The sequence below is a fragment of the Caretta caretta genome, chromosome 1, assembly GCF_965140235.1.
Source record: "Caretta caretta isolate rCarCar2 chromosome 1, rCarCar1.hap1, whole genome shotgun sequence".
Lineage (NCBI taxonomy): Eukaryota > Metazoa > Chordata > Testudines > Cheloniidae > Caretta > Caretta caretta.
Window position 1 is genome coordinate 54,089,610 of NC_134206.1, and position 144,179 is coordinate 54,233,788.

Consider the following 144,179-nt stretch of genomic DNA (forward strand, 5'->3'; position numbering starts at 1 on the left):
TACAGTAATTACTAGATGATTAAACAGAACAGGACATCTCCATTAGTAAATCATTTGCCATGCCAGATATATTGGAGGTCTGAATGTAAAGGAGATAAATAACTCCAGAGTTGTATGTCAAACTGCATGAAAATACGTTTTAGTGTGAAATTCAAATGCTTAAACATTAAGCTTTCTCATCTGTTGCTATGCATTTAATGTCTGTGATGGAGTCAATGCAGGGAAAGTTTTGTGCATGGTAGGAGGTGAACATGAGGTGCATAAAATATATCTGTCCCTGACTGTCTGCAACAATCAATCAGAATCAAGAAAAACAGTTTCAAGGGTTTCAGAGGAACAGCCGTGTTAGTCTGTATTCGCAAAAAGAAAAGGAGTACTTGTGGCACCTTAGAGACTAACCAATTTATTTGAGCATGAGCTTTCGTGAGCTACAGCTCACTTCATCAGATGTATACCGTGGAAACTGCAGCAGACTTTATATACACACACAGAATATGAAACAATACCTCCTCCCACCCCACTGTCCTGCTGGTAATAGCTTATCTAAAGTGATCAACAGGTGGGCCATTTCCAGCACAAATCCAGGTTTTCTCAAGGGTAGCACTGTGCTGCTTTACATTATCTCTGAAACTAATGTCCAAAGAAATATATAGTGTATATATACTATGAGTTACAACTTTTGAAGTTTCCCTTTTTGGTCTTGCATTGAGAAAAATTTAATGACCCAGATCCTTCACGCCATTAAGGCTCTCTTGTGATCAGGAATGATCCTGGCTTTGTTACCTTTGTGGCACCCAGTAAAAGATTTCTGAAATATACAGTATAAGTAAGAAACACTACAAGAGTGGTGTAATTCATATATATGTGACATGTAAGATGGCAGCATGCTTCAGCATAAAGTTTTATAGTTGAGAAAAGTGTTCTTCAGTGGTAAATCAAGGTTTGGGTTTTAACTGCCTACTTAGATTTTTTGCACCTTCCTCTGGAGTATCTGGTGCAGATGGCTGTCAAAGACAGACTAGTAGGCTAGATGGATCTCAAGTCTGATGCAATAGGACAAGTCCTATATTTATATATTATTTCGAGTTTATCTGAATTCAATTCACAGTTCTTCAGTTGAACTTTTTTTCTATTTTATGCAGCTGAAGGAAGAAAGGCAGATTGGGAGGGGATGGGAATGTGGTAAGAGAGTGGATTTTGCTCTGTAAGAAAGAGAAAAGCCATCAGTGGCCTACTCCAGGATCCTGCTATGACTGGTTGGGTCACAGAGACCCCCTTGGGACTGCCACCTGATGTGCTGGGACTACCTCTGAGCCCATTTTCCCAGGCAGCTTGGAACTTCAGTACCCTGTCTTGTTGAGCCAGACATGCTAGCCTGCTACAAACACAGACCCAGGTCTGAACCACGTCCCCCGAAAGCTGCAGACTTAACTGAAACAGCTTAAGAAGTGCTCCTGTCTCCAACACCCAGATACCCAATGGGATCCAAACCCCAAATAAATCAGTTTTACTCTGTATAAAGCTTATACAGGGTAAACTCATAAATTGTTCACCCTGTATAACACAGATAGAGAGATATGCACAGCTGTTTGCTCCCTCAGGAATTAAATTACTTGCTCTGGGTTAATTAATATTTAAAAAGTGATTTTATTAAATATAAAAACTAGGATTTAAGTGGTTCCAAGTAAGAGCAGACAGAAGAAAGTGAATTACCAAGTGAAATAAAACAAAAACACGCAGAGGAATTATTTAAGCTCAGTACCAATGTGGACACAAGAACAAATGGATATAAACTGGTCATTGGGAAGTTTAGACTTGAAATTAGCTGAAGGTTTCTAACCACCAGAGGAGTGAAGTTTTGGAATAGCCTTTCAAGGGAAGCAGTGGGGGCAAAAGACCTATCTGGCTTCAAAATTAAACTCGATAAGTTTATGGAGGAGATGGTATGATGGGATAACATGATTTTGGTAATTAATTGATCTTTAACTATTCATGGTAAATAGGCCCAATGGCCTGTGATGGGATGTTAGATGGGGTGGGATCTGAGTTACTACAGAGAATTTTTTCCTGGGTATCTGGCTGGTGAATCTTGCCCATATGTTCAGGGTTTAGCTGATCGCCATATTTGGGGTCGGGAAGGAATTTTTCTCCAGGACAGATTGGAAGAGGCCCTGGAGGTTTTTCGCCTTCCTCTGTAGCATGGGGCACAGGTCACAGGTCACTTGCTGGAGGATTCTCTGCTCCTTGAAGTCTTTAAACCACAATTTGAGGACTTCAATAGCTCAGACATAGGTGAGAGGTTTATTGCAGGAGTGGGTGGGTGAGATTCTGTGGCCTGCGTTGTGCAGGAGGTCGGACTAGATGATTATAATGGTCCCTTCTGACCTTAATATCTGTGAATCTAAGTCTAGACTTAATACAGTAGGAAACTAAATGCAGGTAAATCTCACCCTCAGAGATGTTCCAATAAGCTTCTTTCACAGACTAGACTCCTTCCGAGTCTGGGTCCAGCAATCACTCACACCCCCGTAGTTACTGTCCTTTGTTCCAGTTTCTTTCAGGCATCTCTTTGGGGGTGGAGAGGTATCTTCTGAGCCAGGTGAAGATAAAATGGAGGGGTTTCCAGGGCTTTTTAGAGTCTCTCTCTTGTGAATGGAAACCCCTTTGTTGTCCAGTGCAAAATCACAGCAACAAGATGGAGTCTGTAGCCACTGGAGCAAGTCACATGTCTATGGGTGATTCAGCTTTTTTCAGGCAGATGCCATTATTTACATGTTAGTTTGAATGTTCCCAGGAACGCTCAGATGTGGATTGGCATCTCCCAAAGTCCATTGTCAGTTAAGAGTTTCTTGATTGAGCACGTACTAAGAATAGTCCAAGAAGCTGACCAAATGCTTCACTGAGGCTACTTAGAATCAAACAAGTACATAACCAATATTCGTAACTTCAAATACAAAAATGATACACACATACAGACAGCATAATCATAACCAGAAAACTACAACCTTTTCATAGACACCCCACTTGGTCTCCTCTGTACAAGACCTGGTGCAACCATAGGACCCTGGTTGCAACAATAATCTATATGGTCACAGTTCCTGTCAATAACATCACACCTGCTTGACTTTAGTAGGGGGGGATTGGTCAAAAGGCCACTAGCAATCTCCCTCAAGATATCTTTGTAGCACATTAGAGGGACAAGGTGAGTGAGGAAATATCTTTTATTGGATCAACTTCTGTTGGCGAGAGAGACAAGCTTTAGAGCTTACTCAGAGCTCTTTTTGTAGCACGTCACTTGGTGTGTAACTTCTTGTTTTGTTTTTCTCTGTTCAGGGTCTGAATTTTCCCATCTTTCTACACTCATAAAAGGTTCTGTAATGAAATTATCTCAAAATTCACATAGTCTACATTTTCCATATGAATTACTTCTCTACTTTTTCTAAAGCTAGACATTTTTCTTGACAAAAATAGCTCTTGAGCCATTTAAACGTCACTTTCTTGAGATTTGTCAAATTCCCCTGAACCAGTAAATGGCTGTTTAAAATATTTTCCAAGCCATTTGTCACTGTCCTTCCTCTAAGTTAAGACATTATAATAGACACCTTGCAGACTACAATGATGCATATATAGGAGTGAGAGAAATTTCCATTCTATCCACTGTGTAATGGAAAAATAATTAAAAGAAATCTCTTTTCCTTCTTACAATCAAAGAAAATGATAATTATACATATTTGTTATTCACCTGCAGATCTGGTGACCAAGAAAGAGATTCTAGAGGACATTAAAAAAAATCATGAAGTTATTTCCTAAGGCTACTGCAGAGAAAAAAAATGCATAAAGGAGTCAGAAGAATCAACCAAGAGTTAAAAAAGGAAAAAAAACCTGAAGAATCATGGGATGATCTGGAAAATATTGTTTGTATAGTTAGTGAACAAACAGCTTCTTTCCTTACCATGTAATGCTGTGGAATGTGGACCCTGACTTTTACACGCACATAGAATTTCTCACTAACAGACAAGTATTTCTTTTGTCACTAAACACAATAACTCGCTCTACTTGTTGATGACCTGCGGTCCCGTTTCTGTAAGTGCAAGAGTACTTGATTCTATCAGGCAAGTATCTTTAAACCACGATATAGCTTCACGAGCTTCTAGAGAAATATGTCACGTTGCTACCAAAAGCATTTAGAACTGAATTCTCTCCTACAATATGCATGCACAACTCCTGTTGACATTAGTGGGAAGTTAACATGGTTTTTTTTGTCTGTCTGTAGGGTTTTTTATCTGAAGAAATTCCAGGGTCTGAAAATTGCCCTCCAACACAATACCCCAGACTCTGATATTTGCAGGTAAATAAGGCCCTTCTTTATTTTATTTTAATTTTTTTTGCCTAAATTTTAGACCACTTAGATACATAAAAATACTGATTATGTTAAGAAAATCCAATACATTTCAGTGGGTGGATGTGTTTATGTTAATAACAAACTAGTCGAAGTACAAACGTGAGATTGCTTGTTAAATAAGACAATATAGTGACCTGTGTGTGCACATGGGATGTACTATTAATGTACAGTTCATGAACGAAACCATAGAATCAAACTGCTTTTACTTCCTATACATTTTCTCTATTTGTTGCTTTTTTTTTCTGTCCTCCTATCCCCTGATATTAATCCTGATATTAACCAAAGTTAATTACTTGCACCCATTTTCACACTTTTAAAAAAAGTTTGTAATAAACATTGATAAATTCCTGTGAATTTTAAACAAAATAAAAACTGAAAACAAAGGGCCATGCCTGTAATGGAAAGTCAAACTGAATTCAGGATCACTTCCATGCTAATTTTGGTAAACCGGTGAATTCTATGCCATCAATTTTTTTCTCAAGTGAAAGAAAGCTTAGCTGTACAGAGAGCCAGATTCTTTGCTTGCACCTTGTTCAGAAGCACACTTATATGCTGACCTTAAGAACCATTAGTGATTTTATGCAAGCTCACTTCATCATTGAATATCCTTTCGTAAAAATGGCATAGGTAATGGTACTAGCTATGAATTCTCCTGACAACTGCATGTATGGACTACAGTAGCTGAAATAATGCTACTAGCTACAATCTTTTATCAGCTAATCACTGGCTGTTGTCTTGTACAAGACACATTTTCTGGTGACTGCTGATTCCATAATAAAGTTATCATGTAATGTTTGCTGTTTAAATTACTACTTTATCTGAACACAAAGGTTTCATGGGTGATTTATCATATAATTTTATTCTTTTCATTTTCTACCACATAGATCCCTTATAGGACAAGCTAGGACATACAGCTTCTGAAATACTGGCTAAGTCTTCCTGAGTTACAGTATGAGGGCTATCATAGCATTAGATTGTTCTTGACTGTGCCCTTCTGGTACAGCTTTAGCTGCATTGGATATATGAATAGGCTCCATAAATCTTTGAATATGTTGCATATTATCATTTAAGACTGCTATATATCTCCCCTGTAGTTTGTTCTATTACTGGTAGCATTTCCAATAAAAAAAAAATCCTGCCTTTTTTGTTGGCTCATTAAATAACCAGGCACTATCAATTACATCCTATCTTAGTGTGGGTGGAGACAATTTCACAAATCAAGTCCTTAGTGCCTCCTATATTACAGAAGTGAAAATTACAAGAGAATAATCCTGTTTACTCCTACTCATCTGGACCCAAGAGGGGTGTTTACTCCTCTTTACCCACTTGTACAGTCATGTATTCCAAACCATTATCTTGTCCTGCTATTGCAATGCAGTAGGAGACTTCTATTGTTAAAGCTGAAGTATCTTTCCAGCTGGCCTGGAAAGGAAGTTTTACTATAAATCTAGGACAGGGATAGGCAACCTTTGGCATGCAGCCTGCCAGGGTAAGCCCACGGCGGGCCGGGCCGGTTTGTTTACTTGCCATGTCTGCAGGTTCAGCCCATCGCAGCTCCCACTGGCCATGGTTCACTGCTCCAGGCCAATGGGGGCTGCGGGAAGCAGGGGCCAGCACATCCCTTGGCCCGCGCCGCTTCCTGCAGACCCCATTGGCCTGGGATGGCGAACCGCGGCCAGTGGGAACCACGATTGGCCAAACCTGCAGATGCTGCAGGTAAACAAACTGGCCTGGCCCTGTGGGCCAAAGGTTGCCGATCCCTGATATAGGAAGAGAAAAGGAGCACGCTGTCATCTGTAGTACCTGCCACCTTGTGCGGATATTAAGTATGATTTGCTGGGCCCTTGTGACATTTTACTGCCTGATTTTGAAACTTGACAGATACTATTTAAAGCCAAGTTCGAGTGCGTGCAGGAAAGTATAGCCATGAAGACCCACCAACAAACTTCTCAAACTTTCCACTGGATGAAGAGAGGAAGTTTACACCTGAAAACTTCTTCAGTAATATGGGCAATCAGGAAAATTCAGCACACGCGGGTGACCTATTTTCCCAAAGGTGAACAGATTCACTCTGGTGTAAATTATTCGGGCAGACCAGAACTCAGCTTCTGACTGGAAATTTTCTCCTGGGAAACAGCTAAATGGTTTAATAGACATGAGACCACTAGAACTTCTTAAGAACTGGAGACCAATGTGCAGTGTAGACACGCTTTAGCTAAAATAGGTTGCAAGCCGATATCAGTGAGCATTCTATGGAAATCCTTCTAGTGACTGACACAGCAGGTGAAGGACAAGCAGACATTTCTTCGCTCACTTGAGGAATTTAACCTGGATATTCTGCAATACCAAGGAAAAGGTTACAAAAACATAGTGGTTTTTTTTTTAAAAAAAGGAAGCAGGCATGATGACTCAGGAGAGAGCTGAATTCTAGAGCAATGTATGTCTCATGTGTCTGCCTTATCCTGACCCAGGTTGTCAGTGTTCATGCCCATTCCTTAGGCCCTGCTCATTCTTTCTTGGAGTTCTTACAGAACCTTTACAATCCATGTCCTTCACAATATCTCTGGTAAACCTTGAAGGAGCAGGTACCATAACTCCAGAGTTGCTTTCTGTCACTCATTGGGAGTGCAGGATAAATTCTATGAAGGCAATTCACTGTCAGATGCACTTCAAGAACTAGAGAAAGTATTCTAAAACCTACAAGCAGTTTCAGCTTCTGTTGTAGGCCCCAGTTTCAGAATCAGTCCCAACCACTTCTCTCAAAATAGTCTGAGAGGTAAATCCCTCTTGTGGGCGTGATGCTGCCTGATTAAAGATGACCATTTCTATGGTTGTTACCACTGTTGCACAATTGCACTAAATTCGATACAAAGAATCATGTAAAATGTCAAAAGGAAAAGTTTCAATCTGACAAGTATGATTATCTTGGTTAAATCCATGTATCATCACAGCCTCTGAAGTTATGAATGTTAGCTATGTATCTAGTATCGGGGGTAGCCATGTTAGTCTGTATCCACAAAAACAACAAGGAGTCCGGTGGCACCTTAAAGACTAAAAGACTTATTTGAGCATAAGCTTTTGTAGATAAAAACCCCACTTCTTCAGATGCAATTATGTATCTGTATCTCAGCTGTTTGTTCTTGCGGTGACAGCCACAAGGTAGTTTACATCCAGTCTTGCCAGCCCACTGTGAATGGACTATTCAAGCTTGATGGGCCAGTAAGAATCAACTCTCCAGAAAGCTCTTCTTGAGGATGTCTCACACAACAAGAAGACAATGGCCACTCCTGTGATTCAGCAAAACATGTAAGGGCATGTGATATGAACATGTGATATGGACATGTGACCTCAAACTCCATCTTTTGTCAGTAACTTTCCACACACAGGGTTTTTGCTGTGGGTTTTTGTTTGGGACAGTAAATTTCCATGCACTTGGCAGAGGATATAAAAGACACCTGAGACTTCTCCATTTTACCTCATTCCTGCTCCAGTTCTCTGGACAGTGGATTTGCAGCTAAAAGGAGTATTTTGAACAATGGACTGAAGACCTTCCAAACTCCTGGAAGTTAACAGAGACTTTGCAAGCCAGCAGTTTATTCCATCACTGCTACAAACCTGGTACAAGGACTTTGCAAACATTTGTATGTGTATGAACTTTTAACCATTTATAACTCTATTCTTTTCTTAATTCTTAGTTAGTTTACTAAGGATTAGCTGACAGTGTGATATTTGGGTAAGATCTGATATACATATTGACCTGGGGGTAAGTGTCTGATCCTTTGGGATTGATAGATCCTCTGGCATAGTGAATTGGGCTTTCAGTAACCTCTCACTGAAGAAGACCAATTTGTCCGGGGGGAAATCAAGGCCTGGAATGCCTAAATGAGACTGTGTTTTGGATTCTTGTTAAGCCGTGTGGTACTGCACAGAGAAGCTCTTCTGTCACTGGTTTGATGAATCTAATTGTAGTATAAACCACCAGGTTTTGGGGATTGTCTGCCCTGTTTCTGGCAGTCTGCCAAGTGTGCCATTCTCAGGGTGGTCCATCCCAGTGAGAATCTTATTTTCTGATACCAGTTTGATTAAACAAAAGGCTCCTCTGCAGCCAGGACTGGCACCCATTGGGGCTATTTTCCAAAATTGAATACAGGTAAAGCCACAAGCTACATCAAAAATGTACGTATGATTTAAACAATCCACTCAGGCATCGAGAAAATCCACTGAAACAGCAGCCTTCTGCCCTCTTTGTCTCTTTGTGACCTCTTCTCTGGATTGAACAAAGCTGCGCTGGTGGTCTCCCTCATGGGAATTCTCCTGCTGGGTCAAACCATAACCCCCAAGGTCACCTCTGTGAACACTCAAAGGGTCTGTACTGCCCATCACAGTACTAGATGCATTGCAGTCCTACAAACCAACTGTGTGGCATTGAGTTTGGTACAATGCGCTTTTATTAAAAAATAAAATGCTGTCAACAAGATACTGCACAACTGGAATATCTTCCGCCATTAGATGTCTTAATGCAAATTGTGATGTGTTACAGAAATACAGAGAAAATGCTTTCAAGTATAGGCAATGCATGGTGAGGGAGAGGGGAAACAACATGTGGAGTCAAGTGCCTGCAGCCCAGATTTCTGCTAGGCCTGCTGGGAATGAGGGGAGAAGGAGAGGGGCTGTGTCCTTCTACTGCAGCGCTTGCCTTTGGCACGCTCAGCTGCAGCACCTGGCAGCCGGGCCCAGGGGGAGAGAGTGGAAGAGGCAGGACCAGTCGCTTCTCATGCTGGCCACTCCAGGTTGCTGCTCTGTGCAACACAGTGGCTGCCTGCAAGAGAGCCTGGCTGATGTGGCAGCCCACCCCACCTATCTGCTAGCCAGGCCCGGGGGACAGGGAGAGGGGCCAAGTGCTGGGGGGAAGGGGAGCTCCAGCTCACTCAACCCTGGTCCCCAGCAGCCAGGCTGTCTCTCAGGCAGCCACCACACTGCACAGAGTCAGCAACCCAGGGTGGTCAGCTTCAGTCAGCATGAGAAGCAGCTCCATCCTGCTCCTTCTGCTCCCCACTCAGGTCTGGCTTCCAGGGAGAGCAGCCACATGTGCTGGGGGGAGGGGGGGCAGTGGGAGAAGGACAGAACAGCCCCTGCTCCTGCAGGTAACTCTGGTGGTGCAGAGAGAGCCCAGGGCGGGGAGGTTGCTGGGCAGAGGAGACACATGGGGCGGTCACGTGTCCTTCTCTTTAGATTGTGCACCCCCACCCCACCAGTATCAGGAGGCATGAGTCATCTATGCTTTCAAGTGTGTTCTAAAGGATGCCACTGTGATAGTAACAGATCTGGATGTACCACTTGAATTCACTGGAACAAGTAATCAACAACGGAAGAGGTTATGAAAGGCATGCTGAGCAAAAATGTGATCCAAAGCTTAAATTCAACCTGGATTTTTGTCAATATTTTGCTAAACGCAACACTATCCTCACTTCATGAGCAGCTTCAGCAATGCTCTGAATTCCAATATACGTTTGGATTGTCTCACATCAATCGCAGAAACTTTTCTGTGGGGAACAGACAGGAAAACATGAAGTTCTGAAAAACCCTAGTGGGCAAAAAGACCGTTCTGACTTTCCTTTGCAGCTGACAAAGGCGCTAAAAATTTTGCTGAAATGAAACTTACAACATCATCTTCACTGGATTCTATTGTGTGAAGTACCGCAGATTTCCCCATATATACCCAGGATGCACTGCATATTTTCCTGCCTGTCCATCGCTATGGCTTCTGCAGTGCTGAATGTAGCGTTCAGAAACATTAATTGGATCCATGTCTACTTAAGATCTATAATGAGTCAGGAAAGATGACCAAGATTTGCCATGATCTTAGAGAGCATGAATTTCCAATAAGCCTTCAGAACAACAGACTGGTAGACAACTTTTGTGTGCAAAAGGTCAGTCAGGTCCCTGTTGAAAGTCTCAATTGTGTGAGGCTTAAAATGCTTACAGTTGTTTGAGGTGATGAGATTTGTAAACTCTGTTTAAAATTATGAGACTGTTAGTTCACATTAATTCATAGCAGTGATCCTGGCAGCAGAGGCAGATTTACGGTAAAACACAGGGTGCCCTGGCACGGGGCACCCCAACAACAGGGGGCCCCAGGGCCGGGCAGCTGCGGGGGCAGAATCTTGGTCCTGTTGGCTCCTGGGGCTCCTGCTGCAGGCTCCGCACCCACCGGCAGCCCAGCTCCCCCCTCCCCTGACTCTTCCCCACCTACTCTCCCAAGTATGCCATGTTCCCACGCCTCCCTGTCCCTCCCAGTGCTTCCCCCACCACCAAACAGCTGTTTGCTGGTGCTCAGGTCACTCCGGGAGGGAGAAGGAGGAGAAGGGCAGCAGCGCACGTGGAGGAGGCAGGGAAGAGGTGGGGGTGGGGCCTTGGTGAAGGGGGTGGAATCAGGGAAGGGAGAGCAAAGGCGAGGCCCCCACATTCCCCCTACACATACCCCTCCTGCCGTGAGCTGCTCAGGGCAAGGGGCTAGGGTGGGGCAGGGGGCTGGGAGCACCCCCACAACCCCAGCCCGCAGCCGCCTGCCCTGACTCCTGCATTCCCCCCCACACTTAACCAGCCCCCCCACCCTATGCCCTGACTCCTGCACCCCCGCCACATTCCCAACCCCACCCTGAGCACCAAACGGGAGCTCCTGCACCCCCCGCCACATTCCCACCTGCACCCGTCACACCAACCAGGTAAGCGCTCCACACCCTAACCTCCTGCCCCAACCCGAGCCCCCTCCCTCACCCTAACTCCTGACCAGACCCTGCACCCCAATCCCCAGCCCGTTCTTGCACCCTAACTTCCTCCCAGACCCTGCAGCTCAGCTTTGACTCCTGTACTCCCTCATGCACCCCAAGCCATCTGCCCTCCCTGACTCCTGCACCCCCCTCACATTTCCCCCTGCACCCCTCACACCAAATGGGAGCTGCCCCAGGTAAGCACTCCACACCCCAATCTCCTGCCCCAGCCCTCAGCCCCCTCCCGCACCGTAACTCCTGGCCAGACCCCGCACCCCAGCGTTTTTTACATATTTTTTTTATAAAGCGCTCTTATCCATAGTTAGCCAATGGTACAAACAATATTTAGAAAGATCATTAAGTGGTCCACCGAGACCCTCAGCGATTTTCAAGTGGTCTGTGGAAAAATAAGTTAGACGACAAAAACAATCAAGGTACCTCACTTTATTTTCATTTACTTCTATTACTTATAGGAGGAGGAGGAGGATGAAGAAAAAAAGAATGAATAATGGGGGTGGGGGGGAGATAAGAGAGAATATTCTTTTTCTTGGCTGGGTCCCAAGGAGGGGACCCAAAAATGAAGCTGAGCACAGAGCCCCACTAACTCTAAATCCGCCACTGCCTGGCAGAGAAGAATCAGCTAAGTGGTGTTGGAGGGCAGCGTAGGTGGAAAAATAGTTTGCAGGCCTGTCTCAAAATGCTAAGGCCATCCCTGTTTATATTGTTCCTCTTTGGCCCCAATGGTTAGCCAACATTTGGGGTCTTGAGGTTTCTTTCCATTAGGAGGAGAAACTGGTGATGGAGACAAGTATATCAGATGCATTCCTGTCTATTTACAAAGAATGCACAGCAAGTCCTGGTTCCCTGAACTTAGTAGGAATCAAACAGCAGCAGACAGTTTATTTGCTCACTATTTTAAGCCTTTTTCCAATCAGCTCTCTACCCAAAAATCTCTCTGAGTTTTTTCTCAGGGTCATGCTACAAGTATTTCTGACGGTCTCTGAGGCGTCTTTGCTGCCTTCTGTTTGCTTCTCTGGTGTTTCTGCTGCTTGCCGTGCTTGTGCTCACACACACACCTGCAATCAAATCAATCCCCCACCCCTGCATTGTTATCAGACCCCAGAGAAACAGCTGAACTGCATAGCTCAGCCACTGCCCAGGCTTGCATGAGGTCTAATTCTTGGGCAGTGGTTTTTACCTATCACTAAACAAAGAGGCACTTAGTTTTCCTCATTTAGCCTGACTGGAAGGCAGCTAGCGTGCTCAATGAGTTTGTGTGATTACACAACCTCCAGCATAAAGTTATACCAAGATCAATTCCATGCACAAGTCTGCTGGAAGTTTTGTAATGTTTCTTCCATGTCTGTGATTGACTTGAGTCTATCCTATGGAATCGGGGGCATCCGTCAAGCTCTGCAGAAGCCGGTTCCACTGTATTTCATTAACAAGAGAGGCTGCATAATGTCTGAGATCTGTGACCCACCTGGAAATGTCTAGGAGACAGTGTTCTGACGCCTCTCTGTCTGGTCAGCATTGGCCTACTACATTATTAACTTTGTTATTCCTCCAGTTATTGAGAACTGCCTTGCTGTTTTATAGCTGTGAGGTTTTTTGTTTTGTTTTGGGGGTTTTTTTGTGTTCCTATAACAATTTTAGAAGGGAAAAATATTTCCTTTATATCTAAGTTTTGTTGTTGCAGACCAGCAACCCAATCTCACTTCTAAATCTGAACTGCCAAATATCTGCAAATAAGATGCACATTTTTAACAGTGAAAGTAACTAACCATTGAAACAATTTACCAAAGATCGTGGTGGATTATCCATCCCTGGCAATTTTAAAATCAAGATTGGATGTTTTGCTAAAAGACATGGTCTAATACAGACAGAGAGTTTGGGGAAGTCCTATGACCTCTGTTATGCAGGAAGTCAGATTAGATGATCAGCGGTCCCTTCTAGCAATGGATTCAGTGAAACTGGTGAAGAAACTGGGCATGAGCCTATCAAGCCCTAATGAGATCTGTGGACTCGCACTGAGATTTGACTATCAGAAAACCAGATTCACTCAAACCAAGTGTTCTAGAATTTTGAGTACATGCAGCAAATTTCACACAAACAGAACTTGGAAGGGTATGAATAGTTCTGCTCATAACACCCATTAACGTCATCTCCAACTCATAGGATTCACACATCTTTTCTCCCAATTCTCTCTAGCTATAGGTGCTAAAAATAACCCAACAAACACTCTTGCACGAATGAAAAATAGCTTTAGAAGAGATTTGTAAACCTATATAACCTGTCAAGTATTGAGTTAGGGATGAGAATCTTTTGAGGTTTGATGTCTAACTCAAATTTCCCACATTGTGTCCTACCATGATGGAGGGCTTGTGCTAAACCTGGGCTACATTATTCAGAAGCTCGCTACACTTTAGTTATTCTGAAGTCTTGTTCTAGGATATACAAAAGGAGTTGGGAATGTCTTTCCAGGATATTAGTGATTTACAAGACAATTGTGCCTCTGTGGTGGGGTTTACAGACCCCAAACAAATTATATGGGAGGCAAGGGGCATTACTGGGCCAAGAAGGCCCCACCCTTCAGCTGTTGAACATGCTCCATATGGAGGATCTACTTGAAAGGGGGGCTCCAACAGCCAAGTGTGGCGGGGTGGGAGACAGGAATGAAGGGAGGAAGCCAGCTTTTGGGACAGAGCGATCCACAGGAGAAGGCTCTGGGCTGTGGTTAAATCCCAACCAGGATTTTCCCCGACCATTTCTCTTCCCTACTCCCTGCCTTGGGAGAATAATGGGACACTGTGAGAAGTGAGCTGGGGAGTACCCATTTGACTTGAATACTCTCCACAGGTGGGGGCAGAGTACTGTGATTATGCCCCCAAACTAAGGAGAGAAGGGGAAGGTAGGAAGTGGCCCAGGGGAGGCTGGTCTGGTGTATCAGGAAGTGGCAACTCAGACACTCCTTAGTCTCCCTTCCCCCACACCCACTTGGGCCCTGGGCTAGGACCCGGTGGAGAGGGAGGGCCGGGGTCCCCCTACCTTCTCCCTCCCCACATCCAGTCAGGAGAACTCGTGGAGCAATGGACTGCAGCTCTAGCTGCCAGACCTGCAGGCCACCGGCAAGGCTATCCCAGCACTTTGGGGACTGTTGAGCCACAGCCTGCCCACTAGGCCTGCTGGCCTCTGAGTGTGCCTGCTACAACCTCAAAACTAGTGCCCTGAAAACCAAATTGATTCGTATGCAGCACCATCTTCTTGTCAAAATAATTTATGCTTTATAAATGAAAACTGCATCCTTGTATACACATGAATTACGAAACAAGTTTTTTTACAAGAGCCTGATTTTCCAGTTGTGTTACTATAGTCCATTTCTAAATAACACTGGTTGTCTGTAGCCATGCTTGAGCTGTTTCTGATGAAACACACAGGTGGATGTCTGCAGCAAGAGTGACAGGATGTCAGAAGTACCAGGGGCTGCTATCCTAGAATATTATTCATGTGCTGCATCAAACATTATAAGGACTAAAAATCATTGATTTGAAATAAATTTGGGTTTAATTTGTTTTTCTACTGTGAAATGTGATTCTATAGTTTGACTCTCAGTGACATAGAGAAAAAAGGCTGTCACATTGCAAGACCACAGATGGGGGGTTTATAGTGTAAACTCACCTTGAAATTTAAATTAAATTAAAGCCCTTTCTGGTTCATGTGTAATCAGTAGAGATTGTCTAATTTGAATTTAGGCCCAGGTCAGGCTTTCCACCAGAATAACAACTATGTAGAGGATCTGGAACCTCCTGCAGGTTTCCCACCCCCACCCCTTGAATTTCCTTTCCTTTGCTCGCTCTCTCAGATGGTCAGTGTTTGGCCTCCCCTCCACTGAGCGGGAGGGAGATTGAGGATCCTGAATCTGAAGACTTTTGGGGATCCACTAGCAGCTATTCCATTGGCTGCTGAACCTGTAATGCCTCAACAGAGAGGATTCCATAAGGGATTGCAAACAAAAAGTAATAGTGACTCAGGGTGAACTTTGATCCCTTTGGGTGTTAGGGGAGAGGGAAGACAGCAGACGCTTGTGCCTCTGGATCTCACTCCCTCACTGTGTGTGCATTCCCAATCCATTTGGTCTGAGAGAGTCCTTGGGGGCAAATGCCTCACAAGTTTCCATGCCCTCCACTAGTGTATGTGGATGGAGCAGTTTGGACTCCAGTTAACAGTTCTGTTAATTCACAAGTCATACTAGAATCTGTTCACTCTCTTTGAGTTATGTTATTAGACTGTAAGCTCTCTGGGGTAGGGGCTTTCTCTCTATCAGCTTGTATTGTGCCTGGCACAATAAGGCCCTGATCCTAATTGGGCCCCCTATTATAAATGAGTGATAATAAAATGAGCTCATAATCTGGAATAAACAGAGGGAATAGATGGACTGAGTAAGAAGGTGCCATTTTATAATTTCTCCTTAACCATAACCACACTTTTTAATGTGGAAATCATTCTAGTTCCATATGCAAACAGAACAAAAATGTGTTAGAAAACAGTTATATGCACCAACACACCAGCAAAAACTCACATCCTACAAATTAAAATAAATTGAACAAATCTTGTATTTTTGAAAATGATTAGTCCGCACATAAATTTCAGTTCATTTTTAAAACCTCATATTTCAGTTAGTTTTCCATTGCTAAGTGACTTCCAGTCATTCTAGCGAGATGTGAATTATAATGAAAATATTAATATAAAGCAGTTTGTTAAAAGTCTTTCCCATAAAAAATCATAATTCATTATCTTAATGACATTTTAGATGACAACACCAAAAATTCTGAGAACAATTTTTCTTGGCAAGGTCATTTCATTACTTGTCAGAAGTGGTTTGTGTTTTTATAAATCAAGTTTATGTGGAGCAATTACTGGGGGGGGGGGGGGGATACTCAGTTGTCTTATTTAGAAAGAAAACAGGATCTGATTGCTTTTGTGCAGCAGCAAAGGACTACACAAGGGCTCTGATGTGCCTTACAACCCCCACCCCCCAGGAGCTGTCCAGGATGAATTCTGCCTCAGACAATTAGAATTCCCCCTGAAGAGTGGGGTGTGTGCCTACTGTTGCACTTCAGAGGTTGTAACATGCTCCCTGACTGCATGGTTGATCATTATGCAAGGAACAGTGCCTAAGGATTACTGATCTGTATCCCAAAATGTGCTCTATGTATTGGTCTAAGATGGTGTCAGACTACTTCAGCATCCTCCCCCGATAGGTAGATATGGTCGAAAGAGTACCAGTGATTACAAGTCATTAAGGTGGAATGCGTCTAACTATCCAACAATGGAGCAACTATCACAGGAATGTTCTAGATAGCCCGTTGGGCCAACTGGGTAAAACCAGTCTGAGGCAGAACGAAGTCTTCATGCCTAGGCCCTGTAACAGAGACATCACTGAGCATTGGTAATCAAACCCAGACACACAGAGGGAGTGGCAGCCAATGTTCCCTCTAATTTTTGACAGGCCATGTGTGCAAAAAATTTCTTCTGTGCAAATTGTTGTGCTTCTGTGCAAATTTTTGTGTGTGCGGTGTTTTGCCATGTGTGCAGGGTTTAGGATCTGTGTGTGCACACACACGCACAGCTTAGAGGGAACAGAGGTGGCAACTTTGAAGGGGTGTGGGGACATTTTTCCTTTGGAGAGGAGAGAATAGCATTCTTAAAATGTCTGTGTAGAAAGCACAGAGGTTGGGCTCTGAAACCTACCCCTTCCGTAGGCTTCAGAGAAGGAGCTGTAGCCCACGTCACAACTTAAAAGCACTGTCTACACAGCCGTTTTAAGAATGCTAGTGCAAGCCCTGCTGGTGCAAGTCTGTTGACCCAGGCTGGGAGGCTCACTTACGCAGGCTGTATAGGCATACCCTCAGAGACAAACTGAGACCAAGCAGCAGCCCAAGATGACCTTGGCTTGCTCAAAGAATGTAAGTTCTGTTCCTGCAACATAGGCTTAATTCTTATCTAACTTAGCTTGTAATGAAGTGTAGATAATACTAACTATGCCCGTAGCTTGTGTTTTAAAATCCTCTTCTCTCTCTAATGCTTTGTTCCTACTGCTAAATAACACATACTTTGTTTCAAGAAAGCTGTTGATACTATCAATCGCTGGTCATGGGTTCCCAAGGAAAGGAAATGCTGGGGCCTGAAACCCAGGTGGACCTTTAGAGTGGTAAGCAGTTGCTATACGTAGGATGCTATAGCTAGATCCTGGTCTAAGTGTGAGAATCACATGACTCCGCCCCGAGACAGGTAAGGGCAAGACACCGATCACCTGAGGGGGTTCACTCAGAGTCCAGAAAGGGGATAAAGGTGCAGTTAGTCCTCTAACGGTGACATGTGACCTGCATTAAAGTCACTGCCTTCTTCTCCTTCACATTCCTCTTCAAGTTCCATGTCTACTGCAGTGCCCACCAAAAATCAGCCAGCCAAGGTGGACCAGCTTGAGCAGTACTCAGATACCTGACTATGTAAAATAAAAAAAGAAAACAAACCCTTTCAAATCATTTGAAACCATCAAATTGTACAGAGTGTTAGCCTATGTAACTGCATGATCTTATTACCCTTACCCATTGTCCTCTTTTCCTTCATACTGTTTCTTCTCTTACTTGTGGCTGCCATCATGTAGGGGTTAGACATAGCTGACCTAGTAAGTGGCCCCTTCCAAATCACTGTAGTAATTCTATGAATTGTGTCTCGTTACATAATAGTTGTTAATATGGTGAATTTTATTCCTATGAAATATCTAGGATAGTTCACACCAATGGGCCAACAGACTAGATTTGTCTCCTTTGCTATAGCAAATCTTCATATTCCTAACATGCCTTGCAGGGCATGTGCATCATGTTTAATGTATGTTAAGACGTATTTTTATGTGAATTCTTTAGAGTACAATTACACTAGTTTTATGTGTATTGATTTTATGTATGAGGTTAATGCATAAGCTATTGGTACTCTAGGGCTGACATCACATATGAATCCTCCTTTTCAGAATTCTTAGATGTTTTCATAAATGTAAGTGCTTTTGTCATGCAGTAAATGCATACATTTGCCTCTTTAGCTTAACAGTCCCTTGTGGGGGTTAGAAATAACTAGTGATGCATGGGAGAAAGGAACAATTCCAGTAATCCTTATGTGAATTACATGGGGGGGAAAGTGCTCTAACCAGTGGCCTAAAAGTTATAAAGTCGGCACCACTGCCCCCACCCACTTTCTGAGGAGTGAGGCTGCTGTCTGACTCATACTCACAAAAAACAACTAAGCTGGTTGAGTCTTGGAGAGGGTTTCCCAGTTGTGGATCAGAAATAGTTGCCTCCCTACAGCCTTGAGTTAGGTGCCTATCCCTGAGACAGGGGCAGCACTTAGGACACTTCCCTCTTGCTGGCATCTCCTATTGGCTAGTGTAGATAGCTCCCTCCCTAGCATGCTGCCTTTTGTGTATTGCAGTCTGACACCTATCTCTCCCCAATCACTGTATAGAGATCTTAGGTGCCTACCTCAGGCTTTGTGTATCAGTGTTGTTCCTGTGATTTTTCAAAGCACCTAACAATTAGGTGCCATGATACTTAGCATTGCAATGCATAAGTCCTTTTGTGATTCTGCCCCTAGGTTCCTGAGCTTCCATCATTCAAGTCCCCAAGAAGCTTGAATTACAGCGTTGTCCTTAAATTCCCAGCCACTTGGGGCCTAACACACACCTCAGCTCCTGAAGGAGTCATAAAGTAGGTGTTTCCCCACCAATCTTGCCTTTGGGGCCCAATCTAGTAGACCTTCTGAGAGCACATCTAAATAGATGGAGGAGAAGATCAACCTAGTTATTGAGAGCATTGTGAGGAAAGAGGAATTCTGAGGAGGAAGACTGGCCAGGTGCTAAGCAACATCTTCAGTTTAACACCATGCCACAGGATGTAGCAAGGCTAATCTCAGTGAGGGTAGATGGGACATTCCCCATGGTACAATCTGGATGGTTGAACATCTGTGTCCTTTCAAATCTCTAACCTGGGTGCCTTTTAAACTGCTTTGCTGTGAGAACCACCACACCTGGCCTGTTCACACACTGCCTCAAGCATGCAAAATCACTCCCAACTGAATGATATGAGTGTTCTAGCCAGACACTCCTGAATTATATTAGAGAGTGACACTAGCAAATTCTCAGTCCCAAAGTTGTCCCCAGAAATGTGAGTCTTGTACTGTCCAACATCCTCCTGGACAATACAAGCTCAGAGAAAGTCTGTCATTTCATTAATGGAAAATTATATGCACAAACTCTGTTATCTCAAATGGAGGTTCCCAAACATTTCAATCCAAACACACACTGGTTTAGATAAAACAAGTTTATTAACTACAGAAAGATAGCTTTTAAGTGATTACAAGTAATGAGGCATAAAAATCAGAATTGGTTACAAAGAAATAAAAGGTAAAACCCAAGCTAATACCTAACTTATTTTGAATTCACTTAGCTTGATAAAGAAGTCTATTTGCCAAGATGTACATTTCTCATTCACTACCCTCTTCCTGCCAAAGAATGGCCTCTTACCCAGGTGATTGTCCAGTTGATTTTGTTCACACCTGGCTGAGGTCATCGGCACCAACTCTGTGGGTGCTCTGGGGCTGGAGAACCCACAGAAAAAAACTAGTGGATGCTTAGCACCCACCAGGGAGATCAGCTGTTGGAAACTGCCAATCAGCTTTTTAGCACAGCAGCCCTCATCAGCTCTTTGGCTGGCTGCAGCCAACCAGCTGTTTGGTGCAAAGTCTCCATCTATCAGCTGTTTCCCCTGCTGCTGCTCTGAGACTGCAGGCAGACGTGAGTCCTTCTAATTTTCAGGGCAGAGGGAGCTGGGTTAGGGAGGATAAGCATCCAGGGCACGGCAGCTTCTGGGCTAGCTGTGGAGTGGAGTGGAGGGGAGGGGAGGGGAGGGGAGATGAGGTGGGCAGCCTCTTGGCAGGCAGCTGAGGGGAGATGGGCAGGCAGCTTCTTGGCTGGCTCCAGAGGGCTGCTGGGGGGAGTACGGGCTGGGGGCTTTCTCAAGGACTGAGCCAACCATTCTCAGCCCACCCTGGTGTTTCCCCCAGGACTTATGTTCCCCTGCCAGCCAGGAGAAACCAACTGCAGACCCCCTTAGTGCTGGGCAGGGGGACAAACCAAAGGACGTGGCTCTTTTAAGAAAAGTTTGCCCTTGTGTCTCATGAGTGACCTTGGGCTGAGGCCAGCAGCTCACCCCCTCCCCCTCCTTCACCCATCCAGAGGGGCTTCACTGCAGCCCCAGCCCTAGCCCCTGGTGCAAACGAGCAGCCTCCCCAAGCCTGGACCCTGCCTGTGCCCAGATCCCTCCTACACGGGCTCTGGGAGCTCCCAGCCCCTATGGTTCTGACCCAGGTCCTGGGGCACCGCTTCCATTCCCCCATGCATGGGGTGTTAGGAGGGGGCAACACACCACCAGTACTTCTAGCTGCATCCTCCTTGCAGGCTCTTCTTCATGGCCGGCTCTCATGCCTGGGAAAGTAAGGCTTGCCCAGCCCAAAGCTGTCTCCCCCTCCCCCACGCCCAGATTAAGCCTGCCTGACAGGGCTTTTCCTCCCAGAGAGGAAGTTTATCCCCTCCCCTGCCAATCAGCATCCCCTCCTCCCTGCGTCAGGAAGGATTGATTCCCTTCCCCTGGATCCACCCTCCCTCCCAGCTCCCGGGGAATTCCTTCCCTTGCATCCATGCCCTGTATCTGCTTCAACTCAGGAGATGCTGCCTTGCTTCATCTTGGGACGCCTGAGCTCCTCTTGCTTCAGGATGCTGGCCTGCTGCAGCGGGGTGGAGGAAGCAACCACCCCTCTCCCCCACCTTTGGCCATGGTCCCAACAGGGGTGTTTGCTTTTTGTCTCTGAGATACTGGTTTGGTCTATTTTCTCAGATTTGGAATATGCCTTAGTAACATCATACAGTAGGATCTTATAACTTTGCATATAATGTTGCCAGATATATTTTACCAAGACAATAATGATCAGCAAATTATGAGTTTTTAAATGATACCTCACAAGGCATACTTTGTACAAGATTTACCATAGTTTTGTAAAAGTGTTGAACATAGGGGTACAGTCTGTCACCATAGGGTCCCTTTTTCATTGAGTTTAGCTGCTTTCCCGTTTTCATACTGTCCTATTTTTTGCACTGTATATTCATTTATTTATTTTCCTAAAAGAAAATAAAGATTATATGTATGCATTGCATTTCACTGTTCCTTTGTTATAGATTCACCTGCTTTCAGAGTAAAAGTTAGAGTAGCAATTTTTTCTTCATTTTCCTTTCTGTAGTTAATTAATGTTGACCAGATCAAAAGCTCCTTCTGCCTTTTGATATAAATTGAAGAGCACTGTTGAAAAGGCCATGAAATTACATATTGTTTCACGTTAGCACGTTAGCGCCAAAAGAGCTCATCATAATTAAATACTAAGAAACCCAGATTTGCCATTTGCTCTAAAGTGATCATCTCCCAATTCTATTTTCAAAAGCTGCAAAACACAAAATCCTGAGTTTTAGATGTAACATTTTGATCAACAAAACCAGCTGCAGAATGTCAGGGGATCCTGACCAAAATAATCCATGCTGCACAGATTCTAGTTCACTAAATTACTAAAATGCTGCACAACTTGATGCACAAAAGAGCTGGCAATCAAGCTCACTGTGTGTCTCTTTTTAACACCAGAGACTTTTTCTATAGACTCTGCTTTTTCTATAGACTGCAGTGCCTGTAGCATATTTCATCTGAACTTGTCTTTGGTTTCAGAGATAGGGACTTTGATGACTAAGCGTTCAAACCTTTCAGATTATCCAAGAGAAGGTTAAAAGGTGAGTTGATCATAGTTTAGTCACAGAGGTCACGGATTCTATGACTTTAATGAACATCTGTGATTTCTTCGGCTTCAACCCCTGCAGCAGCAGCGGGGCTAGAGCTGTCAGTCCCCGAGACGGCAACAGGGGCTGGAGCTGTCAGCTGCTGCAGCAGGGGCTGTTGTCCCTCCTCCCCCCATGTGGTGGTGCTTGGGCTGTCAGTCAGTCCCCCACTTTGGGGCTCGGGCTTCAGTTCCCCCAGTTGTCAGCCTCCCCCCCCCTTTCTTTTTTATAAAAGTCACGGACAGGTTGCGGGCCTCTGTGAATTTTTATTTATTGCCTGTGACCTGTCCGTGACTTTTGCTAAAAATAACCATGACAAAATCTTAACCTTAATCATAGTCTAGAAGTACCTATATGGGGAGAAGCTATCTGGTAGATAGATGGTCCTTTGATGTAGCGGACAAAGGCATAATGAGATCCAATGGCTGGGAGATAAGGGCTTGTCTACACAGTGGCATAATGCGCACTACAGGAGATGTGGTATATAAAGTGCACTAGTATGTTGCACATTAACTGGTCTGTGTAGACCTCGCTGGGGTGCACTATGGAACATTCAGGTCACACCAGTAGGATCTACACAGACCAATTAGTGCGCTTTAGAAATTACACCACCATCACCTGCAGTGCATATTACCCCACCTTGTAGACAAGTCCTAAAATGAAAAATGTTTAATAGTGAGGGTAATTAATCAGTGGAACAATTTGTCAAGGGATGTGGTGGTTTCTCTGTCATCTGAAGTCTTTAAACCAAGGCTGGGTGCCTTTCTATAAAATATGCTGTAGCTCAACCAGGAGTTATCAGTTTGATGCAGGAAATATGGGGTGAAATTGTATGGTCTGTGTTATACAGATGATTGGACTTGGTCTCTAAAATGTATGAATCTGCTTGGGGAAACACATCTGGGTGTCCCTCCTTCATGCAAGAGTGATTACGGTCTCATCAAAGACATGGTTCCTGGAATGGTTCAATGACTGGGTGCCCGGCATGTTCTCCCATCTGCTGTTGGAGGCCCCACGGCATAATGGAATGTTACTCTTGACCATGAATGATTTCCATGTAGCAGTACTCATCTGAATTGGCTTTCAATGTCTTTGCCTTTGATTTCAAGGGCTGGGCTGTTCCTGGCTGAATACAAAACCTGTTTGGGGATACCCACCTAACTGTCTCTGTCCTTTGTTTGGAATAATCTTTGTTCCTCTGTGTCTGAGTAGGCATGCCGATCTTGTGCACATTTTCAGGAATTCACTTGTTTACACTTCACTTCTTTATTGCACAACAATATGCATAAACTTATAGAAATTATAATCAATGCTCTATAGAAATGTGGTAGCATTTGAAATGTTTCCAAGCAAAATTCTGGCTTTGATTGTTTTTGATAGTAGTATCAGACAAACAGACCACTCTGAGACCACCCACAACACACATGTCCAAGAATGAGTGTTTGACAGCAACAGCAATGTGGTGGAGGGAGTGGAAAGACCAGTGTCATTCAAGGGCACACACAAGATGCTACTTACCTTGCTGATCAGATGCAAGACTCCTAGTGTATACAAGTGCTTGTGCAACTCTATTCTTCCCTGATCCAACTCCTATGGGAGACAACAGAGCTTGCTCCATACAGTACACAGGACATGACTCCCTCCTTGCAACCTTGATGTCCATTGGACTCTGTGAGAGTGAATATGGGCTGTTGAAACACCCCCAAGTGCCATCTGACACTGATTCTTTGCAGCCAACTCCCTTCCTTGGTTTGGATTGATGGGAGTGGGACAGATCTCAGCTCAGTGGTCCCGTGAATGTGTTGGTGAGCATCCTGAGGCAGGGCAGAGCAGAACATCTCTGACTGCTGCCCCTGCAGTGGGTACTGGTGTCCCACATGTTTCCCCTGTTTAGTGGCATCTGGTCTATTCAGTTTGGCACTTAGTGATTGAGTCACTGGCCCAGGTGTTTCTGTTACTCCTGGGTGACTGAAGGGTGCACAGCTGGGGCGGAGAGAGTCTGACTACCAACACACAACAAGGGAGGTTGTGGGCAAATGGGTTCTCCCGCCCCTGTAGCGATGAAGCTATCTGCTACCCTGGAATGGTGATTGCCCCATCACCTATTGGGGCATAGCTGTGAAAGGCTGTGGGCAAGGTAAACAGCTGGTAGGTACCTTTTCCCTAGTTCCCCATCCCCCCGAGGAATGGGATGCAGCATGGCCTTGGCATCTCACTGCACAGGTGTTTTGTGTATAGGAATATAGCTTGGTCTGTGCTTGTCTGATACAGTTGGCAGATCTGCTCTTGGGATCCTTAAGAGTTCTGCACTGCAAGGAACTCCCTCTGCGAGGTACAACACACTCTGCATTGTGCACCCACTCCTGCTCCTTCTGATCTAGCTCTAAATCAGTTGCAAGCCTTCTATATAGGTGGCTGCACTTCAGTATGCAGATTGATGGCTGTTTGCTTGGTAGAGTCTGTTTCTAAAGTATAGAGTCTGGACGTAGTCCTACCAGACAGCCAATGAAAGACAGACCTCTAATTTATCCTTCAAAAATGGTTCTTCTTCGAGTGCCAGTCCCTATGTGTATTCCAATCAGACTCTGCCCTCGCTTGCCCCTGTTACTGAAGTGACACTGCTGAGTAGCATGCACCTCAGCCCACTGTTACAAGGGATGTTTGCCTGGCCCAGATCTGACTAGAACCAGGCAGGTTTTGAAGCCTGGAACTCTGAGTCCTGTACCGGGGAAGGGGTAAGCAGAGAGGGGGAAGGGGCCCCCAAATCTAACTATCCTTAAGGTATTTACCTTTTTTTTCCAGTTATTACAGGAACAATCAGAGTTTCAATCTGCAGATAATGAAGGGTTCAGTCTCGGACCATCAGTGGTGAGAAAGGACAGGAGAGGTGGCTGGTCTGCACCGCCCCTTATACCATTTGATCAAAGCATGAGGAGAGAAAGAGCATAGGTGTGGCCCAACAGACACTACGAGCAAGAATCTATTGTCAAAGGGTTCAGCCAAAGTATCCCTGAAACTATTGATGAACAGCATGTACATAGATTCATAGACACTAAGGTCAGAAGGGACCATTATGATGATCTAGTCTGACCTCCTGCAGAACACAGGCCACAGAATCTCACCCACCCACTCCTGCGATAAACCTCTCACCTACATCTTTGCTATTGAAGTCATCAAATTGTGGTTTAAAGACTTCAAGGAGCAGAGAATCCTCCAGCAACTGACCCGTGCCCCAAGCTACAGAGGAAGGTGAAAAACCCCCAGGGCCTCTTCCAATCTGCCCTGGAAGAAAATTCCTTCCCGACCCCAAATATGGCGATCAGCTAAACCCTGAGCATATGGGCAAGATTCACCAGCCAGCTACCCAGGAAAGAATTCTCTGTAGTAACTCAGATCCCACCCCATCTAACATCCCATCACAGGCCATTGGGCCTATTTACCATGAATAGTTAAAGATCAATTAATTGCCAAAATCAAGTCATCCCATCATACCTTCTCCTCCAGAAACTTATCTAGAAGTGATCAAATCAGTCTGGCCTAGACTATCTCGGATGCAGCACTTTATGCTTCAGTGTGAATATCTACCATCCGGTAACAGCTCCTCCTTATAAAAAATGTTGAGACTATTCAATGTGAAATTCTGCAGTTGACTGAAGGAGGAAAATTAAAACACGAAAGAAAGATCAGTCAACTGCAAAGATAGCACTTAATTAACGAAAAAAATCCCCTTGTTTGAAAGCATACATGACGTACACTGGAGAAGATGTAAGAAATAGGATGACAGCTAATTTCAGTGTATAGTGGTGTGAATGTATATCGAGCAGACAGAAATAAGGAAGATTGAAGCTTCCAAGGTAAAAATAAAACTTGCCATTCTCGAAGCTGGGAGGGAAGCTTCTATGTTGTTGGGTTTATGGCATGTTTGGAAAAGGATAGCTGTATGTTTACTATTTCCCCCCAAATCAATCCACCAGAATAAATAAAGGAGCGATCTGAGAGTGTCACTGGCTTTCAAATGTAAAATACTTGTGTCCACAAAGCCTTACTAGAGGCTCAACAGGCATTCAATCAATATCAAGAGTGGAATACAGACCTCAAGCTTGGACCAGTGTGAACCCATCAACATGGGATACATTTTAAGCTGCAGCAGGCTCCTCAAGTAGAGGGACTGAAATGTTTTTAAACTGTAGCATAACCCAGAGAAAGGGTTTAAAAGGGAGGAAATACAGCAGTTTGCCAGCTCAAGGCACCTCCAACAACCAAAGGAGACAGCAATGATCCAGACCTGCTTTACATGCATAATGTAAAAGAGGAAGGGGTTGCAAACACTTTGAAGGAAAGGAAAGAGCCCCTTGTTGATAGAGAGGAGAATAGATATTGGGTACTATTCAGAAAAATACATATAGCAGCTCTATTCCTGGGGCCACATCGCCCTCTATTCCTGCATGGGTTATTCCTGCAGAGGAAACCAGAACCTGTGCTTGTTTTAGGATTGCCATGTCCAGTTTTCGATTGGAACGCTCAGAAGAGGGACCCAGGTGGCTCCGGTCCGCACCGCCGACCGGGCCATTAAATGTCCGTTCAGTGATGCTGCAGGGCTAAGGCAGGCTAGTCGCTACCTGTTCTGGTACCACGATGCACACCGGAAGCGGCCAGCACGTCCAGCTCCTAGGCAGGAGTGTGTGTATGGGGGGGGGGGGTCTCCACGCGCTGCCCCCGCACTGACTCTGCAGTCCCATTCAACAGGAACTGTGGCCAATGGCAGCTGGGGTGGGTGGTGCCTGCGGGTGAGAGCAGCGCGCAGAGCCTTCTGTCCCTCCAGCCTAGGAGCCGGACCTGCTGGCTGCTTCCAGGGCACAGCACGGAGCCAGGACGGGGGACTAGCCTGCCTTAGACCCACTGTGCCACTGACCGGGAGCCATCCGAGGTACGTCCGCACCCCAACCACGAGCCCCAGCCCTGAGCCCCCCCAAACCTGGAGCTCCCTCCTGCACCCTAAACCCCTCATCCCCTGCCCACCCCAAAGCCCGGACACCCAGCCAGAGCCTCACCCCCTCCTACACCCAACTCCCTTCCCCGCCCAGAGTCCCCTCCCTCACCTTGAACCCTCATTTCTGGCCCCACCTTGGGGCCCGCACCCCGAGTTAGAGCTCTCACCCTCTCCCACACCCCAACCCCTCAATAACTTTTTTCCTTTTTCTTAGCTAATAAACCTTTAGTTAGTTTACTATAGAACTGGCTATCAGCATTGTCTTTGGTGTGAGACCTGGATGTGTGAATGGTCTCTTGGGACTGGGTGTAACCTGAATATTTTGTGATTTTTGTTTTCATCTAAGTGGCCATTTATCATATAGTCTAGCTTGCCTGGATGGCAAGATAGACTGGAGTGCCTAAGGGGACCATCTGTGACTCCATTATAAGACTACTGTGGTACTTTGGGAGTTCGCATTTGATACTGTGTTTGTGAAATCTAATTCTAGAATGTACCATCAGTTTGGGGGCTCTGCCCTGCTTTTGACAGCCTGCGCTGACGTAAGCACTCACAGTCATGAGCCATGCCAGACAGCTTGACACCCCGCTCATTGAGTATTGGGCCTACCCTGTCCTTGGTCTTCCTCTTGCTTCTAACGTATTTTTAAAATGTTTTCTTATTACCTTTTATGTTCCTAGCGAGTTTAATCTTGTTTTGTTCCTTGGCCTTTGTCAAGGTTCCTTCCCCACTCTGAACTCTAGGGTACAGATGTGGGGAGCTGCATGAAAGACCCCCTAAGCTTATTCTTACCAGCTTAGTTAAAAACTTCCTCAAGGTACAAACTTTGCTTTGTCCTTGAACCCTATGCTGCAACCACCAAGCGTGTTAAACAAAGAACAGGGAAAAAGCCCACTTGGAGATGTCTCTCCCCCCTCAGGCCCTACACCCCCTTTCCTGGAGAAGGCTTGAGAAAAATCCTCTCCAATTTGCATAGGTGAACACAGACCCAAACCCTTGGATCTTAAGAACAATGCAAAAACAATCAGGTTCTTAAAAGAACAAATTTTAATTAAAGAAAAAGTAAAAGAATCACCTCTGTAAAATCAGGATGGTAAATACCTCACAGGGTAATCAGATTCAAAACATAGAGAATCCCTCTAGGCAAAACCTTAAGTTACAAAAAGACACAAAAACAGGAATATACATTCCATTCAGCACAACCTGTTTTACCAGCCATTAAACAAAAGGAAATGTAACGCATTTTTAGCTAGATTACTTACTAACTTAACAGAAGTTCTGAAGAGCATTCCTGATCTGTTCCCGGCAAAAGCATCACACAGACAGACAGAGCCTTTGTTTCCCCCCCGACCCTCCAGCTTTGAAAGTATCTTGTCTCCTCATTGGTCATTTTGGTCAGTGCCAGCGAGGTTATCTTAGCTTCTTAACCCTTTACAGGTAAAAGGGTTTTGCTTCTGGCCAGAAGGGATTTATAGTTCTGTATACAGAAAGGTGGTTACCCTTCCCTTTATATTGATGACAACCTTTTTAATTTCTTATGTTTTCATTTTTGATTCATCCCTTCATAATTTGACCTTAGTTTCCACATTTTAATGATTGTTCTTTTTTGAGTTTCAGGTTACTGAAGATCTCCTGGTTAAGCCAGGGTGGTCTCTTACCATACTTCCTATCTTTCCTATGCATTGGGATAGTTTGCTCTCATGCTGTTAGTAATGCCTCTTTGAAAAACTGTCAAATATCCTGTAATCTTTTTTTTCCCCTTAGGGCTGATCTAACTTTGTAATGTAGACCAATGTACATCGCCTTGTGTCGACCTAGTTGTTAGTGTGTCTATGGCCATGTCTACACTACAAACTTTGGTTGACACAAGTTATGTCAGCATAAAAGCCGCTGCAGTTGTGTGCATGCATACTTGGCTCCTTGCATCAGCACAATGCGTACTCACCAGGAGTGCTTGTGTCCATGCACAGTGTGTTGCACAATGGGTAAGTATCCCAGTGGGCAACCTGCCACCATCCAGTGCACTCTCTTTTGTGAAGATTTGGTCATGCATACTGGGGCAGAAATGACTCACACAGGAGTGACTGGGAACAAGGGATTAATTTCTCAGTGTGCAAATGTCTCCATCCCATAAGTCACCTATATCCCATAATTTTTGCACCTTTTTAAAAATCCCATGAATCTGTCCGGCCCTCCTCATTGTCTGCCATAAGAACATAAGAAAGGCCAGACTGGGTCCGACCAAAGGTCCATCTAACTCAGTATCCTGTCTTCTGACAGTGACCAATGCCAGGTGCCCAAGAGGGAATGACTAGAACAGGTAATCATCAAGTGATCCATCCCCTGTCGCCCATTCCCAACTTCTGGCAAAGGCTAGAGACACCATCCCTGCCCATCCTAGCTAATAGCAATTGATGGATCTATCCTCCATGAATTTATCTAGTTCTTTTTTGACCCCGTTAGTCTTGGCCTTCACAATAGCCTCTGGCAAAGAGTTCCATAGGTTGACAGTGTGTTGTGTGAAGAAATACTTCCTTTTGTTTGTTTTAAACCTGCTGCCATCTCTGACACAAGCATGGAGCCTGCAATATGCAGGACATAGTGGATGGATTTGCAACAATGGGGTTCCCACACTGATGGAGCAATAGAGAGCATGCATATCCCAATTTTGTCACCATACCACCTTGCCACAGAGCTCATTACCAGAAAGGGCTACTTTTCCATGGTTATACTAGCAATGGTGGATCATTGGGGATGCTTCACTAACATCAGTGTCGGCTGGTTGGGGAAGGTGCATGAAGTTCACATCTTTAAGAACACAGAAGTGTTTAGAAAGCTACAAGCTGGGAATTTGTTTCCTGACTGGTGAATTACCATTGGCAATGCTGAAATGCCAACAGTGATCCTAGAGGACCCAGCTTAGCCCTTGCTTCCCTGGCTCATGAAGCCGTACACTGGCCTCCTTGACAGCACCAAGGAAAGAATCAACTACCAGCTCAGCAGGTGCAGAATGACAGTTGAATGTGCTTTTGGTAGAGTGAAGAGACACTGGCATTGTTTACTCAGAAGATTGGATCTCAGTGAGAAAAATGTCCAAATGGTTATAGCTGCCTGCTGTGTCCTGCATAATATCTGTGTTTCAAAGGGGGAAATGGAGGTGGAGCAGGTGTTTGCTGAGTTTGAACAGCCAGGCACAGGGCTATTTGAAAAGCTCCACATGAATCTATACGGCTTAGGGCGGCTTTGAAAAAGCACTTTAACAGTGAGCCACCTTAATGCATTGCTGTACCTGGCCCGGCTGTTTTGGGGCCTGTTGGGAATTGGTGTACATCTATGAATATAACACTGACACTGTACCTACTAATTTTGTGGTGCTTGCTGTACATTTATAATTATTATATTGTTTTTTATCACTGATCCTATGTGTTGTCACCCCGTACAATAACAAGTAAGTGGGTGCTCTCACTGCTGCTAGGCCCTCTACAGAATATGCTGTGAACTAATGAAGATGAATTATTTTCCAAGTAATAGAATTTTATTCAGTAACAAAATCAGTGCAAATAAAAATTTGTGCAATTTAAAAGCAAATGCATTAAAAACTTAATACATTAATGGAACAGAACTTAACATGGGGAAAGAACATTCATGTCCATTTTACCTACACACGCAGGAACTGTGGCTTTCACAGGTCAGTGTATGTGAAGCTGTGGTTGTCCTTAATGTTCCTTAGGGTGGAGTGGTAGAGGTAGGGATGTGCCTTCTGATGCCATGTGGAATATTTAGGGCGGTGGGGTGGGGTTCAGGAGGTGCTATGCTGAAGTTATCCATGGACTGCAAAGGGAGGGGAGCCTGTGATTGTTGAAGCTGCAAGAATCTGAAGCATCTGTGTATACTGCCAGAGAAGCCCCATTATGTCCTGGTGGATCTCCATCTCCTTTTCCTGACAGGATTCCTGACCCTTTCTCCTCTCTGCTCTTTTCTTCTCCAGCTGTCAGCAATGTTCATGCTCCAGGCCCTTTGCTCACAGACTGATGCAGCGCTGGCTTGCAGGATCTCATTGAACATGTCAACCTGAGTCTTCTTTCTCCTCCTTATCTGGCTCAGGCATTCCACATATGTGGAGTATGAGCCCCTCAAAGTAACAAGGCAGCAGCTACAGATAAAACACACCAAGTTACCACTGTCAGTATAATCACAGTGGAAGGTGAAAGTTAAGATTCAGAACTCCCTTCCCTTGTGCCCCTAAAGTTTTAAACCAGACATGCTCATTGATGCTTCTGCTTTGGAATGCTTATGCATGGTACCACTCACAGCACCGGCCATGGGAACTGAGGAGGGAATTCCTTGGTTGCATGAAACTATGAGTATAGGGTGATGGCACTGAATACTGGCACCATTTCCCACTAGCGGTGGTACTTTAAGCTGATATCTCATTCCTAAGGGTAACAAAGGCAGAGAGAGCACAACTGCTGGTGGTGTCCTAAAGCCAAGCAGGCCTGTATGCTGCCTACCCTGTTTACTACAATGGTGCCTGCTGAAGTTATCTCTGACTAGCATGGGAAAGTGTCCTACTGCAGAGGAAGAAATAAGCCTACTGTCCGTAGAAACTTTCAGGAGACAATTGCACAGTACCTCCATGAAAGTTTAATCGAGATCCCTCAGGAGGATTCAAGGGACATCCTGTGTACTTAAACACACTGCTCCATGTGGTTCCCCTGCCTAACTCTACAGAGGAATGAAAAGCAGAGAACACTACCTCTCTTTGTTGTACCACTATCTCTTCTAGCATGAGTAAATTAATGGAAAGTCAATAGCTGTATTCCGTTAAGTTGGGGCTGCCATCAGGACATCAATGTAATAGAAAATACAATTACACATTTCTTTGAGGTTCCTTCCCTTGCATCGGGCTTGCTTGTGCTCGACTGCTGGAACTGACTGGCCTGCGGTGGAATCTCAAATAGGTCCTGGCTCGGGGCATAGGCAGACCCCCCCCCCCCCCCGGTTGCATGTCCCCCATCCTCCACCTCCTCCTCGTCCTTGCTGTTCACAGCAGAAGCCTGTGACTAGGGCACCATTGTTGTAAACAGGTTAGCAGCATATGGGCCCGGATGGCTTTAGGACAACAGCAGCAGCTGTGCTCTCTGTGCCTTTGTAACCCTCAGGAATGAGGTATCAGCTAAAATCACCACTGCCACTGGAAAATGATGCCAGTATTGAGTGCCATTGCCCCATATTCATAGTTGCATGCAACCAAGGAACTCCCTGCTCATTTCCCTCTCCACTAGCCACCCATCCTCACCATTGCTGGTGGTGAGAGTGGCATCGCACACAAGAAAAATATCTGCTTTTTCTGTAAATAAACTTCAAGTGTGCACGTCAGGGAAACTCTGACCTGCTTTTGGGTCATGCTGTTGGCAATACTGGTATGGGAAACTTCCAACTTGTTTACAAATGTAAATCTACCGACTTTCACCTGATTGTTATTAAGAATAAAGGTTTTAACTTTGCTTTTTTCATGGAGACAGCAAATAAGTAAAACTTTTCTTTATTTCATTTTAGTATTATTTTCTTTCCCCAAAAATTATACTGAGCACATAATGTGTACAATTAATTATAGAGGGCTAATTAAAACTGTAATACCGAATTCTATTTCACTTTAATATTCTTTTTTTCCCCCCAAATTTTTTTTTACTCAGCACATAATGTGTTCAATTAATTATAGAGGACTAATTAAAACTGTAATATTGAATTCTATTTTCATTAACAGCCATATGTTATTACTTGAAGCACTTCCATGGGACAATACAAATATTGCTCAGAGCATTTTGAAGGAATTATGCTAACTAAAAACTAAGCTACTACAATTTTCATATTTAGCAGGACAATTACTGCTGGGATAGATTTTAGTATAGTCACCAAATGAGTGCTACTGCTTAAAATAAGATTTAAGAACCATCTTGTTAAAATTATAAGGGATACAATTAACAATAAGTTGTGTTGACTTGCAAATTCAGATGAATGATTTCATTACTGAAACAAGCTGATAATTAAAGCTTCACGGTAAGAGAATGAGTTGCCTTGTGTATTAGCCAGCCTTTTACAATAGTATTAGGTATGATAATGAGGGAGTATTTAAAATACAGATGAAGATTCTGTTAGAGCTTTCCCTAGCTTAACACAGCTGTGGTGAGGGAGCACAGTTGCTGCACTGAGACCATCTTCTGAAGATGTTTTGGATTTGGAGGGCAGAGGCAGGCAGAATGTGTCTGGGGTACTGAAGAGGCTCATTAGTAGAGGCTCATTTTTTACACTGTAGCATCGTTCTACCAGCTTCAGCCTGTCAGCCACGCAGAAGGGAGTAGGTGAAGGAGGTAAGACCATAGCCCTATCTCCGTCATGCTACACCCTTTTGGAATACTTTGCACAACTAGTGGTGCCGTGGCTACCACGTTCTTGAACTCGGGGATCACAAAGACCTGGACTGTAACTTCCCCGGCTCATAGGTGTGCAGGCTCAGGGGGAAGGTTCCTTCTGGCCATTTACCTTCTTACATAGCCAGGGAGAGGCTAGACACAATCTGGCCCTTAATTTGTTAAAAGCTGTAAGGTAGGAATTAGCTTGCCTTGGCTTAGAAGGTTTAGGTTCAAAGTATTTTCAGTTTGAACCCCAAAGTTAGGCCAGCTGTTGACCTTTTCATGGTGAAGTTAATACCTTGGGCTAATGAAGTAGTGCGTATATGTGAGGAAAGGTGGATCCCAATTTGAATTTCATATCATGGGTTAATCGAGCAACCTTTTAGGAGGGGATGCAGCCATCTCAGGCCAAAAGTTTTTAGTCCTGCTAACTAAACCAGCTATTTATACTGCAGCTATGAATGCCACTAGCTTAGGAGTAAATGTCTGCTATAGATCACTAACCATGACATTAAAGATGTTCTTAATTGTGACTGCAGGTGCACATGAGGCCCTGTTGCTGTAGTCTGATTTCATTACATTTCTTGATTACTCATCCACGTCATCATATTCCTTCTCCTTTTCTACATTTGCTGAAAGGTTTGTTTCCAAAAGATGCCAGCATGTGGGCATTTTCAGGGGTTATGGTATCCTTTGTTGAGATGGGAAAGTACCAGCAGTAGAGTTGAAAGATTTTCCTTTTGGAATTTGAATCCAGAGTGACCTCTCCAAAATGTTCCTGTTTTATAGTAACTTTTGAATTGTTTAAAAACAGTAAATGCAAATGTTAGAATTCTCTTAGGTCAAAAATGTCTTCAAAGTGATCCAGACTAAAAATGGTTTTCTATGTTTCTGTTGTTCATCTCACTGGCTCTGAATTTAGAATTGGGTAGCAAAGGGCATGCTGTAGATCCTATTTCTTGCCATTTAATTCACAGATGGTGCTGACCCAGGTTTGGCATAAGATGGACAGAGATGACTGTCACCTTTGTCATTACAGTTGTCTCATGCTCATTTAAAATAATTGCACTCATTGCTCTGTCACTACTCTTATGATAGCCACCTGAGAGTCTCAGAATAGTGTAGGAATGGCTAATAAGACCTTTAACAGCAAGCATTTTCTAGTAGACAGCAAGCCATTCTTTTCTGTCTGTTTTGATATGGACTCTAGTATACTAATCATTCATTGTTGTCTCTTGCATTCATACAGAAAGCTGGCGTTCCAATGCAAAGAGAATGCTTAATTAGATGTCTAGACAATATTTTGTGCTGCATTGTAGTTTGGTTAAGATACAATTTCTTTGGAGTGTGGTTGATCTGGCCCTATGATGTTTGTTTTCACAGTATTGATATACTGAATGTCTTGTTCCTCAAGAGAGAAATATCAACAAAAAACTCTGCAAAAGTGCTACATATAAAAACTGAATCTAGACTTACTGATCCCAAAACACCATCTGTATTTATTTTTGAGGGGAGAGGGGAAGAAATCATCCCACAAGAGTTGCACATAGACCTTTCCCTCCTTCCATGAAAGGGAAGGGGGCCCCTACGGTACCCCTGGACCTGTAGAGCCCTCTGTAAGGAGCAGGTAGCAAAGACGGGTGCTTTATAAACTTTGTTCCCCCGTTATATCATATGCAGACAGAGGTGGATCTGCTCAAAAGTTAAAGCCTGACACATGCATTCCCTTATCCATGACCCTGTCCATGTGCAAAACCCGTTTTTACGGGACTGGGGGGGGGGGAAGGTTCCAGTGGTAGTAGTAGATAGGGAGTCTCTAACAAAGCAATGCTGCCAGCGGGATGGAAGTGGGGAGTAGAGGGCCCTGGAGCCATTATGAAGACACAGGGACACCTCACAAATGACTCTGGTCTAGGATGGGTCCCCTGAAATCCACTGTTCATGGAAGTTGACCCCCCTGCTCATTCTACAATGGACAAACCCTGTCCCCCAATATAACAATCTAGAGAAAGTTCTGTGAGGGGATCGTCCCCCATGCATCTTATCAGTTTTCCATGGGAGGGGGAAATCTGTACCCCAAGCAGGTTCTCAGGGGACTGTTCTATCCTAGTGCCTAACAGAGTTGGCATATGACATTGTTTTTCTTATGAAGAAAAGGAAAAATGGAAAAATCACTGTCAGACTGACCAATGCTGTGGTGAAGAAAATCACCCAGGAGTCTGTGACTCTTGTGGTGGAGGACTAGGCCACAGGTCTGTTATAAGGTGAAGTGAATTATTTGTTGCCTGAGCTAAGCAACTTCTTGGCTTTTCCCTGAAGCGTCTGGGATGGTTGCAGGGGGAAAATATCTTACCAGGCATATCCTAATACCTGCCAAAATGCTTTAGTTTTCAGAAACTCAGAACACTGAGGTTCCCTAACTACTCCTTCCACTCTTCAGTTGTCCTATATCTCTCCAATATACATCCTTCAAACTTCACCAGTTTTTGACCTTTTGAAGGAAAAAGGGACTCTAGATCTCAGACTCTCAGAAGTCTCCATTTGTTTCTGAGCTGAATGACTTGTGTCACATAAAACTATGAATAGATGAGGTGATGGAAAAAGCCCAAAGAATATTTAAACCATCCTTACATAGACCGGGCACAAGGACTGTTGTGACTATTGCAATACTAATGAAAATGACATATCAATACACCAGGACTCTTCTGGCACTAAGTTGACTTACTATCTGTAGTTTCTTAAGCCAATAGGGGAGTTTTTACTAGATTTTGCTGTATTATGCAGCTAGCACAGCTGCTACTCAGATCTACAAGGTGACTTGTTCGTGTACCCCACCACTCAGTCACTATACCATTCACACATCTCAGTTTTAGATGTGGTAAGACATGGTTTACTTTACAGCTCTCAGGTTTGCTTTTGTTTACTGACTGTACTGGCCTGTATTTGGCATGCCCTTGAATATAGGGCTCCGTAACTCTGGCCCTTGTCCAAAGAAGTCAGTGGGAGTATTTCCATTGACTCCAGTGGGTTACGGATCAGGCCCTTTATCCACAAAGAATTACAGTCCCTCAGACTGTGCCTACATTTACCACAGCCAATATCTCAAATGGCAAAGACTCAGATCCATAGTGGTTCTTGGCACCTGACTCCCAAACTTAGGTACCAAAGACCCATATTTAGGCACCACTATAATCTAGAAACCTGTCACGTGGCGCTGCCTAACACTGTAAATGCTTAAATTCACTCAATGGCAATTTTCCTTGGCACCTATGATCCTGCCTCTGAGCACGCACACAGCAGCTTTCCTCTAGGTGCCTGTCTTCCGCTTAAGCCTCAGAGCCACCCATGAACCAGGGGAAGATGGGTATTCACGGGCCTAACTTGCACGTGGGACTGCCTAACTGCACACAAAATAGCTGGGAGAGGAGAGGAAAGAGAAGGCTCGCCCTTATAACTTTTAGCCCCGTGGTTAGGGTATTCACCTGGCATGTGGGAGACCTCCACTTTAAGTGTTCCTGTTGCCTGCTGAGGAGAAGGAATTTGAACAGTGATCTGCCACCTCTCAGCTGAGTGTGCTAACCACCAAGCGACACAGGGAGTCTCACTCTCTGCCCCAATTAATATTTAATTATTCAATTAAAGTGGAACAACTTCAATAGGTGAAGTTGAAGGAGACCCATATCAGAATATCCCATAACCCAGTGGTTTTCTGCCCTCTCCCAGCCCACGGAGGAGAGGGTCTGAGCAACAAAGGGAAGGCCAGCTGGGGAGAATCTGGTTCTTAGGTTGCAGCTTGCTTGAATTGATACAGACGCCCAAGAAGGAGGGTTGTGGGAGTTTGGCTCCTAGGAGGAGACGTCTGACTGAACCAATGTGGACTCCAAGAAAGAGGGCTGCAGGACTCCTGAATGAAGAAGGGTTAGAGCTAAAAAGTCTTTGTTTGTGGTAAAGACTAAATAAATAATTCCCCAAGGTGTAGCCCAAGGTCTAGTGTCCTTCAGCAGCAGCAGCAGCCATGGGAACTACAAATTGTGAGCTACAAATTGTGGCATGTTGGGAGAACTTCCTGGTTCCTACCAGGAGGTACCTTCTGCCCCTCCCAGCAGGAAGTCCCAGCACTGACTGAAGCTGGGAACATGAGGAAGGCAAGCAGGGAGGAGGCTGCTGAACAGTAATCCCATTCTATGTTTCTTTGCAGAATAAGGCCTTGTTCCTGGTGGTTTGTCTGAGTGGGTCTGGTCTGAGGTGAATATACACTACGCACAATGCAGAGCACACAGAGAAGCCTCAGATCCAGTATCCCAAACTTGTGTACAAAGTCACAAGGCAGACTTCCCCTATCTTGAACAAACTCACACTGGGCCAGTGAACAGGAGGGGGGCTACACTTTTTTAAGTACTCCCATGCCAGGAGAAGGATGTGTTGGGATGACAGTTGCCCTCTTGGCCTCACATGATTATAGCATGTGTAATATGCTTCTCTCATGCTATTTTAGTGTGACACTGAGGACATTCAGGATGACATCATACCAAATTTCAGTAATCTTAAATGATAGACATTATCATAAAGGCCCACCTAAAAATTAGTATCTGTGCTCTTGTATATAATAAAAAACTTAAACCACTACCTAAAAAAAACATAATTGCACAAAACAAAGGTAGTGTTCCATAAAACAGCCTTCATATCTCTGTATATTCAATAGCTAATTTGTGTGTGTTTGAGACTGGAGACTTCAATAGGGAGCCGCATTGGGCCCTACATTATTTAACTGAAAAAATCTATAATAAAACATTTCTAGCTAAATTATCCATTTAATCACTCCATATAAGATTCTGTTTTCCTTCTAGGATTCTTCTTGGAAGGGGAAGCATTCAAAGTGCGTGAAAAGAACAAAACTGAAAAGCTTGTTCACTGTAATTAAGAGATTATGGTAGTTTATTATTTGCCAATGAATCTATTTAATCTAAGTTGACTGAGTGTCCTTTGAAGAAGAGGTCAGATCAATGAGGTCTTTCTGCCTTCAGTATTTATAGCCCTGTGCTCTGTATTCTCAGATGTAGTGTTTTCATCTGTGAAGACTAGAATAATGGAATTTTCAGCAAACAACAGACCACAGAAAAACAACTAAAAGAGGTTCACCAATGTGCATTGTTGTATGAATTGTTCATTTCAGATAGTAAAACCTCCAAAGTGATTTTCCCCCCAAAACTGATTTGAGCTGTAAATCTGTAAAGAACTGAAATCCATCTAAAGCTTTGAATTTTCAAAAACAGACTGTCAGTTATGAACATATTGGGAACCCTACTGAAATTATTGCCCAGTCTGCATATCTCTCGGGCAGAACTCCTTCTTTGTGTGCATTACTTATACAGGTAGGCCCAGGGGCTGCCGTTAGGACCCATAAAGCTCAGGAGAATGGTGGTGCACCAAATCCTGAGGTTTTCTGGCCATTAGGCCAGTCTCTGGCATTAAGCAGAGCAGCCTCAAGGCAAATACACTTCATAACTAGCAGTCTGTGGCCCCAAGGAGCTATTCTGACCACTGGAGATGTTCCCAGCACATACAGACAATCCCTTTTTCTTGATCAAGCTGCATTCCCTTCTGTAGGGACTGTAGCTACTTCAATTTTCACCACTAGAAAAAAATCCACTACGCATGGGACATTCTCTGTTGGTCAACTAAACTGGCTTTAAGACTGCTTTTGTGTTCCTAGTTGTGCAATGCAGCCTTAACAGGGCCAAGAGTGTGGAGCTTAGGTTCCAATCCTCTTTCAGGGCACTTTAGGGCTAGGTCAGATCCCTGAGCCCAGGGAGAATCCTATTAAAGTTGCGGGGGAGGAGGGGCATTGCTCAGTTCAGCTGAACACTCAGAAGTTTGTATGTTGCTTATCCAAATCTCTCTGGACTGCAACATTGTGCTAGAAGTGTGAATACAGTGGATTTCTGGCACTACTTACTTCCAATTGAGACAGGGTTAAAGACTGCAAAAACAGCCTTGTGCATGTTAGTTTAGTAGCTTTTCTTCCTGGTACTTGCTGCAGAACTGGAAAATGAAGAGGGTGCTGAAGTAGACAACACTGAAGAAAAAAGCAGTAGTATATTCTTAGCAGGGCCGTCCCTAGAGATTGTGGTGCCCTACGCAGCCCCCCTGTGGGGGGGCCGGCCCCAGCCTCCGAGGGTGGGGGCGTCCCAGGGGCTTTGGGAGGCAGGAGCAGCCAATGCAGGAAGGCAGCAGGGGTCAGGCCAGCACTAGCATTCACAGGGCAGCGGGAAGTGGAGCGACCTGGCCCCAACCTGTTCCGCTCTGCTCCCCCGGCTCCCAGGCTTGGGGAAAGAGGGGGAACTGCCCCACAGAACTCACCGGTGGCATGGCTAGGAGCTGGCATAGCGTAGCGGGCTGGGGCCGGGTTGCTCCATTTCCCGCCGCCCGGTGAGTGCAAGGTGGGCCCAACCCCTACCCCTGCTGCAGTCCCCAGGGACGCTTAGCTCAGAGGACGGGGTTTGCGGGAGAAGGGGTGGAGATGGAGCAGAGCAGGTGTAAGCGGGGGAATGGTCCCGCTATTGTGGGGAACTTTCCTGGCTTCTACACTACCCCGGTGAAGTGGGCTAGCGGAAGGATCTGAGTCCTCGCTCCCACTCCCTTTACCCAGAGGCCTCCCTGCCCTTGAGGCCTCCCCTTCCGCTCTCCTGTCTGGTAGAGTCCTTGTAACCCCAACAAGGCTGGGCCCAGGATTCCTGGGGGGCTCGACCCCCAACCCTGCTGTGGTCACCTAGGACAGGAGCTAGGGTGTCCCCACTCCGGGGTACTCCCTCTGCACTGGGCACTTCCCTGACCCACTGATCATTTCATACAATTTAAAGCAAATACAAGTTGTTTAATTAACAATTAATTTAAAAAAAGAATAAGTAAAAATGGGAAAGGTTAAAGAAAAACACATCACCCTGCTCTTTGGCAGGGAACATCACAAACAGCGTCTCTGGACGTCAGGACATTTCACAGTTTGTTCCTTGCAGATCCCAGGTCTCCTTCTCAGGCCCTGGCTGTGTTGCAGGGATGCTGCAGGTTGGACACTTGCAACGGTGGTGGCCACACACCTCCGGGCTTTGGGTGGTGGGACCCTTCTTCCCAGAGTCAGCCCCCCGTTGCGTTAAGTTCCCCCTCCCAGTCTGGCCTGCAAGGACCCTTGGCTGGGGGTGTCTTTCTGCACTGGGCCCTTTCCCCAGGGTTCTCCCTTGCTGGTCCCAGTTGCTCACCACACCTGGCTCTGTGGCTGCAGCTCTGCCCCCAGCACAGGATCTGCTCTCCCTGGGCTGCTTCTGTGACTGCTCCCAACTCTGACCTGCTTCCCGGGCTGCTTTTCTGGTCCCTGTGGATCTGGCACGGCTCTGCTCCCAGCTCAGCTTGGGCCCCTACTTCTCCTTAGCTCAGCCCCACTCTGTCTGACCCAGGCAATTCCAGCTCACATGGAGGACAGGAGCCCCCCGGCCTCCTGACTCCCTGATTAGCCTGCCCGCCCTGTCATTCAGGCTGACCTGGAGCATTGGCCTCTCCCCATTGTTCCTGAGGACTGTCTGTCTCAGGGACCTGATTTACCATCGACCCTTCCTCTTTCTTTTGGTACTGGGAGCTAGCCAACCAAAACACCCCCACTGAATGTTAGTAAGGGGGAAACAGTCCCCTTACAAGAGTGGGAAGAGGCAGGGCGGGGCTGAGGGGAAGGGATGGGGCAGGGGCAGAGGCAGCTTTCCTGGGCCCTGCTGTGTGCAGCCCATGACGGGCCGGCTCAGCCGTCCGGGGGATCAGGCTGGCCGTTGGAGTTGGATGCAGCAGGCAGCTGCATAGGGCACCAGGAAATTTGGTGCCCTACGCAGCTGCGTAGTTTTCGTATGGGTAGGGATAGTCCTGATTCTTAGATCTGCACAAATGAGGACTGGTTTGAGTTTGGGACAGAAATTTCGGTCAGTTCTTAATTTCTGATTTTGTACAGGGCATGTTTATGAATAAAACCAGTAACAGCTGTTGGTATGTAATATAGTGAGATAAATAAACAAAGACCTGGTAACTTAAAATTGAAAGATCATTTTGATTTTTAAATACTGGGCTAGAAGTCTACTGCAAAATAATGCTTTACCTAACTTAAGGAAACATTATTAATGATCTTCAGTTCTCTGTTTATAAAATTCAAATGTTTGATTAGTCTGTATTTCTAAATGATTCTGAAGATTCCGCAAAGGTAACTTAGTCTAACTTTCAGGGTGCAAGGTGTTTGTTAGAATTTCGTTTTGATTAATTGTGTAAGTGATAGGCTGGTCAACAGAATCATTAATTTGCAGCCAGCATATCACTTTGTACATTATAGTTATTTAAACAGAAATCAATAGCACACTGCAACCTAGAAGGTATCACGTCTATGAATATGCATACCCAATTGACATATTTAAAGTATAAATTAAATGGATTCTATTAATTAAAATGCCATTACTGTGATTCTTACATCGCCATCTTGTGGAAAATCAATGCAATTTTAATCTCAGGGAACTGACACTGAAATTATCAGTTTGAGAGGGATAGTTTTGTAGCCTGATCTATGGATTGTGTATTAACTATATTGATTACATACGAATTCCCAGTTATCACTCTGAGGTTTGACAGGTTCTTGTCCCAAGATCAGGCCAATATTATTAAAATCAGTGTTCAGCTGGGAACCCTGATGTGCACATTTGCGACACTCACACTTTAGGAATAGGTTTCAGAGTAACAGCCGTGTTAGTCTGTATTCGCAAAAAGAAAAGGAGTACTTGTGGCACCTTAGAGACTAACCAATTTATTTGAGCATGAGCTTTCGTGAGCTACAGCTCACGATGAAGTGAGCTGTAGCTCACGAAAGCTCATGCTCAAATAAATTGGTTAGTCTCTAAGGTGCCACAAGTATTCCTTTACTTTAGGAATACTGTATAGGAAGACTGTAACAAGGCACAAAAAAGAACTAGATAAGTTCATGGAGGATAGGTCCATCAATGGCTATTAGCTAGGATGGGCAGGGATGGTGTCCTTAGCCTCTGTTTGCCAGAAGCTGGGAATGGGCGACAGGGGATGGATCACTTGATGATTACCTGTTCTGTTCATTCCATCGGAAGCACCTGGCATTGGCCACTGTTGGAAGACAGGATACTGGGCTAGATGGAGCTTTGGTCTGATCCAATATAGTCGTTCTTATGTATTTATAATAGTTTATTAATGCATTTAGCAAAATCACAAGCACTCTAACCCAGCAAGGTAGATAGAGGTAATACAAAATGTACATCTGAACATCCATATACTCACACCATCCCTTGAGAATAACGTGATATGTTAGCTGTTATCTTCCTTACCACCATCACCTTCCTCATCGTCACCAATGGCCATCATCCTGGCACCTCTCATGGGCTACATCTCTCTCCCCCCTGCACACAGGTTGGGCTAAAATGTTTATAATATGTTACACTGGCACCACTATGCCTAATGCATATTTAGTAGGGGTGTCTCCACTGTTCCTTATTTGTATTTCCTCACCCTACTAATGTTGGGGTGCCCTTCTTCTATAGGTTAGGATATTAATTATCTCAATTTATTATCAGATACGTCATGGCACTCTTGTGGTCACACATTTGCAGATGTTCCTACCCTAAAATATGCAAAAGCTGGTGTTAGCTCATGTTCCTGGGGTTGGCAGGTGTCGTTATGGATAAACTTCCCCCTTAAACACTCTATTCCCAGTTCTCCAAAATTTAGGGGTGACCATTGGGCCATTAATCTGTGCCAAAGTTCATAGGCCTCAAGCCTTATGCTAACTGCTGAAGCCAATGTCTTGCAGAATACCAGTCTGTATGTTCCTTGCATTAGTGCTGAATATTATAAATGCTAAAACTAGCTCTATATGCACAGTTTAAGGGGAGGAAGGATGACCCAGTAGTTGGGGGTACTGGCGTGGGACAGAGGAGACCTAGGTTCAATTCCTTGCTTGGCAATGAATGCCCTGGATGACCTTGGGCAAATCACTTCGCTCCCTGTACCTCAGTTCCCCATCTGTAAGAGGTTCTAGGGAAGAGATGGGCACCACCAGGTAAAAAAACACCCATTGAAACATTATGAAAAATGACATCCCTGTGACCGACTTGGCCATGAGATACGTAGACAAAGAGTAGTTGGAAGTTAATAGGAATACCTATTAGAAAGAGATTATTTTTGCAGCAAAGATGAAACAAAAACAAGTTCTGAGGGGATGCAATATTTCTCAGTGAGTGTTTCTTTCTCCAGCATGTTTTCACTTGGCATTTCTCTAATTATAACCAAAATGCATTCAAGCGCAGAAACATTTACAGTGCATTGTCTGGAGCAATAAACGCATTAAAAATACACTAATTGACTTGTTTTCATTGGAAAGCCTAGAAGGAATTAAAGATTTGAAACAATGCTTTAAAATCATAAATATTTGAATTGCTTATCTCTTACAATTAGAATAATGGCTGTCTTGTCCGAAAACATACCTTATTGAACATATCGAACAGTATTCACAGGGTGAAATCCTGCCCCCACTGACATCAGTGGATATTTTGCCAATGACATCGATGTGGGCAGGATTTCAATAAAGTTGAAAATTTGCCCTATTTCTTACTCCACATATTTGGGAGACCTCTCTCCCAGAGAACTCTATGGCTTTCTAAATACCTTCTCTTAAAGGGGATATTCTACAAGAAACTCAGAAGGTGTTCCTCCCTAAGAGTTTTCCTGCCTTCCTCTTCCCCTCCCGTGGGTGTCTCTATGAATAACAGGAATTTGCCCCAGGAATAGATTTTTTTTTAATGCAATTTCTTAATTTGGAAGAACACTAGGAAGTGGCATTAACATTTTTTTTTAATCTCAACAAAAGAATGGAAACAAAAGTTTGTCAACTCTTCATTAAACAATCCCCACCACCACCACTTTCCAATCAGCTGTAGTTATCATAATCCAAAGACTTATTTTTCTATAAATGAAAGCTTGGATTCTTGTGTACAAGATTCAGGCATCACAGGAAAGAGCTGGTTCACTGAGATACTGCAAGCAAGCTTAATGCGATCCATGCCACCAGTTAAAATCTAGACTAGAGATTGTGAAATGAAATGCCAGCATTTAATTTTCTTTAACAAACTCCAAGGCAAATGATACTGCATTAGGGTAGTGACTCAAACCATGTTAGAAATAATGCATTGCTATTATGGGGCCCGATTCACCACTGTGTTCTTCTAGTTTTACACCAACGTAACTCCATTGAAAACAATGGAGTAGCACAGTGGTGAATCATGCGCATTGTCTATAAAAGATCAAATATGGTGGAGAAACCTGGGCAACACCCTGAGGACTGTATTCTCTGTGCCTCTATGCAATCATAATAAGCATTTTAACATCATATTTTAAAAAGATTCTTGTATGTGCCGTATTCACAGAGAAATAGGTAGTTACATTATAGGAAAATTCTTGGTGTTATATTTTTTACTGCAAAAAGGTAAACATACATGAATTTAAATCTGGTTTGCCTGAAATTTCATATGTTCAGTTCTTGGTACAATCAAGGAAAGAGATTTGGCTTGCACACTTTATCCATCAGTTGTTTTAATTTTTACTTGTAATTTTCACTACAGTATGTTCCTATTGCAAAAAATAATCTCCTCTCCCATGGATTCTAATGAAAGATTGTGTGCAGCCTAATGGTTTATATTGCAAATCCAGTGTGTTCAAATCTGATAGGAGGGGGTGTGACTTTCTTACAATTTCTTTGTATCTTTTATTCTCTCAGAATCAAAGGGCTAACTAATGCACTTAAAGCTCTATCCTGTTGAAAATATCTGTGGCTCTAGCTGTGAAACAAGCCAACCTATTCAGTAGCAGGGTTGTCCTGCTCCCACCTCTCACACAATGCAGCTACCCTTTTATTCCCAGTGAGTCTGTCATTTTGCTGAGCACATACAGCAGTCATAGGAGGAAAAGCTCTGGGCCCTTTCTTGGCCCTACTGTGTAGCAAGACAGATTAGTGTTCAGACAAAGGAACACCTCGAGAAGCAGAGGACTTTTGTGCTTCATTTCTGTAAATCTGTCCTATAATGCAGAACCATCAAAGGGCCAAACTTTATACCATAACTGAAGATGTGAGGAAACTGAGGAAGGGAAGGTGTGGCAGGGTGCTGCTAGGAAAGCCCTTAATCAGCTCCTGCCATCCTAGCCCCAATCAGGGGGAATGGATTGGGGCTGGGTAAATAGCCAGTGCTTGCCTGGGAACTGCCTGCACCTGCTAGCCTCATTAGCAGGAGCTAAAAGGCTGGGAGGAAATGGAAGAAGGGGTGGGGACCAGGAGGGAAGGGAGGCCCAGGGAGAGAGGTAGGAGCATGCTACTCTGTTGCTGACCAAGCCTGTGTTAGGCCAAGCCATTGTAAATAGCCAGTACATAGTAGGAAACTGGTGGTGGGAAACGGACACAAATAAAGAGCATGGGAGTTGCACCAGACCTCCCTGAGTCTATGAGGAGCGGGGCTAAGGGGTGGATACACAGGGGTGCAACAGGCACCCTGTTACAGAAGGGCAGTATGCATATGCCAGCAGACTGGACAGATAGATAATTCTTTCTCTGGGAGACTATGCTCCAAACCCTACTTTTGTGGATTTCCCAAAGTCAACTGCAGCCACAGAACTTGTTCCAAAGAGATCATATGACAACAATATCCCCAGAAGGTAACTGTCACATGAGCCAACTGGAGTTGTTCAAATACAAGGGAGGGTTATTGAAGTACCATCTTTGCACCTAGACTTTGACGAGGCAACTCCAGATAAACTGGAGAGAAAATACATTGAAAAAAGGGTCTCTGAGGAATTTGAGAATTCCTTCTCCAGGTATGACCTGTATTGTGAACATATCTTTGGGTTACCAATAAGATCTGGCTGGAGGATGACAGTCCTTTCAGACATAAAGCCAGAAGAAGTAGTTTTTGAGGATTTGCATTCAACATCTGTATGAACTAATGGTCAAATTAATCACTGAAGAGCCTGACAGTCTTTATACATCATCAGTAGTAATTCTCTGAAAGAAATAGGTAGGTAAAGAACTCTCTTTAAATGGTTATGGACTACTACATGCTTTATCCAGTGGATAAATTGTGGATAAATTGGAGAGAGTCCAGCGAAGGGCAACAAAAATGATTAGGGGTCTGGAACACATGAGTTATGAGGAGAGGCTGAGGGAGCTGGGATTGTTTAGCCTGCAGAAGAGAAGAATGAGGGGGGATTTGATAGCTGCTTTCAACTACCTGAAAGGGGGTTCCAAAGAGGATGGCTCTAGACTGTTCTCAATGGTATCAGATGACAGAACGAGGAGTAATGGTCTCAAGCTGCAGTGGGGGAGGTTTAGATTGGATATTAGGAAAAACTTTTTCACTAAGAGGGTGGTGAAACACTGGAATGCGTTACCTAGGGAGGTGGTAGAATCTCCTTCCTTAGAGGTTTTTAAGGTCAGGCTTGACAAAGCCCTGGCTGGGATGATTTAACTGGGAATTGGTCCTGCTTCGAGCAGGGGGTTGGACTAGATGACCTTCTGGGGTCCCTTCCAACCCTTATATTCTATGATTCTATGATTATCATTTGACTTGACTTATAAAGATGCCTATCCATTTCCATGAATAGAGGAGGTATTTGCCATGGTTTCTTGTTCCCAACAGTTCCCATCTGGCATGGGCCACTGTCACAAGACAGGATAGTAGGCTAAATGGACCATTGGTCTGACCAATACGGTCATTCTTATGGTTTTCTGCCCAGAATTTAAAGGGTGACTTACTACTATGTGAAAGTGGAGAAAGAGTATGCAAGGACAGACTTATCTACACCTGTGGGGATCCAATAATTCAAGAGGAAGCCCCAGGTATTGACAGATAACCCTAATTGTCTTCCAAAACATGATGAAGTAAGTCATGAGTCTTAAAGATGCAGTTACCTCCTGAGGTGACTCACCCTCTCAATAGTGGAGGAACATATGGGTCACCTAGTGAAGCAACTACCTGATCATGTGCTGAACTTCTCCCCTTCAAAATGCAAACTGTTTCAAAGATCTGTCAAGTTTTTGGAACACACAAACTCAGAAGACAGGATAAATAAAACAGCTGTGACAGAGGAACGGCTACAGTTTATTATGTCCAGGATCTACTCTCTTTCTTGGGATTTGCCAGACATTACCTGTATTTTGCCCTGAAGTCCTCTGCCATTGCAGAACCACTGAATGCCCTGCTGGAGGGACTAAGCTGTAAAACAAAAGAAAAAGGCCTGAGGAAGCACATCAAGAAAGATATCATAGGTTTCTGGACAGTGGAATGCTAGCAGGCTTTCAGTAAATACCTGGTAAACTAAGTTAATCTCTATACTAGCACAGGCATTTGGAAGTTGCCTTATCCTGCATACTGAGGCAAGTTTCCCAAGATTGGAAGCAGCATTTCTGTCAGATCCAAAAAAGTAAGTTTGTAAATGTAAGCCACGGACTGATCTGAAGTGAGAAATTGTATTGTCCAAAAGTTCAATTTCTTGCACAGAAATGGGGAGAGAAATTTCATGTCTTATCTATCTTATATGGTGTAGGATTTGAAGTAACCACTGACAACAGTTCACTAATATAAGTTCTCACTATAGTCAAGTCAGATGCAGTAAGCCATTAATTGCTGGCACCGTTTCGTTTTGACATCCAATGAAAGGTTGGGATCCAGAATGGTGATTCAGAGAGCTTCTCAAAGATCCCACAGGGGATGTACGAAGAGGACTATGATTCAAGAGAAGAGGAAGGATGATCTCCACAGCTTGAGCACAGCAGGAGAACTATAAGACTATAATCACATCACCTTTTGTTTCAGAGTAGCAGCCATGTTAGTCTGTATTCTCAAAAAGAAAAGGAGTACTTGTGGCACCTTAGAGACTAACCAGTTGTGGTTCTCATAGATTTAAGTGCGGTATGGGACAAAGTTTTGAGAGTGACAAGCAAGGGTCAGGGCTAGAAGATTTCTCATGAAGAAAATACTATGCTAGAAGAATATAAAGATCCAGACAATAGCCAGGTATCCCCTTTAGTTTACCTGAGTCTCCACCTACTGAGTGAAGGCAATTCCAAAGGAAGGGCAAATACATCTTAATTTTCAGTAATCTTGTTATTCTTGAGAAATATCTGTCAGAAAACAGATGAGAAATATGAACCCCATGACATGCTCTTGTAATGGAATGAGAGATGTTATACTGGATAGTCTGTGAGGTCCAACAATTTGGTCCAGCCAGTTGTGGTGCCTCCATATACAGTATAAACAAATCTTTTATGGATTCCATGATGCCCCGGGCCATCATGGGGGTGTCTATTATCACCAAGAATTGTTGAGGTGAGGTCCTCTGAAATCTCACCCCCAATCTCAGTTTGGAGATAATGAGATGTTTAATCCAGTGGGCCACTCTCCTTCAGTCAGCCAGGGAGGATCCTGCTCTTTGAAACCATTCCATTATTGTTGATTGCTATAGAAGACAATCAGAGAGGATGGAGTCTGAGAGTCCATCACTGGCAGGGCTTCATAGAATCCAAGGCTAGAAGGGACCATTTTGATCATCTCTAATCTGACCTAAATATAACACAGGCCAGAGTATTTCCCCCAAAATAATTCCTTTTGAACTGCTATCTTTTAGCAAAACATCTAATCTTGATTTAAAAAATTGCCTGTTGGAGAATCAACTAAACAAACCCAATTTTTTCAATCTTCCCTCATAGGTCATGTTTGTTAGACCTTTAATCATTTTTGTCGCTCTACTCTGGACTTTTTCCAGTTTGTCCACAACCTTCCTGAAATGTTATACATTTGTCTGCTACACTGAAGAGTCCATTATCAATTTTCTGTTCCCCATGTAGGTACTTAGATTGTGATCTTAATCTTTTCTTTTCTTAAACTAAATAGATTGAGCACCTTGAATTTATCACTATAATGAATCATAGAATATCAGGGCTGGAAGGGGTCCAACCCCTTACTCAAAGCAGGACCAATCCCCAATTTTTGCCCCTGATCCCTAAATGGCCCCCTCAAGGATTGAGCTCACAACCCTGGGTTTAACAGGCCAATGCTCAAACCACTGAGCTATCCCTCCCCCCTTTAATCATCCTTGTGGCTCTTTTTTGAACCCTCTCCAATCTATCAACATCCTTCTTGAATTGTGGACACCAGAACCAGACACAGTATTCCAGTATTCAGAGTAGCAGCCGTGTTAGTCTGTATTCGCAAAAAGAAAAAGAGAACTTGTAGCACCTTAGAGACTAACCAATTTATTTGAGCATAAGCTTTCATGAGCTACAGCTTGCACTTGCATCCGATGAAGTGAGCTGTAGCTCACAAAAGCTTATGCTCAAATAAATTGGTTAGTCTCTAAGGTGCCACAAGTCCTCCTTTTCTTTTAGTATTCCAGTAGTGGTCACACTAGTGCCAAATACAGAAAAAATAACTTCTCTACTCCTACTCGAGATTTCCCTGTTCACGCATCCAAAGATCACATTAGCTCTTTTCACCACAATGTTGCATTGGGAGCTCATGTTCAGTTGTTTATCAACCATGATTTCCAAATCTTTCAGTCACTGCTTCACAGGATAGAGTCTTCCATCCTGTAAGTAGGGATACATTCCTTGTTCCTACATGTATACATTTACTTTAGCCATATTAAAACATGGTTTGCTTACGTCCAGTTTACCAAGTGATCCAGATCACTCTGTATCAGTGACCAGCTCTCATTAATTGCCACTCTCCCCTAATTTTTGTGCTGTCTGCAAAATTTATTGGTGATGATTTTGTTTTCTTCCAGGTCATTGATAAAAATGGCAAATAGGGTAGGGCCAAGAACTGTTCTCTGCAGGACCCCAATAGAAACACACCTGAAGTGAGTGACTTTGTAATGCTAAAATGTACCAATATTTAAGAAAATTTGCAGCCTCTTACATAGAAAGAGTTACATTTTAAAGAAAATTTTGTTGCACTATAAATAGCAATATTATGACTGTAACTGATGCTTTTGTTGTCCTTCATATTTCTTACCCCAAAAAGTAGCTAGTGCATAAAATCTAATTCTCATTAAGCTAGATATGGGAGTTAATGTAATAAGTCTTAGGTCTGGGCTGTGGAAGCACTGTTTAACTTTCTCCTAAATTATGGTGCACCTACCATACTCACCCAATTAACACATACATAACAGGATGAATCTAGGCTTAAATATATGGTCCTTGAGTTTGCAGAAGACGTAGGCAATGTTCCTGAGCATAGTGCGTCATGACACTGTGAGCCATAGTTTCTTGAACTCTTGTGATTAAATCCCGTAAGGGTTCATGAGAACCCTTACTACAGTTTCCCCTTAGGTTAGTTCCTCAGTGCACATCTCAAAACATCCATTAAAGAGCAAATATAAAATAAGAGTGACAAAAAGAGTAATAATTCTGCAGATAAGGCTGACTGGAGAGGAGGGAGAGAAAGCTTTTCCAACAGCCAGTAGAAACTGCTGAAATTGAAGATAAGGTGAGTAGGGATGGGAGAACCAATTTGGATAAAATAAGAACTGACCAAAACCGATTTTTTTGAAGTTCAAAGAGGTCAGAAATGAACTTATTTTAAATTGATTTCCTTTTTGCATGCCTCAGTATATCCTGGCTTCAGATGGAAATGAAAGTGTAGCTAATTATCAGCTGACTCTTCTATAGACATCAAAGCAGACATGAGTCTAAAGGAGGCATCTGACGGAAGATAAGGGCGTGGCTTTATACGGGAGGCTGGGCCTCACATAAGGAGGTGGCATGGGAGAAAGCGCAGAGGTGTGTGTCAGAGAAATAGGCAGTAATGGCTGGCAGCATTGGCATATACTAACTAAATTAAAACACTAAAATAAAGCAAATAATTTTAAAGCTATTTCCCCTACCACTTTACATAAGAATTAATAAACTGGACAACTCCCAAGTTTAAAAAGCTCAACTAGGGACATAATTAACTATATGAAAGTAATCTGTATAGTAGTAAACTTGTACCTTGAGACTATAGAGTGACATTAAAAAAAACTAAAGTGACAGTAAAAGCCACAGCCGCTGATTATGATTCAGAAGATCACTGCAACCAGATTCAAGTTCCACAGCCTAGAATGGGAGACTGGAATTGGCTATGTTGAGAGAAAAGGGTGGTTTGCCCTCAGTTATTTTACATTTCAGGCACTTGATATATTAGTTTGAAAAACTGCTGATGTTGTATCTGAGCATTTTAACACAGTTTAGTATGAAAACGCATCATCTCCTAACATAGCCAAACATGAAGCCATGCTTTAAAGCCCTTTTGGCATGGTGTGACGTGAAGACAGATGGAGAATGTTGTGTGCAGTTTTAGCCGGTAATATGCTATGCCTTCCAAAGTTCAGTAAGTAGCTTAGCTTAGAACCATCACAATAATAAATAAATAAATCTCAGGAAGGCCAACGGCTTCCCCTCAGTCTTGTTATACCCCCTTCAACTTCTCAAATTTTAGAATGCTCCTCCTTCCAACATTGTCTGATGTCCCCCATCCCACAGCTCCGTAAAATAATCACAAAAAGGATTACTTGTTCCTCTTTCTATTGAAATGCCAGCACTTGCTCTTTATTTTGACATTTTATTGAGCAATACAATGACATCGAAAGAAATTACTATCTTGTTTATTTCAGGTGCATTAAGGAGGACTCTAAAATGACAGGATGTCTCAGAAGCCGAGCAGTGGGTCATAAAGGAAATGTGTTAGAATTGTGAATAGTCTTGGTAAGAGGGTAGATCTAATAAGCTTAAGGCTGGGTGCATCAAACTTCTACTAGGAATTCGCTGGGCATGGGTGTACACATTTGTCTTCCTTTTTTTCCCCACTAACACCTCAACAGTGTTTTCCACAAGAAGGGACATATAAAATATATAACTGCGAATTGGCACTGGCTGTGGTTTGGCTGATCACTTATTCCAACAACACATCTGTGTATGTCTAAAGACCCAGTGGGTAGTGTTCAGAAAGTGCACGTCTGTGTTAGAGAGCTTATTCCTTCACTCTTCCACTTCCCTGGTTCTTCTTGCATGAACAGAGCAACAATACCCGAAGTCCGAAGGTGCAAACCATTTGATGTTTATTGGGGTGAACTTCCAGTAAGCTTAAATCCAAGTTCCTTTTTCCTTATTTTCAAATCCCAACTTACTTCCTGTTTGCCCCTAATTTATATAGTAATATTCTTAGCTATACCTTAACCAATCATTCTACTGAAATTTACCTAACCAATCCTAACATTTTGTAACATGATTAGCTAACCAGTTATATCCCACCACCTTAATTAGTTTACACCCAGCAAAATTAATTATACAGCAGACAGGAACCAGACAGAGACCATGCAAATAAACAATAGCAAAGTGGGCAAAACAATACAGAAGTGAGGATTTCACAACTACATCTATAAAGACATAAGGGTTTCCCAGCTGTGTCTGTTGATAAGTGAGTTCTTACCAGACAGAAAACTATCAACCTATATTTCCTTTTACATCTTCTAGGCTCTTCCCTTTCTCTGGAGGTGATAGATCGGATCACCTTGCTAACAGCCCCGTATTGACTAGTTTGGAATGTGAGGAGGTGACCGGTCGCTTCCCAGCTTATGGCTGCCTCTGCTGCTTAGCCAAAGGCCTTAGCCTAAGAACAGGGCCTCAGACTGTCACAGTGAGAGAAGGCCCTTACACAGATTCTTTCTTGTATACCTCTATTACTAGCTAAATGATAAACATATACCTACATTCTTAAAGTATAGGCCTTTACAGGCAGGCCTGAATATCTATATCCTAACAGTCTGCCTTCAGGGGTCTCTTTTGGATAGTTAAAATGTCCCATTATCTCATTGCTGTGTAATGTATAATTCAGGCTTGATCAACTGGCAAGAGCAAATGGGACATATACCCACTTTTGTCTAAATAATGGGGTGCGGAGGTACATGCGGGGAGAGGGGAGAGCAGCGATGCCAGCCCTGCTTGGGCAGGGGACAGGCAGGGCTCGGGCGAGCAGCGATGCCAGCCCTGCAGAGGGGAGGTGAGGGGCTCGGGCGAATGACTCAAGCCAACCTTATGTGGTGTCCGATTTTCCCTTCGGGATACATGGTCACCTTAGCTATGCCTTTCTCACCTCCAGCTTGGCTTACCATGATGGGTTCTACTTTAGACTACATCTAAAGACCATTTTGAAGTTTTAGGCAGCACAAGATGTGGGTCCCCATTTTCAAACAGGGAGCATATAACATTTGTGCTCCATAGTCTGCACTGACTACCAGTTTCTAGTTGTAAATTAAGATGTTAGTTTCAGTCTATAAAGCCCTTTACAGTGTGAGTCCTGGGTACTTTTAGACACCAGTCTTCTATTTGTGAGAAATGCATGATTTGAAGGAAACCATATGTGTGCCTAACCCACATGGTACTGTTCTCTAACAATTCAAAAATTGCATCACTATCCTGCCAAGCTCAGTGAGTCCTCAGGATATCTGCCAGTGAAGCCAGCCTCTAGTTGAGGGGGAGGATACAACTGGATGTCTGAGATGACAGAATGGAAATCCAGTTCCTCTTGTTAAATCTTTACCACTCAAGTCGAGTAAAAAAAAAAAAAAAAAGCCAAATTGCATCTTAAGGCATTCAACTTTTTAAAATTTTGCATCATTATGCTATATCCTTTTCCCCACCCTTGAGCCATTGTCCTGCACTTTGTTTTGGTTGTGTCTGTTCATAACAGATATATACAGCTACGCAAGACCCAAAGTTCAGGTTGCCACAGTCTCATTTTATCAGACAAGATGCATGTAATCAATTGCTTTTCCAGTTGAACTATCTGTAAACAGAACATACAATTCAGTCAGACTAAAGCCACAATCTTGTTATGCAGATAGTTGATTTAACTAGTCTGTATATTTAAATGAATATTCACTACAATGGACTGTGGCACTGCATTGTAGATGAGGCTTGCTTTGGGAAATGAGTGGTTGGAAGGAATTAGGTCCAATTAGCACAAATCTGCTTCCCTCCCCCACCCCCTTTGTTATGTGTAGTCTACACTTAATCCAGTAGGTAAATATTTCTTTGTTATATCCCCTGACCCAATGTTTTCCTTTGCTAGTGGCATGGTTTATATAGATGGTCAGCTCTTCTGGCTATCAGAGAAGTTACCATGCAGAAAACAGTTTGTAGGAATGTGAAGAATCCATAATACAGCATGTTTCATTAAAATTCATATCAAAAGGCACATACTATGTTTGATTAAAATGTACTAAAAATATCCTCAGGGTGATTCATATGTTTTGGTTTAATCCAAAAAGGTTAGAATTAAAATCATGTCCACATAAAATTAATCCATTTCCCAAAATTTCCAGCTAAAGATCCTTGCTTACAAGAAGAAATACATGTTTTTGCCCTGTAGTTGGAGTAATATCATTGGATACATTTTATAGTAGTTAAACACACAGCCCTGTCCACTTACATGTAGGCATGTTTGGGAATCCCAAGTAGAACTGGGGAATTTCATTCTCTCTGGACATTTAATCTCGGCTCCTGTCATAAATATAAAGGGAAGGGTAAACCCCTTTGAAATCCCTCCTGGCCAGGAGAAAGCTCCTCTCACCTGTAAAGGGTTAAGAAGCTAAAGGTAACCTCGCTGGCACCTGACCAAAATGACCAATGAGGAGACAAGATACTTTCAAAAGCTGGGAGGAGGGAGAGAAACAAAGGGTCTGTGTCTGTCTGTATGCTGCTTTTGCCAGGGACAGAACAGGAATGGAGTCTTAGAACTTTTAGTAAGTAATCTAGCTAGGTATGTGTTAGATTATGATTTCTTTAAATGGCTGAGAAAAGAATTGTGCTGAATAGAATAACTATTTCTGTCTATGTATCTTTTTTGTAACTTAAGGTTTTGCCTAGAGGGGTTCTCTATGTTTTTGAATCTAATTACCCTGTAAGATATCTACCATCCTGATTTTACAGGGGGGATTTCTTTATTTCTATTGACTTCTATTTTTTATTAAAAGTCTTCTTGTAAAAAACTGAATGCTTTTTCATTGTTCTCAGATCCAAGGGTTTGGGTCTGTGGTCACCTATGCAAATTGGTGAGGCTTTTTATCCAACATTTCCCAGGAAAGGGGGGGTGCAAGTGTTGGGAGGATTGTTCATTGTTCTTAAGATCCAAGGGTCTGGGTCTGTAGTCACCTAGGCAAATTGGTGAGGCTTTTTACCAAACCTTGTCCAGGAAGTGGGGTGCAAGGTTTTGGGAAGTATTTTGGGGGGAAGGACGCGTCCAAACAGCTCTTCCCCAGTAACCAGTATTAGTTTGGTGGTGATAGCGGCCAGTACAAGGACAACAGGTGGAATATTTTGTACCTTGGGGAAGTTTTGACCTAAGCTGGTAAAAATAAGCTTAGGAGGTTTTTCATGCAGGTCCCCACATCTGTACCCTAGAGTTCAGAGTGGGGGAGGAACCTTGACAGCTCCTAATATGGAAGGGAAAAAAAGTTGGCATATAGGTTATGAACTGAATTACTCTGAACAAGATGTGAAAACTGGCCCAAGGATTTAGTGTCCATTCATTGTACATCAGGGTGTTGTCTCCAGGGGAAACTCACAATGAATGGAATAAGATCAGGCACAAGCACAAGAGGGAGTAATTTTAATGCCTATGAATACATAACACTTACAAATGTTTAACTAGGCTATATCCACTTTATATACTCCTTTCCAATGTCAAAATGGCCAAGGAACTTTCTGAATAACAATACTATAAACTGCTACTTAGTTTGGAGCTAGCTTGTACAGCCCTTACTTTCCTCAGTGAGCACTTACTCATGTTGGAAACCCCACTACCAGCTTAAGGAAAGGATGCACAATCTACTCCTCAGTGAACAGGATGGTACTGTTAGCTATGCCATGTTTGGCTCTAGATTTGCTTTAGGTCACGATTACGAGGAGCAGTTACCAATCTCTCTAGCTGTAGAATCATATTTCAACTGCACAGAAAACAGAACGAGAATGGAAGGAAAAAAATGAAATTTTTCTGATCACTCATCTAATCAGACACAAAAATGAAAGGGTAAATTCAAATTAGAAATGGAGTTTGGCCCCTCTGTAGAGGAAATGAAATAATTTAGAGTAACATACAATAGTGTAAAGTTTTCCATCTAAATCATTTCTCCTTCAGAACATTAGCATTTACACTGTAATGTGTTTCATGAACAAGCTGTTATATTAGTAAGCAGAGGCATGTGGTGAGATCAAAACAAATGCACATAGTCCATAAACACAGGAACATAGTAAATTGCTGCACAGGATGTTCAATCTCTCTTCCAAAATGTTGCACATTTTCCAAAATAAGCACAGTCTACCCTTCCCTTTAAAATATATACTCAACATTAAATAATAAATGTTTTGAAGCAAGGACAAAGAACCAGATTTTTAAAGGTATGTAGGTGCCTAAAAGATGAAGATAGGTGCCTACCAGGATTTTCAAAAGTGCCTAGCCACCCATTCACATCCTTAGGTATGATGAGGGAGTATGCACCCAGTGATGAGCTGCCAGAAGCTGAAGAACCGGTTCCTTCAGTTGCTCCAGGTCTTCAGCAGCGCTTCGGCGGCACGTCCTTCAGTCGCTCCGGGTCTTCGGCGGCACTGAAGAACCCGCCGCCAAAGTGCCGATGAAGGCTCGTAGTGCCGCCTGGTGAGTAAAAATTCACAGGGGAGCCTCCCCAGCCGAGAGCTCAGGCGGGACAGACAGGATGGTCCTGCGGGCCGCATGTGGCCCACGGGCCAGAGTTTGCCCACCCCTTTAACAACCGGTTCTAAACTGGCTTCAAAATTCAACAACCAGTTCACGCAAACCGGCTCCAGCTCACCACTGTGTGCACCCCATACTGGCCCAGCAAGAGCTGGGTGGGGCCAGATGGTCCCAAGCTACTAATTAGGCTGCAAGGCAGGAAGTTAATTGAAGAGGACCGGACTCACCCGGGCCAGAACAGGTTTGGCCTGTAGAAAGTCAGATATTTGGCTACAGGGTAAGGGATGGCTGCTAGGAAAGAGCAGGCAATCCCTGGAAAGTAGGAGGTGTGTTTGAGATTGTAGGAAGGCAGGTTGTACAGACTCCCTGAGAGGAGGGAGTGGAAAAGCTGGTGAACCCAGAAAGGAGGGGAGTTAGGTAGGTAGGAAAGGAAAAATCCCAGGGAAACAGCAGCAAGGTCAAAGGCAGTGCAGGCCTTCGCTGTGTGTTATAGGGTCCCTGGGCTGGAACCTAGTGTAGAGGGTGGACCTAGGTTCCCTTACCAGCCACTGGGTAGTGGGTTAGGATGCTGGAGGTGACAGCTGGTATGGAAAGACTGATATCCCCTGAAGAGGAGGGACTTAGTGACCTGGTTGGAGGGCCAAGCCATGGACCAGAAGTGGCAAGAGCAAGAGAGGCCACATACATTAAGAAGATGGGTAGAGAGACAGCTGAGAGACTGAGCTAATCCCCAGAGTGACCAGCAGGAGATGTTATGAATGGAGAGGAAACACCATCTCAGGTGCCCAAATATCTTTACAAACTTGGCCCCAGGTCTTTGTATGTTTTCATACAGTGTCTAGCAGAATGAGGCTCTGGTCCTGATTGGGTCTTCTGAATGGCAAGATAATGTACTAAATTATTAATTACTAAAAAATTAAGAATATAAGAATGGCTATACTGAGTCAGCGCAATGGTCCATCTAGCCCAGTATCCTGTCTTCTGACAATGGCCAATGCCAGGTGCTTCAGAGGGAATGAACAGAACAGGCAATCATGAAGTGATCCATCCCCTGTCATCCACTCCCAGCTTCTGGCAAACAGAGGCTAGGGACACTCAGAGCATGGGGTTGCATCCTTGCCCTTCTTGTCTAATAGCCATAGATGGACCTAGCCTCCATGAACTTATCTAGTTCTTTTTTGAACCCTGTTATAGTTTTGACCTTCACAACTTCCCCTGGTAATGAGTTCCACAAGTTGACTGTGCTTTGTGTGAAGAAGTACTTCCTTTTGTGTGTTTGCTATTAATTTCATTAGGTAATCCCCTGGTTCTTGTGTTATTTGAAGGAGTAAATAACACTTCCTTATTCACTTCCACCACACCAGTCATGATTGTATAGGCCTCTATCATATCTCCCATTAGTCATCTCTTTTCCAAACTGAAAAGTCCCAGTCTTATTAATCTCCCCTCATATGGAAGCTGTTCCATACCCCTAATCATTTTTGTTGCCCTTCTCTGTACCTTTCCCATTGCAATATATCATTTTTGAACTAGGACAACCAGATCTGCAAGCAATATTCAAGATTTGGGCATCTATCATGGATTTATACAGAGGCATTATGACATTCTCTGTCACATGCATCCGATGAAGTGAGCTGTAGCTCATGAAAACTTATGCTCAAATAAATTGGTTAGTCTCTAAGGTGCCACAAGTACTCCTTTTCTTTTTGTGAATACAGACTAACACGGCTGTTACTCTGAAATCTGTCACATTAGCTATCCCTTTCCTAATGGTTCCTGACATTCTGTTAGCTTTTTGACTGCCACTGCACGCTGAGTGGATGTATTCAGAGAACTATCCATAGTGATTCCAAGATCTCTTTCTTGATTGGTAACAGCTAATTTAGAGCTCATAATTTTGTAATTATAGCTGGGATTATGTTTTCCAATGTGAATTACTTTGCATTTATCAACATCGAATTTCATCTGCCATTTTGTTGCCCAGTCACATTTTGTGAGATCTCTTTGTAACTCTTTGCAGTCTGCTTTGAACTTAACTATCTTGAATCCTTTTGTATCATCTGCAAATTTTGTCACCCCACTGTTTACCCTTTTCCAGATCATGTATAAATATGTTGAACAGCACTGGTTCCAGTACAGACCTCTGGGTGACACCATTATTTACCTCTCTCCAGTCTGAAAACTGACCATTTATTCCTATCCTTTGTTTCCCATTTTTAACCAGTTATTGATCCATGAGAGGACTTTCCTTCTTATTCCATGGCAGCTTACTTTGCTTTAGAGCCTTTGGTGAGGGACCTTGTCAAAGGCTTTCTAAAAGTCTTAGTACACTATATGCACTAGATCACCCTTGTCCACGTGTCTGACCTCCCTCAAAGAATTCTAATCGATTGGTGAGGCATGATTTCCCTTTACAAAAGCCATGTTGACTCTTCCCCAACAAATCGCGTTATCTGTGTGTCTGATCATTCTGTTCTTTAGGACCGTTTCAACCAATTTGCCTAGGACTGACTGAAGTTAGGCTTATTGGCCTATAATTGTCAGGATTGCCTATGGAGCCTTTTTTAAAAATTGGCGTCACATTAGCTATCCTCCAGTCATCTGGTACAAAAGCTGATTTATATAGTAAGTTACATACTACAGTTAGTAGTTCTGCAATTTCATATTTGAGTTCCTTCAGAACTCTTGGGTGAATACTATCTGGTCCTGGTGACTTATTAATGTATAATTTACCAATTTGTTCCTCAATGTGGGACAGTTCCTCAGATTTTGTCACCTAAAAAGAATGGCTCAGGTGTGGGAATCTCTGTCACATCCTCTGCTGTGAAGACTGTTGCAGAAAAATCATGTTTCTCCGCAATGGCCTTATCTTTCTTGAGTGCCCCTTTAGTACATAGGTTGTGCAGTGGCCTGGTTGATTGTTTAGCAGGCTTCCTGCCTCTGATGTATTTAAAAATTAATTTGCTATTACTTTTTGAGTCTTTGGCTAGTTGCTTTTTGAATTCTTTTTTGGCCTGTCTAATTATACTTTTGTATTTTTAAAATAAGAATGTTATTATTTAAAAGGGGAAGACAATTTTTAACAACCCTGTCCACTGCTCTGTCTCAGGGAACAATTCTCAGCTGTCCTGCTGTTTAGAATACACAGCTGTCTCTATCCCACACCTCTCACAAAAGTCTTTAAAGCAACTCTTAAATATCATCTAGTCTATTAATATATTCTTAGTTTAAAAACTCATAGGAATAATGGGATAGTGGGGGACAGTTTTTAAAAGCACCCTGGTGATTTAGGCCCTTTTGAAAATATGACCTCATTAAAATATATGGAGATTTAAGCTTTGTCTACACTATAGACCTTACAACAGCACAGCTGTCCTGCTGCAGCTGCACTGCTGTAAGGTCTCCTGTGTAGCCGCTCTATGCTGGAAGGAAAGTGTTCTCCCACCAACATGATTAAAGCCCCCCCCAATGAGCAGCGGTAGTTATGTTGGTGGGAAAGCATCTCCTGCCAACACGGCGATGTCCACACCAGCACTTCAGTCAGGGGTGTGTTTTTTTCACACCCCTGACTGACATAAGTTTGACTGACAGAAGTGCTAGTGTAGACAAAGCCCTAGGGTCTGACTCTCTGCTCCACTGAAGTCACATTGACATAACTGTTCTACCGGAATGAAGAATCAGATTCTTACATTTAGCGAAGTCCATTAGAGATCTTACATTTCAGCCCTACTCAGTCTATTGTATTTCAGTACTTTTCTGTTATAGTGAAAGGTTCTTTTACTGAAATATGTAAGTTCTACACTTCCGTACAACACAATGCTAATATTCTTGAAGAAAACAGTACAAAACATATTACTGATGGAGATACTTGGAATCAACTTGAAAATGTACATGTAATGGTCGATGATAATAGTGAGCAAATAATTTACTCAACAATTTTAGACTTTTCAGTTCACAGAATGTCTGCATGCAGATTGTGATGTCCCTCTCATTTGTTCATTATTTGATTTAACTCAGATTTATTTTGAAAACTTATTTAATCTTATGGATCAAGTGTGTGCAGGGTATCACCAGTATTTAATATTTTATACTCTAAATTCAAGTTACATTAGTTAGTTGGCCACATAAGACACATGATGCCCTTTCTGTTTCCTGACTGGATGAATGTAATTCTTATAATCAGGACATCGCAACAAAGTCATGGGGGCTTTGTCTGGTGTATGCCTTACTTTCTATATGGTTGAGAAGTGTGTATATGTGGTTGCCTATATTGTAACTTAGAGGAATTCTTGGAGTTCTTGCAAATGTGTTCACAACCATTTTAATTGGGTATACCATACAAAAAAGAAATCCGGCTTTTCCACTGTACTCCAGTAGAGGCATCTCACCCTCCCTGTTAGACAATGAATCCAGACCTATTAGAAGACAGGACAGAGCTATACCGTTACTGTATGCTTTGATCTCACTTGGGAACCAGATTTACAATTTATTTTCTGCTTTGATCAACCAAGCATTAAAAGGGGTGGGGTGGGGGAGAACATTGTAACAAGCATAGGCATAGCTAAAGATATGGCTATTGAATATGCATTGCAAAACTGAGCTGTTGCCAAAAGCAGGCTTCAAAAATTAGTTCCCCTCCCACCCCAAAAAAACCCCAACAATTTGCAAATCTGAACAGCACAGCTTACGAAGCACAGTAATTTGATTTTTTTTAAAACTGAATTTACTACCATATGTGACTCAAAACTAAAAAATATCTAGGGAAGCATCTCTCCCAACTTAGTGAAGTCTATATTTAGCCTATCTTTCCCTCCTTCTATCAAATGTTTGCTAGCTTGAAAATTAACTAAATGAATTTCCCCCTCCTGCACCTCTCTCTCACTCCTTTCTATCAACCCTCATTATAGGCTATAGGAAGAAAAGTAGTTGTAACTCTCTCATACTCTTCATTGGGTTACTATCAATATTCTTACATTTGTCGGCTGGTATTACTGTCTGGCTTGAGGCTCTTCATTATCCTGAGGCAGTAGAGATATCACATCTGACCTGTACTGAAGTGCTGAAGATTAGGAGTGATTTCACTGCACCTGCTGCATGGTATACGAGTGTTGTGTGTGATCTCACGGTCAGTGTCTCCACTAGAGTATGGTGAAGTAATGTTTGAGAGGTGACATAGATGCCTATTTAAAAAAAAAAAACTGCTTAATGCTGTTCTCATTACATTAACTCATACTGTTTAATCCTCTAAAATTCCATTCATGCATTTCTGATTGCATAAGGGATGTTCGAATGCAAACTTATTTTGAGCTTCTGGTCTGGTCCATACAATGGGGACAACACACCATGAGGATTAATCTGCAAAGTGTACAAATCCCACCCCCAGTACCAAACAGCTTCAGGAGAGATTGTGCTCCCTCTTTTTCCTTTTTTTACAACTAAATCAGATTTAAAATACTCTTAATTGGAGATAAAATAAAAGGGCCCAATCGCATAAACCCTTACTCAGTTCACCTATTAATTATCCTGGTAGGATGGGAGGGATTCAAGCGACATCTGCCTAACAAATCTATGCAAACATGCTGAGGAAAACGACTATTCTCAGTGGTAGAAATGCTTCAGCTCCTTATGCTTCTCGTCCTCCTTCCTTCCATCCCCCAGTGCAGAGGAGATGCAGAGGGACAGACATGCAGGATCATGTGCCTCCCCAGATATGGTGCCTGGCTTATACTAAGCATGCTCAGTAACACTACTGAAGCCAGCTGCTCTCACTCTGGGCCCCCCCGCCTGCCCCAACCGCCCTGCAGTCATTTCAATGAGATTAAGGCTGTGGCAAAGTACAGGTGAATGTGTTGCCCTGAAGAACACATGTATGCACTTCAGTAACTGTGAATGCAGCTTCTCTTGCTTGAGCCTCACCCTCTCTATCTTGTTAGGGGTGCAGTAGCTGTGAGCAACGTAGCTACAATGAGAATGCATTGATAGGAACAACGTTAACTTAAAGATCACATCTCTGTCTGATTCTTTTTACAAGCAACGCCAGAGATTACTATAAAATGAACATAATCACAGAACAGAAATTCTCAGTTTTTCTCCATTTTGTTTACTTTGTGTATCTGGCAATATTGAGTATAGCAGTTTCACTCTTTCCCTCATGTAGACAGTTTGTGTTTCCATGGATTGATTGAAAAAGGTGACAGGTGACATAAAAAACAGGAAAACTGTATTGTAAATCTACAAATTGGGGCATCTAGAGCAGCGTTTCTCAAATGCAGCCACGGTGGCTACATGCGGCCACCAGCGGCTTTCCTTGCGGCCACAGCCTTCTGGGCAGTTATTGGTGGGGGCGGGGCAAAGCAATGGCCCCTCTCTGGAGACACAACAGCTGGAGGAGTAGGCAGCCAGTGAGTTCTCCCCCTTCCCAGAGGCAGTGGGGTCAGGCTTCAGCCCTGGAGTGGCAGGTGGCAGGCTCCAGCCATAGGGCTTTGGCCTCCGTTCCCCAAGCTCATCATCCCTACCATCACATCTGGCCCCCGCTGCGTTCCCTAGTGCCCCATTGCCCCTTGTCCTGCTGCCTCCATACCCACCTCCCCATTCACGGCTCAATTTGTCCCCTGGATTGCCAGGGCTGAGTTAGTCTGCTGTGAAAAAGTTTGTGCACAGAATTTGTTGAGTCAGACTTGCAGTTCCACCTAAATTATTGTAGTTATGCGAAACAAGATAACGTAGCCCAATGTCTCTAAATGACATTGCATAGTCTCTGTTATCTGGTACCTTGCTTTTTCAGGACTTATTCATTTCCTCTTTGTCCAAAAATGAAAATTACATCCCATTTGTTAATCAGATCTACAATTCAAGGAGAAAATTGAGGATGAACAATATCTTTTTGGTGAGACAATTCTGTCTTTTTAACCCTGCTGCATATACACCTTTCTCTGAAGAACTTCAGACCAAGCTTCAAAGAAATATTCTCGAATGTTGCTTCATAGTTAGAAAATGTTCCAAATTTTACAGCCTCCTAAATACCAAGGGTGAAATCCTGGCTCTACTGCAGTCAATTGCAAAACTTCCATTGACTTCACTGGGGCCAGGATTCCTTCCTCTAGTCTCATGCAGTAGTACTGTCTTGAAGATTCTGTTTATATATGTAATGCTAACATATGGTTTATGAGATTAAGAAGAATTTTCCTAAGTAACCTCTGGGCAATATCTATTCTGTTATAAAAATCACAAGTGTCTAAACCCTGATAGTTTAGAGAACCATTTAACAAAAGTAGAAAACTGCCCTACCATACACAATTTCTATCTAGCTCTTCAGATTGCATCTTCTCTTCGCCTTCCTACTGCCCTCTGGTTAATCATCCCAATTTTATTAATGAGTTCAAGAATCTTCTGTGACTCTTTTTTGCTTTCCTTAGTTACAGCAAACATTCTATTGAGACAAGCAGATATTTTAACAACATATATACACATATTGGAGTGTACATAAACTACCTGTATAATTAAGAAAAAATAACAAATCTCTTCACTCAGCTAAAAATATATCCTCTAGGTCATAATTTTTGTTTTATAAATGCTTCAAATGAACTATAGTATACATTAACGTGTAAAATTCAAAGATATGTCTTACTACTCCTTCTCCTACAAATGACATGATTTATGGGTATGAATAGAAGTGTTGCACATACCCAGTGTTGTTCCTTTGTATCACAATAATTCAGAGCATAAAGAACAGCAGCAAATAATTCTATTCAATCAAGAAAGAAAAATGAACAGTGCACAGGTAAGATCAATATAACATTTACGCCTCAGGAAATTCTGCACCAAAAAAAAATTAAAAATCTGGGCCCCAAAATGGAAATACTGCAAAATTGATGAACTCCTATAAGCTTGCAGCGTCCAGTGGGCATAACTGGACACTTCAAGATGGAGGTTCCTGGGGTTCTGTCTAGGACCGGAAATATTGGCTAGTGTAATTCGGTTGCACAATTCAAGCAGTGGCTGGCCAAAAGTGCTCACTCCCGTAACTGGGAGCAGCTTACATGCCAAAGGCTGTGCGTCAACAGCCCAGGACTGGAGGTTCTCACAGCAGAGCAGGATAAGGCTGTCTCCCAGAGTCGAGGATTAGAGTGACCTAGCAGATCACCGGTCCAGATAACACCAGGGGAACATCACATATCTGCATATTTTCTCAAATAAAGCACGCCAGTTTCAATTATTTTGGTAATTTATTTAAACAACAATACAAAAAAAAAATCACAATAACTATTCATCATTTCTTAAACACATGAAAGTTAAGTTACAAATAGAAAAGGAGTACTTGTGGCACCTTAGAGACTAACCAACTTATTTGAGCATAAGCTTTCGTGAGCTACAGCTCAGTGCATCCGATAAAGTGAGCTGTACCTCACGAAAGCTTATGCTCAAATAAATTGGTTAATCTATAAGATGCCACAAGTACTCCTTTTCTTTTTGCAAATACAGACTAACACGGCTGTTACTCTGAAAGTTACAAATACTTGCTAACCAATACCCTGCATTCCAGTTATAATCCTGGCTGGCTACTTTTGGAAGTGCTTTGTTCTGACTGTCCTGACATTTAATTGACTGCTCGATAAACATTTTATTTGCCCTCAAATTCTTTTTTTTAATGGGTAAGTAAAATAGATCCTGAGCTGTAATCTAACCCCATTGTGCCTCTCTGGCACAGGAAAAACACAGGAAAGCACATAGATCATCCTAGCTGAGGATTCCCTTACTGTACTTTACAATAAGGCTCCTTTACACCACTCTGGCAATGTAAAGGAGCCCTACAACTTTTAGACCTTTTAATGCTCCTGGGGGAATTCACTAAGAATGGGAACAATCAGCTTACAACAATAGGAACAATTAAGCAGGCAGGCTGCTACATTTTCTGCTCTGCTTGCAGGGACAGAGCCTGCCTCATGCTTACCTCCAAACACTGAAGCTCTACCGCTCCACATCCGGTGCGCCATAATAGCGAGCAAGAGGGACAGAGCCTCTCTTGTTGCATGTGCAGCTCTGTTCCCCCTGTGGTAAATGACATTTCCCCACACTCATCTCCCCCAGCTGCTGCGAGCACTCGAACAGACACGCCTGGACTGCTGGGGAAGGGGTGCACGTCCCCCACCGATTGCTTTGCTTCCCCATTTTTCTGTGGGGAAGCAAAGAAATCTGCAGGGAAAATGAATTCTGGGCACACGCAGTGATTCCCCCAGAAGTAAACATTATGTCTAGTACAATACACAGAACATCATTTTGACTGTAATTTACATGACTATTATATTCCCTAATTTACACAGGATGAGAATGTTCCTTAAATGCATTACTATAATTCAACCTTCTATTTCATGGCAAAAATGTTTAAGCTAATTTATCATGAAGTCAAGAATTTTCACTGACACTTAAGGTTTTGTCTATAAAATTTAACAAAACAAGTTTTGGACTGTAACTACTTGTATTTGTCCCAGCAAATTACACAGTGGTGGTAGTCTGCCAATCTATAGCTCTCATGTCTCTTAATTTAAGGCAGTAAGGACACAGACAACAAAGGAGAGGTGATCCTGTAAAAATGAAGATACATTGCCCAACAGAGGAAATTTTATACATTCTCATGTCAAGAAGCTTTAAATTTTTAAGTTGATGCCCAGAGACCACAACCAAGACCAAGGCCTCATTGTACTTAGCCCTGTACTGATATATGGTCCAAAGAACTTACCAGCCTACCCAGACAAGAGTGGGAGAAAGGAAGTGTCATTCCCACTATACCGGTGAGATTAAATGATTTGCCCAGGATCATATGGAAAGTCTGTGCCAGACGCAGGAATTTAATCCAGAACTCCTGAATCCCAGTCCAGGGCCTAACCCCAAAACTATCCCTCTTTTCCAGCTTTTTGGAAATGGATTAGCCTAATTATTGTTTTCTGTCTACTGCCACATGAGCCTTTCTAGTAAAAGCTGTTGCCTCTAGTGTGGCAATCAGGGCCATACTCCCAGCAACACGGACCCAAACAAATACTACACCCATGTGCCTATTATTTGCAGCAGCTTACCCGCACCAAAGAGAACTATGAGATCCTGGGTAAGGAGCTCCTAGCCATTAAGACAGCCTTTGAGGAGTGGTGACATTATTAAGAAGGGGCTCACCAAGGGAAGCAGTGGAGTCAAAAGACATATCTGGCTTCAAGACAAATCTTGGTAAATTTATGGAGGAGATGATATGATGGGATAGCCTAATTTTGGTAATTAATTGATCTTCGACTACTAGTGGTAGATCTGCCCAATGGCCTGTGATGGGATGTTAGATGGGGTGGGTACTGAGTTACTACAAAGAATTCTTTCCTGGGTGTCTGGCTGGTGAGTCTTGCCCACCTGCTCAGTGTTTAGCTGATCACCATATTTGGGGTCGGGAAGGAATTTTCCCCCAGGGCAGATTCGCAGAGGCCCTGGGGATTTTCGCCTTCCTCTGCAGCATGGAGCACGGGTCACTTGCTGGAGGATTCTCTGCACCTTGAAGTCTTTAAACCACAATTTGAGGACTTCAATAGCTCAGACATAAGTTAGGGGTTTGTTACAGGAGTTGGTGGGTGAGATTCCATGTCCTGCGTTGTGCAGGAGGTCAGACTAGACGATCATAATTGTGCCTTCTGACCTTAAAGTCTATGATTCTATTTAGTCCAACTATATGCTGAACACAGAAACCTGGAATATCTGCTCACAGCAAAGACATTAAACCACCGGCAGCTCTGGTGGGCTCTATTCTTTTCGTAGTTCAGCTTCACTATCACATGTTGCCCCAGAACCAGAAACAGCATGGCTGACGCCTTGTCCAAGAGCTTTGATACTGAACCACATGGACCTAGCTGGGAACTGGCCCACATCCTCAAGCCCCACAACTGCCTGAATGCTGCTCCTTGCTAGGACCTAGTTGCACTGATTTGTTCTGACTCTGACTCGGAAATTCTGTCTAGCAAACTAGCTGCTATCAAAAGGGAATGACATTATACGTGGGAGGGGGTCACATCCATGAATAATGGCATTTATGTTCCTCCAGGTCAGGCTAGAGTGACAGCCTTACAGCTATGACATGACTCCAGTTGCCAGGACGCGTGGGTTGCTTTGAAACTCGGCAATTGATACCTTGTCTTTTCTGGTGGCCTCGAATGAGCCCCTGAATATGGGCCGTCATACCATCCTGTGGTGTGGCTTGATCCAACATGCCATGCCACAAATCCTGCAGTATACTCTGACCTCTAGACACTCCATCCCAACCCTGGGCCACTATGGCATTGGAGTTCATTGTGGAGCTCTCTGAGTCCAACAGGTTCATGACGATCTTGACAGTGGAAGACCACAGTGGTCTATTTTGTGCCCTACACCAGGTTACCTTCTACCAAAGAGACACCCAGAGTCACAATTTACAGCTCAAGTTTGGCGTGAGGCCCTACATTTTCTGAGGGTCCAGCCTCACCACTCCTCCACCTACCATCCTCAGTCCAATGGCCAGATGGAAAGGGTCAATCAGATTTTAGAGCAATACCTACAATGTTATATTAAACACCATCAAGATGATTGCTCCGCACTACCACCCTACGTGGAATTTGTGTACAATAACGCAGATCACACATTCACGGGGAAAAAAAAAACCTTCTCTGCCAACTATGGGTTCCACCCGAATTCTACCCACAACTACCTATGACCTCTCCTAACTCCATCACTTCAAACTCAGTGCAGAAAATTCATCAAAGCTAACTACAAGTGACATGCAGACTAACATCATCAACCAGGTCCCACCTATTCAGTGGTCCAAAAAGTATGGCTCTCAAAAGAGCACCTCTGCATGAACAGACCCCTTGCATAAGTTGGACAAGTTAATCAGGTCACCATTGAACTACACCTATCCCGATCTCTCAAGATTCACCCGGTATTCCACATATCCCTCCTGAAACCCTATACTAAGAACTCATTTCCACACAGGACCCAAATGTCTCCCCTGACAGTGTGTGTATAAGGCCACAAGGAATATGTCATGCATGAGATCTTGGCTTCTAAATGCCAGCAGGGTAAACTTTTACACCTTATTGACTGGGAAGGCTATGGTCCTGAGGAGCATATGTGGGAGCCAGGGAAATACATTCATATACCGGCTCTAATACAATAAGCCTTCCAGAAGAACCACCCTAATAAGCCGCGACCCACAGGGCCCAGAGGGCACTCCTTGGAGGGAGGGGGTGATGTCAGGCCCTGCTGGTCTCAAACCTGGGTGCATAGGTGTCATGGGAGTCATCACATTCCAATTCTCCACCCAGCAGCTCACAGACAGCACCTGTGACTGGGGTCCACGAACCCCAACTGGGCCAGAAGACTTGTCCCTACATCTGATTGGGTGAGATCCAAAAATTCCTGATTGGGTCACAGCCCCTATTTAAGCCAGAGGAAGAAACAGGAAGTTTTCTGTATAAACTGGGTCTTACCCTGCCATGGACTGCTAGTCTGGTGTTTACCCATTCCTGCCTTCTGATCCTGACCTCCTGGTATCCTGACTCTCGATTCTGACCTCCTGACATTCCAACCCAGCCTCATTCCTGGTCATTGGCCCCTGAGCCCATAGCCCTGACCACTAGATTAATGGATTATAAAGCCAGAAGTGACCAATGTGACCATCCAGTCTGACTACATGCAGGGAAGGTCTCTTTCTTCCCAGCAATCACTTTCTTCCTGATCCACAAAGAAGAGGAGTCTCCAGGTCCATCGCTAAGCTCCCAAAATATCTGTGTTCACTCAGCGAGCTCTGGAGATGGTCACAGGAATCACATCAGTTGTGTCAACAGCAGGACACCCAGGGCATGAACCCTAACGTTAGTAGTGGTGCACCTGAGATTAATACATGCTATATTTAGAAGTCTTTACATATTTTTAAAGCCTTGACAAAACAAAGTGTGCAGAAAGTGGCAGAAAGTTGTCTTAACCTGTAAACGTGTTATAGAAAGATTGCAGTTGAAAGCAAGTACAAAATCAAAGGAATCATGTGGACTGAGTTTTAAACTAAAATATAATATAAAAATGCATAGCTCAGGTCCTTCTCTGACATTGAAGGACCACTTTCTACTGTTTTTAGATATTATTTATTAACTTAAATTGTTGGTTACTCTTTGAAGCTTAAAAAACATTCTCTGTGCCAGTGTATTAAATTTCTACTTACCAAAAACATTTTAGCACTGTAGCATTGCATTAGATGAGGTGATTCATTTGCAGACATGTTTCCCAATTCAGAACTTTCCCCCTAAACTTCTAACTCCTTAGGAAATCCACAGAAAAGAGACATATGAGGAGTGGATCTTGGCATTGTACTCAGAGAAATTAGAAGCTGAAGTCTGATAAATACACAGTCTTAAGAGTTCTTCTGATGTCTTCTGCTGCAACAGGTTAGAAAGACCTGTCCCTGGATGAAGAAAATAAAAGGTCATGTTTATTTTGCTGCCAAACAAACGCTTCAGCAATTGAAAACAACAGATTTTGCAAACACAATGCAGGATTTTCTCTGCAAATTGCAGACACATGCACTATCCCATCCTGTCTCAGTAAATCTCTCTTTTACACTCTTCAGAAACACTAGATTACTGATCTGCATAACTTTACCTCCCTGTCAGTGAAAACAGTCCTCCTGCAGCACCATTTGAAGACTTTACAAACCCTTTTCTGGGCTTCCCATCAAAGAACATAAAAAGGGGAATAGGAGAGTAATGAATGACAGAATAAAGGAAATGTACACCCACTAACCTTTTTTAGAGTACTGTGATGGTTACTGTAACTGACATCTTGTACTCAGTCTATCCTAATCAATCTTCCAGAAGCTGACATTAAATTCTTATTATGTAGTCCAATTCCTGCTGTTTCTTGAAGTAAGAAAATAAAACTAAATCAATATATAACTATGAAGTCATTACAATAAACTAAATTAACTGCAGTAAAAATGTCGTCCTGATGGAAAAGTCCTAACAGCATAAGCACTTAATGAATAACTGAATTAGAGCAACAGTAGAAATAGGGCCCCTACTAGTTTCTCCATCATTGCCCTAGCTTGAGAGTGAAATTTTGGTGCCACTGAAGTCACTGGCAAAATTCTCATGGACTGTAGTAGGGTTAGGATTTCACCCTGAGTATACAGCAATGCTCTTCTGAGAACCTGAAGTAGAAAAACTGTGAGAGGGTCCCATTAGTTAGTATTAGAAATCAGGAAGCAACTTGGTCTGGAATAACGTTAATGTTTTCCAAAAACAGAAAGATACTCAGACTGCAATAAAAATGTACTCGGATTGAATTTAAATCTTTCTACCCTGTTTTGTTTTACTGTATGAGCCTGTAATGTCTGTACACATTGCCTGATTCTCTGAGTCATCTCGTAAACAAGATCATTTCATCTCCATTAACAAGCCAATCTACAGTATTTCAGTGTATAAATAAGTCAATTATAGCATTACATGGCCTGATCATGGAAGTAGGGGAATCAACTCAGAGGCAAGCTTAATGGGTAAGGCATTCTGTATAACTGGATGAAACTACTTTCTTCAACTATGGTGTGTGATCATACAAGGATGATCTTTTGCATTTGCTGGTAACAGTAAATGACCCAGCAGGAAAGAAATAAGCACCCCTGCGATTAAATTGTACCAGCACAGCTGCAATCATATCACAATTCAACAAAGCATGGGCACAAAGGGTAGGATTCATGAAAGGACTATGGTGTTGCAACCCTGAGTGACACGGCACCTAGAAAATTACAAGAACAGCACTGCAATCCACAAAGCCAAGTTAGGTACCTAGGCTCTCCATATAATGAATGAGGTGAGATTGGTGCCTCCACAAAACCCAGCATGCTAGGCAGGAAGCCACCTAAGCCAGCCAATAGGGGATGCTGACAAGAGGTGTATGTGCTAAGCCCTGACCCTCTCTTAGAGATAGGCACCTAAGTCTGGGCAGCAGAAAGATGCCTATCTCTGCTTAGTGATCCACGAATAGGAACCTGATGCCTGGAGTCAGGCCGTTTAGGTAACTAAGGGGTTTCTTGTGAGACTAAGTAAGGAGTTGGCAGCCAGGGATTAACAATTCACCAGGAATGTGAGATTCAACCTGGATTCAATTTCCCTCTCTCTGCTGGAGGAGGAAAAAGGATTTGAACAGGGGTCTCCCACCTGTCAGGTGGGTACCCTAACTATTGGACTACAGAATCATTCATTCATATTCTCCCTTCCCCCATTCTTGACTACTTAAGTATTTACCCACTGTGAAACAATCATTAGTGCCAGAGAGAAAATGACTGAGGTGGGAGATCCAGGATGCAGTCCCCCTGCTCCAATCATTCTTTCAATGTGCTGTGACATTTTAAATTAGGCATGCAATTCTACACTTGCATACAAAATGGCATCATCCATGTACATTCGGGAGGTGGACAGAATCACCCCCTGGGCACAGCCGGCCCTGGGACATGCAAAGCATGCATTGTTTACACCAGGGGTCGGAAACCTTTCAGAAGTGGTGTACCGAGTCTTCATTTATTCACTTTAAGGTTTTGCGTGCCAGTAATACATTTTAACGTTTTTTTAGATGGTCTCTCTCTATAAGTCTATATATTATATAACTAAACTATTGTCATATGTAAACAGTATAATACAGAGGAGGGAGAAGCACTGTGTATTCATTCACTCAGGAAAACCCCTGGTGGAGGGGGATGCTTTCCTGAATGTTTGGATCTTGGCTTTTGTGAAACCAGCCAGATCTGCAATAGCCTGATTTTTGAGAAAAAAAGCCTACTTTATTATATAGGAAAGATAGGTACTGATAAGTGTAGAGCCAGATAAGCATTTTATTATTTTGTTTTGTCACCAGGTGTTCCCATCACTTTCTCTCACTTCTAGGTAAATCGTAAAAAAAACCTACACCTGTTTTATTATAAGTAAGGCTACGATTTAGTCATGGGTATTTTTAATAAGTAATGGACAGGTCATGGGAAATAAACAAAAATTCATGGTCCATGACCTCTCCATGACTTGCAATATAAATACCCATGACTAAATCTTAGCTGGGGGGGCCACTGTCTCGGGGTTCTGGGGGGAGCCGCTGCTCTGCGGGGCCTCAGAGGGCTGCTGCTCGGGGGGGTACTGCTGGGGGAGGGTCGGGGCTGCTGTTCTGGGGGGTCCTCGGGAGCCACTGCTTTGGGGGGGTGGGCCCGGGGCCAGCGGCACCAGCTGCCAGGAGCTGCCGATCCACAGCTGCTCTGGCCATCCCTGGGACTGCTGCTGGGGGACACCGAGGTGTGACTGCTCCCGCCACCCCCGGGATGGCTGCTTAGGTAGTCCCTGGGGCCAGCCACACCAGCCGCTGCTTGGGCGGTCCCTGGGGCCAACTGCCTGGGGCCATCCAAGCAGCAGCTGATGCGTCTGGCCTCAGGGCAGCTCCAGCAGCAGCCGATGTGGCTGGCTGTGGGGTTGTCCCCAGGGCCACTTGAGCAGCTGTCCCTGGGGTCAGCCACACCGGCTGCTGCAGAAGTCACGTAGTTTGCGGAAAGCCATGGAATCCGTGACTTCCGCAACCTCCATGACAGACATGGAGCCCTAATTATAAGTACTCACAAGTGCTGTGTAGTTTACAGGAGCCATGGTTTAAGATAAAACTAGTAAGCAGGTGTACACTGCATCTTTTGAGTGCAACGGATCTGGAATTTCTGTGAGTAGCCAGTGTCAGGAGCTTGATATCATAGGGGAAAGATTCAAAGGGACTTGAGTGTACCTACTGTTAACATGCCTGCCAGAGGAGAGTGCTTGAGCAGCTGAAGGGCTGGCAATGCCAAGGAGCCGACACGCAGATGTCACAAGAATGGCTCCTTCTCCCTGGAGGCGGGGAGTAACAAGGTCATTGGCGGTCCTGGGTACCTTGAAAATTGTCTCAGAAACTTAGGTACCAAGTGACTTTAGGTGGCAGGTTTGGCAAGAGTTTTGTATACCATTCATATGTTCACTTGTTTTAAAAACAAGCATTCATATATATATATCAAAAGAAATTATTATGTACACGTATCACTGCCAAAAATGTCATAGTGCTCATTATCATACATGACAAAAGAAACATGAATCAATCTGGGACACCTGGAAAATTTAGAAAATAAGTGACATTTCATAAGAATACATGAAAAAATGTCCTGGTCCCTTTATACGCTTATGATGGCTTTTTCCATTCATTATAATTAAATTTCTGGTCCAAGGTCAAAGACTATCATAAATGAGATCACAGGACTACAAGTTCCACTTGGTCCAGCCATTTTTCCTGTAGGATGCTAAATATCCTTCTGACTCATTTTTTAAAATCTCAGTAATCAACTTCTCTTAGCTAAAAAATGTTACTGGCCACATGCGGAAAACTACATCATCTACAACTGATGAATGCATTCAGTATTCTTGCTTTGGAAGAATATAACTGTTTGCTTGGCAGTCAAGTATCAGAACTATATATGTACGTGGACCACCCTTGTATTAATACGTAGAAAAGAAATTTTGCAATGTACAAGACCTAGTCTATGGGTATGTCTAACTCGCAGCTGGCCTGTGGCAACTGACTTGCGGGCTGTTTAACTGCAATGTAGACATTCCAGCTTGGGTTGCAGCCTGTGCTCTAGGGCCCTGAGAGGGTCTCAGAGTTCAGGCTGCATCCCAAGCCTGAACGTCTACAATTAAACAGCCCCTTGGCCTGAATCCTGCAAGTCTAAGTCAGTTGGCATGAGCCACCACAGGTGTCTAATTGCACTGTAGACATACCCTAAGATTCTCCATTTTATCTGATCCTGGAAGGATTAGATTTTTATTGGTGAATGTTGGTAAACATCAATTTCATTGTACATGCACAAATCAATGAAAAAACATTTTAATCAATAACTGAAATTTACAAATAGGCAAAGTAAGAAAAATGCTGCTTGATAACTTGTTAAAATTTGATTTAAGGATATTTACTTTATATAGTTTGACATGTGATGTTGACATTTTGTGTTTTAATGGTTATAAAGCTTTAATTTTTGAATCTCAATGTCTACTTTCAATAAATAATTGTCTATCCCCTCTAACTGTCTGTCCCCACCATAATTTCCCACACCAGTGAAAATGTAAATCAATTACAATTAAAAATTCTTATAACCCATACTTTACAAAATTTGATACATTTAAATTGATAAAAATTAAAATAAATGTTCAAAAATAAACATTAATATTATTCATCAAAATAATTTAAAAAATTGAATTCTACCTACCCTAATTATGACTGATATGATTAATCATTATAACTGTCTATTTTGTTTGATTTGACAAACTATTTTGTACATTATTTCTGACACATAAATGAGAGAACTGTAAGGATAATTTTAATTGTGTTTTGCTAAATAAAGATTACTGCGATGTGTTCATTCATATAATTGTCCAAAATACGCAAATGAAACCATTGTGTTCCTCATGTTTTATTTTCTTTTGATTCTGTCATATTTTGAAGAGACACAAACACTTTGTGCATGGCAATTTTTTTTTTAATGTTTAGATTTAAACATATAGACACACACAGTTATATTGTATTTGCTTTGATCTTTCTCTGGAAGATGAGGATAACTTTCTGTCAACTGCATTGTGTTCTAGTACAGCAGAATGCCCTATTTTATAAAATAACTGGGGAATAAGTTCATAAACTCAAATAGTTAATTGAACATCTCAAAATTACAGTAAATGTGGTGCATCACTTTCTTCTCATCCTTCAAACTACTCCAAAGTGATTTAAGGCATTGAAATACAAGGGGATGTTGAATTGTTAATTAACATCACTTTCATTATGTGATTTATTTTTCCATCAGGAAAAACAGTTCACATAACTGGTCATTCATAAGATTAGTGTTTGTAAAACTGAGGGTCTACTATATAACAATGAATAAAATTAAAATTACTCTTAAAAAACAACGAGGAGTACTTGTGAGACCTCAGAGACTAACAAATTTATTTGGGCATAAGCTTTGGTGGGCTAAGACCCACTTCATCAGATGCATGGAGTGGATAATAATACAGTAGGAAGATATATAAACACAAAGAACATGAAAAAATGGGTGTTGCCATACCAACTGTAACGAGACTAATCAATTATGGTGGGCTAATAGCAGCAGGAGGAAAAATCACTTTTGTAGTGATAATCAGGGTGGCCCATTTCAAACAGCTGACAAGAAGGTCTGTGAGAGTAAGGGATTGTCATTCAAGATAGGTTGTAGATCCTTGATGATGCACTGGAGAGGTTTTACTTGGAAGTTGAAGATGACAGCTGATGACGTTCTGTTACTTTCTTTTTTGGGCTTGTCCTTTAGTAGGTGACTTCTGGGTACCCTTCTGGTACCAGAATTCAATACTAGAATAAAATACCCACCTGCTGAAGAAACAGATTGACAGAATCAGAAGGGTACCCAGAAGTCTGAATAAAGACAGGGGATGGGTCAAGAACTAAAAACTAATTTCCCCATGCTAATTTTCCCCCTACTGTTACTCACACCGTCTTGTCAACTGTTTGAAATGGGCCACCCTGATTACCACTACAAAAGTAATTTTTCCTCCTGCTGATAATAGCCCACTTTAATTGAATTGTCTTGTTAGACAACATAAGGCAACTCCCATCTTTTCATGTACTATGTATATATATCTTCCTACTGTATTTTCCACTCCATGCATCTGATAGAATGGGTCTTAGCCCACAAAAGCTTATGCCCAAATAAATTTGTTAGTCTCTAAGGTGCCACAAGTACTCCTCCTTGTTTTTGCTGATACAGACTAACACGGCTACAACTCTGAAACTCTTAAAAAAGGCATTTCTCTTCAGCAATAGCAACAAAATATGAAGTTTCTAGGCCAATACATTTTAGACATATCAGGAGCTAAAAAACTGTTGGAAAACTTTTCAAAAAGAAATCTACAGCTGCATTTCCAAAACTCCACACCATGGGCCAGATCCTTTCCTGTGACCGAGCTCAGATTAGTGCTAGAGTAATGGGGAGGAATTAGGGAGCTGATTATGACGTCCTGGTTCTGAAGACTGGTCTGCACCAATTCTGACCTGAATTAGATCTTCTCTAACTTATGCCACTTGTGTAGCATTTTAAATGGACACTACACCACTGGATGATAGGCATTGCAAACCTCTGTTACTCCATGTGTGATATGACTAATACATCCAGGTTGTGAAGGGAGGTAATGCCGCTGGTGCAGGAACAGCCCCTGTCAGTTTTGTGGGAGCACAGAGGCCCAAGGGCCACATCTGGGTATGGAAATTGTATGCCGGGCCATGAAATTCCCTGCTGACCACTTACAGCTCAAATCTAGATCCATAATTAAAAAACCCTTTAGGTGCAATTCTCCACTGCTTTGAACCTTGTGTAGTCTTATTTCTGGGCAGCAAGTATAAAATGCTACCAAATCAGAATAGTAGCTTCTTAGACCCACCTGGCACATGGGTAAATAATTAGTGAAGGATTGCAACCAAAGGATTGTTATAAATTATGGGCTTGGCCAGCATGGAATTGCCTTGGTGTAGGAGAACACCATAGGGTCTGATTTATTTATTTATTTAACCAAACTTTCCAGAAAAAAATTTCACCCTGAGATGAGATGCATCATGTAAAATTTCAGGAAGAAGAGTTTTGTTTTGAGGAAAGGAAGGGCAGGACTGAAAATAATACAGCTCGGTGTAAATTTAACATTAGTAAGTAGATTTCAATAAGGTAAAAACTTTGTACCTATCCTATTTTTATTCTACATCCTGATTGTCCTGTTTAACTTCCTTTTCACACAGTTAAAACAGACCTATTTAGGTGGAAAAAGAAAAGGAGTACTTGTGGCACCTTAGAGACTAACCAATTTATTTGAGCATGAGCTTTCGTGAGCTACAGCTCATGCTCAAATAAATTGGTTAGTCTCTAAGGTGCCACAAGTACTCCTTTTCTTTTTGCGAATACAGACTAACACAGCTGTTCCTCTGAAACCTATTTAGGTGGATATCTTTATATTACAGGCAAATGAGAAGAAAAGCGCCTTTGTTCTGCAATCTTTAGGAGTAGCCTCCCTCTTCCTGTTTATTTTTTAACACATTAATTACAACTCTAACTATTATTCTAAAGTACTGCATTGGTTTTTATTTCTTTAATTCAAATATATTCACATCATGCTCTTCAGAGGGGTATTTCTGTTGTTTTGTGGAGGGGTTTTTAATCTCTTCTGCCGAACACTTTCCATTCTGCTGGTTTATTTCGATTTATTTGTTTGAATCTCTAATAGTGCCTTCCAGTTAATGTATTATAATTACACACTGCGAGAAAAGCCAGCTAACTATCTGTGCCTCATTTCTATCACACAACACAGTCAATACCTCAAGGGTGTGTAAATAAGAAATGCACAAAACATAAATACAATAATGAACCTCCAACTCTAGAATTGCTGCGCCAAGTCTCACTCATTCGGGGAAAGAGAGGAGACTTAGTTGGGGGTAGATTTTAGGGGGGTTTGTTTACAATATCTCTGGAAATGAGACGGAATTTGCTGTGCATAATTAAATGAGACATGTAGCATTCCGCTCTAGTCCATCCCTGGCTGGATCTGTGTATGGAATAACTCAATACTCCCTGGTTGGCAAATTCAGATCATATCCTCATATTCAGTATTAAAAAAAACCCTCACTGGGCCACTCAAAGTAAGCAATAGTGGTATAAATGAATTTAAACAAGTGTACAAGACCTAGAACGCAATGAACTAATAAAATTCCACTGTCTGGCAACGACAGAGCAAGCACTTCTCTGAGAACACTTTAGGTCCTGAATCTAATTTTAAATATCCCAACTCTGGGGCTTGCAACAAGTGAGAAGACTATGCCACAATGTAATAGATTTCACTACAAAGTTCTTTTGGCATTATCTCAATTGTTCCCTTTCTCAGTTTCATCCCATGAGCCTGAGTTCTTATACCTTTGTGTACCTCAGTAAATTAATTTCTCCTTGGTGTTTACATTTTTGTCATCTATTATCATGTCCCTCTGTTCAGTCACTGCTTAGCCAATTTGCACATATTTAACTCTTTTAATCTTTCCTCATACATCTCAGTCGTGGTTAACCACCTGTCAAACAATTCATCCCAGTTTGTGCTACAGCTCCTGAAATAACCTTTCTCCACAGTGGGATACATTGTGAAAACCATCTAACTTAAAACTGTGTATTAGTGCCTATGACCATACCCAGTTGCCTTCTGAGCAAAATATATTGGCAATAGCAGAGTTCATGGGATCTCTGGTTCTAAATTTCCAGATTATAGAAACTCTACTTGAGACAGGGATTTTGTTTTGTTTTGTTGATGCAGAGGGTGCAGAAAGGGAACACTTGATGCTATGAATGGTCTGGTTATGGTAGAAAAGATTTATAAACGAGAAAGTTTGCACAGTGTTTCCTAAAGGTGGTCAGATTCTAAAACAGGGATGGGCAAACTTTTTGGCCCGAGGGCCACATCTGGGTATGGAAATTGTATGCCGGGCCATGAATGTTCATAATATTGGGGTTGGGGTGCAGGCTCTGGGGTGGGGCCAGAAATTAGTTCAGGGTGTAGGAGGGGACTCCGGGCTGGGGCAAGAATTGGGGTGTGTGTGGGGGGGTGAGGGCTCCAGCTGGAGGTGCAGGATCTGGGGTAGGGCTGAGGATGAGAGGTTTAGGGGGTGCTCCAGGCTGGGACCAAGGGGTTCGGAGTGTGGGAGGGGGCTCCAGGCTGGGACAGGGGATTGGGGCACAGAGAGGTGCAAGCTCTGAGGCTGGGGGTGCAAGCTCTGGGGCGGGACTGGGGATGAGGAGTTTGGGGGTGCAGGAGGGTGCTCCAGGCTGGGATCAAGGGGTTCAGAGGGTGGGAGGAGGCTTCAGGCTGGGGATTGGGGAGCAGGAGGGGCTCAGGCTCCAGGCAGTGCTTACCTCAAGCAGCTCCTGGAAGCTGCGGCATGTTCCCCGTCTGGCTCCTATGCATAGGCAAGGCCAGGCAGCTCTGCGCGCCACCCCGTACACAGCCGCCACTCCTGCAGCTCCCATTGGCAGCAATTCCTGCCCAATGGGAGCTGCGGGGGCAGCACGTGGGGCAGGGGCAGCTTGCGGAGCCCCCTGGCTGCTCCTACCAGTAGGAGCCGGAGCAGGGAGATACCGCTGCTTCCAGGAGCTGCGCAGAGCTGCAGCACATGCACGCAGAGCGCCCCCAACCCTGCTCCCCAGCAGGAGCTCGAGGGCCAGATTAAATCAGCTGGTGGGCTGGATGTGGTCCGCGGGCCATAGTTTGCCCACCCCTGTTCTAGCATCATCTAAATTCCTCCTCTGGAAGTTCATTCTCCATCCACAGTCTCTCAACTCTCTCTTATCTTGCTGAACCCTACTCTTGGCTGAAAACTTGAAATGACCACGGTGAATGAAAAGTGGCAGAAAAGATCATTTTAATCTATAAACAGGCATGTAAAATTACTGTTGAAAAAACCCCCCACAGAATGTAGTCACCACATATCTAAACAGTTTGTCTCAACTAAAAACTGATGTTTAAGGGTTTTCTAGGCTTCTGGTGATGCTACAAAATGGTTTTACTAAAAGAAAGTGTATATATAGATATGAACCACAAACTATTCTTTGGATGGGTTCGCTTTGACAGGATAAAATTGCCAATGCTTTTGGACAGGCTTTCCTGGAGAGCACCTAGTAACTTGCTTACACCTGGCAGGGGGCATAATCCATCATCACATTTCTGATCCTGAAAGATTTTTTCTTACCATCCAGACAAAGAGAAGGAATCAGAAGCCATTTCATGGCTGTATCCTGAGCCACTCCTGAGATGTGAATCTAGGGTCCATTTTTTTCCCCCTCCTCAACATGTCAGTTTCCTCTTTCACCTTATTTCTTCTACATCTCTTCTTTCTTTTTGCCTTCTATCTAATAAGACTCCAATTCAGAAAGCTATGACAGATTTAATTTTGCAACAATTTTGCCGTGACCAGTTTGGAAAGCAATAAACGATAACAAGCAGCCTAATCTGCAATGAAAAATTTACCTCCCACAAACCAGTGAGAGGAAAATAAAAGCAATTTAGCCAAACATTTGCCAGAGGAGAAAAAGCCAAAATTCAGAAATGGCCAATTGGGTCACACGCTGTAGCCTCTGATCTTCTAACAACTGAACAACAAGCACTAGAGACAAAAAGCTGCATTTTCTTATGTTTTCCTATTCTTTCACAATTATTGATTTAGTCTGTTTTGTCCCGAGAAGAAAACTGATTAAAATTTTACAAACAAAAAAACCTGAGAGCTAGTACCTAAAACTTATTCTCGTCTTCTAAGCAAGAGTATTTGATACCATCCAAGAATGTCAGGCAAGGAGTTCACATTTAAAACATGCTATAGAGAGAACACAGGAATTGTTAAAATGAAGACAATTTTGAATTGTACCTGTTTTTAGTAGGTTTTGTTTCTTTTCTTCTGTCTTTTTTTGGGTTCATTTAATGAATGTTGAAAAATTATCATTTTTTGTTTGTTGAACAATCAAAACCAAGACCAAAGCAACCAAACCTAAATTACTGATAGTTTGCAAATGGCACAAAAATTGGGGTAGTAGTGAAGAGGAAAGGTCACCGATTCAGAGCAATCTAGATCGCCTGGTAAACTGAGCACAAGCATGTGTTTTAATACAACTAAATGTAAATGTATATATCTAGGAACAAAAAATGGTGGCTATACTTACAGGATGGGGAACCTCTATGCTGAAAAGCATAAGAACAAAAGAGCAGTCATACTGGGTCAGACCAAAGGTCCATTAAGCCCAGTATCCTGTTTTCCGACAGTGCCAATGCCAGGTGCCACAGAGGTAATGAACAGAACAGGGAATCATCAAGAGATCCATCCCCTGTTGCCCATTCTCAGCTTCTGGCAAACAGAGGCTTGGGAGCAAGTATCAGGGGGTAGCCGTGTTAGTCTGGATCCACAAAAACAACAAGGAGTCCGGTGGCACTTTAAAACCTAACAGATTTATTTGAAAAGGAGTACTTGTGGCACCTTGGAGACTAACAAATTTATGAAAAGGAGTACTTGTGGCACCTTAGAGACTAACCAATTTATTTGAGCATGAGCTTTCGTGAGCTACAGCTCACTTCATCAGATGTTTACCGTGGAAACTGCAGCAGACTTTATATACACACAGAAATCATGAAACAATACCTCCTCCCACCCCACTGTCCTGCTGGTAATAGCTTATCTAAAGTGATCAACAGGTGGGCCATTTCCAGCTGGAAATGGCCCACCTGTTGATCACTTTAGATAAGCTATTACCAGCAGGACAGTGGGGTGGGAGGAGGTATTGTTTCATGATTTCTGTGTGTATATAAAGTCTGCTGCAGTTTCCACGGTAAACATCTGATGAAGTGAGCTGTAGCTCACGAAAGCTCATGCTCAAATAAATTGGTTAGTCTCTAAGGTGCCACAAGTACTCCTTTTCTTTTTGCGAATACAGACTAACACGGCTGTTCCTCTGAAACCTAACAAATTTATGTGAGCATAAGCTTTCGTGAGCTACGGCATCCAATGAAGTGAGCTGTAGCTGACGAAAGCTTATGCTCAAATAAATTTGTTAGTCTCCAAGGTGCCACAAGTCCTCCTGTTCTTTTTGTGATACAGACTAACACGGCTGCTACCCTGAAACCTGAGATTTATTTGAGCATAAGCTTTCGTAGGTAAAACCCCCATTTCTTCGGATGCATGGAGTGAAAGCTAGAGGCATCATCCCTGCCCATCCTGGCTAATAGCCATTGATGGCCCCACCCTCCAGGAGCAGTGACTCTGAAAAAGATTTGGGGGTCATGGTGGATAATCAGCTGAACATCAGCTCGGCGCCTGACGCTGTGGCCAAGCGCTAATGGGATGCTCGGCTGCAGAAACCAGGGACTCTCAGGCAGAGGCTCTAGTGGGTCCCGGGGCCAGTGCTGCTCGAATACTGCGCCCGGGCCTGAGGGCCACAATGCCAGGCGGCTGCTGGCGGACTAGTCCTGCCAGCTGCCCCGGGCAAGTCACCCACCGGCCGCCCAGGGAGGCGAACCCCGCCCCTCCCCGCGAGGTCCCTGCCAGCCTGGGAAAGTCCTTCCCGACCCCGCCGGGCTGCTCCTCGCACCCCGCCCCGCCGCCCCCGGTCTCTGTGCACCGGGCGCCCGGGCCACCGCGGGAGTCGGGGAGCGGGTGGGCTCAGGGGGCGGAGCCAGGCCCCGGGCCTCGCCGCGCCCCACAGCGGCAGGACCCAGAGTGGCTGCCCCCGCCGCTGCCTGACGAGGACCCGCTCCCTGGCCCCGCCCCCGCCGGCTCAGGGTCCCGCTTGCTCCGTGGCGGTTTTGTTCAGGCGGCGGCCGGGCAGCTCGGGCGGGGCGGAAGCGGAGGCGAAGGACCCCCCCCCCCCCCCCGGCCGGTCGGCCGGCGCAGCGGCGGCTGACGTGTGCCTGGGGGCGGTGGCGGCGGTTCCTGGGCCCGGACCGGATCATGTGAGTGACACGGACACCCCCCCCCCCCCCGGTTCCCCCATCCGCCGCGGCCTCCCCCTGCCCCGCCGCCTCTAACGCTCTGTCCTCTGCCTCCCCAGGTCGAAAGTCACCTTCAAAATCACGCTGACCTCGGACCCGCGGCTGCCCTACAAAGTGTGAGTAACCCCCCCCCCCCGCCGCCTCATGCCTTGTGCGCATGCGCTGCCACATCTACTTCCCCCGCACCTACTGCCCGTCCTCCCATGGGCACCACTGCACGGGCACTGTCCCCCCTCCCTGGCCCATGGGCACCCCCCACACCCTATGCCCCCAGCCACCCCGCCCCTGGGCACTGTCCTCTACACCAGCCCCCTCCCCCCCCCCCCACCGCCGTGCCGTCAAACGCTGGCAACATCCCCCAGCTGCCTCACCCCCAGGCACTGACCCCTGTATGCCAGCCCCCACCCTGCCCCGTGGCACTGCCCCCCATGCCAGCCTCTTGCCACTGACCTCCCTGCTGCCACCTCCTGTGTCTTGTCCACGGGCACCGCCTCCCTCCACACTCCAGCCCCACAATCACCCTGACCACAGGTACTGCCTCCCCACACCAGCTCCTCCCACGCCAGTGGGCACGGCCCCCTCACACCAACCCCCTTGCCATCGACTCTCCCTAGTCATGGGTATTGCCCCTCCAGCTCTCTCTCCCTGCCCATGGACACTATGCTCCTGGTCACCGCCGTGCCCACAGACACTACCTCCAGACACTGATCCACCCCCGCCCACTGATACTGTCTGCAAGCCTCCCTCAGCTGTGCCCTCAACCCACCCGTCTTGCCTACAGGCACTGCCCCTAGACCCATGAGCACTGCTCCCTCCCACATACTTCTTTGTCCACGTAGACGCTGCCTCATGCCTATAGTCACAGAGTTTAAGGATAAACGAGACCACCAGATCATGTAGTCTGATTTCCTGTAGAGCATAGTTCACCAGCACCACACACTAAACCCAACAACTGAAATTAGATCAAAGTATCGCAGCCCACAGGAGACTAGATTGTTCTATGCCACAGGCAGAGAACAGGAGGGACTGAAGTGCACTGATGCCAGAGGGCCCTGCAATGGCAGAAAATTGATTGAGATATACGCAGGTAATCTCGGGAAGTGACCCATACCCCATGCTGCACAGGAATGTGAAAACTCCCTAGGTTCACTGATCTGGGGGGTTTCAGAGTAGCATTCTTTCCCAACCCCATATATGGCAGTCAGTTCGACCCTAAGCATGTGAACAAGAACAAACCAGCAAAGCACATGAGAGTGAGTGCTTGTGCCACTTCAGCCTCCTTCTCTTTCCATGTGGGTATTGCCCCGTGCCTATAGCTTCAGTTTCATTCCATGTGGGCACTGCTCCACATCTGCTGCTTTGTCTGTGCTTTCAAGAACGTTAGTTTCAAGTGTAGTACGGATGGAAATGGTATTCTTATGGGACTGATTTGTTGCACAGTTATTTGTAATTGATGTTTTTGTGTAGTTTACTAAGGCCATGTTTACACTACACAGTTTTGTCGACATAAGGCAGCTTATGTCAAACTAACTATGGAGGTGTACACACTGCAGTGCTCCTGCCACTTTAACTTGCCTGCTACGCCTACATAATAAAACCACCTCAACAAGAGACTTAAAGCTTAGAGAGACCTAGTTAGAGCGACACAGTGTCAGTGTAAACAGTGTGTTGCTTACGTCACCATAAGTGGCCTCCAGGAGGTATCCCACAATGTCCACTGTGACCGTTCTGGTCATCGTTTTGAACTCCGCTTCCCTGCAGCCAGGTACACAGGTGAACACTCCACCCCTGTTTAAGCCCTGGGAAGTTTTGAACTTGCTCTTCCTGTTTGCTCGATGTGGAGAGCTCTCATAGCAACTTCCCAGCTGAGCATGCCAGCTCCACACAGCAAACACGCTCCTGTCTGAAGGTGGTGGATTTCCTGGGTCTGTGGAGAGAGGAGGCTGTGCAGGCACAGCTCCAGTCCAGCTGCAGGAACTTGCTTGGAGCATCGAGGGGTATGGGGAAGGGCTACGATAGGACACACACACAGCAGTGCTGTGTAAAACTCAGCAGAAGACATGGGAGGCAAATAGTCACCTCTGGTGCAGAGCCGAAGACATGTTTCTTCTACAAGGAGGGGGCTGGAGTCAGGGTGATGGTGAATTGTGCCTCTTCTCCCCTGTTGAGCTTCTCTTATAGCCTTGTGTTCATAACACACAGCACAATACTGAAGAGCAGTGCGGGTTCCATGCTTTCTGACACAGACGGCTGGCTCACAGATTACCAGGGCAGTTGAACAGCAACTGGAAATCTAGTAGGATGCCCATGGAATGATGGGTCAGTGAAACCTGCATCATGTGATGCTGAACTTGCCACCATGAGGCATTGCAAACTCTTTCCAAAACACCCTGTGGTCAATTACCCAGTGAGATAGCCACCCTCAGTGTACTGCTTTCTGCATCGATGTAAGAGCTGCTACTTTGGATGCATTCCGCTGATACAAGGAGCATAGTGTGGACATGCAACAGCGGTTTAATTTCAATAGTGGCTATACATTGACTTAACCTTGTAGTGAGATATAGCCTAAGTAATAATAATTAATATATGGTTTAAAATGAGTGGTATTCCTTATAACTAGATAAAGTTTAAAAATGTGCAGAATTAGGGTGTGGTTCAATGATACTTGGTTCTGATCTGGCTGAATTTAAATTGTTTTATTACTGTCACCTGGACAGTACTTTACAGATGCAGAAAAGGGTAGCGCTTATCTTCTTTCCCATCAAACAGATGTGTTCTTTATAGATGGCATATAGCTTTCTACTGCTCCTGGTCTATTTATCTAGGTATCATCACTGTGGGCTGGAATGACGCACAGGACTCCTCATTAATCTGTATGATGTAGCACTGAGGCCAGGTCTACACTACAAACTTACATCAGTATAACTACGTCATTCAGCGATGTAAAAAATGCATGCCTCTGAGCGATATAGTTATACCAACCTAAACCCCAGTGTAGACAGTGGCCTTCCATCGACGTAGCTATTGTCTCTTGCAGGGGTGGATTAACTATGCCAACAAGAGAAGCTCTTCCCTCGGTGTAGTAGCGTCTTCACTAAAGCCCTGAGTTCGTAACTGGCCATATTGCTCATCATGTTGGTACCACAATATGGTTTTGGAAGTCTTATCGTTAAATCAGTGGTACTACTCATGGTATTAAACACCATGCCCCATAGTAAGTATTTGCAAGATCAGGCTGTTGGTAGGGGAAAGTTGAATATGTAATCTCACACACTCAAAAAGGTATGGAGAGTAGATACTGGGAAGTCTTCCACAATTCTTATGTGGTAAACATGTTGACATCACTTCTTCTGGAATGCCTGTAATAATTTATTTAAAAATAAAAACTTCAGTTATTTTTTGGCAATGTAGTAGTCTTCTTTCTGTGTTTTAGGCCCTTATCATTGGGCACTCCCATTGATTTCAGTGAAATTATAATCAATAACTTTAGAACCATTGGAATTAGTCTCTAATTTGGTCTAGAAATCATATTTTCTATTAACTCTTCTTTGTTTCAGGTTAAGTGTGCCTGAAAATACACCTTTCACAGCTGTCTTGAAGTTTGCTGCAGAAGAAGTAAGTGTTGAATTGTGACAATGTTTACATCAATAACGAAAGAATTAAATTACAAGACTCGTGTAAATTTTTGTGTGAAATTATAGATAGCTGGGTCTAGAAAGATTCATGTTGGAAGTTTGCTTTTATTGAAAAAGCTCATTGGAATTTCATCAAGGCAGTTACATAATTATTCTTAAAGTAATAAAAAGTGATATCTGATCCATAATGTATTACATGGGTGTAAAATGTGTATATGTATGATTTAAAAATATGTAGAGATAGAAAATAGGAAGTAAACATTAAATTAATGAAAGAGAGAAACCTGGTAAGCAGTAATGACTGTGGACAACAAAATGTCGTTGGCTTTTTTGCTGTAACACATTAAAATTTGTTTTGGGCTGCGTATGAGGAAGTGCCACATCACAGTTCAGTGGGGAAATGGTGCGTCTCTACTTCGCTTTGGTGAATCTACACCTGGAATATTATGATATTTTGACCTTTTTCTTACTCAAGGGAAAGTGATAGTTTGGAGGGATTTCAGAGAAAGTAAAAATGATGAAGGGGCTGGAGGGATAAATGTGAAGAAAGAGCCGGAGAAATGTGTATAAATTGCCAAGTGATGACTAAGGTGGAGGCATAGCTTATAAGTATTTGAAGGGTATAAACTCCAAGGAGGAGTAGAGAAGAAGGATGGTCCAGAGGTTAGGGTGCCAGGTTAGGATTTGGGAGCCCCAGGTTCAGTTCTTTGCTTTGTCACAAACTTCCTGTGTGATCTTGAGCGAGTTACTGTTGGCTTGCCATTGTAGGAAAGTTTATACAAGTATAAAGTAAGATGTGAATTTAGGCTGTGTCTACACTGTTACTTTCAGTGCTAAAACTTTAGTCGTTCGGGGTGTGAAAAAACACACCCCATGGCAACAAAAGTTGTAGGGCTGAAAAGCACCAGTATAGACAGCACTTTATCACCAGGAGCCGTGGTCCCACCATTAAAGCTCCCACCCCTCATTCGGGGTAGTTATTTTTTATCACCAGGAGAGCTCTTCCCTGGCAATAAAGCTTGACTACACTGCCCACGTCGCTGTAACATGGGCAGTGTAGTCATACCCTTACACTAATATAGTTATACCAGTATAACTCCCTGTGTGGACACTCTTATTCCTGAATATTGTATTATTCCTGAATTATTATACCAGTATAGTTAAACTGATACAATTACACCAATATAGCTTCTTCTGTGGACACTCTTATTCAGGAATAAGAGTGTCCACACAAGAAGCTATGCTGGGTGTAATTGTATCAGTTTAACTATACTGGTATAATTATATCCGTATAACTGGTAAACCTTTTCTATGTAGTCAAACCCTTATTCTCTCTCTGTGCCTTGGTTAGATGGATAAAAATGGCTAAAAATAACAGTATGGCTGCAGTGGCTCAGACTAGCCACTCAAGTACAATCCCACTTTACTCCTTGGAACATGTACTAGAAGAAATAATAATGTATTGGCAGAGGGAATGGATTTGATGACATAGGCCATTCCATATTAGAAAGGGTTTGCCAGTATAGCTGTTCAGGAAGATCCTCTTACTGGAGATGCAATTTGCATCACCAAAGAGTGCTTTTGCCAGTATAGCTTATACCAGAGGTCGGCAACCTTTGGCACCCGGTCCACCAGAGTAAAGCCAAAGGGATGAGCTAGCCACTGCTTCCCACAGCTCCCATTGACCGGGAATGGCGAACCCCGGTCGGTGGGAGCTGCGGGGCTCCGTACCTGCAGACGTGCCAGATAAACAAACTGGCCCGGCCCACCAGTTGCTTTACCCTGGCGGGCCGGGTGCCAAAGATTACCAACCCCCGGCTTATACCAGTTCCCCAAACAAAATAAGCTATACTGGCAAAACAACTTTTTTGATGGTATAACTGCATCCAAAGTAGGGCTTTTGTCAGCTTAGCTATATTGGTGAGGGGTGTGATTTTTTTTTTTTAAACACACACTCTTAACCAAAATGGCTATGCCAGTAAAACTTTTAAGTGTAGACCAGACTTTTATAGGTCTTTTCCATTTCAAAGGCTTTTGTGTACACTAGAAGCCCATGCTTTAAAAACAGCCATGTTAGGAAAGTATTAGTTATTAAAATGGTCCCATTAAACAACATACAGTTGCAACTAGTGTGTATTTATGTACTTTGGATCATGCCTTTTGAAATCAACGGGAGTCTTTCTGTTGACATCAGTGGGCTTTGAATCATCCCCTTTGTGTAGGTTTACAACCTAGAGGTATAATTACAGCTGTTTTCAGGAGGCTTAGAGGGAAAATGAAGAACAATTGTTGTAGTGGGCTCTTGTACCCCACATATCATTAGAGTTCAGTTATATAAATCTACTTAGCGCACACAGAAGAAAACATTTTATTTTTAAAAGATAAGTTTTGATATTTTTATAGGTTTTTTTTGGAAGCCACCTATAATACAATATGATGATATTTAGCTCTTTCACACACTGGTACAAGGATCTATTGAGGGGAGGAGGAAATAATGAAATGATCACTTTTAAAAATACTGCATTGTCTTTGGTTATTATTGTTGTTTATAATATTTATTTGTACTACAATAGGGTCAGCGAGCTCTAGTCATGAACCCAAGACCCCAGTGTGCTACGTGCTATACAAATATAGAATAAAAAGACTTTGCTTCCTTGCTTATTAGTTACATTCTTTGGGGAGGAGGAGAGGGGTAATTTAATTTTTAATTCAGACCACAGGTACTGCATGTATTTGGCACTGAAAAGAACAAGACCTGGTTTCTGGCTTTATAAATGGACTATACTCCTTGAACCACTTAGTTTAATGTTAACTCAGTCATTTGAATAGATGAATCATTCATTTACTGTGAAGGGAATTTTTTAAGATAACATACAAAATATCCGTAGCCCGTCAGAATAAACATGCAAGTGCTGGTTTAGAATTTTAAAAAAGCATAGTTTACAATGTGTTTCTAGAGGCAGAGAACTAAATGATTTCTAAATTATGTTTTTAGTAGGCATGCCATCTGAAATATGTAGATATTTTGTTCAGTTTATTAAGATGTTGTCAATCCTTAAATACAGGTTTCATATGAGTTATGTTTTTAATACTATACCTTTTAATATTGTTACCCCTTTTGACTGAGCTGTTAGCTGAATTTGGGGTGTTGCAGGTAGGAGGAGAAATTGATGACAGAAACAGGTATTTTCTTTGATGCAATCTCGTTTGTTTACAAAAATTATACACAAAGTCTTGTTTTCCTGAATACAATAGGAATCAAACAGCAGGAGACAGTTTCGTTACTTGTACTTCCATACCTGCTTTGCCACCAGCACTCTGTGCCCACATAGTTTTCTTTCTTAGCTTTCCATCAGGGCCACATTACCAGCACTTCTGTTACTTTTGACTTTCTTGCTGCTTCAGTCTCTCTGTCTTGCTTCTCACCCTCGCATGTGCACATACACGCACACACACCCTTAAACGATGCCCAGCTGAGCCCCTGTCCACATAGTTCACATTCCTGAGTGGCTTGGATGTGCCTTTGTTTTGGCTGGAGACATGGGCCTGTGTTTAGGGTGGAGTGAGCTTAATTGTTTCAGCCACCTGATTACAACGTCCTGTTCGTATTTATCCTGAATATACAGCAGATGGTTATGCCTGACCCATAACAACAACGTTTAACTCAGCCCATAGCAATATGATATTTTTTTTTGGTATGACTCTGTGAAGCAAGTATTTAAACCAAGACTTAACCATTCTTTTTATACCTAAGCATTATTTTGCCACAAATATTGCAAAGAATACAAATGTGGACGTTTCTAGAATAAACATGGTATTTGCTTTCAAAAAGCATAAGTCCAGCAAAATTGGATGGCTTTTTCTACAGTATCAGATATGATCTTCACATTATTTACCTACAACAGTTTGAAATATAGGCATTCCTGCAAAAAGGTCTTGATCTGGTTCCCGCTTCTTTTAACGGAGCAGGATCAATCCCCAAATCCATATTTCAGACACAAAAGCTCTGTTAAAAACAAGTTACAAAGTCAAGCACTCAAAAGTTAGAAAATGCTTGTGCAACCTTAATTTAGCCCCCCTGTTCATTATGATACAAATTTTCATTACATGATCACATACTATTTTTTCTACTGGACCCCTCCCTCATTCAATGCACATCTCCTGTTCTGGAGATGAATCAGGGCAGTGTAGTAAAGGAGGCTGATGTCTGTAGGATCCCTGCCTCAATTGTTGCAGGAATTGAAAAGAAATGAATAACACAGGGAACTGTAAGAAGAGAAAGGATGGTTTTCTGGTTAAGGCAGCTGGATTCTATCCCTGCTTCTGCCACAGAGTTCCTGTGTGATGCTACCATGCAAGTCATTGAAACCAAACCTTTCAGAGGTGGTCACTAATTATGTTTTCCTCATTTTCTGCATGCCCAACTTGATATCTTGGGCCTCTTTTACAAAAATGCTGATCGCTCACAACTGCAGTTGACGTCCAAGGGAGCTGTGCTTGAATATATAAAGTGGTATAAAAAGTTAAGTACGTTAAAAAATCAAGTCCTAGTCATCTCAGCTTGAGCACCCAAAATTAATGGGTACTTTTTACCTTACTGTCTCTGTGCCTCAGCTCTCATCTGTAAAATGGAGATAATTCCACTCCGTCACCTCACAGGGGTGAAGATAAATTAATTTTATGAAGCACTCATATATGAGAGTGATGAGGGCCGTAGAAAAAATCATGCAGATATCTTCAGAGCAGGGTTTGAATATTGTGTGCTTAATGAGGTCTATGGCCACACCTTACATAAAAAAGATTAATGAACAGCTATACAATACTTTGTATTAATTTGAGCACTGTCCATCCAGTGCACTGAATGAGACAGGGATCCGATGGTAAAAAGAGTATGTGATCATGTAATTAAAGTCTGTATAGTAATGCACATGCGCAAGGGGGCTCAATTAAGGTTACACTGGAAACTTTAATTGAGGCATTTCCTAACTGTTAAGTGCTTGATTTAGCAATCTGAATAATGTTTTCTTAGTATAGTTTTTGCGGGTGTGTGTAATTTCATAGATTTCAGAGTAGCAGCCGTGTTAGTCTGTATTCGCAAAAAGAAAAGGAGTACTTGTGGCATCTTAGAGACTAACAAATTTATTTGAGCATAAGCTTTCGTGAGCTACAGGAATGCATCCGATGAAGTGAGCTGTAGCTCACGAAAGCTTATGCTCAAATAAATTTGTTAGTCTCTAGGGTGCACAAGTACTCCTTTTCTTTTTTTGTAATTGCATAGCTTTTTAAATAAACTAAACAAACATAAATTCCATCATGTGGCATCATATGGACACTCAATGATTCATCAACAGGATTGAACCTTATAGTTCAACCATGCAAATCTCTGCAATCTGAGTTTACAAAGTAACTGTTAGTAGTAGTAAGTTGTCATCCTCTGTGTGGGCCAGCAGTAAATGGGATGAGACACTTTGCCAGTAGGTTTCACACATACTTTCAGACAACAGAGGACTGTTGGGATAGGAACCTTGGGTTCCACTGCAAGCTCTGGAGGGGAGTGTGCTCTAGTAGGAGCAGACTCTTCTTGTTTCCCCAACGTGACCCCTTATGCCCCTGCCCCTCCCCCTCCAACATGTCACTGTCCTGTCTTTTCCCCATCTCTGGCTCATTGTCCCAGTCCTTCTTCTCTTGCTTGTCCAATCCATCTCTACTCCTCAGGCTTCTCATTCAAGTCCCAGTTTCCTTGTCCAGATGGTTCTAATCTACCTTATCCCACTTCCAAACTCCCTCTCCCAACATCCAGTCCCATTCTCCTTGCCCAGTCTCTCTCCTTCCACTGGCTCCCAGTTCTATTCTCCCTCCCTGCATTCTTCATCCAGTCCCAGTCTCCCACCTTCTCCCTGGTTCCTTGTCCCTGTATCCCCCACTGTCTTATCCCAGTCTCTTTGCCCAGCAAACCCAAGTTCTTTCCTCACAACCCATCTTGTCAGATCTGTCTCCCCTTCCCCCAACACACACACTCTGGTTCCTAGATGCAGCCTCCTTGTTCAGCCTCCCCCCACTTCTTCATGTTGTGTTATCTCAGTGTCTGCCTACCCCAGTTCCCAGTCCTAGTCTCTTTGTCCAACCAGTTCCAAACTGCCCTTCCTTCCTACACAACCAATTAAAGCCTTCCCTTTTCCCACCCCCCACAGCTTCCAGTTCAAGCTTCCTCTCCCTTTCATTCCCAGTCAACGCCCACCAACCCTATTCCCTTGCTCAGACGATTCTGGTTTTCTCTTCTCCTTCCAGCCACAGTCTTGTCAGACTAGTTGTCCAAATCTCCTCTTTTCTCTCCCCAAGTCCGCCTTGTGTCTACTCTGCTTTTGAATTTGGCAGTTTCCACCTTCTTACTGGCTGAGTGCCAACAGAGGTGTCGCTGAGAGCACAGGACAGACAGGTTTCTTGCTCTCAGTTCCAGTGCCAAGCCACACTGCAACCTCTAGCAGCCATTACAGGGAAAGTCCAGCTTCTCTGTAGCCTTGGGCTGGAAGGAAGCATGTTCAGTCATTCACTGGAGATGGTGCATATACAGACCAGTCATATAGGAGATGTAAGAGGATGGATGCTCAGTTGCTCTTTGGGGATAGCCAGCGGTATCCTTTCCGTTACATACAGTTGGTGCATGAATTCAGCGGTTCCTTGGAATATTAGCAAATAATGAGTAACATTGGGAGCCCTATAAGCACTGATTACTGCTGCTTTCCCCTTTCATCCCAGATGTCATAGACTTGGGCCATGTCTACGCTACCGCTTATGTCAGCAAAACTTATGTCGCTCAGGGGTGTGAAAATAACACTTCCCTGAGTGACATAAGTTTTGCCGGCATGAGTGGTAGTGTTCACAGCACTTTGTTGGTGGGAGAGCTTCTCCCGCCAACATAGCTTTCACTGCTCGTTGAGGTGGTTTTTTATGTCAACGGGAGAGCTAGAGGGTCATAGAGCCATAGGGTTAGAAGGGACCGCAAGGGTCATCTAGTCTAATCCCTTGCCAAGATGCAGGATTTGTTGTGTCTAAACCATCCGAGAATGATGGTTATCCAGCCTCCTTTTTGAAAACATCCAGTGAAGGAGCTTCCATGACCTCCCTAGGCAGTCTGTTCCATTGTCCTACTGTTCTTACAGTTTGGAAGTCTTTCCCTGAGATGTAATCTAAATCTGCTATAGCTTGAACCCATTGCCACTTGTCCTGCCCTCTGTGGCAAGAGAGAACAACTTTTTTTATGGCAGCCTTTCAACTATTTGAAGACCGCTGTCATGTCCCAGTCTTAATCTCCTCTTTTCCAAACTAAACATACCCAGTTCCTTCAGCCTTTGCTCATATGACTTGCATTCCATCCTTCTGATCATCTTTATCGCTTGCCTCTGGATCCTTTCCAGCTTCTCCATGTCCTTTCTATACATAGGTGGCCAAAATTGGACACAGTACTCCAGCTGAGGCCTAAGCAGCACCGAGTAGAGTGGTACTATCACTTCCCGTGACTTGCATGCAATGCCTCTGTATTTTGCAACTGCATCGCATTATTGGTTTATGTTGTGGTTGTGATCCACCACAACTTCCAGATCCTTTACAGCAGTGCTGCTGCCAAGTCGGTTATCCCCTATTCTGTATTTGTGCATTTGGTATTTCATCTCTAATTGTAGCACCGTACATTTGTCTTTGGTTGAATTTCATTTTGTTGTCTATAGCCCAGTTCTCCCATTTATCAAAATCTCTTTGAATTTTAGCTCTATCCCCAGCTTTGTGCCATCTGCCAGTTTGAACAGTACGCTCTCTAGTCCTACATCCAGGTCATTAATAAAGATGTTAAATAGCTCCAGACCCAGAACAGATCCCTGTTAATCCCTCTTGAGACCTCTTTCCAATCTGACATTATTCCATTCAGAATAACATTTGTTTGTGGTGTTTAACCAGTTATATATCCACTTAATGGCAGTTCCTCTGAGCCCACATTTCTCCAGCTTACTTATTAGACTGTCATGTGGGACTGTGTCAAAAGCCTTGCTAAAGTTTGGGTATATTAATCTTCACCACTTTCTATCCACCAAACCAGTTACCCTGTAAAAGAAGGAAATCAAGCTGGTTTGGCATGATTTGTTCTTAATATGTCCATGCTCCTGGTATTCACAAATTGAACATTTTATTCATTGCTCTATTAGCTTCCCAGGTATCAAGGTCAGGTTGACTGGTCTACAGATCCCTGGCTTCTCCTTTTCCCCTTTTTTAAAGATGGGCACTACATTAGCCCTTCTCCAGTCTTCTGGGACCGTTCCTGTCATTGATGCGTTTGCAAATATTATTGTCTATGTTTACCTACATTTTAAATGTATACCAGGACTCAGATTAAAAAAACGAAAAGGAGGCTTGAATCAATGTGACTTTCTCTGGTAACAGTAACCCTTTGTCCACACCTACTATTTTCTCCTGTACCCTGATGTTAAGCATAATATGTGGTAGACCATTTGAGTCCAGAAACAGAGCATACTGGGTCAGATCTTTCAAAGATTTAAGCTTGTGAGTCACTTTATGGACCTGTGTGTTTACAGGATGGGGATGTTCAATTGGAAGCTCTTTGAAGCAAGAACTGTATTTTACTATATCTTTGTACAGCACCTAGCACAATGGGGTCCAATTCTAGCTGGGACCTATGGACAGTACTGCCACATAATATCGTATAATCGTAAAATAATATCGTAGTCCATCAAAATTCCTAACTATTTTCAATGCATTACCTTAATATAGAAAAATCAAGTAGCCTGAAGTGAGTGTTTCAATCCAAGAGACTTTTGAAAGATTTACTGAAAATACGGTCAGAAGTGCAGAATAGAGTCTATTTTCTATCTGGCCAGCTGTGACAGGTGTTTTTTTGGTTTTTGGTTTTTTTAAAGGAGTTAGCAGTTTATGAAATGGTTGTAAATTCCCCCACATAAATTGTCTCAGTAGCAGACCATCTCTGCCCAGCCCCAAGTCAAGTCAAGCAGGAATTCTGCATTGTGATTCCGCTCATTGTGCTCTTAATAAATGTTACTAAATATGCACACAAATGATTTTACAGTTGCTCATGCACTGAAAAACACCATAGCTCTCAATACCGGGACACTGTACATTTCAGATTTCAGCCATTTTTGCTATAGCCATGTCTTTAAAAAAATAAAATCACGTTTACGCAAAGACCAAGGCTTCAGTTCTGCAAATTCTTATGCACACGCTTAACTTTGTGCCCATGAATTGATACTTGAGTAGATTCCGTGAAATTGTTTATGTACATAAGTGTTTGAAGGTTTTATTTGGCCATTTTTATTCCAGAAGGTTCTGGCATCTATATTTGGTCAATTTAAATTAAAGCAACTTATAAAACAAAATTGCATATTTGTTCCAGAAATGTATGCAATTTAGTAGTTACTCATTTTCATCAACATTTTTGGTGCTGCTCCTTACAGTATTATCAGAATTATTATTTTTTGAACTTTTCAATTAGCATAATTTTGACATTATTTCCAGATTTTTTTTCAGATGATTAGATCTAATCAACTGTTTTAACACTGTGTACTTTATGTTCCATGTAACCTCTTAGTGCATAATAAGCTTTGATTGTAAACTATTATTTTGATAGTCCTATAAAATCTGAAGAAAATTTTTTCCCATAATTATTCTTTATACAGGCCTAAGCATCTAAAATTACAACAGAGTTTGAATGTTCACTGTAGTATTTTCCACTTTGTTGTCTGTCTTTAAAACTAATTTGTCATACTTTTGTTTCCTTTAGTTCAAAGTTCCTGCAGCAACAAGTGCTATTATAACAAATGGTAAGAATATGGTTTTTATATTGTTGATTCAGTTAAGCTGTATTCCAGAAAAGTATAAGCAGGTTTTCTCTATAACCTAACCAGCATACAAACTGATGAGCTTTAAAAGTAATACCTCACTGTTATACATAATGCTGGTGCATGGGATTTTGCCATTAATATTTTATTGCTATTTGAGAGGTTTTATTCTACAGCATATCTTGTGGTTCACTATGCTGAAATTTTTATCATCAACTGTAAATAATAAAGCTGACTAGCGATACTTTTTGGCAATAGGAAATTAATAAAGACTGATATTTAATAATTATTACAGTATATTGTTTAGAACCTTGTATATTTTGCATTCATTTTAATGTTGTAAGTTTACGCTGCGAGATACTTGGATCTTTTTTTGTTTTAGCCCCTAAATCAAACTGTTTTTGTTTGTTTGTTTTTAAAACTTAGATGGAATAGGAATAAACCCTGCACAGACAGCAGGTAAGTAGTTATTTGTGAAGTCCAATTAAAAAAAAAAAAATTATTTTTTATTCAGTTACGATGCACCACAGTGAATGACTTATGTTCTCATCTAGTTTATCCAAGTTTTAACAGCTTTTCAAATAGGGATCCAGAAGTACTAAACAGTGGCTGAAAACTGCATCCAAAGCCTCATGTCAAACATTAAGATCATATAATTATTGCTCAATATTTTGTTTATTTAGATCTGTGAAACAGTAGGTGCCTAGCTAATATTCACATAAATACTTAATATGATAATGAAAAAGAAATAGCAACCCCATAATATAATATTAAATAACCATGCAGGGAAAAAACAACAACCTTTAACTTACCCTGTACATCACACAGCAATATTTACTACTTCTGCAGCCTTTCTAAATAGATTTAGCAGTGTGCCCTGAAGATCAACTGGTTAAAGCTACTTTGGACTGGGTGAGAGAAACATTCCAAAGGAAAGGGAAACATTCCTGCCAGCAGTCTCCTCTCATTCATGTCGAGGGGGATCCAGTTAAAGGACCTCTTCTGATCTCAACTGCGGCAATGTGCCACAGAGAGAGAGGTGGTCTCTCAAATAGGAAGGTTTGAAGTCATTTTAAAATCATCATCTTAAACTGCACTCAGAAACACACAGGCAGCCAGTGCAGATTTTGGAGGCTTGATTGAGTATGTGCATGGAAAGACGCTCTGTTTACAAAGTAGGCTGCTGCATTCTGCCCTAGCTTACCTTACAAATAAATTTAAGGTTTAACCTTAAGAGAACACTGCAATAGTCTAGTCTCCAAGTGACAAAGGCACGATTTATGTTGGCAAGGTCCACTTTGGAAAGACTTTTGTGACTTTTGCCAAAATCTTCTGATTGCTTTACCAAGCCTACCAATATCATCTCCTTCTTATCTGGAATGAGCCTCAGCCAGATCTAACTCATCTGTGTCCTAGTCTCCACCAAACGTTGTGGTAGACACACAACCACTCGGGATCAAAAGAGAGAAAAATGAAGCTGGGTGTTTTCGGCACATTTGGAATACAACAACTCTTTATTTCCCACTAAAGCCCAGTCCCACAAAGGACTTAAGCACCTTGCTGAATCAGGGTATAATCCACTAACATCCTCATATGTACACTGAATGAGAAGGAGGAGAGATTAATAAGACTGGGACTTTTCAGCTTGGAAAAGAGACGACTAAGGCGGAATATGATAAAAGTCTATAAATTCATGACTGGTGTGGAGAAAGTAAATAAGGAAATGTTATTTACTCCTTACTACACCAAATGAAATTAATATGCAGCAGGTTTAAAACAAAAGGAAGCATTTCTTCACAGAAAACACAGTCAGCTAGTGGAACTCTTTGCCAGAGGATGTTGTGAAGGCCCAGATTATAACAGAGTTAAAAAAACCCAAAAAACTAGATCAGTTCATGGAGGATAGGTCCATCAATGGCTGTTAGCCAAGATGAGCTGGGATGCAATCCCATTCTTTGAGTGTCCCTAGCCTCTGTTTGCCAGAAGCTGAGAATGGGCGACGGGATGGATAACTTGATTACCTGTTCTGTTCATTCCCTCTGGGGCACCTGGCATTGGCCACTGGGCTAGATGGACAGGACACTGGGCTAGATGGACCTCTGATCTGACCCAGTATGGCTGTTCTTATGAGAACAAGATAGAATCTTAGAGAATCTAAGGCAGATGATAAATCTGATAATGCAGTATGGATACTTGAACTTCATCCATCACCACTAGAAAGTCATCTCGGAATGTTACAAGAGCAATATCGTAATTGACATGAGTCAAATAAATAAGAGGCATCTAGGTACCGAGAGTTCTCACCACAATCTTCTCATGATTCTTAGCTGCAAAAGGAAGATTAGACGCAGGGTGATCGGTAGCCAGATTGTCAGCGTCAGGTGACGGTTTCTTAAATATGTACCGATGCTGCTAAGCAATGCTGGCACGTTGCCCTTCTGAAAGTGTTGAAAGTCTTCACCAGCAGTAGGTTCTGCACATTCACTGGTATTTAGTGCCCCATGCTTCAGTTGTCATGGGTCATACGTAAACCTAGATGACTTATGACAAAGCTGGTTATCAATAGACATGGTATCATGTACTACTCCTGGGGGAATTCTATGCCACTGCGCATGCTCGAATTTATTTTCCACACAGATTTCTTTGCTTCCCCACAGAAAAATGACTTTCTGATGGGGAAACAAAGGGAAGCCACAAGCGTGGTATTGCGATCCTCCCCAGGAGTATGTTTCAGGTGTCCAGGGCAGCTGGCAGAGAGGTAAATCACTGTGGTGCAGGAGGCAGGGCTGGGGAAGACCCAGCTCCGTACCCTGTGCTGGGTTCAGCTGCTAGTCCTGGCTGGACTAGGGACAACGGGATTTCCTCTTGCCTTCCACAGCATCTGGGGCTGGGTCAGACCCCCACCCCCACCTCCAGATTTCTCCCCCAACTGCAGGAAGCTCTGCAAACTCCCCCATCCCACCGCTTCCTGCACCCATCACTCCTCAGCTGCAGAGGGAAGGATGCCTGTACAGGGAGTGGCTCCCCCATCCACGCAATCCCCATGCATTGAGACCCCCTCATACCCAGACCCTCCCGTCGATCCTCAATCCCCTGCACTCAGAACCTCCCCGATGAGCCCCACTCCCCCCGCATCTGGACCACCCCAACAAAACACCCGGATCCCCACCCCACCAAGCCCCAATCAGCTGCACCTGGATCCCCACCACACTGAGCCACACTCCTCCAGCATCTGGATACCCCACTGATTCCCCCCTCCCACCAGACCCCCCCTACAGAGCTCTAGACCCCCACATCCAGACACCTCCCACCCCCGCTGAGCCCCAGTCATCTTCCCCCCCCTCCACAGAGTCCCGTTACCATTGCACCCAGAACCCCCCGCAACAAGCCCTGTACATCCAGATCCCTCCTTCACCCGGATCCCTTACTGAGCCGCCTGCACCCAGACTGCCCCACACAGAACCCTTTCAACCCACACCTGGATCGCCCCCACACTAAGCCCCTCCACACTTGGATCCTTGTCTTGCTGAGCCTGCCTGCCCACACCTGGTGCACCTGCACAGAGTGGGGATGTTTCTGGGGCAGGCCCAGTCCTTGTGCTGTGTCAGGGTTGGATGCAGCCTCACTGCTGAGTTCGGGGTGGGGGGAACTGCACAGGGATCTCCCACCTCTGTGCAGCCAGTGGCCTGTGCTCCCCAGTGCCATGCTCAAGCCTCCACGTTTATTTGACAAATAAAATTTGCAGAATTTTAAAATATTGTGCTCAGAATTTTTAATTTTTTGGTGCAGGATTTTTATTGTTTCAGCTCAGAATGCCCTCAGGAGTAATCATGTACTTACCGATATACAAGAACTCGTGTTTTTAATATTTTCATTTAAGATGCTTTTGGTGCTTTAAAATCTCATTTGATAGAGCAATTGTTTCAGTCTTTAGAAACCTCAGAACGTGAGGATCTATTGGAAAAAATTTAATGTTATCCCTGCAGATCTCAGTCATTCCATGAGAAGACACAGTCCTTCCGTGCCATTCCCCTGTCTCCCCACCCCAACAACAGTAATGTTATTCTGCCAAAATATAATCTCTCCTCCTTCCCCACATTGACTGTGAGTTACCTCCATTTTGGGAGGGAGAAGTAAAAGATGCAGAGCAGGAGTTAAAGCAATCCAACCAGCATTAACTCCCATACAGATTTCCATTTGGAAGACGCTCTGGTTTGGGAGCAAGCATGCCGTACATTTGTAAAGAAAACACTGTTGCATTAATGGTAGAGGCAGGGAGAAAGGGGCAGGAGTGAGTGGTGTGTGAATGGGGGTAAATGTGGGCCTGTTTAAATAACATTTGTACAGCTTGTGTGTGGTTTGTAGTGGCACAAGTACATTTCATCCAGATTAGAGTGTTTAGTCGTCAGGGTATCAGATTCATTGTTCAAGCCCTAATGTGTTTGGATATAATCTGCTATATTTTCATGTTTCCTTTGTTGTGCTTTGGCTTTGTGAGTAGCATAAAATAATACAATAGCCGTATAAAATCTTTTGGCTTTTTTGTGCTTCAGCAGTATATGCTCCTGGCAAACCTCTTAAAAGTATATGCTTGTGGCAGGACACTCCAAGTGCGTGGATCTGCCAGCCCTCATTAGGCTGGACAAATTGAATGTTGTAAATCACCACCACTGTGCCTAAAGTGTCCCTTAGTTTAACTTCAAGGGAAACAGATAAATGTTGCTCCACTGTAGTGATAACTTGGACAAGTGTTAAAGATTTTGATCTCTGTCATAAAAGCAAGCACTTAGCAGAAGTGATGTTGAGGCTTCTGGGAAAGAACTTGTACCAGGCATATTTTCACACATAAGTACCAAGGGATAAGTGCCTTAGATATTTGTCACATGTAGGTAGATTTTTGGGGGGAATAGAATTGAAATTTGTACAGGAAATACTCCCTAAATGTTAGATATTTTTACTTAAAACTGCTTTATCTTCCTGAAAAGCCTGTCACTACCTGCAGTATAGGCCTGCTATCCATTTAAATTGTGGTTAAGGTCTACAGAAGCTAGGTTTTGTTTGCTCAGTCACACTAGTAGTTCGCAGTCTCAGTGTACCTGTGTTTTTTGTATTATCATTGGATTGGAACAGCTACCTAAGGATTGGACACTACTTCCTAAAAGGTGGACTTACTCTCAGCTAAAAGAAAAGGAGTACTTGTGGCACCTTAGAGACTAAGCAATTTATTTGAGCATGAGCTTTCGTGAGCTACAGCTCACTTCATAGCTCACGAAAGCTCATGCTCAAATAAATTGGTTAGTCTCTAAGGTGCCACAAGTCCTCCTTTTCTTTTTGTAAATACAGACTAACACGGCTGCTACTCTGAAACCTGTCATTACTCTCAGCTCTCACTCTGACCTTGTTTTCTCTGTTTTTCTTTCATTTCCGGTGTGGTCTCATTTCTCCACCACCATCACTACCACCACCCTTTATGTCCCTTTATCAATTACTCCCCCTTCACTCTCATTTTACTTTCTCATGGTATCTCATCTTCTTTCCACCTCCAACCTTGTGGTGGTGGTCTGTGTCATTCCCCATCCAACCATTATTCTCTGTTTTATTCTCCCTCCCTACTTTGGTTTTCCTGATGCATTGTTCCAACCTGTCCTATTGTATGTGTGAGCATTAAAGTGAAATTTACTAAATTCCTGATCTCTGAAGTGTACTGTCTGCAGGTTGTTAAGATATTGGAAAGTGGTCTTCATTTTGCTGCCCTTACAATACAGCTGACTGAGAGAGAAGGAGAAGGAAGGAATTAAGGAGGAGGAAATTTTAAAATAGTATATAATTTTCTGTTTTCAGAGGCAGAGATGAGGAACCGCTGACAGGGCTAGAAGATACATTTTTAGTATAATACATAAAAGTAGAGGAGTGAGTCTGTTTTTCTCTTCAATGTCCTGCTCAGGAAAGAGATTAAAAAGTACTGCTGCAGAGATGTAGAGAGATGATTCTTTCAACTTCTAACCACTGAAATAAATATTTCTTAAGGCTCCACTAGATTTCTTTCTTCTTTTCATTTACAGTTTGAGCTGGTCATAATGTTTTAAAAGAAAAAAAATGGAAAAAGTTTTGACTAAATTTTCACATTCTCCTCCTCCTCCCCCCTTCCAACCAAATATAGAAGTGGTCAAACTTTGCCCGCTCTCTTTTTACACACGCGTGCGCATACACACACACACACACACTTTTCATAGCTCTATTTACAAACCAGGATATCAAGATGACTTATCGCTTTCTAATTTTTGGTTTTAGATGTATATTTTAATCGCCATTTCTAGCAGACACTTTGGTTGACATTCACATTTGAGAGGTTAAACATCCAATCAAGAAAGCTTTTTTCATTTGAGGCTTTATTCCCTGATATGCAAATACCTGTGAACAGGTAGTCACCTATAACATATGTTGACAATAGGGAAGAAAATTTTGAAGGAAATCTGATTTTAATGATGTTTGACTGCTTTGAGGTTCATAGAGCACAGAATGGGTAACATTTAAGTTAATTTAGGACTATGTTTTGATATTACAAACCGTCCAGTGTAAGAAACAGTAGTATGGAGGAGTTGAAAATCTACTTTCCAGCCTCCTGGCTGCTCCAGATTGGCCTAAACTGTATCAAGTCTATACCCAGTGCTGTGGAATCTCCCTGATGTACTGCACCGCCAAGGTTCATTTGGGTGTGTGGGAAAGAGCAGAGCCAAGATTCCACCTACTCTCCCCCTGACCGCCTTCATTGCACCTCTAGAAAACGGTGGAAGTAGCAACTCTGCTGAACCTGCTTCTCTCTTTGTGTTGCTTCCCGTGATGTGGGTAGCTGGTACAGAGTTTAAGGGCATCTTGTGCCCCTGTACCTCCACCAAGAGATGTGTACCTGTATATAAATTCATAGTAAGATCACCTTAGGCTTGGAGAACTTTAAAAACCTGTAAGAAGATTCAATGCATTAGACACCTGTGAAAAAAGTTCTTGAAAACACAAGCTAATGAGTGAGGAGCTGACTTTTCCTGCTTCATTGTTATTCAAGAAAGATAGTACATTTATATTCAAACAAAAAATTATGTTGAGCTAGTTAAGGTTGGGAGTATGTGTCAGTGATGTTAGGGTTGCCAGATGTCCGGTTTTCGACTGGAACATCCGGTCAAAAAGGGACCCTGGCGGCATTGGTCAGCACTGTTTACCAGGCTGTTAAAAATCCGGTTGGCGAGGGGCTGGCTCCGCACAGCTCCCAGGAAGCATTTGGCATGCCCCTCCGACTTCTAGGCATAGAGGTGGCCGCAGGGGCTCCGTGTGCTGTCCCCACCCCGAGCGCCGGCTCTGCAGTTCCCACTGGCCGGGAACCTGCCCCAGCTCTGAGCCCCCTCCCACACCCAAACTCCTTCCCAGAGCCCGCACCCCCTGCTGCACCCCAACCCCTTGCCCCAGCTCAGAATTCCTTCCTGCACCCAAATTCCCTCCTGGAGCCCATACCCCTTCCCGCACTCCAACTCCCAGCCCTGAGCCCCCTCCCGCACTCCAAACCCACAGCCCCACCCTCCCAGCTGGAGCCCTCACCCCCCCTCCATACTCCAACCCGTGCCCCACGCAGGTGCACCCTCCCACACACTGAGCCACTCATTTCTGCCTCTACCCCAGAGCCTGCACCCCCAGCCAGAGCCCCCCTCCACTCACGCACCTCAACCCTCTGCCCCAGCCTGGTGAAAACGAGCAAGTGAGTGAGGGTGGGGGAGAGCGAGCAATGGAGGAAGGGGGAGATGGAGTGTCCTGGGGCGGGGCCTCTGGGGTGGGGCAGGGCAAGGGTGTTCGGTTTTGAGCACTTTGTTTAATTTTTGTGACAGCCAGCTAGACTGCACTACTTGATCTACATCGTTAAAAACTCACTACCGTGCACAGTATATGGTATGAATAAAGCAGCCATAGCAGGCTGTACATAATGCTGGGAGGCCTTGAAAGCATATTGTATTTGCAATATCTTTGCTTTTTATTCTTTCCTTGAATTTTTGATGTTATGTTTAAAATCATGGTGAAACTATTAATTTATATTGTTAACTAATGAGCTTAATATATAACCTTGTGCCTGGCTTTTTTGTTTTAAATTGCAAAGTGTTCATTAGACTGTGCGTATGTGAGAGGAACTGGAAAATGTTATAAAGTACACAGTCAGTTTCTCATGCGTAAGAGACATTCTGACTTTGTAATTGAAAACTGAAACATGATGATATTATTGTTCCTAATATCATACTTACACCTTTTGGTAACTGATTTCCTTGAAGAGCTCTTATTGATAACACATATGTGTATTTAACCTATAGGTGACCAATTTTCTCTTTTTTTGTTTAGGAAATGTTTTCCTAAAGCATGGTTCAGAACTACGGATTATTCCCAGAGATCGTGTTGGGAGCTGCTAATATCTACTGGGTGGTTTTGGAATAAGTGAAATCACCATGTTAAAGAATAAATGGTCATATTTATTTTGGAATTAGTACAACTAATGAATCAGCCTGTTTTAAAATTACTTACAATGACTTCCTGGGATTTAAAAATTAATTAAAAACAGAGTTTTCATTTTCTTTCCCTGTTAGCATTTAACAAATCATAAGCTGGCCTGGCCCTTCATCTACTAATAAAAGAATGGTCTGATGTAATGCTATATTCTTGAAAGCAGGATGGACCTCTTTCTTTTTACTAACAGAACCTCTTAGGAAATGTTATTGAAAACAAAAGGGCAAACCTTGTCAGTAGAAACATACAAGTGTGATTGATGGATTAATAACAGAATCCTGTATTTAGAAGTTCATTTCATGGAGGGAGAAGCTGTGTTTGATTTTTAGAAAAAGAGACCATTAGGAGAAATGCTTTCCTACTGAAAGCTAAAAAACATAAGTTTAAGCCCTGAATTATGTATAATGTACATTGTCAAACTCAAAGAAACAGTTTTCCTCACCGTTAAAATTGTCAGTCCAAATAGAGGGGGTATCTTGAAAACTTCAGACTCTTGTTATTGAAATATGCAGAGAACTTCTAAGAAATGTAAATACTTGGCTACAATCATAAGGTACTGGAAAAAAAATTAATTAAAGAAAAATAAATATACTTTTGTTAAATCTTCATTTGAGCTTCATTGGTCAAACTAGCTTTTACAAATTTTCACTGATGCTGGATTTAACATTTTAAATAAAGTGTCCTCAACTGAAGGGTGGTGTAAAAACACAAATCATGGGAATCCCATGTGCTGTATGGTAGGGATTTATCGGTTGAGTACTACATTCCTTCATCAGCAAACATATTTATTTGAGGAAAATGTCTTAGTTTGTTGCTACTGTGTGTTACTTGGAAAACAGTGTTGGAATCACTTGTATGTTTGTATATTCAGAAATTAAGCATTTTGTTTATAAATTGTCTGAAGTTAAATTGTTACATCAACCACTGACCTACATTGGAGAAACCAGTATGTCTTGTTTTGACACACAATGATATACTGTAGTTTCAAGATAGTATGCATTTTGCCAAACAAATCATTATTGCATTTTATCTATCCTCATACATTTAATTTATTGAGGTTACAAAAAATTGAACAATAAACAATAATACTTCGTAAAAACAAGTATTTGTCATGTATGTGTTTATCTCATTCAGAAAACAGATCCAGAGGGGACTCGGAAAGGTGTAATGGTGGCTAATGCTATTCACAGGCACCCGAGTCCCCTTCTTAATGGAAATGAAGAAATACGCAGGTGGAGGCCCCCTACATGTTCACATGTGAAGGAGGCATACAGACTCCTGCATTTTTCAGCTCTGTCTGAACTGCCTCTATTTTGGTTTCCCTTTAGCAGAGTAAACAATGTCCTGGAAGGAGGGGAGGGAGAAAAGAAAGAGTTGAAGCAACTTGTGTTCATTCGTCATTTTCCCAATCAGATTGTGGTAATAAATTAGAAATTGTGCACTTACACCTTTTAAGCAGTATACTCTGAAATTAATTATAAATGGAGAGCTCCCTATTACAGTAAATTTTATGGTATGTTGATTTAAAGGGCAAAGTGCATAACTTCTATTAATATATTGCCACAATATAATTAGAATGAACAGAATTAATTGCTTCTAATTTTTGTCCTCAAGACTGTTTGGCTGGATAGCTGAAAACCACTTGCCATCAGAGCATAAAAAACAAACATGGAGTTTCTCTAATCAAGAAGTTTTCTTGTCTGTACAAAGTGCAATACAGCTTAAAGCCTACCAAATTCTAAAGTCACTGGAAAAGCTTCAGCATCTTTTTATGCCTTATATAAAGGGAACTAGGTTAAAAAAATAATTTCAAATGCTATATACATGCATTTTATTATAAATACACTCAAGTAATACCTTGACCATTTTAATAAACAGATTTGACCTATTTCAAATTGTAACGAAGAAAATTGAGTAGATACTGTGAAAAGGATCTCAGCAACTTGGAACAATGAATGATCACGTAGTATTGCATGGGTGTATTCTTGCAGTACATTCTTTTAAACCTGGGCATAACTCTCCTTACCATTAAAGCAAATGATGTGTTGCATCAGTAGTAAAAGGCTTGTTGAACTCTTTGTGGTCGTGCAATCTGATTTGATGTGATTTTCCATTTTGTTATGACCAAATTATGTTTGACACTGGTGGGGGGGGGGGGGGGGGAGGAGAGGGAATAACCAGGGACAAATTTCCAGGGGCTCTCAGCATTCATAGTTGAGGTGAGATTTTTCAAAGGAGGATAGTATAGAACTCAACATCCAAAGTGGTGTGTACTTTTGGAATCTGGCTAGTTATGGGAGTTGAGCTCTTCATAAAATCTGGCTCTGATTGTGAGTGTTGAGCTGTTTTTGAAAATCTGCCCCTTGGAGTCTAATCCAAAGTTTATTGAAGTGCTCGCCTTGACTTTAGTATGTGTTAGATCACTCCTTTGGTGAACAGACACACGTAGCCAATTCTTGGGCTGGTCTGTGCATTGAGTAGGTCTCAAATATTCAAGTAACTATAATTTTTCAATGTAAAAAGTGTGATGTTTTTGTTTTTGGGGTTTTTTTTGTGACAAGTCAATATTTGCATGTAAGAGCCAATGTTATGATCCATGAAAACTTCTCTGCCAAACAGCTTTGGTCAGTCCTTAGATTTGTAAATTGATGCAGAAAATGTATTCCTAGGACACATACATTTCAAATAGATTTACTTGGGAGTGAACTGCACAGAGACTGGTAGTTTATGGAGGAATTGAGCGATTCTAATCTGCTGTTAAAATTGCTGCTATTGGCAAGTGCTGTCCTCACTGTTTCTATCTCTGTTATTAGTATTCCCAAGCCACAGAGTTGAACCATAGCAACAGGCTCACTCAGGTTTTGGAGAGCAAAATACTTTTTTTTTTTTTTTTGGGGACGGGGGGAGGAGTTATCTTCTTGTGGCTGAAAAATCACTGTAAAAATTGGTGATGACAGCTCCCAGCATTGGATGTTTTCTCAGAGGTAAGACACAGATTTTTAGCACCTGCTCAATGTTTAGCCCCTGCCAGTACAAAGGGTACAAGATGCAGTCAGAGTGAAAGGAGGAACGCTGTTCGTGTGACTAAAGGCTGGGAGTGGCTGTAGAAGATTATGGATGCAGCAGCCCTTCAGATGGCAGCTTGTAGATGATGGGTGAACTGAACAGCTTAATGGGCAAGATGAAACTAAATCCTTGAATCAGCCTAATGTTACTGTTGAGATCACATTTCAACAATCTTGTCATTAGTTACATGTTCTGTCTCGGTGAAATTCACCCATAAGAACAGCCATACTGGGTTAGACCAGAGGTCCTTCTAGCCCAGTATGCTGTCTTCTGACACTGGCCAATGCCAAGTGCCCCAGAGGAAATGAACAGAACAGGTAATCATCAAGTGGTCCATTCCCTGTCACCCAATCCCAGATTCTGACAAGCAGAGGCTAGGGGTACCATCCCGGCTAATAGCCATTGATGGACCTATCCTCTATGAATTTATCTAGTTCTTTTTTGTACCCTGTTAGTCTTGACCTTCACAGCATCCTCTGGCAGAGTTCCCCGTGGGTGGGGGGGGGGGAGGGCGGAGGGCGACAGCACAAGCCCTATGCCCTATATTTAATGGATTTAAGTGGTGCATCGTCTTTATACCAGTGCTGTGCACAACAGTAAATTTCATTCACTGTTTCCACCAATTCCCAGGAGGCTGGAACAGCAAGAATCAGATATGGTCATTCTGTTTTCCAGAAGCTGAGAATGGACAATGGGAATGGATCACTTGATAATTACTTGTTCTGTTCATTTCCTCTGGGGCACCTGGCATTGGCCACAGTCGGAAGACAGGATACTGAGCTAGATGGACCTTTGATCTGACCCAGTATGGCCGTTCTTATGTTCACAGTATTCAAGTACTGTCGTACCTAACCACCTAGTATATGTTTAGTATAGCAGGGCACATGAAGCTCCAGTGGTCCAGTTTGAAGTCAAAATTATAAGAGGACCTTATTTTGTATGCCATTTCTTCCTTATATAGTTATATTTGAGCTCACCTCTTTCCATTTGTTTGCTGTAGTTTTAGCAACAGAGAGCAGTTGTCAAATTTTACAATTGGATTTGTCATTTAAAATTATTTTTAATTTATTTCCGTCTGCAAGCAAGCAATAATACACTTAAGTATGAGAGAGAGGAGCTACGTTCCTTTTACTGCATTTCTTTTGTGTATATTATTTACCTGCTTTTTCTAACTTCAGTGACATAAGTCCCCGTAAAGTAATGTGAAAAGACCCAAATACATGTGAATATTCAAGATACAAGTGCAAATAGTAGATCTCATGCATAATGCTGTTCATTACTAGAGAGCAAATTCTGTTCCCAATGCCAAGTGTGAATAACTGGTCTGGCTGTTGCGGATCTCCCAGCAGGACAAAGGGAGGAATCCTCTTGCTCAGGGTGTGGAAAGACAGCAAAGTTGCTCTATAACCACTGCTCCAGCCTTAGAGCAGGACCCTAGTGATCTATTTCATGTGGAGAAGTAGCTTATAGATTCACACAACAGCAGATCCACAGACCTTGCTCCAAAATAAACTTTTATGGACAAGCAGGGAGACTGTAGAGATAAGCTTGGTGGCATGGAGGAAGTGCAGACCCTGAAATCTTCTACCAAATCCAGACAACTGACCTGCCGTGTTGACTGTGCACACAGAGAAAAGGGCGGGATTTATCCTGATGGGATTTTAGCTCAAAGGCTGAATACTAATTGAAGGATACAGTGCATGTATTTTCTAGAAAAGACTAGGACAGGCACAGGGGCTGTCAGAACTAAAGAAAAATACTTGTGAAGAATGTGCTTCATCTTCTACCTCTGTGCATCTCACAATCCTAGGGTTTCCTACATCAGCCTTTACTAGGTATGTGCTACCCGGACCTTCGTGCCTCATCTGATTTATAAATTATAACATTGCTGGTGAGACAGTGGCTATGAGAGAGAGGAGTACTTCAGGTGGCCTATCGCTATTATTGTACATTGAATTATTTATTGTGATGGCCGATCTGTAGTGCCCTTGTACTATGTTGCTTTACTCTCTTTATGATTTAATGTCAGGGCATGTTACTAGATTTTTTTTTTTTATTTTTTGCAAGGATCAGGCATTTTGAGACAATGAGTTAAAGTTCATGAGCGATAATTACCTTAAGTTGTTTTTCATAACTTTGTTAGGATTTCTGTAGCCACTTAGAATAACTCAAATGATAGGCTAATGTTTACATTAAAAAGCATTTGACTTTTTATACCAGACTTCCTTTTGAATGTTCAGTGATACAGGGTTTGAGTGATCCAGTGCTGTTGCTTTGTAGCACTTGTCAAACAACATCTTTGAAAACATCCTAGTACAAATAAAGAGTTAGAAGATGTGACCTAGACTACCCCGGTGCAGGGGAATAAAAAAGAGTAAGAACAGTCCCTACAGCCCTACTTGGGCATACCTGGACCTTAGGCACACATGTATGTGAGGCCGTGCACCTGTTTATTCCCCCCTGAAGAAGGGGGTCGGGGAATGGAGGAAGCCTCCTTTTGCCTTCACTCACCAGCCAGAGAATCTGAGCCAATGCAGGTGAGGAGGTAGTGATTTACTGTTGATCAAGGCAAGCAGAAAATGACTGCCTCCTTGGAGCTAGGAGGAAGCAGATGCAAAATGGAGTCGGAGATGTGTAATCTGTAGTCCTAGGGCTTCTCCTGGGGCAGTGCAGCTCGTGCAGCACCTCTTGCTCAGGGCTGGGCCCAAATAAAAAATCTCGCACAAAATAGAAGGACTTGATCATGCAACACTTCCTCATGTGAGTTGCCTCATTGGGAAGTAATCTGTTTGACTCCAGTATAGGGATTCTCACATGAGCAAGGGGTGCACAATCTGGCTTGACTGGAACAACTGACCCACCCTTTGTTCTGAAATAGCCATTAGAACAAGTTACAAATATCAGCCAATAGATCAGTTTGTCAGTGAATGCGGCTCGAAAGCAAGCGATTGTTTTCCCTGAACATTTAGCTGGGACTCCAAGTCTAATTCCAGTTGTCAACAGCAGTTTCCTTATTTAAAAAATTTACATTTTCAAGGAAAATACCCCCACAACTTTTTGTTCTGATAATTTGTTGCTGTGTGTCTGTACACCTCATACTTGCAATGCAATAAATAGGCTATGTTGCTGATCATCTCATAATTACTGTATTGAAAGGAGACCAAAGTTGAACTGATGTATGCCATGGGGGGGGGGGGGGTTATGCTCTGGAGCTATCGAGACAATGACACGTCATCTGAATCTTTTGATATTGCAGATTTGATTTTCTCTCTTCGTACAAAGTAATATTTCAAAGGCTATTACAAAACATAATGATTGTTAGCTGGTTGTTAGGAGTCAGATGGAAAATGCAGCCGTGGTGTTTGTCTCTTTGCCCAGCTCACAGAATTGATGGTGAGAGCTCTGTGCAAGCCTACAAATGCCGACTGTACTGCATCACTATTGTATTTTAAATGAATAATCTTGGGAGATTAGAATTTGGGCCTGGGTTAAACTAATAGCTTTTATAACCAGTGAGGAAATTGAATTGGCGCACTAGATGACTAGTACGTCTCTTGCTTGAAATAAACTCTCTGCTTTTTTGGTGAGTGAAACTAGGGGAGACAACATATAAACCAAAAGCTCTATTCTCAAATTTGTGCACTCATCTGAATTTTCTGTTTTATCAGCTACAAGTCCCAAATTAGTTGCCTGTTCCATGTCATAGAAGTTCTAAATAAATGTACAGTGTGAGGGCCACTTTTAAGTGTAACCCAGTAATAAATTAGCGACTCTTCAAACTATAATTTCTTTGAGAGTTCCAAAATTAAACGGTCAAAGAACCAAATTCTGCCACCTCTTCTCACATTGAGTAAAAGTATGAGTAACCAACTGCAGTGAAATGAAGACAGCTACGTGTGGAGCATGTTGCTACTCAGTGTAACTAGGGATAGCAGACTATGATCCTAAATAATGACACACTTTAAAATAATAGCTCAGTTCCACATTTTAAATTTAATCTGTTATTTACTTAGATTCAGACAGGCCAATTTTTGTGTGTGTTTGTACAGGGCTTAGCGCAATGGGGCACCAATCCATGACTGGAGCTCCGAGGCGCGACCTCAATACGAATAATAAATCATCATCATTATAATGTTGATTAATTATCAGTGACGAATTTTGGAAATTCCTAGAAGCAGGAGATCATGCAAAGGCCTGGAAGTTGCAGACCAAGGCACAGATTTATCATAGCAGGCATGTATATATATATTAAATATCCTTGTGGAACTGATCATGCAAAGAATATTTAGCAGAACTTTGATGTTACTAACATAGGCCACAATCCTGCCTTCAGATCCACACAGGTGCAGGGATCCTCACTAAGCTAGTGAGGAGGACTTTATACTAGGTTCGCCGGGGGATGGAGACCTAATCCCTGAGGTAAGTGAGGAAGTGGGATACCAGAAAGAAACACCAGAGGGAGGGTGAAACAGGGGAGGCCTCCTGATTCATACTGAGAAAGTAGGGCAATCGGCTAGTTATCTTAGGTGCCTGTACACAAAGTCTGGGAAACAAGCTGGAAGAATTGGAAGTCCTGGCACACTCAAGGAACTATGATGTGATTGGAATAACAGAAAGTTTGGGGGGTCACTCCCATGACTGGAGCACTGTCATGGATAAACTGTTCAGGAAGGACAGGTGGGGGAGAAAAGGTGGAGGAGTTGCACTCTATGTAAGAGAGCAGTAGGATTGCTCAGAGCCCCAGTATGAAACTGGAGAAAAGCCTGTTGAGTGTTTTTGGGTTAAGTTTAGAGGCGAGAGCAACAAGGATGATGTAGTGGGGGGCATCTGCTATAGATCACCAGACCAGGAGGATGAGGCAGACGAGGCTTTCTTTGGACAACTAACAGAAGTTTCCAAATCACAGGCCCTGGTTCTCATGGGGGACTTCAATCATCCTGACATCTGCTGGGAGAGCAATACAACAGTGCACAGACAATCCAGGAAGTTTTTGGAGAGTGTTGGGGACAACTTCCTGGTGCAAGTCTGGAGGAACCAACTAGGGGCTGTGCTCCTCTTGACCTGCTGCTCACAAATGGGGAACAATTGGTAGGGGACGTAGAAGTGGATGGCAACCTGGGCAGCAGTGACCAAGAGATGGCCGAGTTCAGGATCCTGACAAAAGGAAGAAAGGAGAGCAGCAGAATATGGACCCTGGACTTCAGAAAAGCAGACTTTGACTCCCTCATGGAACTGATGGGCAGGATCCCCTGGGAAGCTAATATGCGGGGAAAAGGAGTCCAGGAGAGCTGGCTGTATTTTAAAGAAGCCTTATTGACGGCACGGAAACAAACCATCCCGATGTGCAGAAAGAATAGCAAATATGGCAGGCACCCGGCTTGGCTTAAAAGAGAAATCTTTGGTGAGTTTAAACACTAAAAGAAGCTTACAAGAAGTGGAAACTTGGACAGATGACTAGGGAGGAGTATAAAAGTATTGCTCGAGCATGCAGGGGTGTAAACAGGAAGGTCAAAACACAACTGGAGTTGCAACTAGCAAGGGATGTGAAGGGTAACAAGAAGGATTTCTACAGGTATGTTAGCAACCAGAAAAAGGTCAGGGAAAGTGTGGGACCCTTAATAAATGGGGGAGGAAACCTAGTGACAGATGACACGGAAAAAGGTGAAGTACTCAATGCTTTTTTTGCCTCGGTCTTCACAGACAAGGTAAGCTCCCAGACTGCTGCACTGGGCAGCACAGTATAGGGAGGAGTTGAGCAGCCCTAAGTGGTGAAAGAACAGGTTAAGGACTATTTAGAAAAGCTTGACATGCACAAGTCCTTGGGGCTGGATCCAATGCATCCGAGGGTGCTGAGAGAGTTGGCCGATATGATTGCAGAGCCATTGGCCATTATCTTTGAAAACTTGTGGTGATCGGGGGAGGCCCCGGATGATTGGAAAAAGGCAAATACAGTGCCCATCTTTAAAAAAAGGGAAGAAGGAGAATCCGGGGAACTACAGACCAGTTAGCCTCACCTCAGTCCCCAAAAAAAATCATGGAGCAGGTCCCCAAGGAATCCATTTTGAAGCACTTGGAGGAGAGGAAGGTGATCAGGAACAATCAATATGGATTCACCAAGGACAAGTCATGCCTGACCAACCTGACTGCCTTCTATGATGAGATAACTGGCTCTGTGGATATGGGGAAAGCAGTGGACGTGATATACCTTGACTTTAGCAAAGCTTTTGATAAGGTCTCCCACAGTATTCCTGCCAGCAAGTTAAAGAAGTATGGATTGGATGAATGGATTGAATGAATGGATTGTAAGGTGGATAGAAAGCTGGCTAGAGTGTCGGGCTCAACAGGTAGTGATCAATGGCTCGATGTCTAGTTGGCAGCCGATATCAAGCGGAGTGCCCCGGGGTCAGTCCTGGGGCCAGTTTTGTTCAACATCTTCATTAATGATCTGGATGATGGGATGGATTGCACCCTCAGCAAGTTCACAGATGACACTAAGATGGGGGGAGAGGTAAATATGCTGGAGGGTAGGGATAGGGTCCAGAGTGAAGTAGACAAATTGGAGGATTGGGCCAAGTGAAATCTGATGAGGTTCAACAAGGATAAGTGCAGAGTCCTGCACTTAGGATGGAAGAATGACATGCACTGCTACAGGCTGGGGACAGACTGGCTAAGTGGCAGTTCTTCAGAAAAGGACCCGGGGATTACAGTGGATGAGAAGCTGGATATCAGCCAACAGTGTGCCCTTGTTGCCAAGAAGGCTAATGGCATATTGGGCTGCATTAGTTGGTGCGTTGCCAGCAGATCAAGGGAAGTGATTATTCCCCTCTATTTGGCGCTGGTGAGGTGACATCTGGAGTATTACATCCGATTTTGGGCCCCCCACTCCAGAAAGAATGTGGACAAGTTGGAGAGAATCCAATGGAGGGCAACAAAAATGATTAGGGGACTGGAACACATGACTTACGAGGAGAGTTGAGGGAACTGGGGTTATTTAGTCTGCAGAAGAGAAGAGTGAGGGGGGATTTGATAGCAGCCTTCAACAACCTGAAGGTGGGGTTCCAAAGAGGATGGAGCTAGTCTGTTCTCAGTGAAGGTAGATGACAGAAGAAGGAGCAATGGCCTCAAGTTGCAGTGGGAGAGGTCTAGGTTGGATATTAGGAAAAACTATTTCACTAGGAGGGTGGTGAAGCACTGGAATGGGTTACCTAGGGAGGTGGTGGAATCTCCATCCTTAGAGGTTTTTAAGTCCCGGCTTGAGAAAGCCCTGACTAGGATGATTTAGTTGGTATTGGTCCTGCTTTGAGCAGAGGGTTGGACTAGATGACCTCCTGAGGTCTCTTCAAACCCTAATCTTCTAAGATTCTATGATCCACTTGCACAGATCCAGCTGCAGGATCAGGGCCATAATATGAAATTTACCCCAATGTAGATGGCTAGTAGAAGGCCTATGTACTGCTTAAAACCTACATAAGCCCACAAAACAAGGCTTTTAAGTAGGATTTAATAGTGGGATATCAAAAGAAAGCAATAATGCTGTGTGTTTTACTTAATATCACAATATTATATCAAGAACAAGTTTCTAAAAATCAAAATAGTAGAAAAAATGGCACGCTACCCTGCAAGCTGTTTTGCCTGGCCACAGGGGTTCATCCACCCATTAGTCAATTATTATTCTGTTAGAAAAGTTACAGCAATATATTTCAGCCTTCTATAGAATCTAGGCCCTGGTAGATTCATTAAACAATTATGATCAAAACTGAATACATGCTAGAACATTAGGACATGACTTTATTTTTTTTTTAATTATAAGACTATCCACCTGCATCCCCAACAAGGGTTCCGTTCATGAGCTGTGACCAAGCTGCACTGAGACTTTGGTCCCAGGAGAGCAATTTTTTCTTATCTTTGGCATGCGATAATAATTCATTAGATATACTGTAATAGATCCTGTAATACACAACTCTGGTTGAACCTTCCTGGGTCTGCTATCAACAGTCTATAATGTATCGGGGTTACCATGGAATGTTACTCTAATAATGACACTTACCCACTTAGTTCATTGGATCATATTCGGCTTATTTTATTTTCTGTTGCTCTGTATGGAATTCAGTATAGAAGCTGATGCTTTCTGTGTGGACTGAGTCTCCACAGCCATTCCCCCTGTCCTGCATGCACTCTGACAGCATGACTCCATTAGAACTCTCCTGTTAGGGCTTCCCCAAACTGCTCCTGCCCCCGGACTTTGTGCAGAAGGACGACAGAAGGAATGCTGCAGTGAGGTCCAGGGAAGTTGGGGACAGAGCCACAGAGCTGGCTGACCCCTTATCTCCACATAGGCAGGGAATAGCCACATGGAGGGACCTTCTGTGCCTTTACTACCAGCCAAACATTAGGTTCTTCATCTGTAAAATGGAGAGACCCATTTATTTGTCAAAGTGTTCTATTCCATTCATATTAGAATCTGAATCAGGAAAATGTAGGGCTATAAAGGACTTCAGGTCATCTAGTTCAGCCCCTGTGTGCTGAGGCAGGACCAAATATACCAAGAGCATCCCTGACAGGTGTTTGTCTAATCTGTTTTTAAAAACCCCCAATGAGGGTAATTCCACCACCTGCCTTGGTAACCCGTCTCAGTGCCTTACTATCCTTATAGCTCTTGGAAAGATCCAAATAAAATTGGAAATGCTTGTTAACAAAGGCAACTAGTAGGCATCCTCAGTACCATTGTGTCTAACACCGAGTAGTGTATGTGTTCACCATCACTGAACACTATACCGATGTGGATGAGGAGAATGGGCTAGTGTATAGCGCATCCTGCCAAGTGCAAGATAGTTAATGCCACAGCATGAAACTTCAATCTACTCTGGATGACAATTAAGACAAAATCACCTTCTAATGATGATATGATCTATTTTAGGATGATTTATTTAATTCAGATTAAGAATATTCACTTAGTCCTGCCACTTGAACCAATCCTGCTCACACTGACCCGGCACCATTAAAGTCACTGAGCGCTTTAGTGGACACAAGATCAAGTCAATTAAAAGCAATGGGATTTATGCCATTGCCTTCAATGGGAGTGAGATTGGACTGCTTATCTTTTAATGACTTGTTTGTAGTTTTTCCAATTCATTTTTGTTTTGAAGCATACTGGCTGAGATCTTATGATGGACATCATATAGGGATGCAGATAAGGCAATAAGTAATTCCCTTTATTTAGTTATCCTTTCTCTGTCTATATCATAATGCTTGAGGAGGAAAGTAAAGATCTCCTATAATGCACCTTGTTAACTAATCAGTTATGCATATTTGGGAGAGATTACTTCCTGTTCTCTGTAGATCTTCATCCACATAGCTTGCAGAACTACAAACATTAATATGGGTCTAAAATTATTCAGCTCTTTAAAAAACTGCTTATAAACTAGGCAGGAGAAAAGCTGAGCACCTGGTACCTATCTAAATGTGCTTTAATTAAACTTGTCTCATAGGTGTTCAGGCAGTAAATTAATTTGAAATCTTACGAACATATCTGTCCATTCAATTAATTTCTTGACGCGTGCATTTAAAGATTTCAATCTTTATTTGTTATGGGGCTTTCTTTTATTTCATTTAATGCTGCATTATCTACTATCAGCTCCTTTTTACATAATTGGCTGTACGTCTGCCTTTCTATCCACATCCTTTTGGCTTTATATTTTCAATAGGCGTCCTCGTTTTATTCAACCCCTTTCAGAATCTCCATCATCTGCACAGGCTTTACTTCATTCCAATTTTTTTACTGCTATTGTGCCCACTCCTTTCCTGTCAGCCACCTGCACCCTCCTTCCACAGCCTTCCTCTCTTTTATTTTAGGCAGCACAATACAAGTGCCACATTCTGCCAGGCCCTCCTGATCAGTGTCTTTCTTCTTGTCTGTTTTGCTTTCATTTTTGTCCTAATCCCAAATCAACTGCAGCAGCATTTTTCATCACCGTTTTGTAACTTCTTTTCTCCTTTTAATCTGTGTCTTCTCTCACACTCTCCATATTGTTTCAACACAGCTACGCTTGTGTTAGTGGAAAGGCTCAGGGTTGAATGGTATTTGTGTGAATGTGCTGGTCGATGAGGGGGAAAGAGTCTGGGAGACATTAGCTTCATCTTGAGCTTTTAAAACCCATTGATGTGATGGAGCTTAATTTATTTTTCACACAAGTTGTCAAATGGGAGTAGGATGTTTTCAGTTTGTAAGGTTTGTTTTAGATAAGAATCAACTAAGGGTCATCCAAAGCCCATTGGAGTCAAACCACTGATTTCACTGAACTTTGGCGCAGGATCTAATATGACAGAGAGCTAATGTACTTTATACCTTCATTTACAAAGTAGTTAGTAACTGCTGCCATTTAGGTCCCAATCCAGCCCAGCACTTAAGCACGTGCTTAATTGTAGGCATGTTTGTAGGGTACAAAATTAGTACGTGCTTAAGTTCTTTGCTAGGTCAGGGCCTTGCTAGTCACAGATTTACCATATTTTACAAAAATATTTATTTCATTTATATTTATTTCAGTTTAATTTAATAGCCAAGGCCTATATCCGCATGGGGGATTTAGGTGCCTAGCTGTCCTTTTAAGCACCTAATCCAATATTTAGGGCACTGCTGGCATTCCCAAAAGCCCTGCTCAGCTGCCATCCAACCCTGTCGGTGCCTAAATTCCACTGGAAAAGTCCCCCAGATGCCTACATTTCTGTCAGTGGGTAAATGCACAGCCACCTAAGTCCTGACACCACTGAGCTGCTCGGTGCCTAATGCACACCTCAACCCTAGCAGGATTCAGAAACAAGGCATTTCCCCACCTATCTCAAGTGCTGGACATAAGCTACTTGGTGTGCTCAGAGCACACCTAACCTGTGCAAAATTTGGTGATACTAGTGTCTCCCACCCAAAAACCCAAATAATTGGTTAAAGCACTTACACATGATGTGGGAGATATAGGTTCAAATCCCCACTCCGCCAGAGCCCAGCTCCCTCCCTGCTACAGTGAGCACCTCAAGCAGTAGAATACTCTGAGGTGGGCCCCTCTCCTTGTTGAAGCAGTTCCATTTTATGGGAAATACTTAAACATTAATTGGGCCAGAAAAGTGGCACCCTGCTCAGTATTCTGGCATCTGTGAATCCCTAACTCTCCCTATGCAGTGGGTGGGAAGCCTGGGCACCCAACTCAGGGTTGTGAATTCCACAAGGCAGCAAGGCACCTACAAGTTAGATGTTGCAATGCTGAGCAATTCAGTGTTCCTGTGTCATAGAATCATAGAATATTAGGGTTGGAAGGGACCTCAGGAGGTCATCTAGTCCAACCCCCTGCTCAAAGCAGGACCAATCCCCAATTTTTGCCCCAGATCCCTAAATGGCCCTCTCAAGGATTGAACTCACAACCCTGGGTTTAGTGACACTAGTGTCACTAAATTCCCCCTGTGAAACTAGCCCCACCTCTTCCTGTGTGTACAATACCTAGCACAATAAGGTCCCAGCCCTTACTTGCACCATTGGATGCTACTGCTGCATTTTAAGTCTCTGACCCTTCAGCTGCTAGCAACCAGGTGGCCTGCTGCATCCACATGGAGCCACAGTAAAGCCAAGGGATAAAATCACAGAAGGACTGGTGTGCTGTCAGTTGCAGGACTGGGGCCTGTTTGTCATTATTAATGAGTGAGTAGCTCCTTTCATCTTAGTTTTACCATGGTTTCAGCTCCTAACTAGGTGCTATGCTCTGCATTTACAGTAAGAGAATTCTGGAGATGTAGCCAAGGATTGCTTTAGACAAGGGCAAGCCCAACTTGACCCAGAAAGATACAGGTCCAGATACTGCAGGTCCAGTGTAATGGTGAGTTTCAAGTGTTGAAAGTGGGTGGTTTGGTTTTGGGGTTTTTTAACAGATTTTTGATAATCAAATACAATAGACCCAAAAATCAAGGACACAGATACCCTAAGAAGCCCCCAAACCACTCTTTTTCTATTAATAATACCAGAATAATTTATACCAAGATCCCTCACCCTATGGTGTTGGTATCTTTAATCCAGGGGCTCTCAAACTGGGGATCGGGAGGTTATTATGTGGGGGGGTCATGAGCTGTCAGCCTCCACCCCAAAACCCGCTTTGCCTCTAGCATTTATAATGGTGTTAAATATATAAAAATGTGTTTTTAATATATAAGGAGGTTCACACTCAGAGGTTTGCTATGTGAAAGGGGTCACCAGTACAAAAGTTTGAGAATCACTGCTTTAGTCCTTCTTAGACAGTATTATTTTCCCCCTCTGATTGCCCAGTCACAGATACCATTTAAGGCTTAAATTCCCTCTTTTTACAGGGGGGTATATTTCCTAGCATGCTCTGCTGTGGTAGCTGGCACTTTAAATCCAGAAGAAAGGCTAAAATGGCAATTTTTGTATTCCTGTAGCTGACTAGTATACGAAGTGTCAGAGGGGTAGCCATGTTAGTCTGTATCCACAAAAACAACGAGGAGTCTGGTGGCACCTTAAAGACGACTACATCTGAAGAAGTGGGGTTTGTACCCACAAAAGCTTTTGCCCAAATAAATCTGTTAGTCTTTAAGGTGCCACCGGACTCCTGACTATTATAGGTTCTAGCTCCTTCCTCTCCAGCTATAGGCAGAATGGCTCTTTTTTCCCCCCGGTTTCTTGCTATCTTTTCAGCAATGCTCATTCCTTTAAGAGTGACTGTATTACTCCATAAATTCACCACACACTATAATCCCTTCACTAACTCCTCTTTGTTCATGGCTAGTAAAACCACTCAATGAAAGTGAGGGGAAAAGACAAAAGAAGAGGTTTTGTATATCAAGCAGAGAATAAAAAAGAGTATCCAGCATTTCAGAAATCATCCTTAATGTTGAAGGAATTTACAAGAACATCTTGGGTAGGTATTTCGTTCAGCTAAATGGCACACCCTTAGAGGCAGGGAACTGGGCTAGTTTCAGCTGGTAGAAATTCTATAGGAAGAAGTGGGTGGGGATGTAGAGGATTCAGCCTTCTAAATCTGTGCCCATCTGCATGGATCCACTGTGGAAAACTAGCATTAGCCGATACAGTATATTAGCTGCAAAAAGAAAAGGAGGACTTGTGGCACCTTAGAGACTAACCAATTTATCTGAGCATAAGCTTTCGTGAGCTACAGCTCACTTCATCGGATGCATTCTCACAAAAGCTTATGCATTTGAGCATAAGCTTTTGTGAGAATGCATCCGATGAAGTGAGCTGTAGCTCACGAAAGCTTATGCTCAGATAAATTGGTTAGTCTCTAAGGTGCCACAAGTCCTCCTTTTCTTTTTGCGGATACAGACTAACACGGCTGCTACTCTGAAACCAGTGTAATAGCTGTAGATTGAGTTGAGTTCATACCCGAGGATTGGACTCCGTCACCCATACATTTATTGCCTGTTTCAGTGGGATTATTTGCAGAGTAAAATACTGCTTATCCTGAGTAAGAGGGGCAGAATCTAGCTCTCTGACATCACTGCACCTCAACCCACCAGTTTTATGTAGCGTAAGATGGAAAGTTGCAACCCTGCTAGTCCCCAGACCTTCAAAGCCCAGGAAGCTCCTACCTGCAAGAGGTCTGCTGAGAGGTTTTTCATGGGACAAGGAAAGGGGGAGCAGGTCAGACACTCATTCCTCTCCCATTTCTCTGCCTCTCGTTCCAGATGCTCTTGAAATGAATCCCTTCGGTGCACAATGGAAGGAGTTCTGGCATATCTTTGAGTCTATTTTGTATCAACTTTATAAATGTTATCTGCATGCTTGTGAGCCAGACCTTGGAAGCATGTACATTTCAAGGACTATTCTACTGAGATGGTCCAGACAATATTGGTTTGTAGAATATTCATAGACCTTTGCATCAATCCATGTTGTATTTGTGCATTCCTGCTCACTGAGTGGGTTCCCTGTGGAATATGGAATCAGGTGTAGGTGAGTGATGCAAAATCCCAAGGCTGTTTATGCAGAGACCCAACCTTTGAAGCTCTAGTCCCTGGGGGAAAGGGGCCGTGACAGGTTCTCTCTCTTCCAGGAAGACTGAGACCAAAAGCCCTGAAGAATATAGAAGTGTTAGCCTAAGCTGACAGAGGGGTATCCTTCTTGATCTGCAAACTGACATGAACCCTTAACCAAAGGGGCTAACCCAGCTCAAAGGGATATAAGGGCTGGAACTTGCCAGGGTCTCCATGTGGGAGATGGTTGACACTAGGTAAGCCTAACTTGTTTAGACCTTTTTATTGGTTTTGATATGTTTTCTCTATATGGCTTTTGTCCTCAGACAAAGGTACTTTGCTTTGTGAAAGCTGGTTGGTTGCTGAGATTCAGTGTCAGAGCTGTTGAGAGAGCAAACTGCAGGTGCAGGACTAGGTTCAAACCTGCTGGGATAAATCACAGTAAATTGCAGGGGAACTGCAGCCTAAATCTCTGGTCAGGAGGTAGTGGGATGTAGTTCCCTGCCTACAGCGAGCTGACAGCTGAAGGCCTGAGATCTAAGTGGGGCATCCCTTGAGCAGACCACAGAGGGGTCAGAGCTGCAGTTACCCTGAAACTGTGGCTATGTACTTCACTAAAAATACATGGAATGCTCTATAAAACTACTATGACTGCAAGGAGATCATAGAATATCAGGGTTGGAAGGGACCTCAGGAGGCCATCTAGTCCAACCCCTTGCTCAAAGCAGGCCCAATCTCCAACTAAATCATCCCAGCCAGGGCTTTGTCAAGCCTGACCTTAAAAACTTCTAAGGAAGGAGATTCCACCACCTCCCTAGGTAACCCATTCCAGTGCTTCACTACCTTCCTGGTGAAAAAGTTTTTCCTAATATCCAACCTACACCTGCCCCAATACAACTTGAGACCATTACTCCTCATTCTGTCATCTTCTACCACTGAGAACAGTCTAGATCCATCCTCTCTGGAACCCCCTTTCAGGTAGATGAAAGCAGCTATCAAATCCCCCCTCATTCTTCTCTTCTGCAGATTAAATAATCCCAGTTCCCTCAGCCTATCCTCATAAATCATGTGCTCTAGCCCCCTAATCATTTTTGTTGTCCTCCGCTGGACTCTTTCCAATTTTTCCACATCCCTCTTGTGGAGTGGGGCCCAAGACTGGACACAGTACTCCAGATGAGGCCTCACCAATGCCAAATAGAGGGGAATGATCATGTCCCTCGATCTGCTGACAATGCTCCTACTTATACAGCCCAATATTCCATTAGCCTTCTTGGCAACAAGGGCACACTGTCGACTCATATCCAGCTTCTCATCCATTGTGACTCCTAGGTACTTTTCTGCAGAACTGTTGCATAGCTGCTCGGTCCCTATTCTGTAGTAGTGCATGGGATTCTTCCGTCCTAAGTGCAGGACTCTGTACTTGTCCTTGTTGAACCTCATCAGATTTCTTTTGGCCCAATTCTCTAATTTGTCTAGGTCCCTCTGTATCCTATCCCTACCTTCCAGCGTTTCTACCACTCCTCCCAGTTTAGTGTCATCTGCAAACTTGCTGAGGGTGCAATCAATGCCATCCTCCAGATCATTAATGAAGATATTGAACAAAACCGGCCCCAGGACCGACCCTTAGGGCATTTTGCTTAATACTGGCTGCCAACTGGACATGGAGCCATTGATCACTACCTGTTGAGCCCGACGATCTAGCCAGCTTTCTATCCACCTTATAGTCCATTCATCCAGCCCATACTTCTTTAACTTACTGGCAAGAATACTGTGGGAGACCATGTCAAAAGATTTGCTAAAGTCAAGGAACACCACGTCTACTGCTTTCCCCTCATCCACAGAGCCAGTTATCTCATCATAGAAGGCAATTAGATTAGTCAGGCATGACTTGCCCTTGGTGAATCCATGCTGACTGTTCCTGATCACTTTCCTCTCCTCTAAGTGCTTCAGAATTGATTCCTCGAGGACCTGCTTCGTGATTTTTCCAGGGACTGAGGTGAGGCTGACTGGTCTGTAGTTCCTCAGATCCTCCTCCTTCCCTTTTTTAAAGATGGGCACGACATTAGCCTTTTTCCAGTCAGCTGGGACCTCCCCCGATCGTCATGAATTTTCAAATATAATGGCCAATGGCTCTGCAATCACAGCCGCCAACTCCTTTAGCACTCTCAGATGTAGCGCATCTGGCCCCGTGGACTTGTGCTCGTCCAGCTTTTCTAAATAGTCCTGAACCACTTCTTTCTCTACAGAGGACTGGTCACCTCCTCCCCATGCTGTGCTGCCCAGTGCAGTAGTCTGGGAGCTGACCTGGTTCATGAAGACAGAGGCAAAAAAAGCATTAAGTGCATTAACTTTTTCCACATCCTCTGTCACTAGGTTACCTCCTGCATTCAGTAAGGGGCCCACACTTTCCTTGACCTTCTTCTTGTTGCTAATATACTTGAAGAAACCCTTCTTGTTACTCTTAACATCGCTTGCTAGCTGCAACTCCAAGTATGATTTGGACTTTCTGATTTCGCTCCTGCATGCCTGAGCAATATTTTTATACTCCTCCCTGGTCATTTGTCCAATCTTCCACTTTGTGTTAGCTTCTTTTTTGTGTTTAAGATCAGCAAGGATTTCACTGTTAAGCCAAGCTGGTCGCCTGCCATATTTAATATTTTTTCTACACATTGGGATGGTTTGTTCCTGCAACCTCAATAAGGATTCTTCTGAGATCATAATGCCAGATGATTTCCTCAGGCCTTCCTTGGAACATTTGCCTTCATGGACAGAGCTGAGCTACAGACAGTCTTTAGGAATGGAATTTGGATTATTCTAGCACAATATCCATTGTCACTAATGGAAACACTAAGGAGTTCATTATTTAAATAAATGACTGCTGAATTATATAAAGCATCTAATATGAAGTACTGGAGACTAGAATAACAAGCATATAAAAGATTACACTAAATACAGAAACTAAAAGGAACAGTATATTCATGGAGCCATTAGAAATTGGTTTTCTAATGTGATACATGCATCACTCAACAAGGGTACAGCCCTATTAGACTTGTAATTATTTAGTGAGCTCTGTCTTAGCCGTTATAATTTTTCACCTGTCATATTTTGAGGGTGGGGTGGGTCTTTTTCCTATTGAAAAGCAAAATTGGGGGGAAAATCCTTTCTAAAACTTAAGATTTTAAAAGAAGACCCTGCTGAGGAAGTGTTCCAAATGTCATCTACTTTTTTACTTTATAAAGGCAGATGAATACACTGTTTGTTATTTCAAAATGCAGTTGGACAGAGTTAAGAACTTACATTATGTCCTTGGAAATATTAGGATTTATTTATACGATGCTGTGTCCCAGTATAAGATAAAATTACATTCACTGCGTTCCTAAGAAAAAGCAAGGTCAAATAATAACCTAAATCAAACCTTATTGATTTATTAAGTCTGTTTTCCCATGTATGGCTCTGCATGTAGCAAAGGGCAGGTGAGAGCTTAAATGAAAACTTAGTGCTCGAGCTTACTGAGAAGGCAAATGCCTTAAATGGATGCAAAAACAGTACACCTCTGTTCCTTCATTTGTCTCTTAAAAGTATAAATTGTACAGTTTGACACTACAGAATAACAGTTCTAAGCAAGAAAGACACAGCAAGAATTAGTAAAGCTGTATTACAAAAGAGCAAATACACAAATATCAGGAAAAACCTACTGGTTCAGTGTATTGTTGCTAGGACTGGCTGGCAAGGTAGCTTCATATCAGCAAAACCAGAATAAATGCCAGTTTGCAAATGTTAAGATTTATTAAAGAAATGCTTTCCTGTAACTGAGACAGATTCAGAAAGACTCCAGCTGGCATACTTTGTAGCATATTTGAAGCAATACTCATAGAGCTTTATGCTTCCAATAAAATATTTGTATTTACAAGGCATATTCAACCGTACCAGAACACAATCTTGATTCATCCCCAGAGCAGGTCCATCCTGTGCACTGAATGAGGTAGGGGTCCTATGGGAGAAGATCTCATGTAATCATGTAACTAAAGACTGTATCATAATTCATACACACAAGGGGCCCACGATGGCATAGAAGAGGCAGTCTTAATTCTGGTATTTTCTAATTTTTGAGTGCTTGGCTTTGCAATCTTAATGTATCACCATTGATATAGTGACAGGGTCAAGCCAGATGGCTATAGGAGAGTAATTTTTTTTTGAAGCAAAAAAGGTATTTTTTTATTTGCATAACACACTTACAAAACAAAACAGCATATGCAATGTGTAACACAGCAACCAATCAAAATTGTTTTCTCATTAGCTTCAGGGGAGGGAAGTGTTCAAGCTTGCCTGGGCCCAGAGCGGGGGGCTTCCTCAACTCTCATGGTCTTCCACCCTTCCGAGTTACCTGGTGGTCCAGAGCGAGGGGGCTTCATCGACTCTCAAGGTCTGCCACCCCCTCGAGTTACCTGGCGCCACGGCCGAGTGTCACCAACAATTCCCTCCTCTGAAAGCACCCAACAAAAGGGGCAGGCTGTGGGGTGGACAACCCGGGAGGGGGGGGGGGGACATGTGCACCCACGTGTGAAAGGAGCCCTCTAAGGTGGTGGTGTCTGCAGCAGCAATGGCTGGGGCCCCTTACTCTCTCCCCCAATCAAAGGGTCAAAACAAAGGGAGCCGGACGGGGACGCCGAGCAGAGAGCCTCAGACAGTGCCCACGGCTCCTCAAAAGCATCAAGGGAGTCGGTGGACACCGCTCAGAGGAACTCCACCCGGATACGTGAACGGACCGAGGAACGGAAAACAGCCCCACAGTCACAGGAAACTCCATCGGCCAACCTCCTCTCTGGTTTTACAGATGGCCATTTTAGCCAGGGCCAGGAGGAGGTTAACTAGGAGATCCCGCGACTTTGTGAGGCCACGGATGGGGAGTGCATAAATAAAAAGGTGAGGGGAAAAATGCAACCAAAAACATAATAGGAGATTTGTGAGAAGCCGGAACAGCTTGGTCCTGCTTTGAGCAGGGGGTTGGACTAGATGACCTTCTGGGGTCCCTTCCAACCCTTATATTATATTCTATGATTCTATGATTCTAACAGGGGCTGCAGCCTGGCACACTCCAAATATACGTGTGCCAGGGTTTCCCTCACACCGCAAAAGGGACAAGTATCTGGGATGGGGTTGAACCGCGCCAAGTACATGCCCGTGCTCACAGCTCCATGAAGGAGCTGCCAACTGATGTCCCCGATGGGCCTCCGAACCAAGGTGGAATATAGGCTGGCCCACTGGGGCTGCTCACCCTCCAAAGGTGGCAGAAGGTCTCGCCACTTTGAGTTGGGGCGGGACACTAGGGTGAGGGCGTGAAGGGTGTGGAGCACGAGCGTGTATAGATGTTTCCTTGGCACAGTTTGGAAGCATACCGGCTGCAGTTCATGCAGCCAGCTCGCTGTAAAGGGGTGAGGGGGTCGATAGGGTCTACAGGGCAGGAGTCCAATTAAAAGGTCCGGCGGGCCTGGGGTAGAGGGTGGGCACGGCGTGCCCTTGAGCAGGACCCGATCAAGGTAAGCTCTAGCAGTGGGTGGCAAAGCGGCCTTCACCTCCTGAAGTACGCACCGGGGGGTATGAGGTCTGGAGAGCCCCATGCGCCGAGCGAGCATCAGGGGATCCAGCCAGTCTCCCCAGTCGTAGTCCAGGAGGTCTCCGACTCTCATAACTTCTGCCAGGATTAAGCTCTGGCGCACCGAGCAGGACTACGCCACCTGCACATGGAGCTGGGGGTTATGTAGCAGGGGCTCCGCGAGGAGATCTGCCCCCTCGGTGGCCACCACGGACCTGGTCATTAAAAACTGTTTCCAAGTCCGGAGGAGGTCCTGGTAGAAGACCGGCAGCCTGGAGAGGTCTCGCGGAAAACCTCCCGGACAGAGATAAAAGAGCTACCGGTCATATCGGAGCCCTCGGATGTGGCGCAGGATAGCGTGTGCCAGTGAGCTCCACGCCGAACTGCCTGCACTATAAAGGAGCCTCTGTAGGGCCTGGAGGCAGAAGACGCAGACCTGAGTGTGCAGACACTTCAGGCCCTGTCCTCCTTCCTTTAGGGGTAGATGAAGAACCCCTACAGGGGCCCAGTGTATTCCTGACCAAAAGAACCCCAGAATCGATGTCCGGAGGTTGGTCAGGAAACCCGGGGACGGGACCAGGGTGTTGAGCCGGTACCAGAGCTTGGACAGGACTAGTTGATTAAGCACCAGCGCTCTCCCACGAAGGGAGAGATATCGGAGTAGTCCCGTCCATTTCTGGAGCCACTCTATCATCCCGTCCTCTAAATTTTCCCAGTTCTCCGGCGGAGAGGGATGCGTGGCAGAAAGGTAAATGCCGAGGTAGAGCAGCGGACCCGCGCTCCACCGGATGGTCTGAAACACGGGTGGGAGGGAGCTCACCTGCTGCCAGTCTCCTATCGCCAAGCCAGAGCTCTTGACACAGTTGACCCGGACAGAGGAGGCTGCCGAATAGATGGCCTGGCAAGCCTCCACCTGTGCCAAGTTGCCCGAGTCCTGGACCATGAGGAGCACGTCATCAGTGTACGCCGACAGGACCAGCCGCAGCTCCGGCTCCCGCAGCACCAACCCTGTCAACCTCCTGCGGAGGAGACAGAGGAAGGGCTCGATCACCAGAGTGTACAGCCGGCCCAAGAGGGGGCACCCCTGCCGTACGCCTCGCCCGAAGCTGACTGGTTCGGTCAGGGTCCAGTTGAGCTTAACCAGACACTCTATGGAGGTGTACAGCACCCAGAGAAACCCCACAAACTGGGGTCCGAAGCCAAACACTCGCAGAGTGTTCAGGAGGTACCCGTGGTCCACCCTATCGAATGCCTTCTCCTGATCTAGGGACAGGAGGACGAAAGACAGACCGTCTCTATGCCTGAGTTCCAAAAGGTCCCGAACCAGAAATAGGTTATCAGAGATACTGCAGTCCGGGATGGTGTAGGTCTGGTCTGGGTGGCTCATGTCCACCAGCACAGACCCTAGCCACAGCGAGATTGCTTTCGCTACGATTTTGTAGTCCGTGCTGAGGAGCGAGACGGGACGCCAATTTCGTAAATCACGGAGGTCTCCCTTCTTTGACAATAAGGCGAGCACAGCCCACCTGCATGAAAGAGGGAGGACCCCGCTCTGCAGAGACTTGGCCCAGACGGTGACTAGTCTGGGCCAAGGATGTCCCAAAACACGCGGTAGAACTCCACGGTCAGCCCGTCCATGCCTGGAGACTTATTTGTGGGCATACGACGGAGGGTTTCCGAGAACTTGGCCAGAGTGAGAGACAACTCTAGCCGGTCTCGGTCGCTGGCGCTGACTGTAGGGAGCTCCTCCCAGAGCACTCTGCAAGCGCCAGGGTCGGTCGGATCCGGGGAGAAAAGACTTGCGTAGAAGGCTTGGGCCCTCCCGCACATCTCTACCGGTCCCTCGAGGGGGGTGCCATCTTCTGTCAGGAGGCAGGTGATGTGTTTCTTGGCCCCCCTCATTTTCTCCAGGGCATAGAAGAAGCGGGAGCCGCGATCCATCTCCTGAAGGAGGGGGATGCGGGATCGAACAAAGGTGCCCTGGGCCCGACGGTCCTCGAGGGCCCGGAGCTCCTCCTGCTTCTCCCGGCACGCTCCGCAGAGGAGTGGGTCCTTGGGGCTAGCGGCCAGATGCCTCTCCAGCTCTAAGAGCTCCCGTTCCAACTGCTCTATCGCCGCATTTCTCTGTTGGCTGGTGCCCCAGGTCTAGTCGCGGCAGAAAAGCCTGGCGCGCACCTTCCCCAGGTCCCACCATTGCCGCGCCGAGGGAAAGGCACGCTGCTGCCCTCGCCAGACCAGCCAGAATTCCCGGAAGGACGTCATGAAGCCCTTATCCTCCAACAGGCTGTTGTTAAAATGCCAGTCGGCCGGCCCCGGCCTCTCCGCACAGAGGGAGGCTGTCACGGTGGCTTGATGATGGTCAGAAAATGGGGCCAGCCGAATGCTGGAGGAGTGGTCTCGTGAGAGATGGAAGTGTGATAAATAAATGCAGTCCAACCGGGAGTGGCTCGACTGATGGGCTTCCACCCGGACAAAGGTGAACGTGGAAGTGTCATTCGGGTGGTGGTCGCGCCAGATGTCCACTAGAGAGTGATGTTCGACTATCTCCCGGAGGGTGTCCGCAGCGGCCAGGCTCTGCGCGGTCCCCGAGCAGTCCTGTTCCTCGAGGATGGTATTAAAGTCCCCTCCTAGGACCAGGCACTCGTGAGAATCTAAGCTGCCGAGGAAGGCGGATGCCCGCTGGTAGAATTGCAGCCGCTCCGGGCCCAATGTCGGGGCATAGACGTTAACGAGGTTAACCATGAGCCCCTCCATACTGACCCGGAGATGCAGCAGGCGACCCAGCATGGCCTCGGCGACCCCTAGCACCTCGGGCCGTAGGTCGGGGGAGAACAGAGTCGCCACTCCAGTCTGTCGAACTGTGGCATGGCTAAAGTGACCCTGTCCCCCCACTCCAGCTGTCAACTGTCTTTGGCGGTCAGGTCCGTATGGGTCTCCTTAAGGAAAACCACAGAGTACCCTCCCTCCTGAAGGAAGGAGAGCACCTGGGACCTGTGGAGAGCCATTCTACAACCCTGGGTGTTCAACGTTGCGATGGTGAGAGGTGTCATGGGGACGGTCGGGGAGGTCCTCACTGGCAGAGACGCTCACATCCCCCAGCGGGCCACGCAGCAGCCCATGACCCATCCCGTAGGTGAGTAATTGTTCACGGAAAATGTGGACCCACCAGTAGGCTGCGGCATCCTGCTTCCCCGTCCCTTTACTTTCCCCCATGAGGGCCCTTGTGGCCTGGAGGATTTGAGAAAAGTTCCCCCATCGCTGGAGAGCAAGCTGTACCTTGTTGCGGGAGCCATGGACATCCTCTAAAAACTTCCGCAGCTCTCCTCGCAGCTCATGGGGGGGTGGGGTTATGGTTTCCCGGTTGTTCCCCGGTGGGGCCCTTGGTGCAGCCCTGTGGTCCACTAAAATGGACAAGCAGGGTGCGGACCCCTGACGGGCTGCCTGATGGGCTAGAGCTTCTAGGCCTGCCTCAAGTTCTAGGGTGATAGGGGGTGGTGGAGGGAAAATAGAAGCTCCTAATGGGTTGGGGCAGGAGAACACAAAGGCCGCTCCCTGGGGGTCATCAGTTGGGAAAGGGAAGGAGACAGCCCCAGGGGCATCAATGACATTGCAGGCGGTAAATTGGATAGGGGTAGGGGCAGGGGCAGAGGCGAGGTTCTGGGTTTCGGGAGGCAAGCAGCTGGATGGTGGCGCCTGCCGATCAGGCTCAAGGGTTAAGGGGGTGGGGAGGGTGCTCTCAGTGAGACTGGGCACGCACTCTGTGGTGGATTTAGCGGCCACAGCATCAGGACGTGGATTATCTTCTGTAGGGCCCCTGCCCGGGAAGGAAGTCGATTGCTCCGCACCAACGGGGGGTGCCCCTGGCGACTCATGTCCCGGCCACGTGGTGCCGGCTGTCACCTGAGCTGGCTTGGGGGCCGTCAGCGGGGTGCCATCAGTGGCTGAGTCAGTGGAGGAGTCCAGGGGCTCCTTGGAGGTGGGAGCAGAAGCAGCAGTTAAGGGGAGGGAGCATGGGGAAAAGAGGGTTGGAGTGAGGTCGCCCAGATCGAGATTTGCTGGCAAAAGGTCGTCCTCCCCTTGGGTGACCAGGGTCAGATCTAGGGCCTCGATCTCCTAGAACATGGAGGAGAGGACACTTTCCGCTGCCCCGGGGTTCTCCCCGCTGGCACCTGCCACGACGGGTTGCCTCGGGGTTCACGCGGGCTTCGGGTAGTGTCGGGACAGAAGGGGCTTCCTCGAGGGTCTCGGAGGGGAGGGTCTCCCGTGGAGGGGAGACACTATCCTCCGGTGCTGCCACGTCTTTCCCAGCTGACACCGGTGGATGGGAGGCACTCGTGGGCAAAGCGGAAGGTTCAGCATCGGTGCCCCCCTTCCTGGTCTTCTGGGGGGCCTCCGCCTCGGGTAGATGAGGCGGAGCTCGAGCCTTCCGCTTGCCTCGCTTCCCCTGGTCTAGGGCCCACCCCTCCATGGCATCATCTGTGGGTGGTTAGCAGGGATCGTGTCAGGGGGTAAAGGCGATGGCTCAGGGACTTGTGGGGGAACGGTGGGGCAGCATAAGGGAGGGAGGATTCTCCTTGGGGCAGGCTCTCTCCCATGCCTGGTGGTATCTCTGCCACATCCTCCTCCATGGGCCCCACTAGATTGTCAGCTGCGAGGGCGGGGCTCTCCCACTCATCTGGGCATTGTGTTCCTCTGGTAGATGGCTTTTTCTCTGTCTGTTCCGGGCTTTCTTTTTTGCATTCCAGAAATGCCGGAGCAAGTGATAAGAGTCCTCTCGATCGGAGATGGGTCCACAGACAAACAGCAAGCGGCTGGTTCTGGGGGCTGGGTCCTTCCACTCCCCCCCTCTGGGGAAGAGGGCTGGCAGGCCCCCCCTCTCTCAGGGGGGGGGTTTCAGCTGGAGCAGCAGCAGTGTCTGAGGGCGGGCAGGGGGGGCGCTAACAGCTGGCCGGCAGCCAGCCAGCACTCTAGCAACAGCAGAGAAAGAAAAAAACAAAAACAAAAAGACAAGAAAGGCAGGAGAGCGTCTGGCCCGGTTGGGGGAGAAGCCGAAAGCAGGGACAAAAGGCAAGGAAAGCCCAGGCCAGAGGGCAGCAGCAGAAGAGTAGGCTAAGTAGGTCCCTTTTCCCTGGGTAACAGGGAAAGGTTTTTTTGTTTTTGTTTTTTTGAAACAGAAAAGAAATTTATTTGTAACACTTACAAAGAATTACCAAAGGAAACAAAACAAACTATGCAACAAAACAACGCAAACAGAAGGTATAACACAGCAGCTTTCAGGAGGGAGAAGTGTTCAGGCTAGCCTGGGCCCAGAGCGGGGGGGCTTCCTCGACACTCGTGGTCTTCCACCCTCCTGAGTTACCTGGTGGCCTAGAGTGGGGGGGCTTCCTCGACACTCGTGGTCTTCCACCCCCTCGAGTTACCTAGTGCCGCGCCCAGTGTCACCGATCCTCCCTCTCCTGAGAGTGCCCGGCAAGATGGGCATGGCTGCGGGGTGGGCGGTTTAAGGGTTGGGGAGGGTAGACACCCATATATTATAGGACCCCTCCTAGATGACAGGAATGATGGTATCCACAGCGGCAACGGCTGGGGCTGGCGTCTCTCGCTCTTCCCCTCAATCAAAGGGCCAGACGGAGGGAACCGGACGGGGTCACCGAGCAGAGAACCCCGGACAGCGCCCACCGCTCCTCGAAGGCGTCAAGGGAGTCGGTGGACGCCGCCCAGAGGAACTCTGCCCGGATATGTGAATGTACTGAGGATCGGAAAAAGGCCCTACACTCACAGGATGCTTCATGGGCCAACCTCCCCTCTCTGGTTTTATAAATGGCTGTTTTAGCCAAGGCTAGGAGGAGGTTAACCAGGAGGTCTCGCGACTTTGTAGGGCCACGGATGGGGAGTGTATAGATAAAAAGGTGAGGGGAGAAATGAAGCCAAAAGTGCAATAGAATATTTGTGAGGAGCCGGAAAAGGGGCTGCAATCTGGCACACTCTAAATATACATGCGCCAGGGTTTCCCTCACATTACAAAAAGGGCAAGTATCCGGGATGGGGGTAAACCGTGTCAGAAACACGCCCGTGCTCACAGCTCCGTGAAGGAGCCGCTAACTGATGTCCCCAACGGGCCTCGGGACCAAGGTGGAATACAGGCTGGCCCACCGAGGTTGCTCACCCTCCAAAGGTGGCATTTTGTATGGGGGCGGGACACCAGGGTGTGGGCGTGAAGGGTGTGAAGCGTAAGTGTATATAAATATTTCCGTGGTGCAATTTGAAAACTAACCAGCTGCAGTTCATGCAGCCGGCTTGCAGTGAAAGGGTGAGGGGTTTGTTGGGATCTATGGGGTAGGGGCCCGATGGAAAGGTCCGGCGGGCCTGGGGTAAAGGATGGGCGGGGTGCGCCCTCGCACAAGGCTCGGCTAACATAAGCCCGAGCAGCGGGGGTCAAGGCGGCCTTCACCTCCTGAAGTTCGCGCCGGGGGGTACGGGGGCTGGAGAGCCCCATGCGCCGAGCGAGCGCCAGGGGATCCAGCCAGTCTCTCCGGTCGTAGTCCAGGAGGTCTCCGACCCTCGTGACTTCCGCCAGGACCAACCTCTGGCGCACCGAGCGGGACTCCGCCACCTGCACACGGAGCTGGGGGTTGTGTAGCAGGGGCTCCGTGAGGAGATCTGCTCCCACGGTGGCCGCCACGGACCTGGTTGTTAGAAACAGTTTCCAGGTCCGGAGGAGGTCCTGGTAGAAGACCGGCAGCCCGGAGAGGACTCACGGAAAACCTCTCAGAGAAAGATAAAAGAGCTGCCGGTCGTATCGAAGCCCTTGGAAGCGGCGCAGGAAGGCGTGCGCCAGTATGCTCCACGCCGAACTACGTGCACTATAAAAGAGCCTCTGCAGGGTCTGGAGATGGAAAACGCGGACCTGAGTGTACAGACACTTCAGGCCCTGCCTTCCTTCCTTCAGGGGTAGATGAAGAACTCCAACAGGGGCCCAGTGCATTCCTGACCAGAAGAACTCTAGAATCAATCTCCGGAGGTGGGTCAGGAAACCCGGGGCTGGGGCCAGGGTGTTGAGCCGGTACCAGAGCATGGACAGGACTAGTTGGTTAAGCACCAGTGCTCTCCCTCGGACAGAGAGACATCAGAGTAGCCTCGTCCATTTCCGGATCCGCTCTATCACCTCGCCCTCTAAATTTTGCCAGTTCTCCGGCGGGGAAGGGTGCGTGGCGGAAAGGTAAACGCCGAGATAGAGCAGTGGACCTGCACTCCACCGGATGGTCTGAAGCGCGGGTGGGAGGGAGCCCACCTGCCGCCAGTCCCCCACCGCCAAGCCAGAGCTCTTGACCCAGTTGACTCAGGCGGAGGAGGCTGCCGAATAGATGGCCTGGCATGCCTCCACTCGCGCCAAGTCGCCCGGGTCCTGGACCACGAGGAGTACGTCATCGGCGTACACCGACAGGACCAGCCGCAGCTCCGGCTCCTGCAGCACCAACCCTGTCATCCTCCTGCGGAGGAGACAGAGGAAAGGCTCGATCGCCAGAGCATACAACTGGCCCGAGAGGGGGCACCCCGCCGCACTCCTCGCCCGAAGCTGACCGGTTCAGTCAGGGTCCAGTTGAGCCTAACCAAACACTCCGCGGAGGCATACAGCACCCGGAGAAAACTCACAAACTGAGGTCCGAATCCAAACGTCTGCAGAGTGCTCAGGAGGTACCCATGGTCTACTCTATCGAACGCCTTCTCCTGATCAAGAGACAGGAGGGCGAACGACAGACCATCTCTCCGCCCGAGTTCCAAGAGGTCTCAGACTAGAAAGAGGTTGTCAAAAATGCTGTGACCCGGGACAGTATAGGTCTGGTCTGGGTGAATCACGTCTGCCATCACAGACCCTAGCCGCAGCGAGATTGCTTTCGCTACGATTTTATAATCCGTGCTAAGGAGTGAGAGGGGACGCCAGTTTCGTAGATCACGGAGGTCCCCCTTCTTCGGCAGCAAGGCGAGCACCGCTCGCCTGCACGACAGAGGGAGGGCCCCGCTCTGCAAGGACTCAGCCCAGACGGTGACTAGGTCTGGGCCGAGAATGTCCCAGAATGCGCAGTAAAACTCCACGGTCAGCCCGTCCATGCCCGGAGATTTATTGGTGGGCATGCGATGGAGGGCTTCCGAGAACTCGGCCAGGGTGAGAGGCAGCTCTAGTCGGTCTCGGTTGCCCACGCTGACAGTGGGGAGTTCCTCCCAGAGCACCCCGCAAGCGCCAGGATCGGTCGGATCTGGGGAGAAAAGGCTTGTGTTGAAGTCACGGGCCCTCCCACACATTTCCTCCGGATCTGTGAGGGGGGTGCCATCTTCCGCAAGAAGGCAGGTGACGTGTTTCTTGGCCCCCCTCGTTTTCTCCAGGGCATAGAAGAAGTGGGAGCCGCGGTCCATCTCCCGAAGGAGGCGGATGCGGGACCGAACGAAGGCACCTTGGGCCCGGTGGTCCTCGAGGGCGCGGAGTTCCTCCCGCTTCTCCCGGCACGCTCCGCAGAGGGACGGGTCCTCGGGATCAACGGCCAGGTGCCTCTCCATCTCTAAGACCTCCCATTCCAACTGCTCTATTGCCACATTTCGCCGTCGGCTGGTGCCCCGAGTGTAGTCATGGCAGAAGAGCTTGGCGCGCACCTTCCCGAGATCCCACCATCGCCGCACCGAGGGAAAAGCACGCCACTGCTCTCGCCAGGCCAGCCAAAACTCCCGGAAGGATGTCACGAAGCTCTCGTCCTCCAACAGGCTGTTATTAAAATGCCAATAGGCCGGCCCCGGTCTCTCTGCACGGAGGGAGACCGTTACGGTGACTAAATGATGATCGGAGAATGGGGCCGGCCGAATGGCGGAGGAGTGGGCCTGTGAAAGATGGAAACAGGATAAGTAAATACGGTCCAACCGAGAGTGGTGTGACCGATGGGCCTCCACCCGGACAAAGGTGAACGTGGAAGTGTCATCTGGGTGATGGTCATGCCAGACGTCCACTAGGGAGTGATGGTTAACTATCCCTTGGAGAATATTCGTGGCGGCCGGGCTCGGTTCGCCCCTGAGCGGTCCCATTCCTCGAGGGTGGTGTTAAAGTCCCCTCCCAGGACCAGGCACTCGTGCGAATCCAGGGTGCCGAGAAAGTCGGACACCTGCTGATAAAATTGTGGCCGCCTGGAGCTCATTTGCGGGGCATAGATGTTAACAAGATTGACCACGAGCCCCTCCATACGGACTCTAAGGTGCAGCAGGTGGCCCGGCACGGCCTCATTGACCCCTAGCACCTCAGGCCGTAGGTTGGGGGAGAACAGGGTCGCCACTCCAGCTTGCCAGGTCGCGAAGTGGCTAAAATATACCCTGTCCCCCCACTCCAGCCGCCACCTGTCCTCGGCGGCCGTGTCCGTATGGGTCTCCAGCAGGAAAACTACAGAGTACCCCCCTTCCCGAAGGTAAGAGAGCACCTGGGACCTGCGGAGAGCCATCCTACAGCCCCTGGTATTCAGGGTCACAATAATAAGAGGCGTCATGCGGAGGGCTGGGGGGGTGGGGGTTTCATGTTGGCGGGAGTGTTCAGGGCCCCTGGCGGGTTGCACAGCAACCCGTGACCCATCCCGTGGGTGAGTAGATCGCGTCGGAAGCTGCGGGCTCACTCGTAGGCTGCAGCACCGTGCCTTTCTTGCCCCCTGCCCTCCTTTATAAGGGCCCTTGTGGCCTGGAGGATTTGATCAAAGTCCCCCCATAGCTGAAGAGCCAGCTGTGCCCTATTGCGGGCACCACGGGTGTGCTCTAGGAACTTCCGTAGTGCATGCCGCAGCTCATGTGGGGGTGGGGTTACAATTCCCGAGGTGTTCCCTGGTGGGACTCTTAATACAGCCTCATGGTCCGCTAAGACGGGTAGACAGGGTGCAGACCACCGACGGGGCGTCTGACAGGCTGGGGTTATTAAATTCATTTCACGCCTTGGGGTGGAGGGGGATGGCAGGGGAAAAATTGCCACTCCTAATGGGTCGCGGCTAGAAAGTGCAAAGACTGCTCCCTGGGGGGAATCTGCGAAAGGTGGAAAGGAAATAACCCCAGGGGCGGCATTAGCATTCCAGGAGGAGGGGACTTGGGCAGGGACAGGGGTGGGGGCAGGGGCAGGGGCAGGGGTAAGGCTCTGGGGTGCAGGAGGCAAGCAGCTAAAGGAAATTGCCTCCTGAGCAGAGTCAAGGGTTAAGGGGTAAGGGAGGGGGCTCCCAATAATGCTAGGCCCTGGCTCCATGTTGGTCTTAGCGGCCATGGCATCAGGTGGTGGACCACCTTCTGCAGGGTGCTCGCCCAGGAAGGCAATTAGGGGGAGGGAGCATGGGGAAAGGGAGGCTGGGGTAAGGTTGCCCAGCTCGAGGCCAGCCGGCAGTAGATCATCCCCTCCCTGGGTGACCGGGGTCAAATCTAGGGCCTCAATCTCCACATACACGGGGGAGAGGCCAGCTCCTGCCACCCCGGTGGCCTCTCCTCTAGGGCCCGCCTCAACAGTCACCTCGGGGTCCGCGGGGGGTTCGGGTGGTACCCAGGCAGAAGGGGCATCCTCAGAAGTCTCGGAGGGGAGGGTCTCCCGTGGAGGGGGGATTCTGCCCTTCAATGCCAGTCCGTCTTCCCCTCCCGACACCAGTGGATGGATCTCGCTCGTGGCTGTGGCGGGAGGCTCGATAGCAGTGCCCCCTTTCCTGGTCTTCCGGGGGGCTTCCGCATCAGATGGATGCAGCGGAGCTCGAGCCTTCCACTTGCCTCGCTTCCCCTGGACTAGGGTCCAGCCCTCCATAGCATCATCTGGGGGTTGGTTAGCAGGGGTCGTGTCGGGGGGCGGAGGCGATGGTTCAGGGGTTCGGGGGAGTAGCGGTGAGGCAGCATGAGGGGCGGGGGTTTCTCCTTGGGGCGCGCCCTTTCCTATACCCGGTAATATCCTTGCCACACCCTCCTCCATGGGCTCTGTTGGATTGGTACTAGCAAGGGTGGAACTCCCTTGCTCGCCCGGGCATTGTAGGGAAGGTATTTCTTGGGCCTGGACGGGAGCAGCGATGGATCGAGTAGGAAGAGGGTTGGTTTCAGGTGCCGGGCAGCCAGGGGCGTCGGCAGCGACGGGGCCGATGTCCTGCCGGGTCTCGGGGGTTTCAGATGCCCCTCCCCCCCGGGCCAAAGGGCAGTCTCTGCGGACATGCCCCGCTGAGCGGTAGAGGTAGCACCGGGCCTCTCCGGTAGAGTAAAAGACCCGATAGCGGGCTCCCTGGTAGGGGACTAGAAAAGATCCCTCGAGCGCCTCTTCATCACGCGCCCCTGCCAGCGGTAGAAGCTGCACTTGCCGGTGGAACGAAAAAAATGTGACGGAGGGTGGGGTCCTTGCAGCCCAACAGGAGACGGCTGATGACAGAGACAAGTTTCCCCAGAGTGGAGAGAGCGGGTAACAGGGCAGCATTGGGTAAGAAGGGAGGAACAGAGGTGAGGACGAGGCGAACGCCCAGGTCTTCTAACGGTTCTAGGGGGACAAACACCCCCCCACCGTCAGGCCCCTCTCCACCACCTCCTGGGCGGCATCCTCTGAAGCTAAGAAAAAAACGACCTTCCCATACATCTTGGAGGCCGCCACAATAGCCGTGGGTCCTACCACCTTCGCCAACGCCTGCACGTATGTCTCCACTTGGGGCGAGGCGGGCACCAGGAGGCAACGGACGCCATGCCTCCTGGTCAAGGTGGGGAAAGGGCCCCGGCCGCTGGTGATGGTGGCGGAGGCAGGGGGGGGCGAGATGACGAGGCGGCAGGCAAGGGGGAGCCCGTTGCCGCCCGGGCATACATCCTGGGGGCCGGGGGAGGGACAATCGCAGAGCTGGTGGAGGGAAACGCAGGGAGGGGCGCCATGGTTGATGACGAGGCCACAGCGGTGGGGGCAGCCTCTGCCATGGAGGACTCAGTGGTTTTAGCGGGGCCCTTTCCTTTCCTCCCGCCCTGGCCCTTCCGGCCAACCGGGGGGTTTCCTAGAATCTGGAGGGGCGGTGGGCGCAGCAGCGGCAGTAGACGGGGAGACACCGGAAGGAGGAGGAGGTAGGGGGAAGCAGAGTAACCGCTCCTCCCCGCTGGGCTGCAGGCGGGGGGGGGTAATGCTGAGGGGGTTGGACTGGGAGGGGGGGGAAACAAAATCGGGGTCCAGTAATAGGGGCAAGCTGTGGGATAAGCAATCCGGGGGTGGGGGGTGCAGACCCACACACGTTTGTCCAAAGAGTCTCAGTTGGTCGGCTGTTATGTCCGGTCCGAAAGGCAAAGTTCAAAGCGAACAGCTGGATCCGAAGGGAGATGGCAGGTTGCCAGCAGGGACGGACGGCGGGGGGGCCGTGACAGTTGTAGTAAGGGTGGGAGAGTTGGGGGCATCGATGGATCGGGGAGGGGGGGGTCTCCACGCCACACCCCCTATGCCGCCACAAACGCAAGTAATCTACAGTCAAACTCCCCCCCACGAGAGTATAATTCAGAAAATTACTCAGTCTTACGGCCCCCTTCACGATGATTTATAGCTCTCCTGGATTATTTCTCCTGTCTTCTGAAATCTTCTTCTCCAGCTGTGTTGTCTGTGTTCCAAGGCCTTCGGCATGCTGAGAATGTTGTAAAGTCCGAGCTGCCAGCAAAACGGCTGGGTCTGGGGGTTTCCACTCCCCCCTCCGGACAGCAAAATCGGCAATCTTCCCCCCTCTCCTCCGGGGGCTCAGCTGAGGCAAATAGCTGTGCCCGAAAGCAGGCGTGTGTGTGGGGGGGGTGCTGGTGGCAAGCTGAGGGCTGACAGCACGTAGACGGGAAAAAAAACGAAAAATCAAAAGAAAACAAAAAAAGCGTCTGGCCCGGTCGGGGGGGACTAAGGCAGGTGCAAAAAGTAAGAAAAATCCAGGCCAGGGAGTTTTAGGAAAGAATAGAAAGCAGATAGCTGAGGAGCAAGCAAAGGACGTTCCATTTCCCAACAGGGAAGGTTCCAGAACAATCAGGAACCTTCTGGAGACAATTAAGACAGGCTGATTAGATCACCTGCAGCCAATCAAGAAGCTGCTAGAATCAATTAAGGCAGGCAAATCCGGGCACTTGAGTTTTAAAAAGGAGCTCACTCCAGTTTGTGGTGTGTGTGTGTGTGTAGGTGTAGCCCGGAGCAAGAGGCATTAGGAGCTGAGAGTGAGAACGCAGACTGTTGGAGGACTGAGGTGTACAAGCATTATCAGACACCAGGAGGAAGGTCCTATGGTGAGGGTAAAGAAGGTGTTGGGCGGAGGCCATGGGGAAGTAGCCCAGGGAGTTGTAGCTGTCACACAGCTGTTCCAGGAGGCACTCTAGACAGCTGCATTCCACAGGGCCCCGGGCTGGAACCCGGAGTAGAGGGCAGACCCGGGTTCCCCCCAAATCCTCCCAACTCCTGGTCAGACACAGGAGTCGTCGACCTGGACTGTGAATTCAGAAAAACGGCCAAGCTGAGGGCTGCCATGAAGCTCCAAGGCGAGCAAATCTGCCAATAAGCGCAAGACCCACCAAGGTAGAGCAGGAACTTTGTCACAATTATATGTACATACACACACACACCTGAAAATAAAAGAATCTGACCTTTGATATATGTTGACACTTGAAAGATTTGATAAATATTTTAGGCACTTTGTTCTTTAGTAATCTGACCAGCAAATTAAAACCATTTGTTCATGGATTAACAATGAAATGATGAACTTTATATGAGTTTGTGGAGTCCAGGTGGTTGCTGGGCAGTACAAGTGATACATTTCTGAGGGCAAGTCTGGGACTGGGAGTTTGCTGGTGTTGCCCTGCAGTGTAATTCATGAGTGGCTGGCTATAACAGTCATACAGTATAGCTGGGAGTGATTTACATGCTGGAAGCTGTGTGTGAGCAGACCAGAAGTGATTGTTCTCTCAGCGAAGCAAGGTAATAGGCACCCTAGCTGGGAAAATTAAAGGGACGCAGCTTTCCATCTATCCAGATTGTATTCTGGGTAACTTCACAATAGGTTAATAGCATTTAGCTCTTGGAAGTTGACTCTACGTGTCATATACCTGCTAAGAAGCGTTACACATTTTGAGCACTCAGTCTGTATTTCATCTTGCTTTCTGTTCAGTGGGTCTAATTCTGCCCACATTTAATTCCAATAAATTTCCTAAGGCCTTTGAAATGTTTGGATGGCCTAATGAGATTTTGTTCACAAGCTCACACTGTCATCTTTATTTTCAACTACAGTGTTCTACATGGGCTTGAGGTCTTTCCTCTCTTTTAGTCTGCTTTATGATTCTTCTGACAAGCACTACTCCTTTCCCTTCTATCTGTGGTATCTTCAGACAGATTTGTCAGTTATTTCCCTTTATTTACTCTAATGCAATTCTCAGTTGAGAAAGTTTGAAATTATCCAAGTGTTCCCGGGTTACTACTTTTCACAATATCTCCTCTTCTTTTTTGTCAAATACTCATTCCATACTCTGTTTCCACTGTACTTAGTTAAAATTTCATAACATCTTTTGCTGTCTACTTACCCTTTTTCTTCAAGTCCATCTTGTCAATTTCAATTGCTTTCCTTCTTCAGAACTTTTCCGTCATCTTGAACCTTGCTTCCAATTGGCACCTTTCATTAAGTTGATGTGTGTGTTTATATTATAGGCAGGTCTGGTAGCACCATCTATTATTTAGATTTACTGACACTTCCCATTATAAGACCCTGTTTTCAATTGTTTATAACTTTGTCAGACTTTAACCATTTGGGCTGAAATATTCTATACCAGGTGGCTGCCTCAAACTGTTTTTAGAAAGCTTCAGCCAAAATGGTTCAGCTGTTTCTGAGAACAAGGGGAAAATACCTTATATTGCAAAATAATGTAAAGGAAATATCTGTATTTTGTTTTCTTAAAAAGGGGGCCAATCTTAAAAAAAAAGGATTTAGCACCCCCATGCTTTGGAGAAGGGACTTGAAATTTGTCAGAAAGGTGGCTTTTGTGTTATGGATATGGCTTTTGCTGTTCTTGTGAAGAGCCACATAAATCTGGTCAAATTATAAGATTTGGAAAATATCTGAATTTGCACATGCTCAATGGATACTTCTTACAGTTTAGCAGCTAAAAATCTCCAAATCTTCAGCCTTCCTGGGCATACTTCATCTTCTCACAGCTATCTACATGCAAATGTGCAGTCTGGTCAACAATCATCATAAAGCGACAGAGCATACTCCATCCCCTCACATCTCCTATGTGTAATTGGATGGGTGCCTGTGTCATCCCCAGAGTATGCTTGTATCCCTGGGGTGGGATTTGGCACTAGTCTTGAAAGCAGGGAACCTCTCTTTGTGCTCTCAATGCCAACCTCCACCCTTATTAACTCTCAGGAAGCCTGAAGGAGAAAGCTGCCAAACTTGAATGCAGATGGGACAACAGCTGGACTGGGAAGCAGGGAAGGGAGTACAGCAGATTGAGACAAGGAGCCTGGTGAGAATGGAACTAGAAAAGTAAGGGGAGAAAAAACAACAACAACAAAAAAATCCTGATGGATTTG

The 144,179-nt window shown here is 44.7% G+C and overlaps 1 protein-coding gene and 1 long non-coding RNA gene across 14 annotated transcripts; one reads left to right on the forward strand and one right to left on the reverse strand.

Moving 5' to 3' along the window:
- Positions 1-19,561: 19,561 nt before the first annotated feature.
- LOC125635952 (uncharacterized) lies at positions 19,562-83,676 on the reverse strand. 13 transcript variants are annotated; one of them, XR_007356434.2, is made up of 9 exons: positions 82,941-83,676; positions 81,859-82,469; positions 71,131-71,246; positions 70,553-70,792; positions 64,621-64,762; positions 62,307-62,513; positions 48,619-48,707; positions 47,735-47,799; positions 28,111-31,239 (listed from the first exon to the last, which is right to left on the reverse strand). It is a non-coding gene; the product is annotated as an uncharacterized LOC125635952 (long non-coding RNA). The 13 variants fall into 13 exon arrangements; XR_007356437.2 differs by lacking the exon at positions 64,621-64,762 and adding an exon at positions 74,141-74,237; XR_007356438.2 differs by lacking the exon at positions 64,621-64,762 and adding an exon at positions 64,105-64,176 and having other exon boundaries at positions 82,941-83,675.
- Positions 83,677-83,804: 128 nt separating this feature from the next.
- Positions 83,805-107,101, forward strand: UFM1 (ubiquitin fold modifier 1). Its single transcript, XM_048848382.2, has 6 exons — positions 83,805-83,930; positions 84,029-84,085; positions 87,527-87,584; positions 97,407-97,446; positions 97,891-97,923; positions 105,838-107,101. Coding segments are annotated over exons 1-6 (258 nt in total). The 5' UTR covers positions 83,805-83,928; the 3' UTR covers positions 105,906-107,101.
- Positions 107,102-144,179: the final 37,078 nt, after the last annotated feature.

What these genes read in the sequence shown, in the direction of transcription:
- UFM1 (XM_048848382.2), top strand. An exon ending in TGAAGTTTGCTGCAGAAGAA is followed by an intron (nt 87,585 to 97,406) that starts GTAAGTGTTGAA and finishes TGTTTCCTTTAG; the next exon opens with TTCAAAGTTCCTGCAGCAAC. An exon ending in AAACCCTGCACAGACAGCAG is followed by an intron (nt 97,924 to 105,837) that starts GTAAGTAGTTAT and finishes TTTTTTGTTTAG; the next exon opens with GAAATGTTTTCCTAAAGCAT.